The 144,179-nt window shown below is 46.8% G+C and overlaps 1 protein-coding gene across 1 annotated transcript; it reads left to right on the top strand.

Moving 5' to 3' along the window:
- The first annotated feature begins 27,756 nt into the window (after positions 1-27,756).
- On the top strand, positions 27,757-97,261 carry LOC138489220 (uncharacterized). Its single transcript, XM_069616897.1, has 3 exons — positions 27,757-28,056; positions 43,537-43,618; positions 95,074-97,261. Exons 1-3 carry the CDS (start codon positions 28,039-28,041, stop codon positions 95,889-95,891), a joined length of 918 nt encoding a protein of 305 aa, XP_069472998.1. The 5' UTR covers positions 27,757-28,038; the 3' UTR covers positions 95,892-97,261.
- The last annotated feature ends 46,918 nt before the right edge of the window (positions 97,262-144,179 follow it).

Genomic DNA, 144,179 nt, shown 5'->3' with positions numbered 1-144,179 from the left:
GCCATAACCTATATACTCTTCCATGAGTACTGGTACCCCTAGCCATAACCTATATACTCTTCTTCCAACAGTGCTGGTACCCATCGCCATAACCTATATACGCTTCTCCACCATTGCTGGGACCCCTTCCCATAACCTATATACTCATCCACCAGTGCTGGGACCCCTTCGCCATAACCTATATATGCTTCTTCCACCAGTGCTGGGACCCCTCACCATAACCTATATATTCTTCCACCAGTGCTGGGACCCCCTTGCCATAACCTGTATACTCTGCTTTCATCAGTGCTGGGACCCCTCGCCATAACCTATATACTCTTCTTTCACCAGTGCAGGGACCCCTCGCCATAACCTATATACGCTTCTTCCCCCAGTGCTGGGAACCCTCGCCATAACCTATATATGCTTCTTCCACCAGTGCAGGGACCCCTCGCCATAACCTATATACTCTTCTTCCCCCAATGCTGGGACCCCTCACCATAACCTATATACTCTTCTTCACCCCAGTGCTGGGACCCCTCGCCATAACCTATATACTCTTCTTCCCCCAGTGCTGGGACCCCTCGCCATTACCTATATACTCTTCTTCCCCCAGTGCTGGGACCCCCTCGCCATAACCTATACAATCTTCTTCCACCAGTGCTGGGACCCCTCGCCATAACCTATATACTCTTCTTCCACCAGTGCTGGGACCCTTCGCCATAACCTATATACTCTTCTTCCACCAGTGCAGGGACCCCTCGCCATAACCTATATACTCTTCTTCCACCAGTGCTGGGACCCCTCGCCATAACATATATACTCTTCCATGAGTACTGGTACCCCTAGCCATAACCTATATACTCTTCTTCCACCAGTGCTGGGACCCCCTTGCCATAACCTATATACTCTTCTTACACTAGTGCTGGGACCCCTTGACATAACCTATATACTCTTCCATGAGTACTGGTACCCTTTGCCATAACCTATATACTCTTCTTCCAACAGTGCCGTACCCCTCACCATAACCTATATACGCTTCTCCACCATTGCTGGGGCCCCTCCCCATAACCTATATACTCATCCACCAGTGCTGGGACCCCTTCGCCATAACCTATATACACTTCTTCCACCAGTGCTGGGACCCCTCACCATAACCTATATATTCTTCCACCAGTGCAGGGACCCCTCACCATAGCCTATATACTCTGCTATCCTTGCAGGGACCCCTCGTCATAACCTATATGTTATGTTACTTTGCATTTATATAGCGCCTTATGTACCATTGGTATGGTCTGAAGGCACTGGTAGGTTGAACGCCCTTGGGAACCGAAGTTCAAGTCAATGGAGAGAGTAGAGAGAGTCAAAGGTGCTTGTGAGCACCGGATATGTGTGCAGCTGGTATGGCATTTGTGTAATAGCTGCTTCATAGCGGTAGGTGTGGTGGTTGAGAGATCAGGGGTATGTGTTTGTTCTGGCAGGTTTTATCCAGACCGGTTCTGGCTGTGTTAGGCCTGAGGAGAACGCCTGGCTGGGAGGTGTGAAACCAGCAGTGATTAGTTAGAGTGATGTGGAGTATGAGGCAGATGTTGGTATGAGAACAGCTATACCGAATGGTGTCATAGTATCTCTGTGTTCTAGTTGAATGGTGATGTAAAGAGGAGAGTAAGCATGGTGATGTGATAAGATGGTTTACATGCTCTTTCAAACGTTAGATGCATTCCAAATCATTCATGTATGTCTCGCCCTTTCAAAGCGCTCTGATCCGTTCCCTGCATTCCAGTCGGCTCCCTGCATTCTGGTGTACTCTGAACCGTTCCGCGCACTCCGAACCGTTCATGTAACCGATCATTTCCGTGGATTCTAGGTTGTTTTATGCATCCGGTCCACAATTTTTCATCAGTATCTTCCACATATTTCATCCGTACCTTTCATATGTTACATCGGTACCTTCTACTTACTTCATTCATTCAATTCATATACGTCTACATTCCATTCACCCATGTCCCCATTCCATCCAAATACGTCCCCATTCCATCCACATACATCCCCAATCCATCCACATACCTCGCCTGCTCCATCCGTTCTACGCACTCATCCATTCTGCGCACTCGTCCATCCACATACATCCCCAATCCATCCACATACCTCGCCTGCTCCATCCGTTCTACGCACTCATCCATTCTGCGCACTCGTCCATCCACATACGTCACCCTGTTCCATCTACATGCATCACCCGTTCTATTCACATAGATCACTCGTTCTATCCATATACGTCGCCGTTCCATCCACATACTTCGCCCATTCCGTCCGCTTTACGCACTCAGCGACTCAACATACTCATCCATTCTTCATGCACTCGACATTTATCTGCTCTTCGCAACTCATCCGGTCTATGCAACCCATCCGGTCTACGCATTCATATGCACTGTGTATTCATGCGCCCTACGCACTTGTCTCCTCTAGTGACTCGTGCGCTCTAGGCATTCGTCCGCTCTACATACTCACCCGCTCTACACACTCACCCGCTCTTACGCAACCCTCCTCTCTTATTCGCTCTTATACACTCGTCTGCTTTATACACTCGTTCGCTCTAGCCACTAGTCTGTTCTGCGCACCCATCCGCTCTGCGCACCCATCCGCTCCACGCACTTATCCGTTCTATGCAATCGTTCTTTCCACGGGCTCATCAGTTCTACAAAGTCGTTCGCTCATACGCACTCATCCGCACCATACACTCACCTGCTCTTTACACTCATCCGCTCTTTACACTCATCCGCTCTGCACATTCGTCTGCTCCTGCGTTCTACACACTCCTCCGCACCTCTGCACTCATCCGCTCTACAGCCACGTCCGCTCTACACACTCATCCGCTCTACGCTCATTCGCTCTGCACCTTCATCTTCTCTATGCACTCCTTAGTTCTATACACTCTTCCGCACTCATCTGCTCTACACAGTCGTCCGCTCTATGCACTCATTCGCTCTACACACTCATCAGCTCAACGCATTAGTCCGCTCAGCGCGCTCATCCGTTTTAACAGTTTCATCCGTTACATTCACTTCGTTCATTCGTCATACATTATCGATTCAGGCCATGTTACTTGTCATACGCACTGGATCCGTTCCGTGCTCTCCATCTATTTCATGCACTGCTCTTGTCTCATGTACTTGAGTCTTCTATTCTGTACTTTCCATTTATGCCATGCACTAATACAGTCGGAGTCATCTGTCTGTGCATTCATCAGTCTCTTGTATTCATTTTCCATCCTCTTCTCTTAATTCATTTTGCCCGTTTTTGTTAATTTTGTCCATTGCACTCATTACATCCATTTCATTAATTTAAACTTCATTACAGTTTCCGTGCAATTAGTTCTTTTTACCCACTTCACTGCTTTGGACTACTTTACTCATTCTATTCTGTTTGTCCTTTTAGTTTACATTAGTGGTAATTAGTTGTCGATTTCTCACATGGATCTTGATGTTGTAATGTTATTTGTCATATTGTTATTCAGGATCTAGTAGTTTGTTGGATTGGTGTCATTGAGCTGCCGTTATTCTGTTTGGGGTAGTTTGCATACGGGTTGGTTTTAGGGGAAGAGCCAAGTTTTCAGTAGTTTGCGGAAGGACATTAGATCTTCACCTATATACTCTTCTTCCCCCAGGGCTGGGACCCCTCGCCATAACCTATATACTCTTCTTCCCCCAGGGCTGGGACCCCTCGCCATAACCTATATACTCTTCTTCCCCCAGTGCTGGGACCCCTCGCCATAACCTATATACTCTTCTTCCCCCAGTGCTGGGACCCCTCGCCATAACCTATGTGCTCTTCTTCCCCCAGTGCTCGGACCGCTCGCCATAACCTATATACGCTTCTTCAGCCAGTGCTGGGACCCCTCCCCATAACCTATATACTCTTCTTCCACCAGTGCAGGGACCCCTCGCCATAACCTATATACTCTTCCACTAGTGCTGGGACCCCTCACCATAACATATATACTCTGCTTCCACCAGTGCAGGGACCCCACGCCATAACCTATATACGCTTCTTTAACCAGTGCTGGGACTCCTCACCATAACCTATATACTCTGCTTCCACCAGTGCAGGGACCCCACGCCATAACCTATATACGTTTCTTTAACCAGTGCAGGGACCCCTCACCATAACCTATATACTCTTCCACCAGTGCTGGGACCCCTCACCATAACCTATATATGCTTCTTCAACCAGTGCTGGGACCCATCGCCATAACCTATATACTCTTCTTCCACCAGTGCACGGACCCCTCGCCATAACCTATATACTCTGCTTCCACCAGTGCAGGGACCCCTCGCCATAACCTATATACGCTTCTTTAACCAGTGCAGGGACCCCTCACCATAACTTATATACGCTTCTTTAACCAGTGCTGGGACCCCTCGCCATAAGTATATACTCTTCCACTAGTGCTGGGACCCCTCGCCATAACCTATATACGCTTCTTCCAACAGTGCTGGTACCCCTTGCCGTAACCTATATACGCTTCTTCCACCAGTGCTGGGACCCCTCGCCATAACCTATATACTCTTCTTCCCCCAGTGCTGGGACCCCTCGCCATAACCTATATACTCCTCTTCCCCCAGTGCTGGTACCCCTCGCCATTACCTATATACGCTTTTTCCCCCAGTGCTAGGACCCCTCGCCATAACCTATATATGCTTCTTCCACCAGTGCAGGGACCCCTCGCCATAGCCTATATACTCTGCTATCCGTGCTGGGACCCCTCGCCATAACCTATATACGCTTCTTCCAACAGTGCTGGTACCCCTCGCCGTAACCTATATACGCTTCTTCCACCAGTGCTGGGACCCCTCGCCATAACCTATATACTCTTCTTCCCCCAGGGCTGGGACCCCTCGCCGTAGCCTATATACTCTGCTATCCATGCTGGGACCCCTCACCATAACCTATATGCTCTTCCACTAGTGCTGGGACCCCTTGCCATAACCTATATACTCTTCCATGAGTACTGGTACCCCTCGCCATAACCTATATACTCTTCTTCCAACAGTGCTGGTTCCCCTTCTCCATAACCTATATACGCTTCTTCCACCAGTGCTGGGACCCCTCGCCATAACCTATATACTCTTCTTCCACCAGTGCTGGGACCCCCTCGCCATAACCTATATACTCTTCTTCCACCAGTGCAGGGACCCCTCACCATAGCCTATATACTCTGCTATCCTTGCAGGGACCCCTCGTCATAACCTATATGTTATGTTACTTTGCATTTATATAGCGCCTTATGTACCATTGGTATGGTCTGAAGGCACTGGTAGGTTAAACGCCCTTGGGAACCGAAGTTCAAGTCAATGGAGAGAGTAGAGAGAGTCAAAGGTGCTTGTGAGCACCGGATATGTGTGCAGCTGGTATGGCATTTGTGTAATAGCTGCTTCATAGCGGTAGGTGTGGTGGTTGAGAGATCAGGGGTATGTGTTTGTTCTGGCAGGTTTTATCCAGACCGGTTCTGGCTGCGTTAGGCCTGAGGAGAACGCCTGGCTCGGAGGTGTGAAACCAGAGTGATGTGGAGTATGAGGCAGATGTTGGTATGAGAACAGCTATACCGAATGGTGTCATAGTATCTCTGTGTTCTAGTTGAATGGTGATGTAAAGAGGAGAGTAAGCATGGTGATGTGATAAGATGGTTTACATGCTCTTTCAAACGTTAGATGCATTCCAAATCATTCATGTATGTCTCGCCCTTTCAAAGCGCTCTGATCCGTTCCCTGCATTCCAGTCGGCTCCCTGCATTCTGGTGTACTCTGAACCGTTCCGCGCACTCCGAACCGTTCATGTAACCGATCATTTCCGTGGATTCTAGGTTGTTTTATGCATCCGGTCCACAATTTTTCATCAGTACCTTCCACATATTTCATCCGTACCTTTCATACGTTACATCGGTACCTTCTACTTACTTCATCCATTCAATTCATATACGTCTACATTCCATTCACCCATGTCCCCATTCCATCCACATACGTCCCCATTCCATCCACATACATCCCCAATCCATCCACATACCTCGCCTGCTCCATCCGTTCTACGCGCTCATCCATTCTGCGCACTCGTCCATCCACATACGTCACCCTGTTCCATCTACATGCATCACCCGTTCTATTCACATAGATCACTCGTTCTATCCATATACGTCGCCCGTTCCATCCACATACTTCGCCCATTCTGTCCGCTTTACGCACTCAGCGGCTCAACGTACTCATCCATTCTTCATGCACTCGACATTTATCTGCTCTACGCAACTCATCCGGTCTATGCAACCCATCCGGTCTACGCATTCATATGCACTGTGTATTCATGCGCCCTACGCACTTGTCTCCCCTAGTGACTCGTGCGCTCTAGGCATTCGTCCGCTCTACATACTCACCCGCTCTACACACTCACCCGCTCTTACGCAACCCTCCTCTCTTATTCGCTCTTATACACTCGTCTGCTTTATACACTCGTTCGCTCTAGCCACTAGTCTGTTCTGCGCACCCATCCGCTCTGCGCACCCATCCGCTCCACGCACTTATCCGTTCTATGCAATCGTTCTTTCCACGGGCTCATCAGTTCTACAAAGTCGTTCGCTCATACGCACACATCCACACCATACACTCACCTGCTCTTTACACTCATCCGCTCTTTACACTCATCCGCTCTGCACATTCGTCTGCTCCTGCGTTCTACACATTCCTCCGCACCTCTGCACTCATCCGCTCTACAGCCACGTCTGCTCTACACACTCATCCGCTCTACGCTCATTCGCTCTGCACCTTCATCTTCTCTATGCACTCCTTAGTTCTATACACTCTTCCGCACTCATCTGCTCTACACAGTCGTCCGCTCTATGCACTCATTCGCTCTACAAACTCATCAGCTCAACGCATTGGTCCGCTCAGCGCGCTCATCCGTTTTAACGGTTTCATCCGTTCCATTCACTTCGTTCATTCGTCATACATTATCGATTCAGGCCATGTTACCTGTCATACGCACTGGATCCATTCCGTGCTCCCCATCTATTTCATGCACTGCTCTTGTCTCATGTACTTGAGTCTTCTATTCTGTACTTTCCATTTATGCCATGCACTAATACAGTCGGAGTCATCTGTCTGTGCATTCATCAGTCTCTTGTATTCATTTTCCATCCTCTTCTCTTAATTCATTTTGCCCATTTTTGTTAATTTTGTCCATTGCACTCATTACATCCATTTCATTAATTTAAACTTCATTACAGTTTCCATGCAATTAGTTCTTTTTACCCACTTCACTGCTTTGGACTACTTTACTCATTCTATTCTGTTTGTCCTTTTAGTTTACATTAGTAGTAATTAGTTGTCGATTTCTCACATGGATCTTGATGTTGTAATGTTATTTGTCATATTGTTATTCAGGATCTAGTAGTTTGTTGGATTGGTGTCATTGAGCTGCCGTTATTCTGTTTGGGGTAGTTTGCGTACGGGTTGGTTTTAGGGGAAGAGCCAAGTTTTCAGTAGTTTGCGGAAGGATATTAGATCTTCACCTATATACTCTTCTTCCCCCAGGGCTGGGACCCCTCGCCATAACCTATATACTCTTCTTCCCCCAGGGCTGGGACCCCTCGCCATAACCTATATACTCTTCTTCCCCCAGGGCTGGGACCCCTCGCCATAACCTATATACTCTTCTTCCCCCAGTGCTGGGACCCCTCGCCATAACCTATGTGCTCTTCTTCCCCCAGTGCTCGGACCGCTCGCCATAACCTATATACGCTTCTTCAGCCAGTGCTGGGACCCCTACCCATAACCTATATACTCTTCTTCCACCAGTGCAGGGACCCCTCGCCATAACCTATATACTCTTCCACTAGTGCTGGGACCCCTCACCATAACCTATATACTCTGCTTCCACCAGTGCAGGGACCCCACGCCATAAACTATATACGCTTCTTTAACCAGTGCAGGGACCCCTCACCATAACCTATATACTCTTCCACCAGTGCTGGAACCCCTCACCATAACCTATATATGCTTCTTCAACCAGTGCTGGGACCCCTCGCCATAACCTATACACTCTGCTTCCAGCACCTCCCCATAACCTATATACTCTTCTTCCACCAGTGCACGGACCCCTCGCCATAACCTATATACTCTGCTTCCACCAGTGCAGGGACCCCTCGCCATAAACTATATACGCTTCTTCCAACAGTGCTGGTATCCCTCGCCGTAACCTATATACGCTTCTTCCACCAGTGCTGGGACCCCTCGCCATAACCTATATACTCTTCTTCCCCAGTGCTGGGACCCCTCGCCATAACCTTTATACTCCTCTTCCCCCAGTGCTGGTACCCCTCGCCATTACCTATATACGCTTCTTCCCCCAGTGCTGGGACCCCTCGCCATAACCTATATACTCTGCTTCCACCAGTGCAGGGACCCCTCGCCATAACCTATATACGCTTCTTCCAACAGTGCTGGTACCCCTCGCCATAACCTATATACGCTTCTTCCAACAGTGCTGGTACCCCTCGCCGTAACATATATACGCTTCTTCCACCAGTGCTGGGACCCCTCGCCATAACCTATATACTCTTCTTCCCCCAGGGCTGGGACCCCTCGCCATAACCTATATACTCTGCTTTCATCAGTGCTGGGACCCTCTCCATAAACTATATACTCTTCTTCCACCAGTGCAGGAACCCCTCGCCATAGCCTATATACTCTGCTATCCTTGCAGGGACCCCTCGCCATAACCTATATACTCTTCTTCCCCAGTGCTGGGACCCCTCCCCATAACCTATATACTCTTCCATGAGTACTGGGACCCCTCGCCATAACCTATATACTCTTCTTCCTCCAGCAGGGCAGGGACCCCTCGCCATAGCCTATATACTCTGCTATTCTTGCAGGGACCCCTCGCCATAACCTATATACTCTTCCACGAGTACTGGTACCCCTCGCCATAACCTATATACACTTCTTCTGACAGTGCTGGTTCTCCTTCGCCATAACCTATATACGCTTCTCCACCAGTGCTGGGACCCCTCGCCATAACCTATATACTCTTCTTCCCCCAGTGCTGGGACCCCTCGCCATAACCTATATACTCTTCTTCCCCCAGTGCTCGGACCGCTCGCCATTACCTATATACGCTTCTTCAACCAGTGCTGGGATCCCTCGCCATAACCTATATACTCTTCCACCAGTGCTGGGACCCCTTCCCATAATCTATATACGCTTCTTCCACCAGTGCTGGGACCCCTCGCCATAACCTATATACTCTTCTTCCCCCAGGGCTGGGACCCCTCGCCATAACCTATATACTCTGCTTTCATCAGTGCTGGGACCCTCTCCATAAACTATATACTCTTCTTCCACCAGTGCAGGAACCCCTCGCCATAGCCTATATACTCTGCTATCCTTGCAGGGACCCCTCGCCATAACCTATATACTCTTCTTCCCCAGTGCTGGGACCCCTCCCCATAACCTATATACTCTTCCATGAGTACTGGGACCCCTCGCCATAACCTATATACTCTTCTTCCTCCAGCAGGGCAGGGACCCCTCGCCATAGCCTATATACTCTGCTATTCTTGCAGGGACCCCTCGCCATAACCTATATACTCTTCCACGAGTACTGGTACCCCTCGCCATAACCTATATACACTTCTTCTGACAGTGCTGGTTCCCCTTCGCCATAACCTATATACGCTTCTCCACCAGTGCTGGGACCCCTCGCCATAACCTATATACTCTTCTTCCCCCAGTGCTGGGACCCCTCGCCATAACCTATATACTCTTCTTCCCCCAGTGCTCGGACCGCTCGCCATTACCTATATACGCTTCTTCAACCAGTGCTGGGATCCCTCGCCATAACCTATATACTCTTCCACCAGTGCTGGGACCCCTTCCCATAATCTATATACGCTCCTTCCAACAGTGCTGGTACCCCTCGCCATAACCTATATACACTTCTTCTGACAGTGCTGGTTCCCCTTCGCCATAACCTATATACGCTTCTCCACCAGTGCTGGGACCCCTCGCCATAACCTATATACTCTTCTTCCCCCAGTGCTGGGACCCCTCGCCATAACCTATATACTCTTCTTCCCCCAGTGCTCGGACCGCTCGCCATTACCTATATACGCTTCTTCAACCAGTGCTGGGATCCCTCGCCATAACCTATATACTCTTCCACCAGTGCTGGGACCCCTTCCCATAATCTATATACGCTCCTTCCAACAGTGCTGGTACCCCTCGCCATAACCTATACACACTTCTTCCCCCAGTGCTGGGACCCCTTGCCATAACCTATATACGCTTCTTCCACCAGTGCTGGGACCCGTCGCCATAACCTATATACGCTTCTTCCACCAGTGCTGGGACCCGTCGCCATAACCTATATACGCTTCTTCCAACAGTGCTGGTTCCCCTTCGCCATAACCTATATACGCTTCTTCCACCAGTGCTGGGACCCCTCGCCATAACCTATATACGCTTCTTCCAACAGTGCTGGTTCCCCTTCGCCATAACCTATATACGATTCTTCCACCGGTGCTGGGACCTTTCGCCATAACCTATATACTCTTCTTCCACCAGTACTGGTACCCCTCGCCATAACCTATATACGCTTCTTCCAACAGTGCTGTTTCCCCTTCACCATAACCTATATACGCTTCTTCCACCAGTGCTGTGACCCCTCGCCATAACCTATATTCTCTTCTTCCCCCAGTGCTGGGACCCCTCGCCATAACCTATATACTCTTCTTCCCCCAGTGCTCGGACCGCTCGCCATAACCTATATACGCTTCTTCAACCAGTGCTGGTATCCCTCGCCATAACCTATATACTTATCCACCAGGCTGGGACCCCTCCCCATAACCTATATAGGCGCCTTCCAACAGTGCTGGTACCCCTCGCCATAACCTATATACGCTTCTTCCCCCAGTGCTGGGACCCCTCCCCATAACCTATATACTCTTCTTCACCCAGTGCTGGGACCCCCTGACATAACCTATATACTCTTCCACCAGTGCTGGGACCCCTCGCCATAACCTTTATACTCTTCCACCAGTGCTGGGACCCCTCGCCATAACCTATATACTCTTCCACCAGTGCTGGGACCCCTCCCCATAACCTATATACTCATCCACCAGTGCTGGGGCCCCTTCGCCATAACCTATATACGCTTCTTCCACCAGTGCTGAGACTCCTCGCCATAACCTATATACTCCTTCACTCCAGTGATGGGACCCCTCGCCATACCCTATATACTCTTCCACTAGTGCTGGGAGCCCTCACCATAACCTATATACGCTTCTTCCACCAGTGCAGGGACCCCTAGCCAAAACCTATATACCCTTCCACCAGTGCTGGGAGCCCTCGTTATAACCTATATATGCTTCTTCCACCAGTGCAGGGACCCCTCGTCATAACCTATATACTCTTCTTCACCCCAGTGCTGGGACCCCTCGCCATAACCTATATACTCTTCCACCAGTGCTGGGACCCCTCGCCATAACCTATATACTCTTCCACCAGTGCTGGGGCACCTCCCCATAGCCTATATACTCGTCCACCAGTGCTGGGGCACCTCCCCATAACCTATATACTCTTCCACCAGTGCTGGTATCCCTCGCCGTAACCTATATACTCTTCTTCACCCCAGTGCTGGGAGCCCTCACCATAACCTATATACGCTTCTTCCACCAGTGCAGGGACCCCTCGCCATAACCTATATACTCTTCCACCAGTGCTGGTATCCCTCGCCGTAACCTATATACGCTTCTTCCACCAGTGCAGGGACCCCTCGCCATAACCTATATACTCTTCTTCACCCCAGTGCTGGGACCCCTCGCCATAACCTATATACTCTTCCACCAGTGCTGGGAGCCCTCGCCATAAGCTATATATGCTTCTTCCACCAGTGCAGGGACGCATCGCGATAACCTATATACCCTTCCACCAGTGCTGGGAGCCCTCGCCATAACCTATATATGCTTCTTCCACCAGTGCAGGGACCCCTCGCCATAACCTATATACTCTTCTTCACCCCAGTGCTGGGACCCCTCGCCATAACCTATATACTCTTCTCCCAAGAAGGATGGCTTGGTTCCTTGTGATGCGATCTAACATTAATACTCATGCTACCTCTGCCTGCCTGCTTGGAAAGGGATCAAGCAGGGTTCTTTCCTCAATAAAGGTCTATCATTCTTGGGTTACTAGTGGCTCAGTTAATTGGACCACCATTGGCAATGGAGAATTGAGCTGAAGTTGGCAGTCGATGCAATCGAATGACCTATTTTCAGTGCTGATACCACTACACTGTCAAGTGATGGGAGTGGCCTAGTCAGGGTGCGACATCAGGGGCAATAGCCACCCTTATTGACCCGGGCCCAACCTGCCATTCGGGTTGCAGCGCAGCTGTTTAGAACTGTTTTTCAAAGCTGATAGGCAGCATATTGGCTTGTTCAGTACACAAAATAATTGCTAATGTTTACTTTATGTATGATAAACTGTCAAAACATGACTGCAAGCATGTGAGGTTATCAAATGCTAAATCTGAGGTTTTTTTTTAATTAGAATCACACTCATTTACAATTCTTCGCTGGTTCTTTGAGCTTTGTCAGCACCACCTAGGTAGGATTTTGGAGTGTTGGAACTACAACTCCCAGTAGGCCATCTGTCAATCATAGTTGAGACTTACAGATAACGTCTGGATTTCAGGGCAGGAGCCGGCTAAGATGGTGCAGGAAGTCACCATGGAATAGCGGATTTCATGTACAGACGTTCTGGTAGATTAACTCTGGCCTTGAAGTAGGGGTGCCCTGTAGAAGACGGTGGTGGAAGGCCTACTACCTAACTCAACAACACACTGTTAAGTCCCAGAACACCAAGCGCCAAACTTTGGGTGGGTGATACATATCATTAGTATGTCATGGTAGAAAGGCACCAAGTAAGGATTCCAGAACAATAAGGAATAACTGGAGCCAGAAAGTCATTCCAGAGGGGCATGGAATAATAGGAAAATAATTCCATGGAGCAGCCAAGACAGAAGAATGCAGACGCAGTTGAAGAGCAATGAATCAAAGATAGGCTTGGACTTGTATGGAGTTTGAACATCACACTCCCAAAGTGGGAGCCAGTAGAAACGAGGGCTAGTAATAGCCATGCGCACATGATTACTCCTGTACGAACTGAGCATGAGCACATGAGCAAAGGAGTAGCGTCTCTGTGTCTGCACATTTTCACTTTTCCATTACCAGCCATCTCTACTCCTTGTTCATTGGGCCTGTGTTGCGGTCGGTACAAAGAGTCTGACTACAGATAAGTTATAAACTTCATTTGGGCCCGTGCGTACGCATAATGGCGGCCGTCATCACCATCTTCGCTGATCTTCCCAACTTCTCCCACTCCCAACGTTCCATCGCCTGTGTTCCCTGGCGCTAAGCATGGTCGCGTGCCTTTTGCCATTGAACTATACATCATGAAATATCTCCCTTTCGACAACACAACATTGAATTATTTAACCTTGAAATCAGTGACAAGTACCAAACAGTATTAATCCGCAACGTGCATGAGGCAAATGCCACAGTATGCTCGGCTCCCAACAGCATTTGCCCCAGCACAGCACCCAATCCACACATTTTTCCATCTACAGTCAAGACACATGGGCCTCATTACACGGACGGCGGTAACAAAGGCGCTATTAGCGCCATGGTTGCCGCCGGTATTTTACCGAGTCCACCTTGGTGAATGGGGGAATTACCGCCCCATTCCAAGGTTGGCAGGGCGGTAATTCCCCATTCACCAAGGCCCTTCCCCATTCCCATTTGAGCCCCCATAGGGCTCAATGGGAATGGGGAAGGAGCAAATAACGGTACCGCTATTAGCGGTACCGTTATTTGCCCTGAAGTCCCTCAGCGGGTCCCTTCCTTAACGTGTGGTCTGGCCACACGTTAAGGAGGGGACCCGCTGAGGGACCTCGTAGTATGGCGCTAAGGGATTACCGGCACCGGTGCCCTAACCGGTGTGGTAATCCCTTAGCACCATCCGTGTAATGAGGCCCATGGTGTGCTTTCTCAAAACGCCTTCAATAATGGGGCTTGCACAATGCAGTCTTTAATTCTTTGAAACCTTTTCTCTCTCACCTTATTCTATTAATACTTTACTCCCTTGCATAGCAACTCTCTTAAAGGCTCTACCATTGTGCCATAACCAGGTACAAAACAAGCATAATACTCGCCTAACCCCCATACATGTTAGTAACTCCTCTTTGTCTTGTGGCGTCAGCGCTTGCCTAGCGGCCGTGACGCACCCGTGCATTGATTTTACCCCTTCAGCTGATAATCATGACCAAGATATTCTACCGACGCTTCTAAAAACAAACACTTTCCCATTTGTAACGCCATCCCCCTTTCCTCCAACCTCGTTAAGACTTCACTTAAAATGCTGTTATGTTCTTCTTGACTTCTTCACTACATCCAAATACTAGTAAATCTTCTTCAAAAGCTACCACCCCATCAAGCCCTTGAACATTTCATACATCAGTTGCTGAAACACTGATGAACCGGATGCCATTCCGAATTGCATCCACCTGAATTCAAATGACCTCCAAGTGTTACAAAAGCTGTCAGCGGTCTAGAGTCAGGGTGTACTACTTTCTGGTGGTATGCTGTTCTCAAATCAAGAGTTGAAAAATACTTTGCATTCACCACTACCTTAGTTAACAAAACTTCCAGCTTTGGCAAAGGGTGACAGTCAGCCCAGAGTGCTACATTCAGCCCTTTTAAGTCCACACATGTCTCCACTTTTCTTCATTCCCACCAATATTGGTGATAAGCACATTGACAACTCAATTGGTTCACGCATATCCTTCATCATATGGTCCAAATGAGCAGCTAGTTCTTTCTGCATGCTAAAAAGCAATGCACAAACGCCTTGCTTCGTTGACACTGCACCTTGCTTTAATATATTGCGATGCACAAAACCGCGTAGACTTCTGAGCTTATCTTCAAAAACAGGTGTATAAACTAGTCAGAGATCCTCTCCAAGTCGCACTCCTTTGTCACTGATAATACTTGTTCTGCACTGCATAGGCCCAAGACTATCTTCAGCCAGGCTTGTGTTTCCCACCCCAGCACATTTATCCCCTTGCTGGCAAGGTACATTTTATCTTCTGCATATTGTCCTTTGAATTCCAATTCTCTGTGAAAATATCCCTTCAATGATATCCTTTCACCTTAATATTGTTCAATAATGCTCACATAAGAATTTTGTGGCAAAAACAACTTTAAAAATCTTTATACTTACTGTGGCAGCAAAGTCTACACTTGTGCCAAAGATTTTGACACCACACCATGGTAATCTTTTTTTCCTTTTTCGACCATCAGCACTATGTTCTCTGTGCGCCAGTTGTCTTCCATTTCTTCCGCCGCAAAATTCACTCTGCTTCCCCTGGCCAGGAGTTATGTCTTTGCAAATTGGCCTATTCGTTTACATATGCTACATTCCTTGCCCAGTGCTGGCCACATGCTACGGGATGCTATATATCTAATATATGTTCTGGTGTCATGCAAGACACCCCTTTCTCCTCTTCTCTCGCCAATTCCTTCTCTGTTCACTAGCATTTGTGCAGCTTTCTCCTTTACATATGCACATGACGGAGATTCGCCACTTTGTCCAGAACGTATTACCGCGCTTGCAGACACTTCTATACTTTATCGCCATATATATTGCCTGGTCCAATGTCAAATCCCTAAAGCTCAACAGTGTCTCTCCTGTATTCTTTTGCTGTTGCATTGCTCAGCAATTTGATCTGCAATATGCTGGGCTACCAGCTGACCCAATTCACTGTCTACAGCCAAAATTCGCAAAGCGGTTACATATTCATATAGTTGTTTCATCCCTACCTTGTTGACAAATACAAACATTGCCGCCTTTGAAGTATAACATTTGTTTGAGCAGCTTAGTGTCTTTGTAACCTCATGACGACCTCCTCATACTCATTTGTGTCACCATCATCCACCTCCAACCAAAGCAAGTGATGAAAAACTGTTTGGCCTTCCAAGCTCAGTGTATTTAACATTAAAGTAGTTTTACTGGGGGGGGCATGGCTTGGCAGCCATTGAATAGGCTGCTCTTCCTGAGAGCTCCTGCTGATCCGAGGACGATCCTGGCACTCACGGACAATGAAATGCCTCAAACTACACAATACACTGACCCGCGGCTGTCGGAAGGTGTGGGGCACACAGAGCCTGCCATCTGCAGCAGATTGACGGAGCTGGGCAGAAGTTGTTGAGATTAGTTTGGTGGACTCAGCCCGCGGGCTGGCTGGCAAGATGGCGGACGTTGCCACTGAACAAAGGGCAATGTTGAGATGCGACATGGGACTCTGCTCGTACTGAAACGAGAACTGCGGTCGCTCTGGAAGAGAGCGCAATGCATCTGTGCGGTGGGTCCCTCAGTAACTGAACGTTCCACATGAGGCACGCATGAGGGTGCTACATTGAGGCACTGTGTGCTATTGTAACGAATACTCTGAGAGACAGGCGTGTGGAGGGGATACATTGTGACACCATATGAACGGAGCACGGGGGGCTCTCTACACTGTTAAACGGACCTCCTGGTGCCTGCCGCCTGAAGGATTAAAACGTGAATTGCAGCAACATGCCCTTCCAGACACCGGATGGGGACACGAATGCAGCGGGGACCCAAAGCGGTGTACACCCCGGAGTCACACAGACTGAGGAGAGGGCGGACCCGTGGAGTCTGCGGTGGCAGAGCGCAGATAGCCCTCCACGCATTCCAGCAAGTTCACTTTTTAAGTAATATTTATTTTTTGCATTAGTAGCATGCAATATCCTTTTTTCCAAACATTAATTCACAAACTGATAGTTTTTTTGCCTCTCAACACATGTTTCCCCACGTCTTATGCTCTTGGTTCATCAGGAGAGATGCTAAATAAAGAAAGAATATGAAAGAAAGTAAGAAAAGAATGAATGAGTTATGTTTGAAATTATTTTAATAATTAAGTAGTGGTGGTGTGTTGGGTGAGCAACTCTGATTACATTAGCCTATTAGTTGTACTCACCTAAGTTCCTTATTGAGTAAACATATCTCGGATTAATATTTCCTCTTTCGTTTTGTCTCTCTCATTTCTATGAGTTCTTTTATTAGTAAATTTCTGTAAACAATGAGAGAGGGTAACATCAGTTTAACCTGACTCTTTGTATCATTTTTCAAACTTCATTCAAATGCCCTCTTTGGAGCAGTCACATTTATTGTAAAGGTAGAGCTACTGTGAAGCTCTCCCCCAAAATTCCAGAATACTAAAGTTTAAAATGCTGTTCACACCCAAAGTTATCTGAAAGAAATTAGATTAAATTGAATTACCTTTTATTTTTACTTGGAACAAATGCCTTTCCGCCATAGTCCGCGCTACCTTTCTGTGCTATTTTCTATCCTTTATAAAGGCCGCAATCGCGTAACTTATGATGTCACCGCGTCACGTTACGCGATGACGTCACACGTCACGCCTTTGCGTTTGGCAGCCATTTTGATTCTCTATTTCTGCCATGAAACCATAGTGATTCCTTTTTATAACGTTTGCCTAATGTACCCTTCCTATGGATCCTTTCAGACGGGTCTATTATTGTCAGATCAAAGTAAAAAACAAAGGAAAGCCAAGAAGGAAAAGGATCAATAGAGCAAATTTGAGAAGAGACTTATTTCAAATTATAGCCATAAGGTAAAAGACATGTTTTAGGAAAAAATAAAAAATAAGCAATTTTACTGCAATTCAACACATATTTTCATAAAACATGATAAAAAGAAAATATATCAAGACATAATAGAGCTTGAAACTTTTTGGATACAATTTGGACAGCCTTGCATTCTATTTTCATAGTTCAGCTTTCTATAGCCAATAGGCCATCTCATGTTCCGAATTCAGGCCAGAGTCACACGTGTCCAGAATACAAATCCATTTGGCTTCTCTTTTTCTTAGCTGGAGCTCTCTATTTCCACCTCTTTCCATTGTGTCAACTCTTTCAATGCCTAAAAATGTAATTTCTTTTATTTCAGATATTTCATGATCTTGATTATAGTGCACTGCCATAGGGTATCTTATATCATTATTCTTAATGGCTCTTAGATGTTCTTGAAGTCTGATTTTCAATGTTCTGATAGTGCTTCCCACATATCTTTTTTTGCAAATGCATGTAATCGCATAAATCACATATTTTGTGTTACAATTAATGTATTGTTTTATCTTTTGATATCTTCCATTTGGTAGTCTTATTTCTTTAGTTCCATTCTCCATTTGATTACAAATTGCACAATTCCCACAGCTGTAGGTTCCTGTCGGTGCCGGCACTTTAAGAAATTGACTGAGAATCTCAGTTTTTTCTTCTTTGAGATGACTTGGGCTGATTTTTTGCTTTAATGTTGGAGCTCTTCGATAGATAATCTTTGGTTTGGCTTCTATATTGTGTTTAATAGTATCGTCGCTTTGTAGGCTATTCCAATGTTTTTTCAGAAGCTTCTTTAGAATGTATGCCTCACTATTGTAAGTGGTAATAAAGTCTACCTTTGATTCTTTGTTTTTCAATTTTGGTTTATCTTTCAGCAATTCAGTTCTTGGTATTTTTTCAGCTCGTTTTATAGCTCTTTCAACTTCTTCAGTTTTGTAGCCTCTTGTTATAAACTTTTCTTTGAGAGATAAGACATGTTCTTCATATTTTTCTTTAGAGCTGCAATTTCGTTGTATTCTTAGAATTTCACCATAGGGTATGTTTTTAATTATATGGTTCACATGGTTACTTTCTGCATGTAACACTTTGTTTACCGCTGTCGGTTTTATATACAGGTCAGTCAGGATTTTGTCTCCATCTGTATAAATTTGTAAATCCAAAAATTCTATGCTCTCTGAGCTTATTTTTTCTGTGAATTTGATGTTATAATCATTTGTGTTCAGATGTCCAATGTATTCATGTAGTTTCCTTTCATCACCATTCCATATCATTAATACATCGTCAATGTAACGTTCCCAGTAGACGATGTATCTGTCTGTAAATGCTAGATGTTCCCATGCGTGATTAATCTCAAAATGTCCCATGAAAAGGTTAGCGTATGAGGGTGCAAACATTGCCCCCATCGCCGTACCCTGTTCCTGTCTGTAAATTGTTTGATTGAACATGAAAATATTATTAGTTAAAGAAAAATGCAGCATTTCTAGAATCATTTTGTTTTGTTCCAAAAATGAAACTGATCTTGATTTCAAGAAAAATTCAGTTGTTTCTAAACCTTTGAGATGTTCAATACTTGTGTAGAGGGACACCACATCTAATGTCACGAAAAGAAAACTTTTTTCCCAGGGTATCTCTTCCATCTGCTGTATTACATGTTTGCTGTCTCCCAAATACGATGCTAAGTTGATTGTTAATGGCTGTAAATGAAGATCGATATATTGTGAGGCTCTCTCTGTTAGTGAGCCTATGCCATTTATTATGGGTCTGCATACTGGAAATTGATCAAATGTCTTATGAATTTTCGGTAAGAAATATATTATGGGCATTATTGGGTGGGTGTTGTCTAGATAGTTATATTCATCTTATGAAAGTAAGCCCATTTCTTCCCAGTTTTTAATCATCAGATGCCATTGGGTTTGAAGTTCTTTAACTGGATTTTTTCGGAGTATGGAGTAGCAATTCCTGTCACTGAAATGTCTGTTTCCTTCAATTATATAATCTTTTCTTTGCATGAGCACAATATTTCCTCCTTTATCGGCCGTTTTGGTAACCCATTGTTTGTTTTTGGCAAGGGTGTCAATAGCTTTTGATTCTTTAATTGATAGATTATGTTTAAACTTCGTAGGTTTATTTTTTAGATAATTTTGTCTCAGGTCTTCACTGACCATTTTTTGAAAAACATCTATCACATTGTTTTCTGTCATTTTAGGAATACATTTTGATTTCAACTTCAAATTAGATTCTTCTGTTTGAAAAGGATTAATATTTTGTTCTTCGAGAAACATTTCTGTAGTATAATTTTCCTCAGTAAGGTTCATGATGTTCAATGTTCCTTCTACAATATCAACCGTAAGTGAAGAAATGTCTTGTTCTGCCTTTTTTTCATTTTTGTTCATTACTTCAGCAAAGTATTTTTTCAGTTTCAATTTTCTGCAAAATTTGAACAGATCCACTTGTGTATGAAAGTAGTCCGCTTTGTTTGATGGGCTGTAATTTAGTCCTTTATTTAACACTATGTTAGTTGTTTTGTCCACTTCTTGTCCAGTTAAATTCATTACTAAATTCACTTGGTCCTTTTGTCTTGTGATCTGGTTAGCATTCCTTTTTGTCCACCTTCTTTGTTTTTTCGTTCCTCCTCTTTTTCCTCTCTTGTTTTTGGTAAATTGGTTGATATATTTTCGCTTGTCCCTGATCTCATGCCTCTTATATTCATTATCCCTCGTTGAAAATTTGTTTTTGTAATGGACCTGTGTCTGCGAAATTCCTCTAAAAAATTGAATTCTTGTGTTTTGTTTGATGTACTTGGTACTTCTTCTGTTTCTCTTTCCATTTCACTGTTCGTTTCTGTATCTGTAGATTGAGTAGTTGTTGATTGTGTATTGGTATTTTTACTAGTTTTTGAATATACTTTTGAGAATGCTGTTGTTTTCCCTTTTATATCATATACGTGTAGACTCTTCCAATCTTATAATCAATTTTATCCCTTAAGAATGCTTTTTGTTTTTTGGATTTCAGTTCTTCTGTAAATTTATTCAGATAATCATTCAGTATCTGATAATTTTTTAATGTTATTTCAGGAAGATTTAATTTTTCAATTGTTTCTTTTAAAACTTTTATTTCTTCTAATGCTTTCTCATGTGCTACTGCAGAATGATTTATAATTCTGATCATCATATCTTTTGAAGTTTTTGTAAGTAGTGTCTCCCAATCCTGCAAATCTTCTATATCTTCATCCTCAAAGGATGGAAAAATACATATCCTTAACCCTCGTGGGATTCTTCCCATGTCCATGTACATTCTTAGAGTTTTCATCTCCCACCACTTAGCTAATTCTGACGGATTTATTATTTTGCCTGAAGCGCATTCCACATAAGTGTTTTCCAAAAAGAAAATTTTAATAAATATTGCAGCAGCCGCAATACTCACTTAAGGGTGCAGCATCCAGGCAAACAACAGTTTATTATTTGCACTTAGAAATCGCCTAAAGAGGAAGTAAAAGCCGAAAAGCACTACAAAAAGTTAAACAAAGCCCTCCACGCATTGGATGCTTTACGGCCCCGGTGGGGTTCCGGATAACACAACAAACCCGGAAAATAGAGGGGTTGGGGGGCCATGAGAGCTGTCCAGGTGAGACAAGAGACTGCCACCAAAGGCATAACCTGGGTGCCACCACAGGTGTGTGAGCTTGCGCTAAGGAAGGAACCCTAGCCCACAGCCACGGCAGGGGTACGGGTAGGAACACAGAGGTCTCCTGCTGTGAAAGTTGCAGAGCTGCATGAGGCAGTGGGGGTCCCAGTCATTTGAAGGCGCAGCCTGGAGATGGCACCTGTGAGCATGGCACAAACAACACCACATGGCGAACTGCCCCGCTGAGCCACAACGCAGTTTAGGGGCGCGACAACCAGAGCACCGCGCATGGACAGCGAGCGTGGCATGAACGTTACCACATGACAGGTGACATTGCGGAGCCATAACAGTGGAGTGGCGGCACGCCCAGAGCATCAAGTATGGACACGCACCTGGGAGAGTTGACATTGATATCCAGTGGGCAACACTAATAACCCCACGGGCGACAAAGCAAAGTGCACAAGAGGCTCATGCACCATCAGCCGGCGTGGAGACTTTTTGCCCTGGAGCGTCGCAACCAGGGGACTATAGGTGACCGTGCTGCAGGGCATCGCAGAGACAAAATCCTAGGGAGACCACTGGGACGGTGATAAGGATGGCAGCCAAGGGGACCAAGATTAAAGGGAAGCAACCTACGTTTGACATCTTCGACCAAACCACCGCATTCGCCAGATGCCACTGCACCGGCAAAAGGTTATACACAGGGATTGTCTGCCCCACAGCGAGATGATCACCAAATACTAGAAGCTATATCGGAGCTGAAGGCCTCATGGAGTAACAAACTGGATGCGGCCCAAGCGGAATTGAATACCGCCCTGGAACTTAAAATAGACACGGTCAGTGTGGATGTGAACCTCCTAAAACAGGATGTGAGGACACTGGCAGAACGCACAGGAGGTTTGGAAAGCAAAGTGAAGACCAACGCAGATGTCGGTGCGACTAACACCAAGGAGATACACATACTACAGCAGCAGGTGCGCGACCTGGAGAGCCACGCGGAAGAAGCAGAAGGTAGAGCGAGACGCAGCAACATACGGATGGTTGAATTACCAGAAGGGGAGGAAGGCACGGACCCGACAAACTATGTGGAGAACATGCTTTTGCAGGAAATAGGGGCGAGAGTGCTCACTCAAGGCTTCATGGTTGAAAGGGTGCACAGGGCCCAGCTCCGACGGCCCCGACCAGGAGCCCCGCCACGCGCCATTATAGCTAAAATCCTGAACTATAAAGACAGGGAAAAGATCCTGGAGTACTTTCATAAAGGAGGAACTATAAGCAGGGCGTTGGTAACGGTAACGGCATACCCAGACTACACCATGCTGGTACAAAGACAACGACTCCACTACGTGGCTGTCAAGAAATGGCTGAGAGGGTCTGGATTCAAATACATGCTGTTATACCCGGCAAAATTGAAAATCATGCACAGGAACAAAACTTTTTGTTATACACCCGAAGAGGCTACGAACTGGCTCGACACACAAGGTTGTCCAGAGGATGCGAATAGCCAGGACCAGAATGAACAAAATAAGTTGCATCACTGGTAGACTTGTCAGATGTACAGTAAGAGGCGCCAATACGAACTGGCTTAGAAGACAGCCCTTGCACTCAACAGAGACGAGGATGTTGGCAATGTATTTTGAAAGGTGCGTAATAAATCAGCATTGATGCAGGAGGGCAGGATCAGGGCACCTTACCCCTAGAAGTTAGTGTAGTCGGCATACCGATAGTAAGGTGTGTCCCTCCGCTGTGATCCAAGTACCGGCTTAGGCCGAGAAAGGACTAGGTGCGGGTCGGCCTGAGATCCAGGGATGGAGCTGGGCAATTGTTGGGGATGGCTGTGACGGGGGGTGGGTGGGGAGTTGGGGGGTTTGCAGTGATGTTAAGGGGGGTGGGCGAGCTTATACCAATATCCTATTGTGGGAGGTGAAGGAAGAGAAGGGCGAGACAGGATACGGATAGGATGGGAGACCTCAAGATAATCACATGGAATGTCAGGGGGCTCAATAGCTATTTAAAAAGGAATAAGGTTATGCTGTACTTGAAGAGACAGAAGGTCGACATTGCCTTACTGCAGGAGACTCACTTGACTAAAGAGAAACAGGAACTGGCGGTGAGGAAATGGAAAGGAACCACAGTGGGGTCAACGGATGTTGTGTTATCCGGAACCCCACCGGGGCCGTAAAGCATCCAATGCGTGGAGGGCTTTGTTTAACTTTTTGTAGTGCTTTTCGGCTTTTACTTCCTCTTTAGGCGATTTCTAAGTGCAAATAATAAACTGTTGTTTGCCTGGATGCTGCACCCTTAAGTGAGTATTGCGGCTGCTGCAATATTTATTAAAATTTTCTTTTTGGAAAACACTTATGTGGAATGCGCTTCAGGCAAAATAATAAATCTGTCAGAATTAGCTAAGTGGTGGGAGATGAAAACTCTAAGAATGTACATGGACATATTCAGCATACGATTGAGGGGTTATTACGTGGGTGGCACCGCATGTCCCCTTCAAATTGATACAGTCTACCATAGAGCCTGACGGGAGGACGGTCTTGATTAAAGGGTTAGTGCAAAACCGGGAACTGATCATTGTCAACACATACACCCCCCAACCAAGATGCCACGGGTTACTTTAGGAACCTATACAACAAAATTGGTCCATACTTGGGGGGAAGCAGTCATATGGGGTGGCTACTTTAACTGCACACTAGACCCCAAGGTAGATAGATCAGATGTGAAGATTGATAAACCCACCCCGGCTGCTAGGGCCTTACTGACCCTACTGGAAGACTTCAATCTAATGTATGTGTGGAGGATGCATCATCTGCGGGACAGGCAGTACTCACACTATTCTGCCCCTCATAACTTTATACACGATATTGGACTATATATTTGTTACGCCAGAATTGATGGGGGAACTGGGGGGGGTTGGAATAAAAAGCAAGAGTCCTCTCGGACCACACGCCTCTAACTGTCATATGGCAGCACATGCCACCTAGGGCACGGATCCCCACATGGAAACTCAGGGCTGAGGCCCTGAAAGATGCCATATTCCGAGAGGATATGCGGAAGGAAATAGTGGAATATTTTGATCACAACACAGGTAGCGTAGTCTCAGCTGGCACAGTATGGGAGGCATTCAAGGTGGTGATGAGGGGGGCGGCGATATCTAGCTCCAAAGGCCTGCAAGAGAAAATAGTGCGGAAACTGCAGGAAACGGAGTCCAAGATAGAGGGGGTGATGCGTAAGGGTGAGGAGGCTGAGAGGGTGGGACAGTGGCAACAGGAGTGTGGGGAACATTGGGAGAGACTATGTAATCTGAGCTATAAAAAATACGTAGAGAGACAGCATGCAGGAGGAGACAAACAGGGCAGGCTTCTAGCTAGGCTCTATAAAAAAGAGGCACCCAGACAAACAATCAGGGCAATACGGGGAATGGATGGACAAATGCTTGATACCCAAGAAGAGGTCAATAGGGGCTTTCTAGAGTTCTACCGGCATCTGTATGAAGACGCAGGGCAGGAGGAGGGAGAGGAAGCAGCTGAAACGTTGGAGGACATCGGCCTTCCCAAGCTGCGGACTGCCGAGAGGGAGGCCCTGGAGGTTCCGATCACAGAGGAGGAACTAGAGGCGGTGATCAAGTTACTACCTACTAGTAAGGCGCCTGGGGCGGATGGACTCCCGAATGAGTTCTACAAAACGTACAGGATGGAAATAATCCCCCCTCTGTTGGCAATGCACCATTGGCCCAGGTTAGGAGCGGTGGTCTCAGATCAATGGCAGCTTGGGAGGGGGACTAGACAGGGATGCCCGTGTCCCCGATGCTGTTTATTTTGGCTCTGGAACCCCCGGTGATATATTTGAGACAGCAATATGGGGAGGTGGGGATCAGCACAAGGGGAGGGCAAACCCTGATATCGATGTATGCTGATGATGTGTTGCTATATCTAAGATATCCAGAGGAGAACTTACAATACATATTGGAGTTGCTGGTGAGATACGCGGCCCTGTCAGGCATAACGGTGAACCCTGGAAAGTCGTGTCTATTCCCACTCGGCAGATAAAGAGGGATACTGCAAGAGAAGCTGTCGGTGCTGCTGATACAATGGGTGACCGGAACCTTCAGATACCTGGGGATTGATATATATCATACAACTGAAACCGAATATAAGCATAACACAGAGAAGGCACTGGCAAACAGAGAATAGTATGACGTTCTGGGCCAAGCTCCCCCTGGCCCTGATGGGGAGAGTGGCGCTGCTGAAAATGGTAGTGTTGCCTAGGCTGCTGCACTTTTTCGGTAACATACCATACATGATACCAAAGGCGCTTCTTTGTTAAGCTCGAGAGCTTGTGCAGAGGGTTTGTATGGCACAATACTAGGAACCGAATAGCCTTGTGGAAGCTTCGGAACGAATATGACCGCGGGGGTATTAAATTGCCCAACTTCGAGATTTATTATTTGGCCAGTCAGTTACATTATGTGGTGAAATGGCTATCAGAAGACTCCACATCAGAGTCCAGACTACTAAGAGCTGAGTGTGGCCCGTTCTTCTTGAAAGAATGGATATGGGTGCCGAAGCCACAGCAGGTCAGGAAGGTGCAATTGTTAGACCTGGGATGAGAGATCTGGCTTAGGGCATGTCGGATCATGGGGAACCCGACCCCATGTTCCCCACAAATGCCGTAGGTGGCGTTCAAAGGGGTTGGTGTGCCGCTGAGACTGATACTCCGTAAGCAGTGGGAGCCGTTCGGTATAGCCACGCTGGGGGATATCTGGCAAGAAGGTAGGGCAGTGGAGTTTGACTCACTAATGTCCGATACAGGTTTACATCAGGGACAATATATCGCCTACACTAGGCTGGTGCGAAAGGTAAAGGATACATGGTCAGAAATAGTGTTAGAGGAGCCGCCCAATGTGGTTATAGAAACATTCTATGATGTGTCGGTGGGTGGTCATGAAGTTTCCCGGATCTACGAACTGATGATGTCAAGGGTGGGGAAGGAGGTGCTCCAGCTACGCAGAGACTGGGAAGAGGAAGCCGGCGTCACCATGAATGACGGGTTATGGGCAAGGGTCCAGAGATATCACAAGAAGGTATCTAGAATGTGCGGCTGCAGCAAATCCAGTTATATATCACACATAGGGCGTACCTGACCCCCCTGAGGATTGCTAAGTTCAAGAATTCCGGGATACAAATTTGCCCCAAGTGCGGGGAGGAGGAAGTTCTGGCCGTGCCCTGAAATAAGAAAGTTTTGGGAGGAGGTGGCCCCCTCCTATCTGAGAAGGGGATTAAACTAAATGTGGAATCTGTGTGGGCATGCTTGGTGGGGGGGGATTTTCTAGACCTCGTAAGCTGGTGCATGTTAGCAAACTAAAGGACCTGGCCTACACACTGGCCAAGTGCAGAATCGCCATGGGCTGGAAAGCAACCAGTAGACCGAGAGCGGGCGTATGGTGGCGCGACCTTCAGAAATGGGTAGACGCTGAAACAGTGGTATGGAGTGAGGCGGCCAATAGGGGGCGGAGGGAAGAAGAAGCAGAGACACTCAGGGCCTGGAGGTATTTAACTGCTACATTGCTGGTTTCCACCTCAACTGCCCTTGACGAAGAAGATTCTATGGAGGGAGAAGGGAAGGAGACGCCCCTAGAGGCGACGTCCACAGTAGGAGATGGAGAGTAAGCTCAGGGGGGAGGAGGAGCGGGCAACAGTGGTTAAACATGAAGCTATATGCGTACAGATTGGAACTCACTGTTCAGTTGATTTTGGTTGTTGTGTTTGTTTCTAAAATCATTTTTTTAAAGTAGTTTTACTGGAGTGTAGCCGGTTTCTAAAAACAGTGGCAGTGGTTGGACTTGCTCATAGCTGGCCATTGTGACACAAATTCACCATTAAGTTTGTAGTTAATCCCTTTTTATGGTCTAACGGCACCCTTGTGTGCCCAATTTATGTAACACACTCAGTTCAGTCCTTCTCTCTTTACCTTTTATTTTTCCTCTGAGTATTAATCCCAGCATGCACCTCCCGCTCCGGTTTACTTTCGTGTTCACGGTAGACCACGATCCTCTCGGCCCTCTGCAGGCCTAGTTCAGCTTTCTCCTGCCAGCACACAAAGTCCGACCGCCTTCTCGCCACACAGGCCCTCACACGATCCTTGTCGCCACAGGGTAGCGGTTAAAAGTGCCTGACAATAGGTAACATATACACTTCTCTATTTGGACACGTGCGTATGCATACTGGCGTCACCGCCGTTTCCCCTCCAGCTTCCCAACTGTGTCACGTGAACGTCTCCATGGTTATGAGGGGGCGGGTTGTGGGCTAAAGGGGACGTGACGTTGAGAGAAACGGGATATGTCGGGTGGCGGGCTTGGGCAGTTGAAGTTGGGAATTAAATAAACTAGGCCACGACAAACTGCTATCCCCCTGTGTTCCATGGCGCGCGGGAGGGTTAATGACTGCCTGGATGCCCATGCCGCCATTTAACTATGTGGGCGTGTGTACCCCCTGCTGTCTCCACTGTGCGCCATGTAATCCGCTCCGTAGCTACTGTCCAACAAATATGTTTGTGCACGCCGAGTTGTGTGTGCATGGATAGGAGTGGACCTTATGTGTGACTGGGAGGGAGTCCTGAATGAAAAAGCATGTCTGAGATGGAGAACAGATCTCTGAGCGCCAGGCATGCATGCAGGAGAGCAGGTGAGTGTGGCCGTGTACGCGGACGTACATTCGGAGCCTTCTGGGCTGCCTTGGCCAAGTCACATTTGCGATGGAGTGGGCATATACAGATAGTGACAGACACCCACAAAGCCAGACTGAGACTCGCAGTCTCCGGGTTATAACGCAGGAGGTATGGGCTGGTCCTTTACAACACTGATGAAAGGCAGGCAGTTTGATCGGGTTGATTTTCCGGCTGTTCCAGGGGCTTTGGCATAGCTCTCAACTCACCCGCTTTTGGCGGGTGTCGCCCGCCTTGAAAGCAGATGAATCACCCGCCAAGTCCTTCATACGGCCATTCACTTCTATGGGCCTCTCACCCGCCAAAAAGAAAATCGGGTGTTTTCACCCGCCTTGCTGACAAAAAAGGTTGAGAGCTATGGCTTTGGGGCAAATGGCGCTAGGGCCTCCCCTCTTTCTCTCATCTGCGTTTGGATTATGCCCACCCTAGCCCATGCGTCCATAACCGCTGGTTGGTGGTATAGACCACCAACGCTTACTGTCTAAATTCTGGATCTTATGCTAGGGTGGGTTCCGTAAACGCAGGCTCACTGTCTCCCCCAGGGACTTCCTAAATATGCCTACTCTAGCTCTGCTTAGTGTTCTCTGGGGAGTTGGGAACACCCAATCTGTTGGTTCTGCCTAAGACCGGTCACGTGCACTCCCACTTTGCCTTTTGACTCTACCTCTTCCTTCTCTCCGATGTTTCACTCGACCTTCCTTCACCCTTTCATGTTAACCCTTTGTTTTCAGCTCCCACTCTACTACTATCCGTCAGCCTACCACACTACCACTTATTCTCCCACTACTTCTCCTTTCACTACTTTCCTCATCTTACTGCTCTTCCCACTGTTTCTAAAACTTCCACTACTACTAACACTTCTTCTACTACAACTCCTCCTCTCACTACTACTCCCCTCCTTCCACTAATAATATGCTGCTCCCACTACTACTACCCTACTGCCACTCCACTATACAAACAGCCTCCTTTCATCCAGTAACATTCACTTCACATCCACTCCTTATACTAACTTTTATCCACCTGCCGCACAAACTCGCACACTCACTCTGCAGTACCCTTGCACTCTACACCAATGTCTCACATTTCTTCACAGCGCCTCCACGTGGTATCTTGATCCACTCCACTGCTGACCTCACCTTTATAACCCATACTTCTTCTTCTTCTTAATTATCGGAAGTGTGGGCGGACCCACGCAGGCGCTTCCCCATCCTATAGGATGATGTGCACCGTACCCACTAATTATTATTTGGCTCCATTTAAGCTCACAACTCCTCCCACCTCCCTGTCTGCCTCACAAAATCCAACATCACACTATTCCTCCTCCTGCCTCTCTCCCCATCACCTCCCAGTATAATCCTCTCACTCAGCTCAGCCACACCCAACGCAGTCAACCAAACACTCATCAATTCTCTCTCTGTAACATGTCTTTCACACCTAATCAAAAAATGTCCCACCGTTTCAGGCACCCCACACACCGCACAGTCCCTTGATTCACGCTTCCCTATTCGAAATAGACAGTCATTCAGCCCCACATGACCTATCCTCAACCGATTCAGCATCACCTCCTCCATTCTGAACTCCCTGCATCCACCTTCACCGACACTTTCCCACGAACACCGAACATCCACCTGCCCTTCACCCCATTCACCCACCTCTCCTGCCACTCATCCAGGACCCGTCTCATCATCACAGCCTTCACCTCATCCACACTCAAAGGCAACCTCACATCAATCGCTTTCCTCCTCATACCCTCACCCGCCGCCAGATCCACCAACTCATTTCCCAAAATGCCACTGTGACTGGGAACCCACGCCAAATCCATACCCCCGCGCACACACCAATCAATCTTCATCCTAATGTCCAAAATCACATCCTTCCTATCACCATCCCCTGCCACAATCGCCTGTAACCCACTCAATGAATCTGAGAACACCACCACTTTCTCATACCCCAACTCATACACCCTGTCAATCACCAATGCAATCGCCACCAACTCAGCGGTACAAATAGACACATCATTCGTCCTATTTTATACTCCCCAATGCTTTCTAGATAATACGCCATTCCCACTCTCCCAGACATAGGATCCTTTGAACCATCCGTAAACACCTTGTATCCTTCCTTTCCTGCCACATACTCCTGACCCAAAGCTTTGATCTCACCCCGCATACCTCTCTTCTTCGATACCACATTCGCCAACTCCTTTGGAGATCTCATCATCCACCTCGGCCTTCTCTCCAAATCCGTATCTGTCACAATCATCAAGTCACCCACACCCCACTGCACTCCCTTCTCCCACATGTGAAACCCAAAAGTGCCCCCCTTCCTCCTCCACCGATCCCTGTAATAGTCAAACCTCCAATTATACTTCAAACATTCACGCACTGGATGAGCCACACTCTTCGCACTACACTTCACCCACCATCTCGTATTTAACGCATCCCTCCTCAACCCCAATGGCATCTCTCCCACAAGCACCTGAACCGCATTCACTGGGGAGGACCTCATCACACCCGAACACACTCTCAATGCCCTCGCCTGTACTCTATCTAACCGCAACTTCTGACTCGACGTATAACCCCCTGACACCCAAAATCCATCACACTCAAAATCAACCCCTTATACAACATTCGTAAACACTTCTGTTGCGCACCCCATTCTTTCCCAGTCACCGCCCTCAACAAATTCAGCCTGCGTTTACACTTATCCATCACACCATCCACTTGCATATTCCAATTCAACTTTCTATCCAGAATCACCCCCAAGTACCGAAACTCTTCCACCCTCTTCACCATCACACCTTTCAAAACCAAATTCAACTCCTGCTGCACTCTTTTCCTTGAGAACACCATACTCACACTCTTATCCACAGACACCGAGAAACCCCATTTCCCACACCACTCCTCCATGCGTACAATCGCAGCTTGCAACCGTCTCTGTACCAACAACAAACACCGCCCTCCTACCCAGACCACACCATCATCCGCGAAGAAATCCACCTGACACCCAATTCCCGCCAAAGCTCGAATCAACCCATCCACCATCGCATTAAACAGCATCGCACTAATCACACTCCCCTGCGGTGTCCCATTCTCCATCTTCCAAACTTCAGACAGCACCCCCCTCACTCTCACCTGAAATGTCCTATCTGCCACGAATGCCTTGATCCACCGAAACATTCTTCCCTTCACACCCATCTCCAACAGTCTCACTAACAACCCTCCCTTCCACACCATATCATACGCCTTCTCCAAATCCAAAAAGAACGCTCCCACCAACTCTCCATCACATAATGCCTCCTCCACCCCAGTCACTAATCTCACTAATGGATCAGCCACCGACCGATTCCTCCTGAACCCACTCTGAAAGTCACTCAAACATCCATTCGACTCCAAATAAAACCCCAATCGCTCAACCACCATCCGTTCCATAACCTTACACAACACAACAGTCAACGCAATCGGTCTATATGACTTACACTCTGTAGGAACCTTGCCACCCTTCAAAATCGCCACTACAATCGCTCTTTTCCACATTTTCGGCAAAACTCCATTCTTCCAGATCTCATTGAACAACGCTAATACCTCCAACTTACATTCCTCAGGCAACTTCTCCAAAAATACATACATAATTCGATCCACCCCAGGGCTAGACCACTTCCCCTTCCGAATCCCTCCATTCAACTCTACCATCGAAAATGAAACCTCATATTGCTCCTCCCAAGGCCCAACATTCGCCACCACCTCTCGCGTTTCCTCCTCTACCACACCCATTCGTATCCTCACCTCTTCTGGGAAGTTCCTTGAACTGTGAACCCCCGCAAAATATTCCCCCAATAAATTCGCCTTATCCCCATCCTCACTAATCACCTCTTCTCCTTTCAACAACACAGACATACCACCCTGCGACCTCATTAATCCGGACATCCGCTTGAACTGTTTCCAAACCTCACTCACACCAGAATCACTCCCCAGGGACCCCAATAGCCCCTCCAATATCCTCTCTTTCTTTCCCTAATCACCCTCTGCACCACCGCCTTAGCCTTCTTATATGCCACCAAATCCACCAACATTCCCGTTCTCACCGCTCTTGCTCTAGCCTTCTTTCGTGCCGCCACTGCTCTTGAACATTCCACCGACCACCAAGGAACCTCGATCTTCCCACCCTTCCCCTTCTCAACCTCCGGAATTGCTGCCACAGACGTTGCTTTCATTCCCTGCACCAGATGCTCATTCCATTCATCCAACCCCCCCTCTCTTCCCCTTGGAACAATCAAATCCCGACACTCCTTTGTACACCTCCCAATCAGCCTTCCTAAAATTCAACCGACTCCCAGTCATACGTGACCTGATCCCTACCTCACCCCTCACAGTTACCAAAATAGCAGAATGATCACTCCCCATGTCTCCATCCTCACGCACCTTCCAATCACATTCACCTGCAATTGCAGCAGTCACCCAGGTCAAATCCAAGCACGACAGCTTCCCAGTCCTCACATCCAACCTCGTACCCGTCCCATCATTCAGCAATACCAGACTCAATTCATCCGCCATGTCTTCCAACAATTCTCCATTCATATCTGTCCTATCACTACCCCACAACGTGTTGGCACTGTTAAAATCGCCACACAAAACACACGGTCCCACATGTCCTCTTATCACTCCAGTCAACACACCCACTTCCACCACCTCACACGGATTATAATAATTCAGCACCAATACTTCCGATCCTCCTACCCGAATCCCTGCCCCAATCGCCTCTACTGCTCCATCCACCACAATCTCCCTTGCAATCAACCCCTTTCGAACTGCTAAAGCCACACCCCCCCCTCTCCCCTCCAACCTATCCTTACGAAACAACTCAAAACCTGGTATCACAAATCTCAAATCACCCCTCAACCACGTCTCCTGAATACAAACCACGTCAACATTCAACTCCTCACACAACACGGCTTTCAACTCCTGTCCATTCCTCAACAAACTCCTCGCATTCCACTGCAAAATCCTCATGCCGGCACCCCACTCAGCTTCCGCACTTTAGCAACCTTCTTAAACACATCTTCTTCTGATACATCTACAACATTCAAAAACCTCCTCCCAGCTTCCACTACTCCTTTCGTAAGATCTGATGAACTGATAGACGTATTCCCCTGAACCAGATCCAGCACATTCACTATAAAACACAAAAACTCAGTTTTCGGAACAACCACCATTTCTACACCTTTCACTTCACCCAGCACTTTCTTTCTTCCCACAACCTCATCCACCACCAACTTTTTCTCACTCACCTCACTCACTACCCGTACTGGTTTCACCTTTGCAACAGCCTGCGCATAAGACAGACCTTCCGCCGCCCTCACCTGTACCACTTCTCTCGCCACCCTGTAACTCTCACATCCCCTAAACGCGGAAGAATGCTCCCCCCCACAATTCACACATTTCTCCGGAGTCCCCACCTTACATTCCTTTATATCATGCTCTCCACCACACCTCCCACAATGTCTCTCATTCCTGCATGCTCTCGCCACATGTCCAAATCGTTGACATTTATAACACCTTAATGGCATTGCCACATATGCTTTCACACAATACCTCTGATAAGCCATCTCCACCACCTCCGGACACTCCGTTCTCTCAAATCTCACTGCCACAGTTGTAGACACCACATCCCCATGTGCATCCCTCCTCCCCAACCTCCACGCCTCCACCACCCCCACTCCCGCTAGTTGCTCCTCCACCTCAGACATACTCATAACCACTGGCACTCCATACAGCACCCCCTTACAAAACACTCCACTTTGATCAAACACTCTTACCGCATGCCTACCCAGACAATGCGTCTCCAGAATCTTTGCTTTGCTATCAGCATCCGACCCCTCCACCAACAACCGACCCCCAGCCACCACTTGTACCCGGGAAACATCTCCCACTGCTGCCTTCAACCATCTAGCAATCTCCGTCGGATTCACCCCCAGAAATGTCTTGTCACGATTTTCAGGTTTCAACACTACCTTCCACACACTATCAGACTGCATCTTCTCTTCAGACATACTGCTCACTGAGGCTTCCAGCCCCTCCAAAACACATTTTTCTGGAGCCCCCGACCCTGAGATGTCCCGGACCAGCCCCCCTTCATCATCCCTCTGAGGGGATCTGCTGCGATGCCGTCCCTCATTTCCCTCCTTACCCCCCTCCACAGGTGTAAATTTCACAGAAGATGCCTTCCCCCTCTTTGCCTCCTCCTCCTCCACCCCCCCTTTCTTTCCAACCTTCCCTTACCCATTCTTACCGCCTCCTCTGAGCACTCTCACTCCTTGCATCCGACTCCAGAGACCGCTCCTCCTCCTCGAACCCAGCACCCTCCACCCAGTCACTGCTCCGCCCTGCCTGGGTCCGCCTTCTCTGAGAGTCTCCTCTCCCCTGCAACAGAGCCACCGTCTCTAGTTCCTGTTAGAGGAACGGGCCTCTGCTAGCGTCCCTCCACAGTGTCTAGTTCCCATTCGAGGAGTGTCTAGCTCGGCTCCCTCTCTCGTCTCAACCTAGCCCCACGCCGCGCTCCAATCTAACCCATACTTCCTGTTTCCTGTCCCCTACTTAAGTTTCCCGCCCTCGGCCCTGATTGGTCAGCTTGCCCTAGCCAACCCTGATCTTATGTACCAGGGAAAGTCTTTACAAGAGAGCTTATCCCCGCCCTGAAGGTGGTACATTCAAAAAAGACATCACGTTATGGCCCTTGAACCTTCCTCTGATAAGATTTTACGGTTTTCACCTACTACTGTAGTTAATTGGAATAGGATAGAGAAGGTCTTGTTAGTGACACCCCAATGTTTGGATGTTTGCAATTTTACTCCAAAAACTGGGAGGTCAGTTGAGATTGTGGAGCGCTATCGCGCGGTGGCCTTTAAGCCTTCTTCTGATATGCTTTTATTACGCTCACCTACTATTGGTGCCAACTAGGATATGATAGCGGGGGCCTCCTTAGTGACATCCCAATGCCTGGCTGTCTGTAACGCTGTCCCCTTGTCAGTAGTAAATCCTTCATCTGAAGTGATCTTGGATCTGGGCACCATGTGGATGTCCAAGTGTCACCTTGTGTTAGCTTGACTCCCAACAAAATGCCTAAATGTGTACTGCTAAACACTTGTTCTTTGATCAAACGTGCAACAGAGGTTGCTGACTTTATTGTGAATAAGCACATTGATGTATGCGCTGTGACAGAAACCTAGCTGAAACCTAGCTGCATGAGGCAGCCGGCCCAGCGCTTGCTATTCCATCTGGCTATAAGATCTTCAGAGCTGCTAGGTTATCAGGTCGGGGTGGTGGAGCGGTCCTTATATATGAGGCCTCCTTGCTGTTACATGAAGTCAAGGTGGTAGCTGACCATAATACTACTGTTATTTTAATTCTTTTATATCAACCCCCTCTACAATGCAAGATTTCTGTTCTCAAGTATGTGATTTGTTGGTGCCCTCTCAAGATTTCAACCAAAACTGTTATTTTGGGGGATCTTAACCTTGCTCTTTCTGCCCTTTCCCATGGCCTGACCATCCATTGATATATTTTAAGATTGCTCACGCTTCACAGTGTAGGAAGTTTAAGTGTGAAAGTATTCGTATTACTTCCAGAAATGTCAGTGGTCTCTCTGCAGAATTATTAGCACCCCATTTGGAAACTACTCTGAATAGGTTGGATACTTCTGATACTTCTGAGGCTGATCAGAAGATGGTGCTTGATGCAATGAATATAGAGGCTCTGGTAAAACCACGCTCTGTTATGAACAAGAATGTTAAAGTTTGGTTTTCACCTGAGATTCAGGAATTAAAAATAGCTACGGGGAATTCTTTTGTGTTGTTGACTAAAACCAGCTCACTGCAAAATTGGAACAAATATGACCTTCCAGTCAAGCTTGAAGATCCTTGTCCAGTTACCTCATCTGTTACTAAAGACAATTGGTGGTGTACTTCAGATCAGGGTGCTATGGTGGACAAGATTAGGAAAATTCAGGACACTATTGGGAGCAAACCTATAGTGTGTGAGGGGTCACAACCAAATATTGGTTCCCAAGCTCTGAAAGCATGGCTATTTGTTTGAGTTTGGCGTGGTAACAGAATCGGTGGTACTAGCCGCTATGCTACAGCTTAAGCCCACTTATTGTAAGGGAGATGGCTTTCCCGCTACAACTTATTCCTTTGGTTGTGAACTTCATTAATACCCCCTTTAGGGAAGGCTTTGTTCCCCATGTATCAAGCAGGTATGGATATCACCCGTACTTAAAAAACCAACACTTGATCCAAACAGCCCTTTGAATTATAGGCCTATCACTAATACTCAGTTTTTGTTGAAAATCTTGGATAGGGTGGCCTATATTCAAATATGGGACTTTCTGTCTGGAACAAGATCTTGGGCAGATGACCGTCTGGTTTTCGCAGTGCTCATAGGCAGTGCTTCAAATCGGCTTTGCTGGATTTGAAGGCGAATATGCTTCAGGTTTTTGAGAATGGTGGCACCACACTTCTTATGCTGCTTCATTTGACAGCAGCGTTTGACTTCGTTGATCACTCACTGCTGATATCTAGTTTGTTAATTTCTGCCTGTTTTTCGCCTGCGGCGGCTAGCTAGTTCGGGTCATTCCTATCAGACCGATCGGCGAGGGTGTTCTCTGGGGAGTTCATGGCTGAGGTTTTTCTGGTGACTTGTTGGGTCCCTCAGGGATCCTGCTTGTTGCCCACATTGTTTAATATCTTCACCCTGCCACTTTTTGATCTGCTGGAAGCTAATGAGGTACTTTATACAAATTATGCAGATGATAGTCAGAGTCTTATACCTTTGACTGGTGACTATATCGGAGACACTGAAGTCATTAATTCGGTTTTCTCACTTATCCAGAATTGGATGTCTGAAAGTGGTTTAGCCCTCAAAAACATTAAAACCGAGCTGATGATTACAGGTACGGGAGCTCAACTTCAAAAGCTTGACTCAGAGGGTTGTGAATTTAAACTGGCTTGTTGAACCATTGCTACACTCCCTACTGTTAAAACACTGGGTATAATCTTGGATCAGGAGCTTAACATGAGGGTGCATGTGAGTAGTCTTGTCTCAACGTCCTCATATTATCTTAAACTATTAGTGCAGTTGAGACTCTTTTTTGAACCATGATCATCGGGCCACAATTGCAAAGGCTATAGTAGAAGCCAATCTATATTGTTCAAGTATCTTGAATGGCAATGGTAAAGGGGAAATTACCTGACTGCAGACAGTGCAGAATAATGTGGTGCGGCAGTTGAGGGCCTTCACCGGAGCAATCACATTTCTGAGACCAGGAAAGCCTTGCATTGGCTTCCAGTCCCCTCTAGAATCACCTTTCGACTACTTTCCATAACACACAGGTGTTTATATGGTACAAGTCCAACGTATCTGTCTGACAGACATTGTTGGCAACCCGCTGTGAGGGCACTTCAATCTAACAACTTTTCGCTTCTGTCTGTGCCCAAAGTCAGACTGACTATGGTGTCTCGGAGGTCTTTTGAGAGCATGTTGTTCTTTGGATTGCTTTAAGCATGGTTTGAAAACTGCTTTGTTCTGTTGACGCTTTCCCTGGCTGTTCGGTGTTTCAGCTATATTACTGTATATGTTCGGTCTTTTTGTTTAAGCTCTCATATGTCTGCGGGCCCATCTTAGCGCTATATAAATACAAAAATTAAATAAGGGCTATGCCCCACCCATTTTCTCCACACCGAGCCACCACAGGTCAAACATGTTGGGTATGCCAGTTCAGGGTCCCAGTCTGTGTCAGGGTTTCCATGGCAGTAATTCAACCCAGCAAGTATAGTTTCTAGATGGGGTCTGGCCCCTCTTACATAACCATGGTCGTCTAAGATTGAACGCACGTTTCTGGTGGAGCATCCATCTGAGTACTGAAGCGATCCGCTAATTGGCGCATGCTTGAATAAGTCCTCTGGCATCGCCTGCTCTTTCCCAGGCTTACCCCACTACGGGACACTGGATTCATAGTGTCCTTGAAGGTTGTTTCTGCTCTTGTCTCTGTGGCTCTGTTGCGGACATGCAGCTCTGATTGGGGTTTGGCGCTCTACTGCTCATCTGATTCATAGGCTTAATATGTACAGCTAACATATAAACTGGTACCAGGGGAACAGGGACCTGTTGGCTTCCTTCTCAGAGTCAGCACTGGCTCTGGGCTGCTTTGTGGTGAAACGCGTCCCTTCCCCTCTCGACAAGGCCAGAGGACTGGCCGTGTCACAAGATACTGAAGTTTATTTTATTTATTTATTGGACATTTGTATGGCGCCTATACACCAGACCGTATTTTCAGGCGCCTAAACGACAATTGCATACAATTATAACACAAGACATTTTCTATAACAGTAGTGTTTTATCACATAGTGTACCTGGCAAGGATTGGAGACCATTCCATCAAAAACATATGTTTAATATATGTAACCTTTTGGTCACAGACCAAAGACCATTTACATTACATATTGGGGCCAGCCACAGCCTATTTGTAATGTGTTGTGCAATTTTGTTCCCCCTAGAGGCTGTGGACTGAGTCAGTGGCAGAGCCATGTTTTGATCCGGGGGGGGGGGAGCGAACTGCCGCTCAGGGGGAGGCTCGCACTGCACCAGTCGGGTCAGAGAGGGGTCAGGCCGGGGGTCCCTACCATTTCCTTAATTGTGTGGGTAGAACTAGGAACTGTTGACACTTAATATTCAAGGAAAAACTGGCACAGTTTTTATCCGATATATATTTAATTTATAAAACCTTACACTTCTCCAAGTCACATCTATTATCAGTTACACACCACACATTTAATATGAAGGGAACGTCCAATTAAAATTTAATTTCAATTTGACAATGAAATCTAGAGATCTGAATCGGATCGATCCATCAGCAAGGCAAAAAAGAACAATTCAATAAACATTCGCAAGCAATATATCATATTGTGCTGGTGATAACCAGACCAAACAATACAAAACCACAGACTACAATGGACAATGTTTTAATAATGTTCCTAGATTCTCTGACACAGGGTTGTCTGCCTAGCACAAACAAGCCATCATTTGTCCAGACATTTGAGTTTAAAATAAAATACCCTGATAATATAAATACCAATATAATGCCAGATTGGGAGTGGGACCAAAGATAACCTTTAGTCCCAGCAATGGAAATTTGGATCCTCTTTCAATGTAATTGTCATTATTCCCTGAGTGCATCAGGGCAATATCTTTTTGCAAACATTTCTTAGTGCCAAAAAGCCAACATGTGCCCAGGTGTATGAGCTGAAAATAAATATCCCCGCTATCAATGCTTGTTGCATAACAATGGCTCAATAAATACACACAAACATATACAAGTAATGAGGATAAAACTGTTCTTTCAAATGCAAGTTGAGATTGTGTCCCATGCAGTGGTAGACTAATGTGCTTGCAGATGTTTTGCTGTGACAGATTAGGACATAGAAGCCCTCTGCTGAGTCTGCTCTACCACAGCAATGAACCTATGGACCATCTGTGCTACAAAGCCTTTCTGCTGGGTTTCATTGCAGCAAATGTCTGAATTACTTTATCACTATCAAAGTCCACAGAGTCAGCCAGGTCTCTTTCAATACTTAGGAAGGCTGCATTTGAAACTCTAGGAAGAGGGAGGGAGCCCTGTTTGTATTGGCATGGATGCCAATAGTTTTCAGTAGAGACATTGGTGCGTCTAGAACAGGTGAATTATAGTTCTTGAGACTAGGATATACGTGTGATGGTAATTTAATTGGCATACAGATTCCACAGTCTTTAGAGTGCCAGTGGTGCCATTCACATGTAGAAAGCCAACACGTGTTTCGACCAACAGGTCTTTATCAAGGCGGATTGGGTATTGTAGATGGATAGTCCTTGGTTAAGGAGGCTGATTAGCAACTGTGTGGCCACGGAGGCCTCTGGAAGCAAGATGAGCTGTCATGAAAGATCACTGTAACTGGTGCTCATAAGCATCTGGCATCTGTGCATCTCTTCCTATACCTCACCACACGGGACCTTGGGAGCAGCGTTGCGCCGGAACTCTGGACTTGGCAGCAGGAGGCACTATAGAACTCGGAATAAGATCAGCGCAGGATCTGGTTTTTCTCAACTTTACCTTCTAAATTTGAAAGTCTCTCTTCACCCATTATTGGCCGTAAGTAAATTGTGATCAACTTTAGCCTGCTAAAGCTTTGTTCTGCAGCGGTACTACTTGCAGGCAAAGTGAGAAATAGTCTGTACAAATTAGGAAGTTTTGGGTAAACAGCCTGCATATCATTGGCCATCAAGAAAGGCAGCACATCATTTATTATTAACTGCTTGTTGTCAGAGAACATTTCCCCATACAGTGCACAAAAGTAGAATGCTCTTCCACAGCGTCGGGCACAGAGACATCACCTGCATAAAATGTAGCCAACTCTCTCAACACGTCAGACTTATCTGAGCTAGTGAAATGTTTAGGATCCACTGCTGAGAATGAATGCTCATTATTTCTAAAATCTTGAAACCTCATGGTCATTTGAGCAACAAATCTATTCACTCTCTAAAGGAATATAATCAGCTCCTTCATCATGAAAGCTTTTCTTAGCTCTGTTCCTTTTTTCTTGAAAGTGTGTTGAGGTCACACACTCTTCAGCCATGTTTCTAGTATGTGTTTCAAACCGATCAAATATATCATCTGACCAAAGCTTCTCTAGTTCCTTACAGCATGTCACAACCATGCGTTCTGCAGTCACCAAGTACTTTGCAGATATGTTCACAGTGTATGCACAGTTTGCATCACTTTGTGTCAAAAATATATTACGAATTTAAACTCTAAAGTTTCAATTGTGTTCCAGAGCCCCTGTGCATCCCAAAGTGCTTTTCCATTTGCATTTGAAATGCATCCAGCGGATATTCGGCTTATTAGGTTTTGTTTCACAGAATCTACTGAACTAGCCCATCTAGTGTCAGTTAGCTTTTCTAATGTCAGGGCTGTTTCCTGTAGGTCATGCGCCTTTTGCTCTTCCTGCAGAAATTTCATGTGAGGTAGACTGCTTGTAAGGGAATCTTCTGTCTTTCTGTCTCACCAGTGTGAGAAGTATCCAGGGTAACAACCTGTCCCAATTCTTGCCTCACGGGTCCTCTGTTTTGCGTAGCATCTGTTTAATCGTTTGATTACACCTCTCCACAAGGCCATCGGTCTGAGGGTGATAGACAGCGGTTTTCAAATGTTTCATTTGTAGTATCTGACAAACCTGTTCCATAACAGTTGACATAAAATTGGAACCCCGGTCCGTAATAATCTCTTTCGGAATTCCCACTCGGCTGATAAAAGGTATTAATGCATCACATATAGCTTGGGCACTAGTAAATCTAAGAGGAAATGCTTCTGGGTATCTCGTGGCGTAGTCGACAATCACCAATATATATTTATGCCCTCGGGATGAGGGTTCCAAGGGTCCCACAATATCTAATCCGATTAAACAGTTCCAATACTACTGGCATTGGTTGTAGAGGAGCCTTCTTTATATTCGCTTTATTTTTCTTCTGCAATCTGGGCACGCTTGACAGAAACGAGCTACTTGAGCATATATACCTGGCCAATAAAACCTGGCCAAAATTTTCTGTCTAGTCTTCTTAGTCCCCAAATGTCCTTCAGCAATCTGCAGGTGGGCCACTTCCAGGACCGTTTGATAGAATTTCTTGGGGACTAACAACTGTTTTACCGTAGCTCCTGTGGCATCCTTGCTGACTCGATAATATAGCCCTTTTTCTTGAGTAAAGTAGGGACCTTTTCCGGTTGCACCAGTTTGAACAGCTGCCCTAGCATTTCCTAGCAAGGGGTCTACTTCCTGTGCCATTCTGAAACTATCGCCCCCTTCATCAATTTTTCAGTCCACTGCTACGGGACAAACATTTTTCTCTGCCCAGACTTTCTTTACCTTTCTTAACGTACGTTAGCTACAGGAATTTCTTCATGATGAAAAAGGGCATCTCGTAGCCAATTTTCCTCTATTTTCTTTATGATCCGGGAAAAGTTAGGGACATCGGAACTAATTAGTAAAAGCTCTGGCAATACTGGCATAACGGCAGCTCTTACCTCCATCTGTTCCCCAGCCACCCTTAAATTAATCTCTTTGGTGGGGTAAGGCTTAACATCCCCATGGACACATCGAATAGGAACTAGGTTATTTGAATCCCCTGTATTCCCCACGAGTTTTGTACTTACTACTGTCTGCAGACTGCCAGTATCGACCATGGCTCTTGTGGGTTTCCCATCGACTTCCGCCTCACATACATATGAATAAGATGATTTTGGAACGGTTGCTGATTCTTGATACTCTTCTTCCTTAGGCGCCTCCATATTTCCTACATCCATAGGCTCTGCTTTAACTCTTTTGAGACACATTCGTGCCAAGTGACCCCATTCACCACAGTCAAAACATTGTATTCCTTTCGGTCCTACAGAAGAGGTTCTAATTCCTGCAGGACTCTCGCTCGTTGGTCGTGCTTTAGATGGTTCCCACTCCGTATTGCGGAGCATCGAGTTGGGCCATCTTGTAGTACTGGTTCGTCTGAGAGAAGGATTATTCCAGCTTGTAGTTGGTTTGGTATTTGCCACATACGACATGGTCCTGTCCAGCCTTTTGATAAGCTGAAGCGATGTTAACCGCTTCAGACTGGGTCGGTGATGTTGGCAGACCCAACATTGCATTGGCAAGGAGAAGGCTTCAACAAATTGTTTCCTAACAATTTTTTCTGACATCTCATGAGCTGTGCTGGTACTGGTCTGTAGCCATTTATCTCATAGTTCTTTGACCCGATAGAATAATTGTCGGGGAGTTTCTTCTGCTTGCAATTTGATTCCTCGAAACTTGATTCTGTAGGCCTCTTCATCGTGTCCCAAATGCTCCAGGACCACTCGTTTCATATCCATATACGGTGTTTCGCCAGTCGGATTTGCGGCCTGGGAGGCGCTCTGCATCTCCCCAGTCATGAGGGGTGCTATGTAATGACACCAGCTTTCGTTTGGCCATTGAGCATTCCTTGCTACTCTTTCAAAGTTCACAAAGAAGTGAGCTGGGTCCTCTCCCACAGAGTATTTTTGTAGCACTGATGCTGGGACTTGAGAGTGTCTATGGATGGTGGTTGCCTCTAATAACTGTGCTTGTTGTAATTGTATAGCCTGCTGAAAAACTTGCCTATCTGCTTGGGCTTGTTGGTTCTGTATTTGTAATGCTTGCTGAAGCAGTTTTTGCCCGTCACTTAATGTTTTAATGGGTTCCTCCATGGTGTTCGACTAAATCCCACTTCTGACACCAAAATTGGGAAGTTTTGATCTCTGTAGTATCTTAAATAAATACTCTGAGACTGAAAGTAGGTTTTTTAACTGTTTCAGAAACAACTTTTATTAACATTAACTTTCTTTTCTTTTAGGTAAAAGGATACATCTTGGTTCTTGCAGACTGTTCTTTACTTGAGGAATGTTTTCATTCAACTATTAACAAAATCTCTCCAGGTAAGTCTCTCTGCCAATTGGTTTCATCTTCTCTTTAACCCATATGGTTTATATATCGATCATTTATGTTATACAATTCAGTTCAAGTCTTAAAAACTGTTCTTTAGCTTTTCTCTATTAACCTCTTTTTTGGGAACTAGCATAAGCTTACAGTCTTTGCTTCCTTTTTGCTCCTTTAATACGTTTTCTATCTTGTCTTTCTCTCTGGTATGTTTATGGTCACTCGCGACCTTTCTCTCACTTGCTGCCACCTTCACTTTCTGTCTTTGTTATGGTCTGTTTTACTTCCAATATCCTCTATAGTAACTCCCTTCTTTCTGCTTCAGTTATTCTCCAGCTTTCTTTAGTCTTCTATCTTCCTTCTTAATTAACACCTTCTCACCTCACTCAGTCTCTCTATAATTTCCTCATGTAATTTTCTTTCTGTTCTTATCGTAATTCTTTGTTTCACACTTCTCTTTCTTCAGTCTATGATCCTTCTTTCACCTCGCTCTCATTTCTCTCTCTCACTTTCACATACCTTCTTCTGCTTCAGCATCGTGGTTTACCTCCTTGTCGGTCTGCCGTAAACAGATGGGTCGCTATTTACCTAATCAGCTGTTCTCTCATGTACAGCGTCTCTTCTCCTCACCCTCTCAGCGACGCAATGCACTACCGTTGACCGGCTCAGGCTCCGCCCCTCTTATTCGAGCTTCACTCCCGATGTGATCGTCCATACACACCACTTCTTCTGTCACCTTCATGTGAAGCAAAACGCTGTTCGGGCGTTTATAAAGTGATCAAAATGGTGTTCTCTCACTCAGGGCTCACTTTATACACGGCAGCGACGCGTCTTCTCAATACATTCACCTCTTCGCGTTCAGTTCGTCAGAAATGAATACTTCGGTTTTCGAGTTTTATACTTCAATCCAAACAGCGATTTCAGCAACCAGTCGCCGTAATAACAGGGTATTAGCGCAACGGGATATACTTTAAGTAAACCATATATTCTTCTTCCTTTCAGCTGCTCAATAAGCCCACTTGTAACTGTCAGACTTCAAATCCTCTGGTCCCGTTTCCTGGCAACACAGTACAGAACAAAAACAATCAATACCTTGTCCATTATTCTCTCCTCTTTGACAGCAGTATTAACCCTTCATATGGACTTTATGCCTGGTATTGTCAGAGCCTGTCCCAGCTGGCACCTTTATTTGTGATATGCTATCTCATTTTTATCACACTCAAGTGCACCCAAAAATAACTTTCCTTTTAAACATGATAGTGTGGCATCAATCAGCACAAGGTTTAAATTGTGCGCACAACAGTGAACATATATAGCTCTGGGTGAGATGTGCTTGAAGTCCAGCAATACATCCAGACATAGTGCTTGCATCATCATACCCCTGCCGACGGATTAAGGAAATATAAGTTCCAGGGACTCTAAAGTCGATACCAATAGTTTCTAAAAGTCTGCCGATCCTGCTCCAGGAAGTTCAGCAAATATTACAAAATGTTCATCTGCATGACCAGATGATATCACATAACTAAGAGATAAAGAAAATTGATCAACTCTGCTGATATCTATTGTAGAGTCAACAATGACACAATAGAATTTGGCCATTTTAACTTCTTCACGGATAACGCGCATTGTCTCTAATGCACAAATGAATCATTCTGAATGTCATGGCTCAAATATGTTTCATTCAGCTTAGCACGAGCAATAAGCTGTGCTAAAACATTGTCATACTTGGACATCATCTTCAGTAACTCCAAAAGATTTCCTTCATTGGACATACTTCCCAATCCTGCATGTCTCCTGAATCCACAGGGAGGCGCCTCCCTTGCTTGGCGAGATACAATGTAGCATCAAGCAGTTGTTTTTCTCTATCTGTTCCCTTTGAACTTTTATTAGCTCAGAAACGATAGTTCTATCTCGGCTAATTCTAAATTTGGCTATTTGTAGCTGTTTTTTTTTCCAACTTCGCGGTGTGTGAGAGGCAGATGTACACGCCATCTCTAGTTCCCGCCCCCTCACCTCCGTCACACTGAAAGAACAGCAAGAGAGCACTGTCTGTGACAACAGGTATCGTCCCAATACCGCATTGAAGATAAGAGAGATGTTATGCACACAGACAACGATATTGAATGTACCCTCAAACTGACCTGGTGGAAGAATGTCTGCATACACCATTGGACATAGAAGAGCTATAAGTGAAATCAGACCAGAGTAAAGTGATGTCTTAAAGAGAAGACATGAGGATGCACTGAGACGACATGCAAATACTTAAAGAATGAAGATGGAACTGAAGTAATAAAGTAAACATTTAGGCAAATATGAAGAAATCATGTGCAGTAAGAGGATAAGTGAGAAGAGAATCAGTAAATGTATATACGCAGAAACACAATGCAGATAAGACATATAGAACCTTGCTCCGGTAGAAAATATAGCGAGCGAAGCGGCCATGATGAAAAGATGGATGTTGACTCTATATAAATAATAAGCAAGAAACCTTTGAAGAGAGAGACCATGTCTGCAGAGCTGTCAGGTGCTGGAAAACAGCTTTATGCGAAGAACAAAGAATATTTGTTTGGCTTGTTTTGGATGCCCCATCAAGAGGCGACTGCAGGGCGAATGGGGATTGAAAGAGGATAAGCTACATACGCGCAACATATTTCGCTTAGATTAAGTAAAGGAGAAAACATTTGCAAATGCTAAGTATTGAACAATCAAAGATGCAGAAAGCATAGGCAAGACGGTGCAATCTATCGCTTCCTATCACATCAACCATAGTCTCCAGAGGGGCCGATAATTTCATAATAGTGGGTGAAGATACAAGAGATTGTACCAAGCAAAGAATTTCAGCACTAATATCAGACACCATGTCTAAATACATCCGCTCATGGGCATCCTTTCGAGATAATGTGCGGGATAGAGAGCATAGACTTCATAGAGTAAATTTACTGAAAAATCTGTCCTTGGAATAGGTTCAAATTGAGGGATAGGATGGGATGTCGAAGACCCGACAATCAAAGAATGCATACACTAGGATGATGGGAACACATGGGATGCACACTCATTTATGAAAAGAGTTAGATGGCTCAAATCCTCTTTTTCCCCTTTTTCTCCTTTTCTTTTGGGAGTGTGAGAATGTATTGTGGTTATACAAAAACAATGGAAATTCGATTGTGAATCCTTACTTGCAACTTCTTGTTTACTGTGCACTTACAGTATTGTAAGAACCTCACGAAAAAAAGTAAAAAATAAGTGTCCCACTGGTTTAAAAAAATATAATGGTATGAGGTTATGCCAAGATTTGATTACTTTTGGTAGTTATCATTATATTTTATTGGATTTGAAGTATAGGACTCAAATGAATTGCGGCAACATTGTGTTGTTGTGAAATCACAATGACCAAAATAAATTTTGTTTAAAAAAGTGCCCCAAAGTCGCGGCGACTTTGTTCCTTTTGTGACAGATTAGTTGTGTAGTAGCCAATATGTTTTGTTTGTTTTGTTGGTAAAATCTGTGTAAATTGTGCATTAATAAAAATATTTGTAACACTTGTGCAGTATTCACTGTTGGCATTGTGACTGTTCACCTACTGGGTGAGGACTTTTGCATGAGGAACACACCACAGTGATCACCAGTAAGGCAGGATGCTACGTCACAGCACTCACATATGCAAAAGGGCTGGCCTTTGCTAGCAGGTTGTCAACCCACAGCTCACCTTTCCTGGGGGCATGAAGGAACTTTCATCTGCCTCTGAAGGGCAGATCAGTGAACTCCCTAATGAAGCGGAAGCAGAAACAATTGAAGCTTTTAAGTAGTGCTGAGCAGCGAAGATAGCTGGATGCAGCTTACATGTGGTTATGTTTCTGGTCTCTTGGATCTCGTCCAAGGGTCTCCAAGTTCAGTCATCTAGAGCCCCCAATGACGGCAGGTTTTTAGAATATCATCATCGTAGATTATTTTGAGCAATAGGCTATGACGAGTCACTAGATGTTGTCACTTCTCCTTAGGAGGGAGACCTTTTCCATGAGGCTAGGGAGGTGCAGCCACTACCCAATATGCCCCATAGGGGTGGTTTAATACGGGAGGAGCTCATGAGGAGGAACTCCCCTCCTGGGGACAAGGACGTCCATCTGGGGTATGGACCGGTAAACACCACTGCACCAACACATACCCTAGCTCCTGTTTCATCTGCTAACCCTTGTTAAACAGTAGACCCATGTACTATTGTAATACAGAAGACATTAGTGTGGTCACAAGTACCACAACAAAGAAGAACATGAGAACCATGAATATCACTAATCATAGAAGTACTGGTATGAGGTGGCCCCAAGGAGGCATGAGGATTGAGACCAAGAGAGAAAAAAAGACTTACACAAATGGACAATGGACTAAGTAATGTGTCAAGCCCAGCTGGGATAGGCTGCGAGTGTGGAGCTTGTCTGACCCAGGAGTTTCAAGCTCGTTTGGCAGACCCGAGGAAATAGAGCATGGAGGATGCTGGCAGTTGGAAACATGAGTTTCCGGGCAGGACCACTGGAGCGGGCCTGTGCAACCCACCAGCGGGAACGTGCGCGGAGGAAAGCTGTTGGTGGAATCACCATGTGACAGAAGAAGGCAACCTGTAGAGCCCGCAGATGCAAGCTGAAGGACCACTGTCCCTGGAAGCCCCGGCGACAAACCTACACCCAAATCAAAGTAATGGGTGGCAGGGGAGAGCCGGAGGGGATGCAGTGGCATAAATAAAGCAGGCTAATGCCAACTCCCCTAAGCCCCTTGGTAACCACAGTGCCCAGGGGACCATGAAAGGCCCAACGTGTAGCACAGCTCCTCTTCCTGGTCCCAGCGGCCATACCAATGAGTCCACTGACCACCAAGGAAGGGTCGAGGACCCCTACCATCAGGAATCGGAGGAGTTTCTTTCTCATCCCAGTGGGCGTACCAATAAGCCCACTAACCACCAGAGAAGGGTCAAGAACCCCAACAATAAAGAACTGAGTCAAGAAGAAAACATTCCTCAATTCAGTGGGGAGGCGAAGCCCGTGGAATGCAATAGAAGATTCTGGGACCCCGACGAAGGAAGTGTTAAAAGGATCTGCAACTCAGACCAAGAGAATACCAATAAGAAAGAGTGGACGTTTGCTTACACTTTGAAGGAGGAGCACATTTTATTGAATGACTGTGTAACATACCAGGGGAACCAGACAACATCAGAGGAAGAGAGCTATTCCACCTGGCCCCATGAAAGGACAAGGAAGTCCATACCCAATCAAGGAGAAGGAAGTCATTCTCCTTGATTAGGATCTATTTACTTTGTGTGAACTTTTTTGGAATAAGATATCGATGTCAGGGGAAGGGAGTCATTCCCCCTTGGCTAGAGAACTTTTTGGACAGTGGTCAATAAGAACTCTCAGCATTCACCAGGAGAGGGGAGTCATTCCCCTGATGGGAGAGCATTTGTGTTATTAGATCTCCTTAGTTGTAGAGCGTAAGGGCTATAATTAGGTTTGGATACCGGATGGTGACTATTTGTTTGACGGACATTCTGGCAGCTCTTTTAGTTTCGGTTGAGGCAGGGAAACCAGATACGTTTTTTTCTTTAACATCTCAATAGATATTTGTGAAAAATGTCAATCCCGTGTCAGCCTCTCTCTCCTCCACCCTTACAAGGCCTATAAAACCAAAAGCATACATATTTTTCATACATTATAAACTCATGTTTAAAAAATATTACAAAAAATGCTAGTATTTCATAAAACACAAATATAGTATTGCTAAAACAACTGAACTCTAACCTAGGGTTCATATTGGCACCAGAGGGTACCATGCTGTTCACGTCATTCTGAAGATCTAAAATCAAAGTAATAAACCTAACAGAGTTCACTTTGCTCCAATTTGTAATTTGATGGTAGGGAGCCGTTACATTTTGACATATACATAGGCAGCTCCCAGCCACTAAATGTTCGTCATTCGTAAGGCGGAGTGCAAAGGTGCAAGGCAAAACGCAGTGTAAGCAGTGCTCACAATTTTAAATAAACGCTGCCCGGCATGTGGCCATGTCAGGCAGCGTTTATTTGTATTTTTAAATGCTGCCTGTCATGCAAGCATGGCAGACAGCATTTACAATGATCCCTATCAGGGCCGCCTATTTTATGCGGGTGCATGAAGCTGGCTGACCCCGTGGGGATCTCTAGCATTTGCGCCTGCATGAAAATCCATACCGGCGCAAATGGTGGACCATTTGTATGGTGGAGAGGAAGGGAGGCGGTGTCATACAAATGCTTGAAAATTAGCCGTGATGTTAATGGAAAGGAGTAAAAGCCTTACGCAAGATTTTTGCTCCTTTCATTAACGTTACGGCTCTCATGAACATGAGCCCTCATATAACTAAAATCATGGAAACCAAGAGTCATGATAAATGTCCATCGTGAAGCTGAAACCATAAGCTTAGCCCATTCTACCCATGTTTTCAGAATACCCAAGGATGACTGTAAATAACTCCCTTTTAGGGTCCAGTAGTCAAACGTACAGTGTATGGATATCCTAAAGCACACACAGGATTTAGTTCTTTGGGCCTAGACATCAAGACCCACTTTGGCATCTCCATGAAGCAGGCAGGCCAGCAGCTTTCTATATGCATATGAAAGAGGGTATTTGCAGCTGGCCCTGCTACCCTACTGCCTGCAACTCCAGCAATGTTCATGAGATCATATCAGCGGCAAGATATTTATGGTCCACAAGGACATTCACAGTCCTGCTGTTACCAATAAGTCTTGTTGAAGTGCCCTACACTACATCAAGGAAAACATGAAATTGTGAGTATTCCTTCACTGTTCATGACCATCAGAAGGACAGAGAAAAGACGGAGAAACCAGTAAGACAGGGGTTTGTAATGAATCTAGTAAGTTCATTCCTGAAAATCCAGTATGAATGTCACATGGCCTGGAGAAGGCAGATGCTTCATGATCCCGACCCTGAAGGTGTTATTTCCTGGGAGATCACGTGAGAGGGGACTCATGCCAGGGAAAACTGGTAAAACCCTTAAACCTAGATTCCCCCAATCTCCCTAAAATTATGATGGCTTACTGTAAAACAGAACACATTGTTAATACCCCAAAGGACTTCAAGGTCCAAAATGCCCTTGGTACTCGGACGAGGAAGATAAGCTCAGAGGTAGTAAATATTCAAAGTGCAACTAATCTGAATGAGCGGGCTAGTTGCTAGAAAGGTAAACACCTGAGTGGGGTATTTAAATGGAGAAAATAAATGCAGCTCAGAGAAGAAGATGGTAATGGCGTGGCTGTAGCAGACCAGTGTGCAGAGGTTGCCTTGCGTCTTGAAGCAATCCCAGCTGATGCGAACCGGGAGGCCGGAGGACCGTGCAGAGTGTTAGCAGTGGAAAGCAGCATCAGAAAAGGAAGCCGATTAACAGGGAGACGTGAGCGCATTCAGGTGGGCGTTATTTTGAAGTGTGCTGCGAATCAGGGAAACGCCTGAGCTTCAAAAGCAGAAGGAGTGGTCCACTGGAGAAAAGCGGATGCTGCAAGGAGTGCGGGCAGACCACGAGAGGTCTGCCGTCTATGGTAATTAAGCAGAGGACACACTGAGTCTATCCAATGAGATGGCCTAAACATGTAGGTAACCCCGGGGCACTCTAAAAAAACAATGTAGCTGTAAAAGACAATTTTGAATATCGAACCAAGAAAGTGACATTACAGCGATCCTGGCATAATTATTTTTATATGGGATACAAACTAGAGGAAATTTATAAACCACATTGCCAAAGCAGTATATGAGAAATCTGGGTGTAATACCTCTTTTGTAGAATACAAATTGAGGGACAGCTGCAACTCGCATTACCCACAGCCAAGAGGCTGTACAGAAGCAGCATATGAGAAACGAGGGTTTTAGTCCTCTTTGGTGGGATATCAAAGGAGGAAAGATTGTAACCCAAATTGTCAAGAGACTATGAAGAAAGCAACCATTGTTCAACTCTCCTCACACGTGATTTTGGGGTGGGAAGTCTGAGGAACAAACATTGCCACTGTGAACAATTGTAGAAGTAGCCATTTTATCCTGGCAGGCGAGTAAACCAGGAAAGGGATTTATAGTGGTTAGTCCTGGCAAGTGGACCAGGAAAGAAGATAACGTGAAACATTGTTTTGGTGGCTAAAAGGTTTTGCAGAAAGAAAGTGCTGTCTCTATAATAATTTCTTTACAAACTGCTGCTTTACAAGAAGACTTCCTTTGCTATCCTGACATAAGTATTCAGTTGGAAGATACTTGTGATATGCCCTGAAGAGAATATTTTTCTTGAGATAAAAAGGGAGGTTGGTGAGAAAGACATTGGTCTGGAGGAAAAGGATATTGTGGAAGATATGAAATACTTTAAAGTGGAAGAAGGGCGTAATGAAAAAACTGTTGCCTGGAAACCGGGAAGAATAACAAGTACTTTGTTTTTGGAATCAAGTGTTCATGAAAGACATTTTTCATTACCCAAGGCAAAGTCCCATTGGGAGACAAGGAACCTTTGTGTTGGGTTAAACAGAACTGGTCTGTCAGTGTTCCTGCATTGAGCCAGGGAAGGGAACACAACTCTGGTCAACAGGAATACTGTTTGGAACTGAAATGTTTGATCTTTTGCACTGGGGTGTTGAGTTGAAGATTGCCAATTACTCCTTGTTTTATTTTGTTGTTTGTATTAGTGTGAGGGTCAGAGAGGTTTGGACAATAGGTCACCCTTCTTTAGTTTGTTTACCAGCTAGTGACATTCTCATCATGATAGGGAATGATAGAAGTTTATCTCACCCTTTGGTGTTTATTAAAATGGAAAATTCTGAGAAAACTATACTTTCGTGTCTGCCTCACATTTCTGACTCCTCACAGGGTCCTGATGGAAATGCCCTGCTGGTGAAAGTGCAGAAGTTGTGGAGAGTCCAAGAAGACAAGCCTGTTGGCAGATGTCGGACACACAATGAGCAGCAGCGAGGACGAGAAGCAGTCCGTTCAGACCGCAGGTGAAGGCACACCCCTGACAGGGGTCAAGAACGAGAAGGGGGTGTGGTACACTAGACGATGTGGCCATATGGAGTTGCTATTACATTTAATGACAGGGAGGGATGCACAAGAAACCAAACTGGGAAAAGGATACAAAGCAGCAAGAGGTACTAAAGGTTTGTGGATACCCGTTGGTGTGAAAACACAGAAGTGAGCAGAAGGCCATCAAATGGAGAGAACACGTCAGAGGAAAACAGTGCAGACCCACTGAGAAAGTAAATGAAAGAAGAAAAGCTGAATGCTGGAACCTGAGGTGTGGGTTCATAGAGCCCATTGAAAATGTGATCAAAGGAGAAACTACTAATGCTGGAACATGGTGGGAGAGTTCATAGAGCCCATTGAGAAAGTGATCAAAAGGAGAAACACTCCATGCTGGAACTCGGATGGAAAGATTACGGAGCCCATCGAAATGCTGGAGTCATTCATAAAGTCCATGGAGAAAAAGATTGAAATGAGAAACACTGCATGATGAAACGTGAGGGGAAGCTTCATACAGCCGGTTGAGAAATCTACTGAAAAGAGAAACAAGACATGATGGGGAATGAGGGCAAGGTTCACAGAATGCATTGAAAAAGAGATAGAAAGAAGAAACGCAGTATGCTGGAGAAAGAGGGGAAGGTTCATAGAGCCCTTTGAAAGAAAAAAAATGATCGAACGAAGAAACATTGCGTGTTGGAACTCGAATGGAAGATTTATAGAGCCCATTGAGGAAATTATCGAAAGGGCAGTGCACTGCATGCTGGACACTGAGCAGGAGGTTCATAGAGAGCCCATGTAGAAAGAAAGTGATCGGAAGAAGAAACCCTGTATTTTAAAACTTTAGGAGTAATTTCCCAGATCCATTCAAGAAAGTAACTAGAAAGAATAATGGTGTGGGTTGTAACTTGTGGAACAACACTCCTAAAACCAAGGTTATGGAAGGAAAAAATATATACTGGTATTTAGAGGTAAATTTCATAGCTCTGGTCAGTATTGAGGTTGAAAGAAGGGACGCTGCATGTTAGAACTTTAACTCAATGTAGTCCAGTCTAGCCACATAATAAGACCTATCATTTTTGCTTTACCCTTGATGCACAGTAAAACTTACTATGTATTAAGTACTGTGCATCAAAGCAAACATGATCAGTATCAGAATTCTTCTTCAAAAAAAGACATTTTTTATCCAGTATCAAAAAATATATCGTATCAGGTAAAAGTTACTTGTACAAATGGCATTGACAACCCCACACTCATACAGGGGAGCCAATGTATTGGCTATGAGCAGGTCATTTGACTGTAGACAAGGACAAATTACATCAGACTCCTACAGGCATGGATTAGGAAAATAATACTCTCAGGGATTATGCACTCTTCTCTGAACATGTGTGTGCAGTCTTCTCAGAATATGTATGTCCAGTTTTCTCTCAACATGTGTACGTAACTTTCAATCTATATATTGGGACGAATACTTGGGTCTTGTCAATGCTTCAGATGGGGAGCCCCTTTCCATGAGGCCAGGGAGGTGAGGTCGCTACTCGAGAGTTCCCTGGAGTGGTGCTCAGAGGATCTCATGGGGAGGAGTCTGTGATGAATCCTGCATAATTCTCACAGAACCCCTAGCTAAAGTCTCCTCCCAGGTGGTCAGGGAAGGCAGCCGCTACCTGATCCTAACCGTGGAAGTGGTATTAGCCGGGAGGATCACCTAGGAAGAGAAGGGCCCCAAGGGAACAGGAGGGATCCGCTGGGAGGGACGCAGTATTAATCGTCTTCAGGAGAAGAACTTTTGATGTTGCCAGAATTTTTAATGGTTTGCTGCCAAAGTAAGATCTCTCTTCGCAAAACCATCCACATTGTCAGTAATAAAAATCATGATGACCAATCTGAGAATTCCAGCTCTAACTCCTTAGGGTTGGATACTTATCATTCTCCCTTAGGTTTGGGTTATGAAGACAAGAATAACATTTTACCTCCTTTAAAAACCTCCCCTAATGATGTACTCAGTAAACAGAGTAAATTACATAAAGTAGAAACTCAGTCTTTTAATGGAAAAACAAACCAGAACATTGGGGTCTTCAAGTCCCACAATGACGAAAGTACTGGAACGAAGAAGAGGGATTCAAAGTTCCAAAACTGCAAAGCGCAGTATAGTGGTTCTAATGACCCAAACCTGAGTGGGACCTTTGAACATATAAGACCCCCTCAGGTGCAGGCCATTAGAACAAGAAGGCTGATAGGCAGAAGAAGTTGCAGGCTGCTGCTGCTGCAGGAGTGGAAAACTGAAGCCACCAGAGCTGCTGGTGTATCTGAAGCAGGTGCCAGTTATAAGAGAGTCTTCATGTTTGCCGATTGAATGTGCAAAGGTAGGGCAGCAGGGAAGCGCTGTTTCGGTAGGCTTGCGTCTTATTCCGTTGGCCAGCGAGCACCGGAACACTAGGAACGCTGAGAGCTTCTTTCCCAATCAGCGTGAGCCACAGGAAAATGACCTAAGCCAACAGTTAAACAGAAAGCAGCAGAAGAAGCAGAGTTGGATGCAGCAGCGGATCGAGCAGACGCGTATAAGGAATCAGGTGAGTTTACCATTGCTAGGTAATCCCAGAATCCTCCGTAGTCAACCGATTGCTAATTTTCCTTATTTTGAATACCAAACTAATAAAAGAGAATTATATTTGAGTTATAAGAACGTTGACAAAGGTTAAGAAAGGAAATGTTGCAATTACTATTATCCAAGCCAAGAATATTGTCAAAGCAGAGAAAGGGCAATATTAAACCAAAGCAGAAACACATATTGCCAAAGTCAAGAGAAGGCGATAATGAAACAAGTGGACCATAATCACTAATGCCAAAGCCAAGAGAAGGAAATAGTGAAGTCAGCTAATTGTAAACATTATTGCCAGAGTAAACAAGAGGCAATAATTGAGGAAGACATCAACAAACATTTCCTAAGCACAGGAGGGGCCAGTGTAATACAGACACATTGGGCCTCATTACACGGTATGCAGTAAGGGTTTACCGGTACGAGATACCTTTCTCCCTTACCAGCCGTTAAGGAACGGGCCCGCAAAGGGACCTTGGTGCTAATTACGGTACCACAATTTGCGGTACCGTAATTACCTCCTTCCCCATTCCCATTGAGCCCTATGGGGGCACAAATGGGAATGGGGAAGTGCCTTGGTGAATGGGGAATTACCAGCCCGCTCACCTTGGAGTAGGCTGGTAATTCCGCCATCCACCAAGGCGGACACGGTAAAATACCGGCGGCAACCATGGCGCTAACAGCGCCATGGTTACCGCATACCGTGTAATGAGGCCCATTGTCAGCAATTGTGTAATGTAAAAGGGGGAAAACAAGTGGCAGGAGAGAAGCCCTTCTGGTAGTAGTTATCAAGGAGGCGAGGAGAATAACCTGCATGGCCTGTGGCCAATACAACAGTGGAACAAACAGCACCAATGTGTCTCGTGTTGTTTTAGAAGAAGTTGTGAATTTTGATGTTGTTGAAAGTCAAAGACTTTTAAAAAGGTTTGAAGTAAACCTCAAAACAGAGTACTTGCAGTAGTGTTAGGAGCTGCTTTTGTCCTGGCAGGTGAGTATACCAAGATAGAGACCTTTAAGTAATAGTCCTGACAGGTTAGTGGACCAGGAAGAAATCATTGAAGTACTGCATTGCGGGTCAAAGTTGAGAGTGGCAAGACCACTAAAGTGTGCAATGAATTGTAATGGAATCATCCTGACAAAAACATTGTTGTTGATACAGAAGAATTGTGAAAGTATCTTTCTCTTAAGAGGAAGAAATCTTGTTGAACTTTCAATTGTGGTGGAATAATCCAGACAAAACCTTGTTGTTGATAAAGAAGAACTGTAGAAGTGTTTTATTTATTTCTTAAGAAGTCATGTTGAACTTTTGTCTATCCTTGAGATAAAGACTGATCGCCTATTTGAACTGTTGGTTAAAGTCCAAGTGAAAGACCTTTGGAGCAAGATGCACTTTATGATCAAAACTTAGCTACAAAAAGGAACTTTCTTATTTGAATTTTTTATTAAAATCCCTGCTTTTAATCTGGGGAAGGGGAGCCAGCCCAGGTTACAAGAATACACAGTTTCAGGTTAAGTTGAATATAATTGTTATTTCTGTTATATTTGAATTGCCTTTGATTACCTTTTATAAGTTTGCTCTATGTAAAAGGGTGAGGTACAGATTCCTTTTGTTAGAATGTTTTCCTTTAGTTATTTCAATAGGTAGGGAAATCTTTGTTAGGTTAGGGATAGTGAGGCGTTTATCAAACCCTTATGAGTTAATAAATTGGCTTCTTGTGAAAAAAAAAACCTTTAACAAGCTGTCCGCCTCACATTTCTGACCCCTCACAGGTACCATTGAGAGCAGTGGTGAACATGGGAGAACGCGGTATCTCCTTAACCCACCCACCTTTCCTCAGGGGCCCTTCAATTCCCCAATATCTTAAGTCCCCATGTGCTTTGGCAAGACATCTCATATAGAAACCACTGGGACTAGGATGAGGCAACGATCAATGAGGATGGCCAACCTGAAAGCAGGCATACGCTCTAGACTTTGGAGTAACCTGATTAGCCAGCTGTCATTTAAAGACAGCAATGGGAACAGAACAATGGCATATTAGTTCAGTGCTCTGTGTGGACCGAGCATTTCGCAAGGGCCATGCAGACACTCAGCAGGGAGAAGCAGACGATGCGCAGGAGGAGGGCAGACCCTCAGGGTACCGATGAAGCAGGAAGCAGACAGTGGGAGAGGAAACTTACCTGCTGGTTAGCAGGGCTGCTGCGCTGGCATCCAAGCAACGGGAGACTACAAGGAGAGTACGCAATGGACAGCAGAAGGTCCTGCTGAACCCAAAGAGACGCCACAACTCTTGGGAGACTCGCAAACAACCGAAGAGACCAGGCCAACGCCCTAGGTACAAGTGTGGCTATTCTAAAGGCTGGGGAGACCCAGGAAGTACATGGGGGCACAAAGTGGAGTGAAGGAAAACCAAGTACCGGGGCTGAGAGTCCCAGTAGAGGGGGTCTGGAGCACAACACACTTTTCAGAAATAAAGGCCACTCACAGACCTTGGCAGAAAAGTAAACCAAGACTGCGGAGTGAGGGAAGAGTGAAGCAGGATGCTAATTTGAAGAGAAGAAACCAGTGAAAGGGGTCAGGGATCCAGATGAGAAAGAGATAACCCAATTCGGAAGAGGGGGAGTTACGAGTATTGAAGAAACAAAAGACATTCGCAGACATTCTGGCAGGAGAGTAAACCAGGGATGTGGGATAGAGAGAGACTAGAGAACCAGAGTGTTGTGAGTAAATACGTGAAGGGGATCTGAGACTCTGGCTGTGGGAGGGTTTTCCAAACTATGTTCAAGAGGAATACGAACTTTGTAGGTGTTGCGAACACCCAGTGAACACCCAGAGACCTTAGCAGGAGAGTAAACCAAGGACGTGGGTGAAAGTGAATGAAGAAAGAAAAAACTGAAAAGTGAAGAACCTGGCGTACCTACTTGGCAAGAGAGTGGGCCAAGAAGAGGGGTATTGTAAATTGGGTCTGGGACCCACAACAAGTGAGAATATTAATTGCAGCACAGCATGGGAGGAGGAGACAGGCTATTTTACCTTGTCACAGCCCCGGGAAACAGGTCTGCTCACGAAGAATACACCTTATTGAATACAAGAAATGCTTTTGGAGAACGGGAATCAACCCCCAAGCCTTCTGGAACATATGCACAGCTTGGGGGAGAAAAACAATCTCTTTCTTTGTCACAGCCTTGGGAGGCAGGTCTGTGCAAATAGAACAAACTTGGAAAAACTGAAAAGACCTTGGGAAGAGGGAACCAAACCTCAAACCTTATGCGTTAGGAACGCTTGCTTGTTTCCCTACACCAGGATTTAACATGTAAAGAAACTTAATTTGTGTAACACTTAAAAGGCTCTGGGAGACAGAGAGTCAACGCCAGCCTTATGGAACTTATATTTGCTCTTCTACACCCTTTCGGAACTTTCAGTTTGGAACTATAATATCGGGCTGCAGGTCAGCAGTGAAAAGACATTTCCATTTTCACCTTTTTCCTAAGTTAAGTTTGTGAGGGATAGGATAGCTTTTGGATACAGGATTAGGACTGTTAAGTTGAACATCCTGACACTCACATTATCATTAGTTAGTTTTGTGAAGGTAGGGAAACCCCAAATAGAGATAGGGCTAGGTAGGACTTTCTCCAGCCCTTCTTATTTTGTCTTGAATAAAACTTTGTATTAATCAATATGCACCTGTGTATCCGTCTCTTACTCCTACCACCTTAATATGTGTGCAACTTTCACTTTATATATGTTTTTTTATTAGTTATTTGGTTACAATTATTCAATTTCCTTTTTCATGAGATAAAAATAGTTAATAACTCCCACCTACGTTCCAGTTAAACGCACAACACAAATGCTAAAAAGGCCTAATTTATTCATACTGTTACCACATAAAATTCATATTCCTATCTGAAATATACATCACAATCGTAAAAAACATTTCTTGGTGGAATATAAGTTGTCCCTGAGTGGTTTATTAAAAGAAAAGTCATTATCATAAATAAATCCTCCATCCTAGACGGTTAATAAAGTGCAGAAGATTTAAGCAGAAGTATTCGCTCTCCCTCTACCTGGATTCAGCCGAATCACAATTTAAGTCGAGCAGCCGAAAGCAGTCGACCACTGATATAAGATTAAAGGTTGATTGCCCCTCCAAGCACCTCGTCCAAAAATAGTCCCCACTGGTACAGCTCCCAGTATAAATAAATGAGTGAAATATTTCTGACGCTGTTGCAACAGTGAGGGGCATTCAACCAGGATGTGTCTCGTAGTTTCTTCCATATTCGGTACCTTACAAAATCTGCATTCCCTCTCTATCAAATCTATCTGCCTATATCTCCAAGGAATTTTGTTTGTATGAATGAGGTTCCAACGTAACCTCAGGAACTCATTTCTGGCTGATCTACTAGAGTATCCCAATAGGAAAGGTGCTAAAACTCCCAGTTTCTTATGTCCCATTAGTAAATGGGCGAGATCTGGATAGTGGTGTACCTTTTCGATTGTGGTAATCCAATCCCCAATTTTAAGGCGTTTTATGGTTTCTTGAGGTCTCATTTGTAGTTCCTCATGATCCGACCTTATATCTGCCAGAATATCGTCACATTCTTTTCCAAACCGAAAGGGACAACTGAAAGTAGCTCCTTTTGTGGTATTATTCATAGCCACTAATATATCCCCAAAGAGTGAATCGTCCTTCACAATTAGAATTTTACAAAACAAATTTAGGAAACTCCATATTCCCCTGGATCTAAGCGATTGAATCCCAAGTTCATATCTAATGATTGTCTCTGGGATTGAGGTGGGAGCATTCCATATTTCCCCCATATTAAAGCTTCCAATCCAGGAAGCATACCAATGGTTGAAAAATCATGTATTTCAATTCCATAAAGATATTTAGGGATAATCTTCCCTTGATAAAATGTCAAGGATGGGAGTATAGAAAATGTCCCATATTTCCCATCTACCTTTTTTAGTTGATTAATCAAACCAGTTGTTCTCTGAACAAGGTGGGCCTTCATTTCAACGTTGATATTTTTTACAACAATATGGGAGTCAACCTTTTCCAGTACTATATTTCCCAAACGCCGGGCCAAAGGGATACCAACTCTTTTCCTTTTAAATGTAATAACCTTTGACTTGGCGGGATTGACAACTAGACTGTTATTCCTACAATATAACTCAAGGCATCAATGCGTTTTTGTAGGTCCAGAGGGGTATGGTTGAATAATAAAAAGTTGTCCATGTATGATGTCCAGAATAGACATTGATGGTTTGACTTAAAGACGCAAAAGCACATTTTTCTAGTGCCTCCACTACATCTGAGGTGTACAAATTGAATAAACAGGAGAGCTAAGATGCATCCTTGTCTCACTCCAGAAAAGGTCGGAATGGCGCGCGACATGTCTCCATTCATATTAAATCTCTCCCTTATGTTAAAATTTTCATGAAGGGCAATCGCCAGTTTTAAAAGCCCACCAAGAATATTCCAGCTAGCAAGCTTTTCCCAAAGTCTAGTTCGATTCACCATATCGAAAGCTGCAGTTAAATCAATGCTTGCGGCATACATGGCGCTGCTATTGCCTAACAGGGCTGAGTTCTGAACGTATTTCAACAAAAGTCCATTCAGGTTTATATTTTAGTTTTTACGAAGGCCCGTCTGCCATTTTCAGATGCGGCCTGCCTGAGATGACCATCCCTCTAGATGTTAGGTTGCAAGTGCCTTGCGGTCTGCATCCAAAATGGAGATCGGCCTATAGTTAAGGGGATCATTCCGATCACCTTTCTTCAAGATTGGAATCACAAAGGCGGTTTGCCAACTAACAGGAAAAGATTGTGCATTAATCAATTGTCGAAAATATATAGTCAGAATGGTAGCCCATGTTGCAGGGTCATCTTTGAATAGAATATTAGCCAACCTGTTTGGCCCAGGAGCCCTCGATTTACTAATGGCTCTGATAATATCGTAAAACCTCTTCAAATGTAATTGGGAATGTCCAACCGTTGCCCAAACTATCTTCCCTTAAATGATGTAGATCTCCACATATTGGAACCAGACCAAACTTTGCTCTGTAAAAAGTAACCCGCTGCTCTTCCCCAATTGGATTCTGTTGTAGTTTCACTTGGTTTCTCCCCATGTTATTTATGAGCCGCCTAAAAGAAGTAGTGTCTGTTTTCCATAAGGAGTACATCATTAGCTCTGTATCATTTTGTAGTAGCTGCAGTTTGTGCGATCTAGTCCAATTACAGTAAATTTGCTTGACCTGCTGGATCTCTTTCGCCTGAGTTAGGAGATCATCATAGTATTTACTTTAATGACCTTTATGTTTGTTCTCATCACCCTTTATCTCTCCTTAAACTTGGGGTCAAATTGGTGACAATGTTTAGCTGGCCCTAGTGTGAATTTCACTTCAGCCTTCCATAATAAACTGGCCAAGAATGAGTCAAAATAGTTAAAGTTAAAGTAATCCATTTCCCAATCCATGGAAGTGGCTGTCATTAACCCGGCAACCCTCTTATTTACAACAGACACTTTGTGTTGGTTCTATATCACCCTATTAGCCATGTGATTAACCATAATTGGAGGTAGTGGATCTTGTGTCCTCCTATTTAGTAGGAATTCAAATTCTGCTGCAATCATACAGTGGTCACTCCATTCGCACGGGTATATTTTAAAATTAGAAAACCTTTCGAAAAAAAAGGGAGTCATCCACAAATGGGTAATCCAAAATTGATCTCCTGTTCCCCCTTTCCCATGTGGTTTGGCTCGGTAAATCTCCCGTTACACAGCCCTTTAACCAATGTAAACCCAAGGCTTCAAGACTCTCCAGCCATCTTTTACAATGTTTCATTTTTGTTAAAGAAGGGGTTTGCCCAGCCAAAACACAGCTGATAATGAGTTCAAATCACCACCCAATTCTATTGATCCATCAGTCCAGTTGGCAATAAGGTCAGTCAATTCATTAAGAAAGGGCTCCAGCTTACACGCTATACTATGCCAATATATGTTCAGCAGTAGGAACCTCCGCTTAATATTGTTGGTAGTGGAGGTTAATTGAATAGCTATCATGATTTTGGACCCCCGGAATTGTTGTTCAACCTCGAGACCCATGCCGTCTTTATCAATATGGCCAGGCCCCCTGAGGGTCGTCCCTTGGCCCCCTTTTCTGCAGCCATGAAAGTTGCCATGTAGCCGCCCACATCCGGGGCCTCCATTAACTAGCATTTTTGTCTCATAACAGGGTATTGCTGTAGGAATACCCCAAGCTTTGAGTTAGTAAAAGATGCACATGTCCACAACTGTTCCAGGATAGAATTGTCAAGTTCCTTGTGTTTTTATGGGTACCTTGGTTGTGGATGGTCATTCCTCACCCACCAGCCCACGCCCACTCCGTCTCCTCATTATTGCAGCATGAGCCTGGCCCTCCTTGTTCATGCGCGGGGTGAAATCTTTAAGTACGTCTCCATTCCCTTTATGTTTCAATTAGCGTGACTGGAAATCCCATAAGACGCAATGAAGGCAATTAATTCAAGATAAGCACCACCACAATGTCAGACAAGATAGTGACAACCACTGCATCTGTTCCATCACACATAGTGAATTCAATTCTTTCTATATCTTTCATGCTGATAGCCCTTAACCATGGGATCTCAAACAGTAGCCGTAAAACTCCACACCTATTCAACACTGCATTTCTTGATACGTACGAAACACCATTCCATTTTAAGTTTCTTACCCCCCTCATAGTTAGAAAAAGAGAGAATAGTTGTTCTATTATTTACTTCTTGCCACTTCTACGGGTTGGGTGGCTCATGAACGGGTCTCCCATCTCACCTATTCTCTTCACGCCCCTTGGCACCCGTCCCCACACCCAGTGACAGCATCTCCATTCTGTTCCGATCACTCTCCCATACTGGGATCAAGTGGCTAGGCCGAGATCGGTCTGAATGGTAAGAGGATTCCTTCCGGGCTCCTTCCTTAGGAGAGTAATGCCTCATTTTACCTCTCCCCACCCCATGAACTTCCTCGGTGGGAATTCGTTTTTTCAGCAACACCCCACCCTGTTCAGATCTACCCAACCCCCTGTGGATCCATATAATAACCCCTCAGAGGTTATCTACCTCACTGAAAGGGGTGAAGGTTAGAGCCAAGTCGCATTGTATTTTTTGCTGAACACAAAACGCAGTTAGTACCGCTGCATCCTTAGAAGTGACCTCTTGTTCAGTCACCACAGTCACCTTCTGGATGCAGGGCTTCTGCAAAACTGCTACAGCCTGTTTACGAGGAGGGAGGGAAATATGTCTTCCCCCCACACTTTGCAGGATTTGTTCAGTACATGTAGGAAGGGTAAGAGATGTAAAGAAAGACTTAGTGGTTACATTAGTTATTTTAGGCAATTTTTCATTCTTAGTTTTTCTTAACTGTTTGCCTTTCTGTTTCTCCTTACGTTTGGTGGGTGGTGGGGGCACCTAGGAGCCAGTCCTCACCTCTTCTGGCAGGGCTCAACTAAAATAACATTAGAAAGTAAAAACAACTCTGTGACTTTTGCACCAATTAATTTTCTTGGCTTGAGTGTATTTTATTGTTTACACAGCCCTGTATAACAACTGTTTCGGCTCAGCAGAGCCTTTCTAAAATCTGGGCTATTAGAACAGACTACTCATTTTAATCAGTACCAAAGAGTTCGAAAAATCCAAAAGATCCCCCTTTACATAGTATATCCACATGTGCCAATTGGTCAAATAGTTATGCAGGTTATTAATTAATCAGCACAGATTTACACATTAAATGTCGACAGAGAATAAGGGTGGGTAATGGGGAGGATTGTTGGGGTTGTGAAACAAATCAATTTTGCAATTCAAATGTACATTACAAGTTGAAACAGGAAGGTGGGTAAACAAGGAATAAAATCATCTACAAAAATGATAATATAAAATAAAAACAATAAATAAATAAATGGACATACATTGGAGAAAGAGAAAATAATTGTGACATCATTAGCATTGTTTGCCAAATATTGATTCAATAGGATTAATATATTATCAATTCACCGGAGGGTAACTTACCCAAAATTACAAAATGGTTTCACTCAATGTGTTGTATTTTATAGAAAATGTATTTAGCGCAAAAGTCACAGAGTTGTTTTTACTTTCTAATGCAATTTCCAACGGGAGAGGCTTTATACCGTTAAACTCTGTAGAATTGCGACATTACAAGAAAACAATGCCTTGAGACTTCCAGATTTGAGAGTTGTGTGCAATACAGGGAAAATAGGAGTCGCCCACTAGACCGGTTGTACACATTCAAAGCCATTTTAGAGTACTCAACTAAAATAACGTCAGCAGTATTGGACTTCAAAATAGCATTTAGGTTCATCAACTCTTTAGGGACAATCTCCGCATCTATCACCTTGCTGCTACTAAGCTGTTATCTAGTTTCCACATTCCCGTCACCCATTATTTTTACTTTTCCACATATTCAGTCCAATAAGTGCGAATGGGATTGGGATACACAATCTGAGTTCTCGTATAACGAGAGAAGGGCACTTAACACCTGATTTAATTCAAGCAGAATGGGATCCGATGTTACAGTTACTGAATTATCCAATTTCTCAATCGTATATGCCACTCTACGATGTTGTGCAGGGGCGGAAACGTAAGAGGTGATAGATGACTCTGAATCTGAGTCCGGCAGTTCTGAAAATATGTGGGGCATATTCAAATAAAAGTCCTCATCTTCTTCGTTTTCTTACCACACCTCGGTTGTCACTGGTTGCACCACAACCACCTCCTCCATGGCTGTAATTGTTTTTTGACAAGGTTCACAGCACTGGGGTCGGCCGTTGCTGGTGCCCCTGGCGGGACCGCTGGCACAATAGGCATCCTTGTCTGAATCTCTGCGACCAGTGTATGCAGTGCCGAGAGGATGTCCACAGAGAGGTCTCAAGGGGGTACCTAAGGTGGGGGTGGCAGCTTAGGTGCAAGCGGAATGGGCCGCTGGGGCACCGGCTGTGAGCCCAGACCCTCGTCTTGCTGCTCTTCCTCGATGGTGTCCTTGCTCTCGTCACCTTCGCCGTCGCCTTCGTTGTGCGCTCATCGTAGGGCCTGCTCCCTACATTTCCCTCCTCCTGGATGGTGTGCAGACCGGTGTGCTCCTTCTCAGAGGAGATATCTGTACCCTGGAGGGCCACCGCACCACCCCCCCTTCTTTGCTTCCAGCGGTGAAAGTCTCGGGGAGATGACGGGCATCTTCTTCTCCGGGGTCTTCACAATGGGCCGGACTGCAACCTCCCTCCTGGGAGGAAGGGACACCTTGGTCTGAGGGGCGGCACCCTCCGGGGCCGGCTCGGCGGCCTTTACCAGGGACACAGCTACCCCCTCAATGGAAGGCTGGGCCTTTGCCGGGTGCACCTGGGCCCTCACGGTCAGGGACAGAGCCTTGTCCTGTTTGGCCTTCTCCTTAGGGGGAGGGTCCGAGGCCCCGCTCCACTGTGGACTTCTCCAGTAGGACGGACTTGGGACTCTCATTGAGTTTGCCCGGATGATCTGACTTCCTCTTGGCCGAAGATCCTTAACTGATGACGTAGGCTGGAGATGTCGAACGCACCCTGGCCGCCGAGAAGCCAATCACAATGGCGCTCCCGGTGGCAGTGGACTTGCGGTACTTAGCCTTCTGCAGGAGCCCCGCGGGAGGGGCGCCCTCAAAGGTCTTAGAAGCCCGCTCAGCCTTCTTGTAATTGGGAGAGGCATGCTGCTGGGACCAACCCAGAGCAGGGGCCTTGTCCTGTAGCCCCTCGTTCAGCCACCTGTGCCGATCCTTCATCGTGCAAGGGGCTATCTCCTGGCAAAACGCACAATCCTCCTCCTTGTGCACCAGGTACAGGCAGTAAAGGCACTCAGAATGCTTGTCGTCTGAAAAGACATTCCGCAAGCCGCAGCTGGAGCAAATCCTGAACAGGGGAGTTGAATCCTTTTCCTCCAACATGGTCCACGCGGCATAGGCCTGAGAATCTTCTGGAAGCCTCCACGAAGAAACTCGATGAAATCCACCCTTGAGGGGCGCTGAAGAATCTGAAAACGGGTCCCCGTTAATCGGAAGGTTCATCAATGGATCACAAGGCCCAATTGACCGAAAAATAGAGTAAACTCTTTCAAAAAACGTAGTAAAAGCTCAAGAGCTAAACACGAGGACTCCTAACACTTGAACGTGCGGTAAAAATCTGAAGATGGATGGCAGAGGAGGGGCTTAGGTAGAGGGCAGTCATTGGCTGAGGGCAGTATGGCCCAGAGCTCAGTGATTGGTTGTTAGGAGAAAGAGAGTTCAGAAATGAAACTGAAACTGATTTTTTCTTTACCGAGGATTCCCAGCCTGACGAAAGGGAATATTCATGAGCATGTGAATCCATGCCAGACCCCATGCTGGAGAAAGACAGATACAACTCCTGAAGTGGATGGTTGCTGGGCAGTGTGGACATTCATTTGATTTGTTTTTTGTAGGGTGGTGAAATACAATGCAATTGATTTCATAGCACCTTTCTGCCCCAGCACCTCTGTCCGCTCCAGCACTCAATTCTTTAATTTCAACCCCATGAATGGCCAATGTAATTGAATTTCACGGTCAAAAAGAGCGCGAGGAGGGGCGACCAATGAAGGTAATTGTATGGCAAGAGTCATTGCCAATGAAATGTATGGTTCTGGGGCCGATGATAAAGGAACTTCCATGGTAAAGTCCCTTGCAAATGACAAGGCACCCAAATCTGTTTCAGTTGGGGTGGGGGAGGAGGAGGCCCTTTGGCACCACTCCTCAAGTCATATTTCGAATTAACCATCGGGTCTCCCATGTTAATCATGAAAAGAATAACGAAGTAACAGTACTCACCGATAACGCCTGCTTAGAGATGCGCCGATATGGAACTGAATTCCAGTGACGGCGACAACTGCTCGCTGCAGAACTGCACAACTGCACTGTAGACTTAGCCCACAACTTTGCGTTCGCTTCGAGCTGTCTGGGCTTTTAAACACAAGTCAGTGGGATATAGCAGAGCGCAGATCCAGCCGAGCACAAGAGCTACCAGGCTAAATTAACCAAAAGTGGAGAAGCACTCCGTTCGTGACACCATCAGCAGTGAGATACAAGCCTTTCCACTGCTCAATGCAGTGCACAACTGCACTATAGACTTAGCCCACGACTTTCACTGCATATGTGTATAATTTTCAATCTATTCCTACTCATTTGCCTTCTGATCTATACGTTTTGAGTTGGAGATGGTTCCCCAGTAACCATGTCAAAACACCCTTGCACTTTCACATTACACATAGGTCGACCTGTGCTTTGCAAGAGAGGGAATATCAGGGGTTCGCGCAATTTTCTGTGAATAGGAGGAATTCTCTGTGTTTATTCATGTTTACCCAAACATATAATTTATGAATAGAACTCACACTGGCCACAGATTTGCATGATATCACATTAGGCACTAGTATGTCACGAAGATACTATGGCCGCATAATGCTATGTCGGCATGAGCCAAGGGCTCTATTTAATGGTGCTTGATTTTACAAAAACACTTCTGCATTTAAGTTGCACCAAAACGCTGTCAGTTTTAAATTGTGCCTCATAATACAAAAATCCATGGATTTTAAGAAAATGAAATCTCACTTTGTACTCAATGTAAATGAGAGACACGGAACACCATCATTTCACACTGCACCTGTTTCTTTGTCCAATTGGCATTCCACAACAAGGCAGTGTTCCTACATCACTCACACAAGCCTGGATCACGCCACTCCTGAAAGAAAGTAATCTTGACCCTTATATTCCCAACTTGCAATTTCAAACATTTCTGGAATGCAACAGCATCCTCAAACCCCACAGCAGTCCAGTTTCAGAGCCAAGAATGGCACAGAAACCGCCATGCTGGATCTCAAAGCTAACCTGCCCAGTATCATCCATCTAGGTCATCCTGCTCTTCTCATGCTCTTGGATCTCTCAGCGGCATTCAACCTGGTCGATCACACCTTACTTGTGACTAGGCTACAGAATCACACGCACTGCACCCATTCTGCTAGCCAATGGGTCTCCTCCTTTCTTGGGCCTAGGTCTGCCAGAGTGGCTGTTGATGGCATCTGTTTCACACCCTCAGCAATCACCTGCGGGGTTCCACAGGGGTCATGTATCTCCCCTTCTCCGTTGAACGTCTATATCATGCCTCTGCTTGCCCTCCTGGACGACCTGGGTGTCCGGTATAGTAACTACACAGATGACACCTAGGTCGTCATGGAACTGTCAGGGATTTATTCCCAGGAGGCCCTTGCGATTAACTCAATCTACAACCCCATCCAGATCTGGATGACGACAAACTCACTTGCCCTCAACACATGCAAAACAGAGCCCCTGATCATGGCCTCCTCCCAGCGACTCCAAAAACTGCACACCGATTACAAATACTTTACCATTGCGGGCAGTAGAATCTGTGTCCCCAGCAGCGTAAAGACCCTTGAGGTTACTCTTGACCTCAAGCTCTCCATGAAACCCCATGTGGCCCATGTCAGTGCTTCCTGTGGGTACAACACCAAACCTCTCAACTATATTCGCCCCTATATCTCCTTCAGCAACCTCTTCCTTCTAGCCACCGCCCTTGTGAATTCTCGCTTAGACTATTGCAATAGTTTATTACTGAGCACATCACAGGCTAATTTCAAAGCACAGCAGAATGTCCAAAATGGAGCTGCTAGGGCCATTCATGGTCTGTCTTGGAGAGATCATGTTTCTGAGGCAAGGAGGGGGCTTCACTGACTCCCCGTTCTTCATCGTGTGACACACACATTTCTTACCTTGACCAGAACCATGAAGCACCCCAATACCTCATTGACCGACTCAGTCTCCTGCCCCAGTCGTGCCCTTCATTCTCAAGATGAGGCACAACTGGTGCAGCCCAAATTCAAGCTGATTAAATTCAGTGGAACTACCTTTGACGTTGACGCTCCTGCCGCCTGGTATAAGCTTCCATCTGCCCTAAAGTCAACACCCTTTACCAAGCACTTAAAAAAATGTATCAAGACGTATCTGTTCAATCTTGAACCAGGTTAAGCTTTCCTGCCCTCCTGGCTTGATTCCCCCACAACCCTTTTGCTGCTGTGTTGTCTGTCTTCTCTTTGTTCTTTGTGTGCCTTGAGGCCCAGGGCGAGTGGCACTCTACAAAAAAATAAATAAATAAATAAACTTGCTTCTGAGCAGCCTATTTTCTGCATTTACCATGAACAGTATAAAGGCACAAATTGAAGCCACATCAGGGTTTCTACGTACATTTTAAATGTGGCTTCTCATTTTGGGGACACAACTTACACCCTCAATCTGGAGCTGCTGCCTCTACAAGGTCCGTTTCAGCATGCTGTCTGGAACCCAGTTTCCAATATGGAGTGATCACCTCTCAAGGGCTCCTTTTGCCAGCCTACCTAATAATCAGTCATCCAAATGGTTTCAGTTCTGCTCCCTGTGGTAAGAGGAAGGCCGTGGACAACTGCACATGATTCAACTCTCAGTGTTATTAAAGAAAAGAAACTCGCCTAGCCCTATTGCTACTGTGGAGATTCGCTATTCTAGGAAAATTATAAAAAAGCGCTCATCAAGATGTTATAGCAAACTCAAAGGGGTCCTCATTCCAAGCCAATCCTTTATTTCTAACCGATCCTACCACTAACAAAGAAACACAAAATTAGGCCACTAATTCTCCCTTGCTTGACTTCTGCTGGCTGGTGCATGACACCCTCCCAACAATGTCTCTGGAAATAGTCTTCTTGACTTCTTAGTAAACCACAAACCTTCTCAATTCCAGTACAATTGGCACACGCCTTGCCCCTCCACCAAGTTTTAGTTCTGATTTTTATACACAGTTCCAGCAAACAACACATTTCTTGAATTTGTAGAGCTTGGAGTTAATCTACTGCTGTCTCTCGCTCACCGGTCCACGGCGGCTCAGATTTGTGCCACCAATAGGACCTTCGCATCTTCTTGAGGTTTCGAAATACTGTAGGTTTCCACTCTTAGAGTGGCTGGGATTTTTAGCCCGAACTGGGCTCTGGATTTCCTAGCTAGATTTTCCCCACTCTTTGCCCTTCTCAGGTATTTCTCTTAATATGTCTTTTCCCTGAACCCTTTGTGAGTTATGCCTTTCAAGTTTGCTCCCCTTAAGTGTAGTGGCTTTCAACTTCGTACCGCATACCTCTTCTTCGTGGTGGCCTTCTTTGGGGGAGGCGGTTACTCTTTCGACAGTGGAACCGGGCGCCTCGCACCATCGGTTTCCTGTTGCTTCTTTTGACGGCCATGGTTTCAGCCCATAGGTCTTCCTTCTCGTTCGTGGTTCAGCCTCACTCCTCTTGGGAACTTCGAGCCAGGGGCTTCCAGTGCTCCTGAGCCCTGCATCATTCTGCAGGTCCTGCACCCACCATGTATGCGTTGTGGTTCGGCCTCCAGGGTGCATCAGCTCTGTGCCGCAGCAGCGGCTTCATCTGGCGCAGTGACTCACTGGTTCCTCAGCACCCAGCGGTCAAGGCTTTCTGCATCGGCTCCTGTACTGCAGGCAAGGATCTTGTCCCTTATATATGTCTCCCTACAACATGAGAGATAATTCCATTGGTCGTGGGATTCCGCCCTCGGGGAGTGGTCAGCAGCCAAACCAAGCATATTAAAATGTCCCTTTTCTTTCACATTGTTATCAGTCCTCATATATGCGATAACCCTGTGGGACATTAGTGGCAAAGGAGATGTTACAGATTAGTTCACTGGGGAGTTCTTGACCCCTAAGGGGTCAGCCCAATGAGATCCCGCTTGCCTAATCCATTAGGCAAGGTTTTGCATAGTGGGCTCACCTCCCAAGTCTCAAGTGGAATTCTTCACATCCCAAAGCCAGCTATTTCGAGTTGTATCCTGAAAACCTCTTCAATATTCATCTCTGAATCTTAATTGTAATCCCTCAATTCAGTGTGGGGGCTATTTTATTATTGTCAGCTCCTCCACACATTTTGTGACATGAAAGGAGGGGCTCTTCCTTCTGAGTCCCTGCAAAGGTGGGAGCGAATTTTACTCCCCAAGTTATGGAGAGGCATTTTGTTTAATTACAACAACATTTGATGAAATACAAATCTATTAAATCAACACCACAGGCAGAAGAATTAGAAATGGGGAATGCCACTGTGTGTTAAGTATTTACAGAGATAATAATGTTTTTCTTCATTTTTTTCCATTGCACCCCAGAAAAATATCAGGTTGGGTGAAATAGTTTTTTCTTAAATCGCCAATTTGCAATTAGTCTCATGTTTCGAAAAGCTTCCCTTGTGAAGTTATAATTTTTTTTATCATAACATTTTGGGGTATAATGCACACAGATAACTTTCCTATTCAGTTTATAAGTGAAGAAATGCTGACTTTGGTCAACAGAGAGCACTGTTGCTACATCCCATATACATTCTCCTTTCTATTTTGAACACATGTCAAGGTCAATTTCTTTGGCCTGTTCACAGAGATCAGATAAGCGGTTGCATGACTTCACCTAAATGGATTTTATGAGGGGCATATACTTGATGGCTGTGACAGTCATCTTTGAAGTTATACATTTGCCAGCCATGTGGCAATGGTTCAGTGACCTAACTGGTAGGAACCCAACAAATCAGGACCTTACTAGGGCCTCATGTTTTGCTATGTGACTTGGGCTGTAGGAATGCTGGGTCAGCTTGAACTATATGTAGCATGGAGTAGAGAAATGAACACAGAGCCTTCCATTTTACAAGAGTGTGCACCAATTTAATATGTTTCACATGTCTCATTTCGAGTTTAATAATATACAAAGTTATTCAAAGTGAAGTGAAAAAAAAAGTACATTTTCTGCCAACAATATTAAAACTATGGTACTGTGGGGAAATTCTGGAATTGTTCATTTAGGTTCCAAAACTTTGAATATATGTTCTTGAGGCCTGCTAAATTAATTTGTATGTGGCAAACACTCTTTTTGCATGTGGCACGCTTCCACTTCCATGTGCATTTTTCACATGTCTTTAACTAATGATCAGCCAAATAGTTGAAGAAGTACTTGATTCACATGTGTGTCTTTAAAGTATGAAATCAGGTCAATTTGACTGTCATGTAGAAGGTTCCCATTTAAATCAGCACAGTTCTCGGCATGTCCTTAGCATTGACAAGCTAGTCTCTAGAATTACTTTTCAAGGCCTAAAAAATGGTTGCCGTTTATCTCTCGGGGGCACATGCAGTTATTTGCAACTCCCATTTTACCGGAATACCCCAGACATGCCACGTTTCCCATCCAAGTAGCATGGTGTTTTGGTTGTGACTGCTTTGTAGGTTCATATGCATAATTCCCACTGATAGATTTGTCTCCTTTGAAAAATATTGTTTTAACTTCAGGAGCACAATAACTGTACCCCTACATGTGAAATATGGCACCACCAATCAAGTACTTGGATGTCTATTGTCACATGGCTGAGGGAAACACACACCTATTACCCCAGAATAAAGTTAAATCGTTTTATTAAGCCAAAATAAAACATAAGACTATCGCTTGGAAATTGTTAAATGATAACTGTAACATAAAGATTCTTGGGGAAACACAGTACTGTAAGTAGGATTACATATGAAGTAAAGAAAATAAAGAAATATAGAAAGTTCCCGACAGGACATCTCCCATTTAAGGATTTCTAAAGCTCAGTTCTTATCTTTTCTTCTGGGGACCATAGGGCTTCTCCACCTCTTTAGTGTTTAGAGCTTCCTCCCTTTGCCAAGTGTCCCATTCTCTCTGTTACTTACTTCCCTCTTCTGTGGCCAACTGACTCACCACTTCTGTTATACAACCCTTCTCCTGGGGATCAAAGGCCTTCTTTCTTTCTCACTCTCTGTCTCTTCACTGTAGCACTTCCCTCTTCTGGTGTTACTGAGTTTTCCTCCACCTCACTAGAGCATATCATTCCTTTGGGGTGCAAGGGGTTCTCCTCTTCTGTTACACTTCCCTCTTATGGTTCCCTGTTTAACAAATGGGGATTTGCGGGCAGAATGGCGCACAAATCCTGTTTTTTTCGGCGCAAATTATCCATGAATTACCCCCAAAGTCTGCCCTACTTCTTTTACATAAAGTGTGAAAAGGAATAAATGTATTCAAAGGAATGTCAGTGTTCAGATATAAAGAATGCACGTGGCTGAGTCAGCTCTCCTCCCCACGTTGGACAGCACAGAGTAAGGCGGTCCCTGTAGACAAGATGACACACTCTGGCTCAGGCTCGTAACACAAAGGCAGTTCAAAACCTGGATCAAGGCCCACCTGGCCTTCCATGTTAAAGTCTTACCAATTTCCCAAAACACAGTTCACCAAAGAGTTCATGTTGGTCGCCCTATGTCGGGCTCATACCTCGTAAAGCAAAAGTTCACGTTCGTCCCGCTCTGTCGGGCTCAGACCTTTCACAACAAAAGTTCACAACCCTTGCAGGGGTTCCGTTCCCTAAGCTTAACTCTTATCCTTTAGGGGTTCCCTTTGTGAGAATCCAGAAGATTTCTCACCCACTAGTCCCCGGGGATATGTCATCCAGGTGGCCAGGACGCAGCCATCGCTTTTGGATCCAATTCCTGGGGGTGGACCAGTGCTGGAGTATCACCTGGGTGAGGGGTCTTCGGGGAGTGGGACACCGAATGGCGAGGCGCAGTATCCCCTTCCCTGTAACACTTTTACCCCATCCTACCAGGTAGGATATGTAGGAACTCTACCCCCCCTTTTCCTACACGAACACATTCACACAGACAGCGCACTCTGGGAGAAATCAGGCTAACACCCGAGCCGCATACCAGACGAGTCCCAATACAATGGACAGGCAAGGTCAGGCTATCAGAATTGTCCCTGGACCTAATATGATAACAACCTCGTCTGTTTCCTCCACCGTCCCATTACTGTTTTTTTCCTCAGCACCCCCCACCCCCAGCACTATCTGAAATGTCGTCAGGCCTAGTATGATAGTCGCTTGTTTTGTTCCTCCCCTCCCTTTCTGCCCCCTCTCCCTCCCCTTTTGTTTTCTCCGGCTCTACCAGAAATGTCGTCAGGCCTAGTACGGTAGTCGCCTGTCTGTTTCTATTTCCTTCCCACTCTCCCCCTCCCTTCCTTATCTATGTCATAGCTCTTGCACTATCTGAAATGTCGTCAGGCCGAGTACGATAGTTATTTCACATCCTTACTATTCATGGCCTGTAAGAAAGTCATTGTATTTTCCCTTGTTCCCTCCCTTGCCTTGAAGCGCTTTGAAACACATTGTGTATAGGCGCTATATAAATAAACTATCATATCATATATCAATTACTGACCGACACTCACACCTGACTTCCATTAAGCTTCCCCACACAGATAAAAGGCGGAGCATGAAAGCACACTCTGAGTGAGGCAAAGGACACGAGGAAACAGCAGCTGAATGAGGGACGAAAGAAGGCGAACTACAAGGGGTTTGCAAGGAGGGATATTCCCTTGACCTTTATCGAAAGAAAACATTATGATCAAGAGACCCCGAGATTGGACAGCTTAAGGCCCGGAGACAAGTCTGAAGAATCCTGCATTGTGTGTCTGAGGTACCAGCGCTTCTCCTACATGACTAATCGAGTCAGGGAAAAGTAGCAGCTGCTATGGTACCGTCCTTGGCTCCAAGAACAAAGTAGCGGCCGAGAAATCAACACAACCTGTGGGTTGGGGAGACAGATACAAGACCGATTTGTGTTGAAGCCAAGGGTGCAAGCGGCAACATTGTATACTGAGCACTGGAACGAACATTGCTAAAACGCATGTGATGAAAGACACAAGTAAAGTTGAATTGCTGATGAATGTTTGAACTTTGAAAGGATACAATATCGTTGACAGAGTGGTCTGGCACCGTGTGCGTGCTCAATTGAAGGTCTCTGTACGGTATCCAGCCGAGAGGTGGCGGAAGTGAAAGTAATGAATTATAAAGAGAAAGATTATGAATCGAAGTGGCCCTGTGGTGGGTCAAGCAAAATCCTGTGCTCAATCGAAAGTCTTCCATTTTTGATATAGAATAGGAAAGATTAGAAAATAAGATAAAATGGTCCGTGCCCGATCAATTAAGAAAATTGTGTTAAAGTGGATCTGAGTCCAGCACAGGGGGACATGGGGTGAACAGTAAATCACCCGAGAAATTGTGCATGTTAAATGCTGAGAAGAAAAGAACTGGTGTTTGTTTGTCGCATAAAGCCCTCTGAAATAAGAGAATATGAATGGCAAACAGACTTGGGCGAAGAAGGCCCTGATGCTGAGGTTTTGAACTGCATCCTTGTGCCAGAGAAGCCAGACTGTGTGCTAAGCTTGAGTGTGCCGCCTTGTCCTGAAAATATGGGGAGGAGGAGCCAACTGCTCAATTATCCTGACATATAATTTCTTGAACACTTTTCTTTTGCATAACATTGTTTCCCACTCTATTTGTATTTAGAAGTAAGGATTTGCAATATGTTTATTCGTATAGGCCCTTTTATTTTGTCAAGACTCTACTAGGAATGCATTATTATTGTTTGATGGTCGTAGCCTGCTCCCATCTTCAGATTTAGGATTAGATAGGTGTTTTACCAACCCATTTGAAAGTTCAATAAACACCCTTGACTGTGATAACTTGTGTCAGTCTTACTGTTTGATACCATGCCTTCCTTAGACCTTCCCCTAACTTATAACACTTCCAGTCTCCCTCAGTAGGGCTCGGAAAGACATTCAAAATGTGCGTGTTTTTTTTCGACAGACCTCCGCAAGGCCACTTGACTTTTCAGCTTTCACTCTCAATCCTATGTTATTTGCCCCGGTGCTTCCTGGTCTGGGTAGTTCACTGTATTATGCACCAAAGTTCAACGTTCAGCTTTTTACTTTCCCCTTCTCTCAGGGTTCATTTTCAATCGCCTCGCTTTTACAGGTCATTCACTTTATCGCTAGAAACTTTTCAGATTTTACAGAGACTTTCGAGTGGGATACTTCCTTTTGCCAGACCACTCTGTTACTCAGTATCACTGACTTTACAGATATCGTTACTTCCAAGTTCATTTGCAGGTCTGTCTTTGCTACTGATCCACACACGTGCAGCCTTCAACAGTGCAATATAATGTTGCCACTTCAATCTTTCTTTAGCACACACCGGTCTCTCATGACGCTTGCCAACTCACCGGCTGTGTGCGTTTCTTTCTTATCTTTCCAAGTCAAGGTTAGTACCACAGGCTTGTCCTCGCCTCCCCAACTCTGCCGTGCACCCGGGAGGGTCGCAGGCACAATGCAGACTTCTTGTTGGGGATTTAACCTTCTCCAGGTATCTTTCGTGGCCTTTTGAAGGCAACAACCTCCAGCAGAGAACCCCTGGGGTTCTCCACGCGTGGCTCTCGTCCCTCGGTCTGTTGTTCTGCTCCAGTAGGTTTGCCTTTGCCCCAGAGGTTCTGCTCTTACTCGTGTTCCACCTTGCTTAGAGTGTGTCTCTATGTTACGCCTTTTATCCGTTTGAAGAGAGCAAATTGGTATCAGATGTATGCATTTAGAGTCAAAGTGCCTGACTTTGCAGAGCCAATTAAAGGGACATGTCCAATGTGATAAGTAAGAGTTTGCATTGTTACTCTCAATCTCCCTCTTCCTCGGCTCAGTGGTTGTGTAGAAAGGGGGGGCGTTGGGATATCAGAGAATTCTAGAAAATGGGGCAATGCCGCTTCTCACCCTAGGCTGCCTCACTGCTACTCCCCAAAGACCCCTCACCCAGGTGATCCTCCCGCACTGGCCCGCCCCCAGGGTCTGGATCCAGAGACGATGGCAGTGCCCTGGCCACCTGAGAGAGAGATCCCCGGGGACTAGCAGGTGAGACACCCTTTGGTTTCTCACAGCTGGTCCTGTAAGTCCAACTCTCTGGTGGCCGGGGGGCTGGATGCGAAGTTGGCCCTGTGACTTTGTCACACTATCCAAATTAATAATAATAAATGTCTCCCTACAAAGCTTTTATTAATCTTCAATCATTCTTCTAAAACATGTATTGAACATTGTATCCTGAAGATTATTGTTACCCGCATTACAAGCTCGGGAGCATTACTCTCATAACACCATCAATTTCATTTATCATACCATAACCTGAAGGGTCCGCATGATTCAGAGTAATGTGGACCCTTCCGTTAGTGCCTATGTTGGAGTCCCAGTGGACTCCAATGGAAAATGCACATTACCACATGCGTTATTGTCGAATGTGGTATCACTTTTAAGTAGAGGACATTTCCACCACACAAAATGTTGCATTTTGGGGGAATTTGTGAAACTCTGAACTTGGCGAATTAGTAAAACTTCCTGTATTCCAAAATACTGGATGATTGACCACTACGCCAAAAGCCTTAAATTTGAAAATGAACCCATGTTCTTTCCAGCTAATGTTAAGCGACTATAAAGCAACACTCTGAATGAAGAAGGTTTATAAACAGAACAATGAAAACAAATATGTGGGATATGGTGCCTACATGTCATCAGAAGAAGAGACATACTTTATCGAATGGCCATCCAGACATGTTGAATGAGCGATGAGATGGATACATCGTGAATAAGCAAAATGCACAAGAATGAACGGATTCACAAAGATTTGCACTGGAGCAAATGAGAAGATACCAGTTGGCACTCCCTTGTGCACACCTCAAGAAGCCCTCTGACGGTTCTTCCTCTCCTGCAAACTATTGCCTGATCTCCATCACTCCTTTCCTGGACAACCTCTTGGAAAAGATGGCCATCTACCAGCTTAATCTTCGCACTGAATCCGTTGGTTGTCTCCATGACCACCAGTCTGGCTTCAGAGCAGCCAGAAGCATGGAAACCACTCTTCTGAACATCCGTGAAGACCTGAAATCCAACCTTGACTCTAACCTTCCTTCTGTCCCCATTCTCCTCGATCTTTCTTCTGCTTTTAATACGGTCAGCAATGCCATCCTGCTCAATCGCCTCCGTGATAACCTGGGTATCACTGATCAGGCACTGGCCTGGCTGACCTCTTTCTTCACTGATCGCCCCTCCCAGGTCCAGCTGGGGTCCTTCCTCTCTTCCATCTCTATCCATGCTTGCAATAGGGGGTGGGCGTTGCAAGCGGTCATGTTTCAGCCTTAACTGGCTTTTTTGGGTTTGCCGAGAGGTGAAGAGGCAAGGCCATCCTCTGTCCGTACCCTTATTGTCCTCCTGGTGGTGATGGGAAGGTAAGGGGCTACACTCCTCTCCTCTCTCTACCCCTCAGGCCGAGCCTATCCCCACACTGCCACCTACATTTTTGGCCATCCGACCTATGAAGCGTGTGTCATTTGAGGCTTTTGCCGCCACTTTCTTTCCCCCTCCTGCACCTCTGGCTAACTCACATCCTGACGCTGCCCTTTCCAACCTCAACTCATCTATCTATGCCTCTGTTGATGTACTTTCCTCTGTACTTTCCTCTGTCATGAGGAGCAGCTTGAAGTCCAAAGCCAAGTGCAACTCTTGGTACGACTCAGACCTAGTCACCCATAAACACAACTGTAGGGTGGCTGAGAGGAAATGGCTGGCCTCTTGTATATCCTCTGACAAACTGGCTTTCGGCCGGCTCCAAAGGCAATACTGACTCTCTGTCCACACTAGGAAGAGAGCTCACATCCAAGCCCACGTCTCTGCTGCATCTAATAACTCAGCCAAACACTTTAAAATCTGCAAGGAGCTGGCCAATCCTGCTGCATTCTCTACCTCTCCTGTCCCCTCCCAGGCCCTCTGCACTGCCATAGCCTCACATTTTTTTTATTTGTATTTTTTTTAAAGTTTATTTTATTGTATAAAACAATTTGTAAAAAAGAAGACGAAGTGCAGAAATAAGTCATCAAGAAGAAGAAGCTGAAGAGAAAGAAGAGGTAAATGCCAAAAGTGACTAAGAAAAAATGGGAAAAGAGGAAGCAGCAGAAGCGGAAAAAGAAGAAGTGAAGGGCGAGAACGGGGAAAGACCAGGAGAAGTTCTAAATGTCCATCACCGACTGAAGAGACGCGCAGATTTCGGGTAGCTGGAAATGTTCATACTTATTCTCGTGAGTTCTCTGTGAGTTCTCTGAGACCTGCCTGGTTTGAAGCATCCCGTTTTGTTCTTTATCCATTTCCTTTTTGATGATTTTGATGATTTTCAGCATGGGTTTTGCCGATGGATCTATTACTTTTCTGAATAACATCAAGGTATTTTGTTCTACCAGGGCTTTCATTGAATTTAAACCTAATTCTCTCCTTATGGCCACCATTGGAGTGGATTTTGGCAGATTTAAGGCTTCTCGCCAAAAGCAGATTTCGAGTTTTAACCATAAGTTTGACGGCAATGCCGGCATTGCATCAACGCCATAAATCACTGTCGGGACGACTTTGGCCTTGTAAAAATTCACAATAGGGAGAGCTGAAAAACGGCCGAACCTTCGGTTGATTATTTTCGACTGGCTGATCAGAGATTTAAGTTTTCCATACAGATGTTCCTGCATCGGGAATTCAACCCTACTGTTATTTAATATTATTCCTAGATATTTAAAGTTTGTTATGTTCTCCAATTGTATTCCATCGACAAACAGCTTGATGTTATTTTTGACGTTTCCTCCTCTTTCAAATGACATTACTTTAGTTTTTGATTTATTTAGTTCTAGTTTGTTCTTTTCCAGGTAGGCAAGTAGATTGTTCAGCTGCCTCTGCAAGCCCACTTGTGTCTGATCTATTAAAATAATATCATCTGGTATTTTCTCGTTTCGTAAAGACGGAGGAAAAGAGCTGATCGAGGTCTGGGTGTCCATGAAATCCGATGTGTATAAAATGTAAATCGCGGGCGCTAAGGGGCAACCCTGTTTAACCCCTCGGACGGTGGGGATTTCTCTTGAAAGGTCTCCCGCTCTATTGAGTGTCACTCTTATTTAAGTTTTGCAGTACAATGCTGTTATTGGCCCCATAATTGCTTTTGGGCAATTTCGATTTTCCAGCTTTTCCCACACGAGTTCCCTGTCTACACGGTCAAAGGCTTGCACCAAATCAATGAATATTAAGTGCAGCCGTGGTTTCCCTTCTTTTACTTTGGCTTTTAGTGCACTCAATAACAAAATGTTGACCGTTGTGCCCAGACCTCTAACAAAGCCTGTTTGTATTGGGTCAACATTTTCTGTTTGGTTTATCCAGCCTTGCAGATTTTCCAAGGCTATCGAGCTGAAGATTTTTCCTATCGTATCCAACAATGTGATGGGTCGGTACTGGCGTGGATCCGCTTTGTCTCCAGTTTAGAAAATTGGCACTATGTGCCTTTCTTCATGGCGTTGGAATGTCTTTGGCCTTGACTGCTTCCTCAAAGATTGTACTAATCAGAGGAGCCCAAGATTCCGGATGCCTCTTCAATTCGAGGTTCGTGATTCCATCTGTGCCGGCGGCCCGTGAGTTTTTCAGTTTTCGGATTTTTGTTTCAATTTCCTCTATGGCACATGAAATCATCAATTTTTCTTCTTTTTTGGCATTGACTTTAGCAGTGGCGATGTCGGATTTATACAGTTCCTTGAAGCGTGCTGCCCACCTTTCTTCTCCCACACCATTTTGCTGCAACCCACTGGATTTACTCTACAGATGCTTGTATCATTAACCGAAAATGTCTGGATATTTCCCGCTCAGCGCACGGAGCATCTCGTCTGTGTCATTTTGATATAACGTGTGCCTGTAATTTCATACCCATGCTCGGTACAGTTGCTCTTCCTGCTTCAGCGTCTCAAGGATCGTAGGGTCACGTCTCTTTTTAGCTTGCCTCTTAAGCTTTCTCAATATTAGTCTTTTTGCCACTAGAGGTGCATTGTACACATGGAGTTTCGGTTTTTGAAATTCCTTTCCTTTTTTCTTGTTTAGTTTGTAAACTTCTAGCAGGGGCTGATAATACAGCTCTGACAATTGAAGGTTTGCACCCCTTTCCAGTTGACTCTGGTAAGTTTCTGTTAATTCTTGAATAGCTTTTTCATTTAGGCACAGTCGTGTGTTCCCGTTGTGTACCTCCAAGTTGGAAGTCATTCTTTCTTGAGGTTTAATGATTGATTTCCTCGTCGTTAGCAGCAAATTGCGATCGCTATGTTGCGTTTTTATGACTTCAAACTTGTCAATGAGTAGCAGCAGTTCTCTTGAAACTAATGTGTGGTCGATCATCATCCCTCGACCATTACGTTCCCAAGACGGGACTATGAGGCCCTGTTGAGGTCTTCTACTATGGAGGTTGTGAAGATCATACGCCTCCATTAGACGTGTCTATTTCTCTGCTCTTTTGTATGAGGGTAGGATTATAAGCCTTGCTTTCATCTGCTGCTCATGATCTTCACATTTCATCCCCAAAACCCAGGACATCCTGTCCACCCTCTCGTCCTCTCCTCCTCCCTCTCCTCTCCTCTACCTCTGGCCTCCCTGCATCCACCTCTCCTCCTCGCTTCTCTGTCTTTCCTCTGTTCACCCCAGACAACATTTCTAGACAAGTCCGATCTATGAAAGTCTCGTCAAAACAGGTTCATCCAAAACCATCATGGACCATTTTGACACCCTCGCTCCAGCCTAGGCCGACTTTTGCAATCGCTCTTTTGCCACTGGAACCTTCCCTTCCCCCCGAAGCACTCTCTTGTGCACCCTCTTCTTAAGAAACCCTCAGCCAGGCCTGCCAGAGAAGGTTGAAGGGCCAAGCATGGAGTTATTCTTGGAACAATGGCTCGTGGACATGTTTGAACCTAAGTCGTTCTCAAAATTATTTTCGATAGAACGTACCCACCGAATGCCAACCGGAACACCAGTACCAGGGGCACCACCACGTACTGTGATTGCAAAGCTATTGAACTATAGAGACTGCAACGCGCTGCTTCAAATGGCACGCGCCAAAGGCACGCTGACCTACAATGGATCGAGAATCGCTTTCTTCCCTGACTATACGAGCGAAGTGCAAAAGCCAGGCAATCCTTCGACCAGCTCAAAAGACAGCTACCGACGATAAATGTAAAGTACAGCCTATTATTCCCAGCACAGCTTAAAATATACCATACATGTACAACAATCCATTTTACAAACCCCAAAGATGCTTGGAAATGGGCAGAACAACACATAGAAGGAGACTGGAGCTCAGCATGTAGTAACAGGAGCAGAAATAGGGAGCCTCGACTCCAGCCAGAAAGGAGACCGCCGGCCCCGCGACCACCAGAGCATGAACCAATACTGCAAGAAGGGGAGAACCAGTAACCGGACAAAGAGGAATCATCGCGACACATTACACCGCAACTAAGGTGCAAGGGACACCAGTGATTAAATAAACCCATAATGTTACTCTGGGCTTCACACGGATAGACGCACAAGGGCGGCCAACACGGACTGTAACGCTAGCCGTGAGTAAGACCGGCGGCCGAGGAAGGTACCGCCCCCCCGGGGAGTTTGTTGTTTAATTGGTGGTGTTTGGTCTTGACAGAACGCATGACAACCAGAGGCCCAGACCGCCCAGACCCCCCAATAGGATTTGGGGAATAAGCTAAGTTTCTGTTCCCAAATTTGTTGAAGCCTCAAGTTGAAGCTGATGCTCTAGTTCCGAGTGTCAACAATGTTCGGGCGACAGGTACTTAGTATTGGGGTGGAGTATAGAGAGGGGGAGGGGAAAGTTTACGTTGTTTTTGTGTTGAAGCACAGTTATTACGTATTGCAAGGCTAAAATGTCATATCAAGGAATATACGCTCTCTCATGTAACCTTCTACCAGCAACACATCCCCATTGTAACCGACTCCTGTAGAATACTCTTCTATCACACCTCCACAGAGTCTGCGAATCCGACACTATGCACTATGAATGGCACCTACACCAACTCCCTCATCGACTCCTGAGCGCCCTGGGACCCTCAAACTGATCACATGGAACGTCAACGGGCTAGGCTCTGGCATCAAGCAACGTCTTGTCACACAGTTCTTGAATAGGCACTCCCCTGACATTGCCCTGATAACCGAGACACACCTAGCTGGAACCAACTGCACCATCTTCCCCAGGACCAACTACCGATCTGCATTACATGCAGGGTATACAGTGGGCTCCAGAGGGACTCTCATCCTTATGCACAAACGTGTTGCATTCGTGCCATTGACAATAGAACAGGATCCCAGGGGGCACTATGTAGTGGTCCTTGGAACACTATGGGGAGAAACACTAGCTATTGCAGCGACATATTCTCCGCCGGGACTGGGGGAGGAATTGCTAGACAACCTGGTTATCCTCATGGCAAAGCACCAACCCGATATGTGGATTTTGGGAGGTGATTTTAATGATGTCATGTGTAACACTATGGATTGCACTCATATTAAGGACCGCAACCCGAACACCCCCAGTAAACTAGCAAGATTTGCGTCGGCCCTGGGCCTCCGAGATGTGTGGAGGCACCTCCACCCTGAAGCTGAGGGGTACTCGTTCCTCTCAGGTGCACATGGCTCCTGGTCCAGACTGGACTATCTCTTCCTCCCGAACACCAACATACACAGGGTGACGACTGCGGACCTACTCCCCCGAGGCATCTCAGACCACTCACCCTTGATGATGGCTTTGAGCGTGCGGGGCATAACTACCCCCAAGTCATTGAGATTGAATATTTATTATCTGGGCTTCCCTGATTTTACTGATCGCCTCACTGACGCGAACAATGAATATTTTGAAATTAACACCACCACGGTCGATAGTCCAGTTACGATATGGGAGGCCTACAAAACGGTGCTCATGGGGGAGATAATCTCCTGGACGGCGAATAATAAGAGGGAACAGCTTCGGAAGTTACTGGACGCAGAAGTAGAAATGGGCAACTGCGAGGCTAAGTACATTCTCGACCCAAGCCCTGGAACCCTCAGATCCCTTACGATGGCTAGAGAGCGGCTCCGGAACATTGAACTAGACAACGCCAAACATGCCAACCGAGAATCCAAAGCAAGGGTTTATGAACATGGGGACAAAGCCAGGAAAATGCTGGCTTAGCTTAAAAAGAGAGATGAGGGCCAAAGTCATGTTAGGGAGATCATAAACCCACAGGATGTGAAATGTCACTCAGATCGTGATATATCAAAGGCTTTCGCTGAATTTTATGCCACTCTGTACTCCGCCCCAATATCCCCACTGGACCCCTCTCTCTTAGATGACATCCCATTGCCACGCCTACCGGAACAGCAAAAAAACAAAATTAGATTCCGCTCTTACTGAAGCAGAGAAAACTAGGCTATCGCTCAACTACAACCTGGGAAAACGCCGGGCCCCAACGGTTTTCCGGTTGAAACCTGGAAGAAGCTGGGTGGGGAGAAACTGGCACCACACATCCACAGAATGTTCCTCGAGGCCCGGGACAGGGGAACCCTCCAGCCGGACTTGTCTAAGGCCACGATTGTTGTTATTCCCAAACCAGGTAAACTACCTGAACAATGTGCCTCCTACAGGCCTATTTCGTTAATTAACAGTGAAACTAAGGTCCTCGCCAAAATCCTAGCTAACTAGCTGCAAGCGGACATTACCTCCTTGGTCCACCCGGACCAATGTAGTTTCATGCCACACAAATCAACACTTATGAACATACCATGCCTCCACCTACTATTGGAAAGGGCCCCCATCATAGACACGCCGCTTGCACTGTTGGCTATCATTTTCGAAAAGGCGTTCGACTCGGTTCGATAGGATAGCCTCTGGGTTGGGTACAACTGCTCTACACAAAACCACAGGCAGAGGTGTGAATGAACGGGTGGGCCTCGGAGCCCTTCCCCCTCGGCAAGGGTACATGGCAAGGGTGTCCCCTGTCGCCCCTCCTCTTTGCTCTCGCGATAGAGAGGCTCGCTTTGTGGCTCCATCAGAGCAAGGCTTGGACGGGATTTAGATGGCCGGAGGGACATGAGGATAGGGCGTCCTTGTACGCCGATTATCTTTTGGTGTACCTGGGTGATCCGATACACTCCTGCCCCATAGTGACGCAGATACTTGTCCGCTTCGGTGAATTCAGTGGGCTTAGAATTAATTGGAGCAAATCCATCCTGTTTCCGGTGAAGAGCGGCACACAGGCTATCCCGCAAGAGTGCCCATATAAAGTGGAGCAAGACGGCTTTCGATATCTGGGGATCTGGGGATCTAACACACTACACGACCCACAATCTCCAACCAATCATGGAACGTTTCACAGACGATGTCCGTCACTGGAGACTTCTTCCACTGACCCTCATGGGTAGAGCTGCCCTATTCAAAATGATGACTCTACCCAGATTCCTATATGTATTACAGAACGCCCCACTCGAAATTCGGGATCCCGAGTTCGACCGGATTGACGGTCTCCTCAGAGAACTCATATGGGGAGGGTGGACAGCAAGGCATTGCACTAGCCACTCTTCAAAGATCGATCTGGGAGGGAGGTATTGGCGTACTTTGCTTTCGGGCCTACTACTGGGCATCTCAACTGGCAGAGGTTAATGAACTGTTACATGGGGACCGGGAACTACCACATATAAGGCCCGAAATTGCTGCTACGCATGATATAGACCCACTACATCTACTCTACCAGCCCCCCCATAGACTCCCACCCAAACAATTGCTGCACACGTTACCACAGTTTGGAGGTGTGCACACGCTTTTGTGGGATGGACAGATAAGATTACCACTGCCCAACCCCTGTGGCACAATAGTAACCTGGTGGAAATACAGAAACTTAGACCATGGGCTAAATGAGAAGAGGCGGGAATCACAAGGATCGGGGATGTCCTGATAGATGGGAAGATTGACTCTTTTGAGGCCCTGCGACTGAAATACCAGCCACAGTAACAGAACAATATCATTACATCCAACTGACACACGCCTTGAGAACATACATCCAGGTAGACTCTACCATACCTGAATACACGTCCATAGAACGCAACATATTCCCAGCATATATCCCTACTAAGTGCACCTCCATATTATACAACACCATGTCTTCTTTTGCCACTCCGGAACTATTTCATCTTAAATCCAAATGGGAAACGGATGTGGGTACTATAGACCCAGAGGACTGGATCCAGATCCTAATGCACCCCAGAGAGATTGCTATCTGCTCCAGACTTCGTCTGGTACAGTTAAAAATCCTGCACCGAATATACTACCCCAGAACTGCGATGTACAACTGGAAGCGAGCCCCAAACCCGAACTGCCTCCGTTGTGGTAATGAGGCTGGAACATTCATACACATCCTTTGGGAGTGTCCTCGAATCCAGATCTTTTGGGGCAAATGCTACAACGAATCATCCAGGGTACTGGGTCGTAGGATACTACTAGATCCGAAAGTGTTGTTACTGGGTAAGCCCGATGAGACCATAACTAATAAATGGGAAGGATTGCTTCTATCCACGGCGGCAGGGCTGATGAAGCAGAATATTGCACAAAAATGGGGCGCCCCAGAGTCTCCGACAATGGATCAATGGGCGGATGACATGGACATGTGTGTAGTGGTGGAGCGCAGAGTATACAAGGCAAGAGGATGCCCCACTAAAGCCTCTAAAATATGGGGAAATGGGAAGAATGGGAGTCTCAGTAACTCCGATACAAAAGGTGCACAACTGGACAATATATAGATGTGTTTGCATGTGGGAACCAATTGACTCTATTCAAACTCATTTTAGTGATCCATTCCTTGTAAGCGTATGTTTTGATTTGTATTGATTGATTGTGGTTGTTGTTAAAACAATAAAATATATTATAAAAAAAGAAACCCTCAGCCGTCCCCTCCGGTCCTGGGCAAACTCTTGGAAAAGCTGCCCATCTCCCAGCTTCATCTCCACACCGAATCTGTTGGTTGTCTCCATGACCATCAGTCTGGCTTCAGAGCAGCCACAAACACAGAAACTGCTCTCCTGAACATCTGTGAAGACCCGCTCCCTAACCTCGATGCCAATCCCCCCTCTGTCCTCATCTTACTCAATCTCTCCTTTGCTTTCGACACATTCAACCATGCCATCCTGCTCAACCGGCTCCATGATAACCTGGGTATCACTGACCACGCCCTGGCCTGGTTGACCTCTTTCCTCTCTGACCGACCCTCCCAGGTCCAACTTGGGTCCTTCCTCTCCTCTATCTCACTCTCTACCTGTGGTGTTCCCTAGGGGTCTAATCTTTCTCCATGGCTGTTCAACCATTACCCGGCACCTCTCGCCCACTGCATTCCTGCTCTCTGCTCTAACTTTCAGTGCTATGCAAATGACACTTAGCTCGCTTTCAGGCTACCCTCAGCCACCTCCTCTCTCATCCCGGAGTTTCTGTCTGCAATCCAGAATTGGCGTGCCGCTAATGATCTCTGCCTTAATGCCAGTAAAACGGAGATCCTCCTCGTCGGCCCAACTGCAACTTCCTTTCCTGTCACTCTCTGGCCGCCCACTCTGGGCCTTCTTTCTGCTCCCACCTGTGAGGCTAAGAACCTCAGGGTCATCTTCGACTCCACACTCTCCTTCTCTCCTCAATTCTCTGACTCTCTAAGAAGTCATAATACCAGCTGCACCACCTCAGAGGTATTCTTCCTTTCCTCACCTTACCCCCTCACCGTCTCCAGAGCTCTGGTTCTCTCTAGGCTGGACTACTGCAACATTCTCTTTCTAAATCTTCCTGCCTCTACTCTCTGTCCACTACAACGTATCCAGAACAGGACTCAAGACTTTCTTGGCCTCAAGCCAAGGGATCGTATCTCTACAGCACTGACATTTCTTCACTGGCTCTCAGTGGCGGCAAGGATCAAGTTCAAGACCCTCTGCATCGTCCACAAGGCTTTCTGGGGCTTGGGACTGCACTACCTCCAATGCTCTCTTCCTAAACATCTCCCTTCCTGAGCTCTCTGCTCACCCTCTCCAACTCTCTGAGGGGCAGTTGCATTTTCCAAGCAGAGAGTTGGGGCAGATCTCTTTCGTCGGCTGGGGCCTCCTTCTAGAACAGCCTTCCTGCCTCTCTCAAACTCGGGAAGCAACTTAAGACCTTCCTCTTTGCTTCTGCTTTCTCTCTTCCTCTTCCATGCTGATGACCCTTCTGGTCCACCCACTGGTCACCCTCTGAACTTGGGCCCAAATATCCACATGTCCAGTTGCACCTCGCACTGCCTCTTGGCTCCCCCAGCACTTGTGGTCTGGATCTGTAACCCTACAGCCTCCCCCCTCTCTGCGTTTAAGAGCCACCCGTTGGCTGCACTTTTTGTTGCCTGCACTGAGCCACCGGCTGGCTGCACTTTTGATTACCTGCACTTCTCTACCCCCACCCTCAGGAAACCTTTCTCCAATCCTCTTCCCTGCACGTGAGCGATCTGCTGAATGACACAACACCTAGTAAGTTCGTTTGTTTTGTCCGCCCTCTGTCTTCCCTCCCTTGTCTTGCCGCACCTAGAAACACTTGTCTACAGGCAAGTTATAAATGCCATATCATACCATATCATCTCTGATGTGAAGCTGCTACCGCATACCCGATTCTCACATCCCAAAACTGGTGTATTCAGCATCTTTGAGATGCATGCATTCAAATGTAATTCTGAAAGATTTGCCTAAGGGCATCTCCTCGTTTACTCGAGTGCAAACATTTGGGTTCCTGGTCCAAAGTCTCTAGAGTGACTGAACACTGGTTAGAATATGCCAATAAAATGTCCTGACTTGTAAAAAGCGAATTCTGAGATAAAAACATAAAAAACTTAAATGATGGTAGGCATATTGGGTCTACGTATTTGAATACAATTATTGTATCGAGTTTTAACTATTAAAAGATTTGTTGGTGTCATTTTGAACGATTATTGGGTTCTGAGCCCATCGACATTGATTACAATAAACAAGGATCCAGCGCCACCAAGTGGAATTTTAAAACATGAAAATAAAATTGCATTGACACTTTGATCTGTATAACATTAGAATGGGCCTCTTCATTTACCAGAAGGGGGGTTTCAAACCCTCCAGTCTTGAAGGCGAGGTGTATGACATTAGCGAGCAATAGAGGTTGCTGCGAAATGCTTATTTTAACAGTAAGATTCCCCGCGCCTGCACGCGGTCAAAGGCAAAGGCAACTCATTGACGGAAGTAGAATGTCAGCTGCTAGCAGGAGATCGCGGAGGGGCGATCCTACGGGTGTGGCAATCTCAAAAAAGTGCCTGGCTCCTGTCCAGAGTAGTCACCACCCCAGACGGCGATGCCTCATCCAGTTGCACTATCCTTGTAGTAATTCACATGCCTTCCTAAAGAAACCACCCTTAGAGTCAATACTTTGACCGCAATTATGGATCTTCGCTTACCTACATTGTTCCAACACGCCAGAGTCTGACCATCCGGCAGTCCTCAAGAGACATCAAGTGGGGGTTCGCCGGGGGGCAACTGGTACCCCTTCCATCTTCATTGTAATTGCTGGTGCTTTCCTGGGCCAGACATCGCAGGGGAGTCCTAAGGAAAAGAAACAAAAATTGTTTCTAAAGTTGTGCTGACGTTCTGCTGCTCCTGCTCAGTGTTCCTCCTCAGCCTCTCAGGCGCCTCTAAAGGGGTGCTCTGGAACCCAGAGAGGGAGAAGGGGTGGTAAAGCTTCTTTCAACCCACATCACCTCATCAAGAAGTCGACAAAGTGGTGCAGACGGGAAGAGGGGACAGCAACAATGCGCATTCTCCTTGTCCATGTTTGGGCTGTACCTTGCATGGCCTCTTTAAAGCTCCCATTGCAAATTAGTTATTTAATGCTCAAGCACCCTGGCAACGGTACCTGTGTGTGGCCGCACTCATCTCTCTAACGGCCAGCCTGCTTCCTCAGGACATCAGGACTCAGGAGCTCCTCTTTGGTAAACAAGGCTGGGGTGGCAGGGCTAGCAGCTAATGTTTAGCTATCCTTCAACCCTACACACTATATCGGGCATATGAGGCTTTTTATAGGATACAATTACCAGACTTCTCTGCCGTGTGTGACATCATGGGGCCTGGCGCTCTCTCAGGTATGTTGGTTTGCTTTCTCGCTTCTTCCTTTCGGGCTTCACACTCGTACCAGTCTCAGCGTCTTTGCAGCTGGCCACTGTGATGGGTCAGAAGAAGGACACAGACTTATTAGACATTTCTGGATACGTGCTTACTAAAGAAAAAAAGTTTAATGCCTATCTCTCCCTACTTCTATGGGGTTTCCCTGCCTAGCTAACTAAGATGCTCGTCAGTCATCAGTGAATGTCTTTAAAGAATCTGTCCTCAGTTTCAAACCTAACTGACCCTACCACTATATTAGCAACTAAGAACAGGAGAATGACTCCCTTCTCCTGGGTTCTTGCTCCTTGTAAAGAAAGGTATTTTCAATAACTGATCTTCAATTATTTCGGCAGGAGTCTTCCGCAACCTGAGGATAAGAGTTTGCATACGTTTCACAAAGTCTAATCTATCAGCCTTAGACATTCCCATAATGGCACTGCAGCCAGAATGGGGCAGTCTGCTGATCAACCATGCAATTCTATCAGCATCACTCACTCTGTGTACCTCACATGCATACTCAAAGGTTACAAGCGAATCAATTATATCATTCTTATCTTCATACAAACTTAGAAGATCTTTTGGAAATCTAGAATTTGGAGAGAACCCAGAACCATCTCTAGATCCTCTGGAAGAACATTGTGAAGCCTGAATCTTGGCAAGCTCCAGCTGGTGATCCCTTTGTTTCTGTCTCGACTCTGTCAAATTCTAATTTGGCCACATTAAACTCAAGCTCTTTTACCTTAAGCCTGAGTTTTTCCTTTTTCAAATAAAAAAATGCCTCACCCTCTGAGGTGGTTACATACAGAACTCCAGAGGATGCACTTTCTTCCTCCCCCTCAACATTAGGCACTGCGTGGCAGCAATTCCATTACTGGCGCTGGGTACAGCCCCACAATCAGGACCATTTGTTAGGATAGGCACAACCTTATTATTTATTTATTAACTCTGATTTAGTACCAGAGACTGTCAAGCCCCTGTCAACACATAACATTTTCAAGTGATCCACTTTACTTAAAGTGGGGAACGCGATTGTTTCCATGTTATCTATTAGTAGGTGACTGTTACTAAGGCAATCCCACATTATAGGGTTCTGTTTAAGTATTATCTTGACACGCACCAGTGTTCTACACTGTGGTACCCAATACAGATCCTTTTCACAAAACACCCAGATGTTATGTGGAGAGGGTCATCCCACCGCTGTTCACCAATTTGTTAGGACTGATTTGCTATACTCTGGCCTGGTGGACAGATGAATAGAAGGCCAACCTATATTGTGGCAGGGACATTCTGGGGCACTGTAGCCAGACAGTTCAGCTAGTAGTGACAGGCGGTCTAGGCTAAGTTCTTCAGAGGTGGCGAGCTTGTAAAGGGTCCACAATGAGTTCACCCAATCGGAATGACAAATTGCACTTAAGACAGGATGTATTCAAATACAATTATTTATTGGCCAAAACACACTACACTAGCAGAATAGATACATATATACATGCACTTATTACAGGGCATAATATTCAACACAAACTACTGCAAAGGAAAGGTAAGATTATATTATGCATGCAGGGTCCACAGAGAATGATCCCTAACTTAAATTGTCCAGCCCTAAGTTGTCTTGGGCCTTTTGCCCAATAGTTATACTAAAGTTCCACAGAATCTTTGAAGCAGGAAAAAATGCAGGTAGGGTCACTGGGGTCCAGTGAAGGGTTCTATTTGCCAGAGTACAAGTTAAACTAGCTAACAGAAGTAGCTCCAACTTTCAGAAGTCTTGCGCAAACAAGCAATGGCAAAGCCAATATTGTGATAATAAAGTTCATTATAAGTCCACAGACCTATAATGGGAGTTTAGGGGTAGGTAAGAATCACTGTAACTTACCCCCATACTCTGATTCTTCCCCAGACTTGGCAGGACAAAGGAAGAGGGTCTGAGGTTGCTTTTCCTGCCAAAAGTTGCAGTCCTCGATTTGCTGGGGTTGCAGGTTCTAGCTGATCTCCGGTTGGTGTCCTTCACTGTTGCAAGGACTCTCGAATGAAGAATGCAGCAAATCTCGATGCAGGTCCCCTCTCAGGGCTGGACTCAGGACAGGTAAGCGATTTCGGATGGTTGTCCCCGCAGCACGGCGATGGAAATGTACTCAACTCCTGCGGTCGGACTTTCCCTCCTATCTCGGGTCCCCGTGATACTTAGACGCAGAGATTTCGCAGAAGTCAGTGTTGCATGGCCAGCTCAGGTTGAAAATCAGAACATTGACACCGGCAGCCCAAAATCAGATCTGGTCAGCCACAGGACGGTCCCAGGGAACTTCCGAGCAGACGTCAGGAATGGATGTTCCCTCCACTCCCAGGGTCGCAGCTCCTTCGCAGGACTGCTAAAGATCGTCAGCAAGATAGGGCTCCTCCAGGACAGCAGCAGACGTTGGTAGACAAGCCTCCTTCCGACGGGTCTCTGGTTTCTTCGCAGGTCTCACAGCTGGGTAGACGTCTTGGCTCTTTCAGGTTTCTCCAGAATCTCTGAAGAGTAGATGCAGGGGTTCCCCTTCATATCCTAAAAGCCAGGTAAGAGCAGCTGCCCTCACTAGCCAATGACAGAAGTAGCCCACACACACCCCCTTCCAGTGGTCCAATCAGGACTCAGGGCTCAAGACATATAGACACCAGACAGTCCCAGCCCACATCCTGCCAACAAACACACACAGCCCTCCAGCAGCCCGCCAAAAGCTTCTGCTTTCCCGGGCACTGGAAGTCCTTATAAGGATTTTCCTGGCCTCCCTGGCGAGTAAGAAGGCTAAAGAACAAGATGGCAAAAAGACAAGTGAAAAATCTCATGGCACAGCCATGTTTGACCAGTAGCCACAGTTAGTTGTCAAACACGGTAAACGCGGTAAGGCTAAAACGTCCCCAAAAGTGGGAAACAGTTGGCAGTGTAAGCGGCATTGTACAATGATAAAAAGTTACAAGTGATACAAAGTAACCAAAAGTGGGTGCTAATATTATTTAAAGTGTTGATGAGAGCGATGCTTAGCTGACTCAATTTGTAGCTAGTGCATCCACCAATATTTAACTCTACTTTGCAGAGATTTATAATCATCTACCTGTTCTTACTCTCCCTTTGGTCATGTGTAAGAGACTGTTTAATTGTTTCCCTTTGGAGCCGAAATAGAGACTGATTGACTAGTGACTGTTGGTTCTGTTGAGAGGGGAATGCCAAACGGAACCTGAACACTTTTCATGAATGACAGAAGCGTGAAACAAAAAAAAGGTTCAGCACTTGATGTGATGGACACTTTCATAAATATGACTGAGTGGCCCAATGTGTTCATGCCTGCAGAACAGAAACTTGATTGGGCTTCCACTGTTTTTGATCATGTCCAGAATGTATTAGAATGAAAACCAGATGTGCAAAGACTGTCAGACATTAAGAAAGCCATTAACGTGAGTGACCAAAGCAGCATTTAATCATGACCATTAGCGCAAACACTGACCCTATATCAGTGATCGAAGTGTACGAAAAGAAGTAGTGGAACTATGTTCCCTGCTCGTCTGCCACTCTCGCCGCAAACCCCATGCCTGTGCCCCCTCCCACACACAATCCAAACCCCCAAACAAACACACCTCTATTTATGGGAATGTGCAGTGCACTGAAGTGCAGGCTTCAACTTCTTCCTACACTTTTATTTAAAAACCATTTTAAAATAAAAGTATAGGAACAGTGAAACTTAAAAATAAAAATTATGGGAACACCACTCCCGACCGCTCCAGCCCACTTCGACCTCTGCCCTGTATACCACGTTATAGTGACTGTATCATGCAATGAACATTTGGAAATTGGCTGAAGTACATAAATGGGCAATACTAAATGCCATTTTACTAATGTTCCCACTTTATTAGTGGCTCTGCTTTTTCCAAAATCCCTGAGAACTAGTTACACATCCAGAATGGAAAGATGCTCCTGATAGTTACTATTGCTGATACTAACAATGTTGAAGAATATGAAGGCATATTGATTGAATGCAAAGGATTATGAGAATCAACTGTGCTTAATGAAAATGCTTATATGCACGTCTAAAAGAAGACAAAAACAAAAAAACAACACACTCTCCTGTTACGCAATAACACAGTAATAAATTGTCAGTTAACATGGTATGTAGTATGAGGAGACCCGGGTGAAGGTAGCTGAACAAAAGCAAAGAATGAAGAAATAAAATGTTAATTTCCATTGTGCTTGAAGCACAAAAGAGACTGTTGAAAGTGACAGTATTTATTTCTGATGAGCCACAGATTTACATAATTATAATCGTTATAATTGGATATTTAAGCAAGGACCTGGGTATCGAACCTGTGTTGCTCCACATCGTCTTGCTTCCAAGGCGAGCGCGTTGCTCCTGAGCTATCCTCCCGAGACCTGAGACCTGAGCCATGGACAGATCACAACCGCAGCCATAACTGGGCAATGACACAGTCATGATTTGGGAGGCGGTGCAGTGAGAGGTTTGATTGGTTGGCAAGCATTTCAGAGCCCATAGGGCAGTGTGGGTATGACGTAAAGCTCTATCTGAGCAGTTACGCCCACCAACACGCCCCGTATTATCCCATGAATGCATGTTTAGTTGCCTGAGAACCAGAATAAGAGGCAAGTGGGTGCAAGATGCATGATCAAGTCTCATTACGTGTAATGGAAAAATCAGCTAGAGGCCTGTATCGTGTGGGGAGGCACAGCGGAAAGGGCTTGAATGGTGCTGGAAAGCCATGCCCTCCCAGGTCAAAGGATGGTATGTTTGGAAAATCATTTTTAATGTAACTGACTTAAATGTATCATATTGACTTTTTTTATCTCTTTATTTACATTTTTTTAAAAAGGGAACAACAAAGGAATTAGAAAAGTTCAAAGAAGCAGCAGGATTCCAAGTAAACTTCACGAAATCGGCAGTAATGAGTGTCAACATGCAGAAGAAGCGCAGGGATTCCCTAGGGGCCAAATACCCGATCCCATGGGTAGAGCAGCACCTCACCTACCTGGGCGTCTAGGTACCAAAGAAGACGGAAAGAACCTACAAAATAAACTTCCGCCGATTATTTGCAGATCTCCGAAAGGACCTGGCCAGATGGCAAATGCAGGAAATCTCTTGGTTCAGAAGGATCACCGCCGTCAAAATGAAGTTAATCCCGAGACTACTATACCACTGCCTGGCCCTCCCAGTAACGGTCCACAAGAAAGCCATCCACAAGCTACAAACAGACCTTCTAAAATACGTCTGGGATGGGAAGAAGCCGCGGATACCAAAGCGCATCATGCTCCGAGGCACCGCATTAGGCCGCCTGGCGGTCCCAGACGTTGGCAGGTACTGCCTTGCGGCCCAGCTCTCCCATGCCTTTGCGTGGAAATTACAGGACCCCCGACCTCGTTGGCTGACACTGGAGGACTACTGGTGCCAGACGCCGATAGAAGGCCTACCCCACATCAGAAGCCCCCCCTACCGCACCAACAAGGAACCCCTAACAGCGACAAGAAACACGGTAGCAAGCTGGAGGAAGGCAGCCTGCCAATGGAACCGCGGAACCACGATAGGCCCGCTCACTCCCATCTGGGACAACCAGGACTTCTCCCCAGGCATTTCCCCGAACAGCTTCAGCAAGTGGAAAGCGGGAGGACTGGGCGTCATCGCAGACTTCTTTGAAAACGGTAGTCCGCTGAACTTCGAAGCATGTAAAACCAAATCCCAAGTCCCCGAAACGGAAAGGTTCCGATACGCGCAACTCGGGCACTGGCTGTCAAATGAAGGAGTTAAACAAAATGGAAGTAGAGAACAATCGGCCCTAGAGAAAACCCTCACTGCCACCCCCCCAAAGGCAAGGTGGCCACCCTGTACAGACTCCTGGACAGAACGGACCCAAACAAGAACGAGCCCTACATGTTAAAATGGGAAGAGGACATAGGCAGAGAGATCGACTCGGAGGAATGGAACTGTATCTGGTCCCGCGCACACAAGAGCTCAAAATGCATAACCAACAAGGAAGGAGCCTTGAAGGTGTGTTACAGATGGTACCGAACCCCAGAGATTCTTAACAAATGCAACCCCTCAATCCCGTCGCACTGCTGGAGAGGATGCCCCGACAAAGGCACGCTATATCATCTACTGTGGGCCTGCCCTAAGGCGGCCCAATTCTGGCGGAATGTCCTCGACCAAATCAAACTAATCACAGGCCTCACAATTCCCTGGGACCCTGGAGTAGTCCTGCTGGGGGCATCAGGCGAAGGCCGATTCCCACTAACCGGTCGCCTAGCGGATCTCTGTTCGCACCTCCTAACAGCAGCAAAAATATCAATCGCCAGGCTCTGGAAAGATCCCGAGGGCCCATCAATCCCAATGTGGTGGACCAAATGCTGGGAGATAGTGGCAGCAGAAAAAATCACAGCAGTGCGCTTCGACAACAGAAGTAAATTCCACCAAATCTGGGCCCTGTGCTTAGACTACACGCAGCAATTCCTGGGAGTGGGAAGACAGCCCCCAACCCTGCGCTGGATGGAGAAACTCGACTAAGGACACCCTTTGGAGGCGAGACGAAAGCACACCCACGAGACCAAGCCGGATTCCAACACCGTTAAACCTCCCACCTCCCTTGCAGCCACTCGAACTCAGACCTAGGGCTCAGCCCCTGCCCCAAGGCACTGCAGCAAAAAGAGAGTCCCGATACAGCTTACTGTGAAAACTGATGTTCCCTGTGTCTCCCTTCTCTCCCCCTCCCCACTGTCCTCATTTGGACTTCAGTTCTACTGTTTTACCAGTTGGTTGAAACGACGCTTCAATGTCACCTTAGAACCGATGGCTTCCTGGAAGCTGTATGTTTCTTCTTATTTTATGTTTCGTTAACAAAACAATAAAAAGAAGTTTTGAAAAAAAAGGGAACAAACAAATAAACAACACACAAGTAACATATGCAAATTGACTTTTCTGAATACGTTTTTTGTGTCAAACCCTGTAGAAACCCTGTGGTTTCTGTGCTTGTGGCCCACAATTTTGGGATGCAGCAGCTTTTCTGTCATCGTCTGCACCTTATGGAAATAAATCTGGTCTCTAACTTTGCTGCATATGGTTGTTTATCGGATTCTATTGTGATGGATGTGGGTTTCTGCAATTGGGAGAACAAACAAGAGGCATTGGGGTTGTTAAGTGGGAGAACTCTTTGTGATAAAGTAGGGGAAAAGTGGAGAAGAAGATAGGAAAGGACAGAAGGGGAGGTGGGAGGTGCAGAGCCTTGAGAATTGTGAGGGAGGAAAGAAAGGAGGTTTGCTTGATGGAAGGGAAGGAGGAAGGTTTAAACTCTGAAAAGGGGCAAGCCTGGAGGTAAGCCCGAGACCGAGTGCTGGGGAGGAATGTAACCGGATGCTAAGCCTGTCAAATATTTCCAAGATCTCGGACAATATCACAACGACCCTGATGGCTAGTGCATAGCGAGATGGCAACTACGAGGGGATCAACACCCTGACAAGTTCCACGAAAGACAAAGCTTTAATCGGTAAGAGCAGTGAAAGAAGTACTGGGGCATTTAAGCCCCAAGGACGCGTGACTTTTCTGGACCACCTGCTTATGGAGCCAGAGTAATGAAGAGCTAAGTACTTAAGGACTACTTCCTCTAGATCTAGAAAGATTTATTGTTCATTTGCCTTTGAGTTCACCATTAATGTATATACAGTTCTACCTAATCCCTCGGCTTATTCACATTGTATAACAAAGCCCCTGGAACTATAAAACCTACGATGAGTTCCAAGTCACCTTTGCTCTTTTGATTCCCTGTCACATTTCTCAGGAGTGAACTCGCTTGGCTGCCCTTTCACAGACACATGTAGGCTCAGCATCTGTGAAGTTGCACAGAGTATGTTTCTCGCTTCCGGTTCTCCTCTGTGGTCTAAAGTTGGTGGCTCCTTGTCTCTGCAATAACAGGATATGGTTAGTGTCTCTGCGCCTGCATCACTGATCCCCGGTTCGGTCTGGGGCATGGGCGATTGTTCGGCTTTTCTTGCTCGGCCCCTTGTATGCCATCCTCCAGCTTCACATCTGTACAGACAGCTCACCAGCTCCTGGCATTTTATTTCCTCTGCCTCCTCCTTCTGATAACTACATACTTTCAGTTTTGGTTGTTGCAATGCTGCAAGTGCAGCGACATGATGACCATGAGGTAATACATTCTTCTGCCCTTCAATGCTGTGCAGGCTTGGATGGCACTTCCCCATGTTTAGCAAGGCTATGATCAAATATAAATCACTTTAATAAAATACATAAATCAATGCTGCGCAGGCTTGGATGGCACTTCCCCATGTTTAGCAAGGTCTATGATCAAATATAAATCACTTTAATAAAATACATAAATCAATGCTGCGCAGGCTTGGATGGCACTTCCCCATGTTTAGCAAGGTCTATGATCAAATATAAATCACTTTAATAGATGGCACTTCCCCATGTTTAGCAAGGTCTATGATCAAATATAAATCACTTTAATAAAATACATAAATCAATGCTGCGCAGGCTTGGATGGCACTCCCCATGTTTAGCAAGGCTATGATCAAATATAAATCACTTTAATAAAATACATAAATCAATGCTGCGCAGGCTTGGATGGCACTTCCCCATGTTTAGCAAGGTCTATGATCAAATATAAATCACTTTAATAAAATACATAAATCAATGCTGCGCAGGCTTGGATGGCACTTCCCCATGTTTAGCAAGGTCTATGATCAAATATAAATCACTTTAATAGATGGCACTTCCCCATGTTTAGCAAGGTCTATGATCAAATATAAATCACTTTAATAAAATACATAAATCAATGCTGCGCAGGCTTGGATGGCACTCCCCATGTTTAGCAAGGCTATGATCAAATATAAATCACTTTAATAAAATACATAAATCAATGCTGTGCAGGCTTGGATGGCACTTCCCCATGTTTAGCAAGGTCTATGATCAAATATAAATCACTTTAATAGATGGCACTTCCCCATGTTTAGCAAGGTCTATGATCAAATATAAATCACTTTAATAAAATACATAAATCAATGCTGCGCAGGCTTGGATGGCACTTCCCCATGTTTAGCAAGGTCTATGATCAAATATAAATCACTTTAATAAAATACATAAATCAATGCTGTGCAGGCTTGGATGGCACTTCCCCATGTTTAGCAAGGTCTATGATCAAATATAAATCACTTTAATAGATGGCACTTCCCCATGTTTAGCAAGGTCTATGATCAAATATAAATCACTTTAATAGATGGCACTTCCCCATGTTTAGCGAGGTCTATGATCAAATACAAATCACTTTAATAAAATACATAAATCAATGCTGCGCAGGCTTGGATGGCACTTCCCCATGTTTAGCAAGGCTATGATCAAATATAAATCACTTTAATAAAATACATAAATCAATGCTGCGCAGGCTTGGATGGCACTTCCCCATGTTTAGCAAAGTCTATGATCAAATATAAATCACTTTAATAAAATACATAAATCAATGCTGTGCAGGCTTGGATGGCACTTCCCCATGTTTAGCAAGGTATATGATCAAATATAAATCACTTTAATAAAATACATAAATCAATGCTGCGCAGGCTTGGATGGCACTTCCCCATGTTTAGCAAGGTCTATGATCAAATATAAATCACTTTAATAGATGGTACTTCCCCTTGTTTAGCGAGGTCTATGATCAAATATAAATCACTTTAAAAAATACATAAATCAATGCTGCGCAGGCTTGGATGGCACTTCCGCATGTTTAGCGAGGTCTATGATCAAATATAAATCACTTTAATAGATGGCACTTCCGCATGTTTAGCGAGGTCTATGATCAAATATAAATCACTTTAATAAAATACATAAATCAATGCTGCGCAGGCTTGGATGGCACTTCCCCATGTTTAGCAAGGTCTATGATCAAATATAAATCACTTTAATAAAATACATAAATAGTGTTACAATAAAACTTTGCATGATGAATCTAATCATACTGCAGTCATCTCTCTCCCAAGATTCTGGGATACCCAAATATAAACCCAGAGGTTTTAGATACAGCTTTACAACTAAAACACTATATTTCATCAACACCACTTGTGGTCATACAGACAACACTATGAATTATTTGATTATTCAACAGCCATTAAGAATTTGGAAGACGTACATCTTATTATAAAGCGATATTTAGAATAAGTCAAAAAGGTGAAAAGATATTTGCTCAAAATAGCAATCATTTAATATCACTTCACACGTTTTGGTGCCCTGGTTGTCACGGTACACACCTCACCTTCATTGGGACCAAATATAAATGGGATTTCATTTTTCAACACATAATATGAATTCCTTAGAATGACAAAGCGCGAGTCATACTTTTAACAGGCATGTATGTGCATTATGGCCTCTTGACCTTATGCTCCACTGCACAACACTTCCACATATCAGTGAGTCCAATGATGTGAATGTCTCCTTGGTGTCTCCAAATATATATATTTTTATGGTGCCCTTGGATTTACATGAACACCGTACACAAGTAAAACAATGGCATGCAAAAATATTACAAATGTAAAAGACAAATACACCAATACATAGAAATACAATGCATAACATTTCCAAATACATACAAACATTCAATATAAAAGATCACGCCAGAGCAATGTCCACGTAAACAAGATAATCAAATCTTACTAAAAATGTCTTCTGTGCATCCAAGCATAGCCAGAATCAAGGAAATCTGTTTACATTCTAAGATCTCTTTCCAGAACTCTTCCAGACTTAAAAATCTGCTGCCCGGTAACAACGCATTAAAACATTTATATCTAATTGTACAAGTCATGGGGCAGATCGTTAGCAGATGTTTGGTGTTTCAACAGACTCTTCTCTCTGACAGAGTCTACAAATCCTTTCTAATCTGCAAATATGTAACCTGCTGCTGATGATACAGCCACTTGCACAAGTGCATTGTTCCTCAAATTCTGTAGCCTGTTGCTGTGAGTGCCCAAAAGAAAGTGAGTTTGGGTAGTGTACTTTAAATAACAAAAAACAAAATTAACATGGAAGGCTAGACACGTGTCATATTCATTCTCTCATAAAAGATGGCCTGGCTGCAGCAATGTCCTCACAAAGGATATTACACAGGGTCATTATCAGAAAACAGAGAGATTGAGATGGATAAAAGAATTGTTTTGCACCAGGTGGAAAATGTTGTTGCTTCCTTACACTGGGCCCGCTATAACGGGACTTTCATTGAGTATTTTTGTTAAGTTTTAATAATGGTTCACGCAGGGGCGTGGCTTGGAGCGCCATCGACGTGGCCGCTCCCTTGAGGCCAGCCGTTCGAAGCCCGCCGCAATCCTGATATATATGCGGTCCCACGCATTTCTGCAGGAGCCCAATTAATCCTCAGGGCGTCAGAACGCCATGGGCATCTATGGGCTGAACTAGGGAGCGTAACGCTCTCCTAGAACGAAGATATCCGCCCCGATCCACTGGGCCGACTCCAGCGCCGGAATACCCAAGATGGCGGCCGCGCCTATCCCGCAGCCCCGGAGGTGTGGCTGACGGTGCCTGAAGCCGCCCTCAACAGCGACTCGGCTCGCCGTGGCCCCCAGATCCGGTGAGGTGGTGCCGAGCAAGTGGCCCCCCGGCTCTCCCTCCCGCAACCTCCCTGAAGCAAGCAGTACACAGCAGGGCACACTGCGAGGTCCCCACATCCCACGCAGCCCGCCTAGGCCGATTCGCGGCCCTGCGGGACGCGGCGCCTCAGCACCGGATCCAGAGCGGATATCAGGTAGGGGCTGCTGGGGAATAAGGGCCAGGTTGGGGGCCTGCCTCACGTCCTTCCTGGGCTTCCCCAATGGAGCCTGCAAGGCGCACTCCGCTTCCTCATGGAGAGGCTGCCCCCCCCCCCCCGGCGGCCCCCGGAACATGCTTCAGCCTCCTCTCCTCGCTCTCTAATCCACGCTGGAGGGTGTCTCCTTAGCTGACCTGGACCCCACACGCAGGATCCCTGGGGCGCCCCGGCCCATGCCCTCACTTTGTGCCTCTTCCCTGGTCTGGGAACCGGAGGTCCCTCTTCGCTATCTCCTCCAACTGTGGGATTGAAACTGGGCTCCTGTATGCATAGCGGACCCCACGTGGCCATCGTGGGGGGCCCGCACACCTCCCTCTCTGGCTTCACTGTCTACCCAACCTGCTGTCCTGGGCCCTCAACCTCTTTTACTGCTTCTTGGGGTAGGTGGACCTACCAAGAAACGACGCCGTCCACCTGGTACCCCAGCCCAATGCTTCCACCTATAGCTCCGGGCACAGCTGAGCTGTTCCCCATGCTGGGGCGCTCTGCCTCTGCCTCCCCCACCCCCGGCTAAGGAATATCCCTAACTCCATAACACCTTCAGAGGCAGCGCACTTCAGCTACCCACTTCCTGGGGCGCACCGGCCCACTGCTTCGTTCACGCTCCTTCTCCCGGCCAGATTCCAGTGGGAGCCGGGCAATCTGTTCGCCTCCCTAGAACTGAGTACCCTACCTCCGCCCTCCACCGGACGGAGGAGACTTTTCCTTCATACAAAGCCTTCAAATTTAGCGAACTTGTTCCTCCACATTAAGCTGCCTTACATCGGCCGATCCCAGGACCAACACCCTCGGCCTTTAACCCTGCGCCTTGGTGGCTGGACGCGTGGTCAGTCTCAACTCCTCCTCCACCCCACGGTTCGCCACCATGTCCAAGCAAAAAAAACCAACTAAAAACGTGGACATTGCCACCATGCTTACTTCTCCAGACAGGGGAAAGAAACCAGAGCTTGCCAAACCCACCTTACTGACTTCCCAAGAGGGGGGTACACCCCGGACACCAGGGGCGACCTATTGGCTTTTATGGCAGACATTAAGGCCGAATTCCGGTCCTGCATGTCAGAGCTCACCACCAAACTGGAGCAAACTGACCACAGGGTGGCCGAGGTGGAGCAAAGGCTGGGTGAAGTTGAGGACCGCTCCCAAGACCAGGCAACCGCATTGGGAGACATCCAGCAGGCAGTAAGAGCTCTCCAAGACAAGTGTGAAATCCTCAAAATCAAACAAGCGGACTTGGAAAATAGAGCCCGCCGCAACAACCTTCGGATCCGGGGAGTCCCATCCTCAGTTCTCGACAAAAATCTGCCAGAATATATAGGAGACTTCTTCCAGACCCTCCTCCCGCAACTAGACAAATCCCAGCTACTGCTGGATCAGACCCACAGACTGCGCCGGGGAGTGGACTCAGACCTTCCTCCAGATGTCATCACTAGAGTCCACTACTTCTCCATGAAAGAAGCCATCTCCGCCATCAGTCGCTCTCGTGATGAGCTCTCCTTCCAAGGCCTTCCTATTCAAATATACCAGGATCTCTCCCTTCTGACTTTGGAAAGAAGAAGGGCTCTCCGACCCCTGGCCCTTTTCCTCCATGAACGAGAAATCAGGTACAGATGGCTCTTTCCCAAGGCATTGCAATTTTCATTCAATGGCTCTCTCCGGAGAATTAGCCACTTGGAAGATGCCGCTAAGATCATGCATCCAACCTCCCCCGAGGGAGCCGCCACCCCGAGCCGGAGGCATCAGGGAGCCCTAAATCAGCCCCTTACCCGCAACCCAGGCGGTCTTCATGGTCAAGGGCATCCCGAAGCAACAGGAGGAGGTAATCAGACCCTGAGCTACACTAAAAAATCTGTTACCATTCTACCTGCCCAGGCGCTCATCCCCCCCTTGGCTAATTTAAAACATCAGCTCCGGCCCTGCACAAATTTATGATCCCCACCATTGCGGCGGGCTTCGTCCACGGATTATGCCCGTTCCAAGGTTCATTCCATCTTAAAGACCTTGGAAACACATGTCATTTTTACAGTCTCAATTGGCCCTGTTGTTACCCACCCCGCCAGTTAAAAAGTTGTCCTCCGGAGTCGGCCACCAGGGGGTGGACGGATGATCGCCTATCCCGTGTGAGCTCCGTCTCCGTAGGTACGCGGGGTGACCTGAGACCCCACACCGCGACACCCCCGCGGAAACAGACCCGAGGAACATATGTCAGAACGTTCCCCCACTGAGCAGAAGAAATTCCGAACAAAATCGGGGCTGGGAAGCCCAAGAAAGTGTTGTCCGAAGTGTCGCCTCGTCGACGGCCAGAAAGTGAAAGTAAAACGGTCCGGCGCGGCCATACTGGAGAGCGGACCTGCCTGGGAGGGAACGCCCGATCTGAAAGCTGCGTGTCTGCGTGCCTCCGGCCCGCAAGCCTCAGCTTTGGAGTGCCTTCATCGGCTCACCGGCGCAGACCACCAGTGTTACCCTACGGCCCGCAGACCGTCAGTTATGCGAAGGACATTGCAGGGAGGTAAGCCACACCTCTGACTGAATGCGGCCCATGCGACCAGCTGTGACCGCGGTGCCTCGGGGCGCGGTGCCTCGGGACCAGGGCCCAGACACTCAGTGGCCCGACCCGAGCTGGCATGAACGTGCCGCGCAACGCGACTCGTGAGTATATTGCCCGTATTGGGCGCCCGCCCTGGCCACCCAATACGAGGTGGTGCACAGATACGTGCCTCGACCCTTGGAGCAGCGGCGGGGATCCTCTGCAGACCACGGCACCAGGTGCCCCGCGCTCTGCAGCCTACTCCGGGCCAACACAGTGGAGTCGGAACTTGGGGATTACCACCCCCTCTGGAAATCACATTAGAAGTGGCGGGCCACAGGAGCAACGAACATGCCTTTGAACTGATGGGGTTATGACATGTCAGCGATTTAAGTGTGTGGTCTGAGAAGAGCTTGACCTTTGATCCCCTGATACCAAGTGGTGCAATTTAGGATGACCACAACTCCCTTTTCCTTCTCTTTTACTACGGGGAGGTCCTCATGCCGCAATTTGTAGGATTGAAACTCCAGGAACGAAGCGGGCACTGGCGCCATGTTCTCATACACCAGCATCTAACGATAGCGGGCACACAACCTCCCTGCTCCCGCACATCGTCTACCACCCCCTGTGCACTGGACTAGAGGTGTTGGGACTGAGGGTAAGGCCCCCAAATCAGGGGCGTGTGCCTCCTCAAGTACCCTGTATTGTCTCGAATCTGAACCAGGTGGACACTCCGCAACCCCTCCCCCCACATAAGAGGCCCTGCAAATTGTGAACTCTATCCACTGGAGGGTCTGACCCGAGGGCCTACCTCTCCCTCATTCAATCCCACTGGGGGCAACAACGCACAGAAGCGGCGTGACCCGAGAGCGAGGCCCTTGCATCCTACCCGAGCCATACCTGACCCGAGACACCGGGGCACGGTTCCCAATTATATGCAGGCCAAGACAAAGCTTGCTACGTACGCTTACACTCCATCCAACCGCACGATCACCACCCCCACGATGGCAACCGAATCTGTCGCGCACGGAGAAATAGCGGCCACAAAAGGTGACATAGCAGCCCTCCTCATGGAGATAAAGAATATGGGAGCCAATATAGGTGGGAAGATTGACAAAATCACCCAACGCATAGATAAGATCGAAGACAGACTAGAGGGAGTGGAAAATAACCAAGCCTCCATAGATACTCTTGAAACACAACTTGAACACAGGATCACGGATCTTGAACAACGAGAGGAGGAGTATAGGCTAAAAATTGACGATTTGGAAAATCGAGAGAGACGAAACAATCTACGTTTTTTTCGGGATCCCGTAACATGAAGGGGAGACGGAAGACGGTCTAAAAAGCAACGCTTCATGATATTATCAAAATCTTGGCAGACAACGACGAGATTGATGAACCAAGAACTGAACGGATTCATAGAGCTGGTGGTCCGCCAGGGGGCCCAAGATCGGTCCTTGCCCGCTTCCACAGATACCAGGACAAGGCGAAGATTCTCGAGAAGGCGAGACATGGGGGTGTGAGCACCCTTAATGGAGCCCAGGTAACTATATATCAGGACCTATCTGCTATGACACTGGCGCTGCGAAGGATGTGTGGACCTTTAACGAAATGGCTGAAAGAGCGGGACACCCGGTATAGGTGGGGATACCCTTTCTCGCTTTCTTTTGAACACGAGGGCAGGAAAATCAGGTTACAATCAGAGAGGGAAATAAAGGCATGTATATCCGACCTGGTTGGTCCCCGTGAACGAAGGGAGGAGGGAGACGCCCCCAGGGCTGAGGGGCGAGAGTGGAAACTTCAAGGACCTAAGAGGCAAAGAGTCAAGGGGTCGAGAACATTTTGGTGATGTAACAATACCCCGGAGGGGGACAAGTGAACTAGTCCAGCAGCAGCCATCCTGACACTATGGGGGTATTCTAAGCAGAGGCTACTGTTGGTCCGATGTTGAAAGTAATGTTCAATGGCTGAATGTTGAAGCTGAAAGGGGGGGGGTTGGGGTTGGGGCTCAGACTACTGTGATGTCTATTGTGGACAAATGGACCGCGTGATGATGGTCCTTACTGGTGGTTCGTTGCTAGTTCAGTGAAGCTAACTGGACCTGCTCGGACGCCGTCATATGGTGGGGGGAGCGAGGGAGGGAGGGAGGGGGAGGAGATCACCAAGACGTCAGGGAGGGCATATTAGAAATGGAAAAGGGAAAGACCAGAATGATCCTCTTAATTGCTGCCGAGGAGAGGAAAACATCGATGATGGTTAGGGGCATGACTCACAGGGGGGGCTGCTTACTATGATGGATACTCAAATGTCACAAATAGATGGCTACCCCTGAAGTTAGCGCGCGGGACCCCTTGAGAGTGGGGACGCTTAACGTTAAGGGGCTTAACTCACCCACCAAGAGGTCATTAGTATTACGAGAATTCCGGAGAGCCAAAATGGATATCCTGTTCCCGCAGGAAACCAAGTACATGAAGGGAGAGGAGAGGCCTATCCTAGGGAACGTCTCGGTCTGGAGTTTTGGGGCTCCGGTTCATTGTGCAAAGGAGGTGTGGGAGTCCTGATAAGAAAGGGAATCGAATTTCAAGTCACAAAATCCTGGACGGATACAGAAGGGCGAGCACTGTTGGTGGTGGGAATCATTGGAAAAGTGGAGGTAACATTAGCCACGATTTATTCCCCCAACGTAGGGCATCTCAGGTTCCTCTCTAGAACCATCCCCAAAATAATGTTGGAGGCTACAGGTCATGTTGTGTTGGGTGGGGACTTTAATCTATGGGCCGACCCCGGCTTGGATCATAGAGCAGGCAATCTGGCCGTCAATAACGAAATGAGAGGGGACCATAATGACTATGTGAACATGATGCAAATATACACATTAGTTGATGCATGGAGGGAAATGCACCCTGATGCGAGAGTTTACATGTTTTATTCCCCCCCCCCGCACAACACGTTCACTCGAATAGATTATATTTACCTTTCACGGGAGCTGTACGATATCACATCACACTCTGAGATTTCCCCAGTAACATGGTCTGATCATGACATGGTCATCGTCACCATGCAGTGGGACCACTTACCGATCAAAGGTGGGAAATGGAGGTGTAATGCGACCCTGTGCAAGGATCCTGTCTTTAGAGAAGAGTTCGAGACGGAGATTAGAGAGTACTTCAAAGCTATCGACACGGGGGAGATCTCCAAACGGGGAGTGTGGGAAGCGGCAAAAGCAACCTGGAGGGGGCTCCTTATGTGGGAGGGGGCACGAAAGAAAAGGGAGAAATCCCTCATTGAAAATAGGCTACGGAGCGAAATATACCGCTTGGACAGGGAAGCCAGGGAAGGGGATACCACAGACCTTGATAAGATCCAAGAAGCTACAAATAAACGGGAGGAACTTCGCCACCTGGAACAGGGCCAGATAACACGCAAATTACATCTATTAAAACAAAAGTTCTACGAAAAGGGGATAAAGCTGATGCTTTGCTGGCTGCTAGACTTAGGACGCAACGGGCAGAACGAAGGGTAAAGGAAATAACACAGTGCACTCCTGTCCAAGGGCAAGACAAGCTATCCATCCCTGACCTGTTGGCAAACTTTTATGAATCCCTATACTCTTCTGAAACTGATTCAAACTTGCAAGAGATAAATAACTATCTTGCTGACACTGATCTCCCCAGAATAGCTGAGGAAGACTCGGCCCACCTCGAGTCCCCCATAACGGAAGAAGTAGTACATAATGCAATCAAAAAGTTGTCCTCCCGTTGGGGGTCCTTGTTAAAACAGCAAGTGCAGAACAGTACGCCTCCAAATCACCCTTATGATGGCAACTAATGGTCGTCCGGGCAACTCCCCCCCGCCCCCCGAGCAGGGAATGTCCGGGCCTCTGTCCCTGGAGCACCAGATGCTGAGATGCCTTTCATGGAACGTTAACAGGTTCAACCCCCCCACCCCCCACAAGCGCAAATCAATCCTACAGAAACTACGAGACGAGGAGGCCGGGGTGGCGTTACTCCAAGAAACTCACCTCCTCCCAGCTGACTTTGGTCGTCTTCGATCCAGCGCCTATCCACGCCAGTTTTTTGCCTCAGGTGACGCCAAGAAGGGGGGCACGGCGATCCTGTTCTGGAAGGACCTAAATCCCCAGATATTGGACTCCATAGCGTGCCCAGAGGGCCGCTTCGTGGCCGTCAAATGCCTCCTGCTGGGGGACCTCTACACCTTGGTATCAGTATATGCCCCCAACTCGAGGCAGGCAACCTTTTATGACTCTTTGGGCTTCTCCCTCTACGGGCTTTGTAGAAGGCCAAACAATAATAGGAGGAGAATTCAATGGAGTACCAGACCCCACCAGAGACAAATTCCACTCCCCACCCCTGGCGATTTCGCACAGGCCCTCAGCCTCTTGCGCCTCTTCAGAACCCTGGAGGTGGTGGACACACGTGGCGGGTGCTCCACCCCACCGAGAAAGACTACTCCTTTTTCCTCCTATGTCCATCGGACATTCTCTAGGATTGACCTCCTCCTATCCTCGCCCCAAACCCTCGCTGTCACCAATGAGGTGTCCATCGGCCCACAGATCTTATCGGACCATGCTCCGATAATAATGGAACTTCGCACCCAGAACCCCAAAGCTAACACCCCACGCAGATGGGCGCTGTATGACCCGATCCTCAATGACATGCCAACCAGGGATAAAATTGCTACCACCATCAGGAACTTCTTTGAGGAGAACCCGGTCTCAGATACCTCCCCCGCTAACAACTGGGATGCGATGAAAGCTGTGGTTAGGGGAGCCCTGATAGCCCAAGGGGTAGCATTCCACTGGGACCAGAGACGTATCCGGCAAGCCTTGGAAGAGGAACTGCTGTCAGCGGAAGAAGCCCAAAAGAAAAACCGTTTGTCCCCCAGATCTCAACGAGCCCTCCGATCAGCCAGAAAGGAACTGGAGGCCCACTACGCTGAGCATACTGCACAGCTACTGGCCAAGACCAGACAATTCTATTATGCCAAAAACAATAAGGCTAACAAGCTACTGGTAGCCAAGCTGGCCAAAACGAGACGCACCAATACCATTGCAGGGCTCCGAGACCCACAGGGGGTGATTCACTACTCTGAGTCAATGAAATGACAACTAGCTGTGGACCACCTAATCCAGGTCATGACGGCACTTCCACGTGATCAATCCAAACAAAAAGCATACCTGCGGAAGGCCGCCCTACCACACCTCCCAGATTCCACGAGAGAGCAGCTGGAGGCTCCAATAACTGACGAAGAGGTCAACGAGGCTATGAAGGCCCTCAAATCGCGGGCCGCAGCCCGGAGGGGTTCTCTTCAAGGTTCTTTAAAATATTCAAACCCCAAGTGATCCCCTACATGGTATCTCTTTTCAGCTCATTCAAGGGGTCGGGCTCTGTGACCCCCTCAATGCAAGAGTCCACGACTATTCTCCTTCCTAAGCCAGGGAAGGACCCGAGAGACCCACCCTCGTACAGACCTATCGCCTAATGAACATAGACACCAACCTATAATCTAAGATCCTGGCTAACCGGCTATCACTCATACTTCCAGACATTATCCACTCCGACAAAACGGGCCTCATCCTCCACTGATCTGCGGGAGACAATATCCGGAGAACCCTGAACTTGATAGACATTACTCACCGAAACTCCCAGGGTCTCGCCCTAATGGCCCTAGATGCAACCAATGAATGGCCCTAGATGCAACCAATGCTTTCGACAGAGTGGACTGGTCATTCATGGAATGCACCCTGGAAGCTTTTGGATTTGGCCCGACGTTCCGGTCCATGGTTCTAGCCAATTACAAGGCCCCTAAAACTATCCTGAGGATCAATGGCACACCTCTCAGCTCCGATCCCCATGTCCTGTGGGACAAGACAGGGCTGTCCGCCATCTCCCCTTCTTTTTGCCCTCACAATGGAACCCTTCGCCCAGAGGATCAGGCAGAACGAATTTATCAAGAGCCCGCAGGTGGGCCCATCTCAACATAAAATTGCCCTGTACGCATGCGATGTACTGCTGATGCTTTCAGAAGCTAGCACCTCAGCGAGGCATGCCCTGGCTGAAATAAGGAACTTTGGGGAGGTCACCGGCTTCACTGTCAACTTTGCCAAATCAGTGGCCCTGGGAGTCGGCCTCCGACCAGAGGAACGGGAGGCACTAACTAGATTGTGCCCAATTAAGTGGCGGGATCGGTCCATCCCCTATCTGGGAGTTCACATTTCAGCAAACCCGAAGGATACCTACCAGGCAAACTTCCCCAGATTGTTTCGAGAACTAGAGGGAGACATGAAGCACTGGACCACGCAAGAAATCTCATTAATGGGTCGGATCACGGCCACCAAAATGAACTTGCTTCCAAGATTTCTCTATGCCTGCTCCTCCCTCTCCATACCCATACCGACTCCGGCCCTGCAAGATTTACAGAGGAAAATGTTAAAGTTTATATGGAAAGGCAAGAAGGCTAGGATCCCCCACAAGACCCTGGTCGGTAACGCCAGGCTTGGCGGCCTGGGGGTCCCCGATATCCAGGCTTATAGAGCAGCGGCGCAGTTAGCACACATCCACGCCTGGCAGACAAGCACAGACCGCCCCAGATGGGTGGAACTAGAACAAGCTCAACTCCCGCTCCCCCTCCGGTTCCTCCCACACATCCAGCCCCCCCTTAGGGAACGCTGGAAGAACATTCTGCGGACAACGAAACACACCCTAAGCTCCTGGGACTGGGCCTTTAAACGGAAGGGAATCCCGAGAGGCCAAAGCCCTCTCTCGCCGATCTTTCATAACCCAAACTTCTCTCCGGGGGCTCATCCCCGTAACTTCCAAAACTGGATACATGAGGGGGCCTCGAAATCCTGGAACAGCTATATTTTGGGAATAAACCCGCACCTTCTAACAATGCAAAGAGGTGTTTCGACTCCAGGAGGGAGACAGATTTACGTACTGCCAGCTCTGCCATTGGTGCTCCCACCCCCAGACCCTTCAGGTGGCCACCCGCCCCCTGACGCCCCTTGAGTTAACTCTCAGAGACTTACCAGCTAGAGGCAGGACCTCAACCTTATACAGATGCTTTCTGGGGGACTTTCTGGTGACAAAACCTCAATGTATGGCCCAGTGGGAGGCGGATCTGGGTCACCCGATTGACGATCAAACATGGGTAGACATCTGGACTCGCACCCACACCTCTTCCTCCTGCGTCACCAACAAGGAATGCGCATACAAGCTCATCCTGCGATGGTACTACCCCCCACTCAGACTTCACCACATTAACAAGTGGATCCCTCCTGCTGGAGGGGCTGTGCTCAGCCTGGCTCCTTCTTTCACATGTGGTGGTCCTGCCCCAAGATTCGGCAATTTTGGACCAGGCGTCTCTCGACCATCGAACAGATTACCGGGACCGCCCTCCCACTGGACCCTGAAACCGTCCTGCTGGGGGACCCGGCCCCCGGGATCTACCCCCGCTCCAGAAATAGAGCAAAGCTACTAACACAATGCCTCCTAGCAGGCAAGATTGTGCTGGCCCGATTCTGGAAGTCCCCGGACGGTCCCTGCATGGCTCACTGGTGGGGAAAACTCTGGGACATCTTGATCGCTGAGAAGGTCACCGCGGCGAAAGCGGAGGTTCTGCACCGCTTCCAGAATATTTGGGCTCCAGTATTGGACTATTACCAGCGATTCCCTGCATTGACATTCCAACCGATCAACACCCGATGGGCTCTGAGAGATCAGGAGGACACTCACCAGGCGGGGCGATGGGCTGAAGCTGTGGCCTGGGAGAACCGGAAGAGGGGATTGGGGCTCCGGAACTGGGAAACTGAAAAGGGGAGGGCGGGAGAGTACAGACCTGCAGAAACAATCCTTGATATGCTATGTTGCCATGCAATGCTATTTGTAACCTGTCCTGCCTTGCCTTAAATAAATACGTTTTAAAAAATAATGGTTCACGCAGATGTGACATGCCAATCTAATGTTCCCACTCATACAATCGCACTCTGCAATTCCGGGCGAAGAAGGGACAGTGAGGTCTTCAAAAATCGAATTTTATTTAAAAGAATAGTTATTTTCAGACAATTGGGTCTCCAGATATAACCTGGAGTCCACTCCAAGATGGTATGTATATAAAATAGTTATTTAAAACAAAATGTTACCTGCCTATATGAATCTCACCAGGATAAGTCCACAAAGGCATCCACGTTCAATCACAACCATCTATATATTAGTATGCTATATTCAAATAAATGCTAAACATCCTGACATTCTACTGGGGTTCTCTGTGAACATCTGTTCTTTTCAATGGAACATTTCGCAGAAGAGAAGAACAAGTTACTTACCAACTGGTAACGTTCTTTCGACTGTATGTTCCTCCAACGTATTCCTCATCTTAGATGTATTCCGTCCAGCTTTGGCTGCTTCGGAATTTATTTCTCGGCAGAGGGTGCTGTGCGTCGATGTCGCTGAGGTACCTGGGGGCCTCTGACGAGGGTGACGTCATTGGGTATACAAGTAGCACGCGCGGCGCCCGTTGGCCTCAGTTCTGTTTTTCCTCCTCTTGCTTTGTTGTATGTATAGTGCAGGTAGCCCGGTGTCAGCCTTGCGAGAGTTGAAGTGGCAATAACCCGGAAAATCTACAGAGGGGTAGGATGGGAGGGCGATGAGGAATACGTTGGAGGAACATCCAGTCAAAAGAATGTTACCAGTTGATAAGTAACTTGTTCTTCGAATGGATTGTGTCCTCCAACATATTCCTTATCTTAGATAGACTCCCACAGCAGTGTACAAAACTCTCTGGAGGAGGGAGTAGATTTTTAATATTATTATTATATGGCCGAATATAGCACTGCTTTACCGAAAGCAAGCTCTTTAGACTGGGAAGCATCCAGACTATAGAATTTCGTGTGCAGCGATGACCAAGTTGCTGCATCACAAATAGATTTTATGGGAACACCTCTTTGAAGGGCTGTGGAAGAGGCTATGCCTCTGGTGGAATGGGCCCTTAAGCCTTCTGGTGGGTCTTTGCCTGCCAGTCTGTAGCATTCTGAAATGCAAAGCACAATCCAACGTGATATGGTTTGTTTTGACACCGATTGACCCAATTTCCTTCCGGTGTAGCCAATGAAAAGTTGATTATCCACTCTAAGCATGGAAAGCCTAGAAATGTAAAAGCTAAGAGCTCTTCTCTGGTCCAGCCTGTGCAATCTTTCCTCCTCCTTGCTGGGATGAGGTGGAGGGTAGAATGCGGGCAGAATAATGTTCTGATTTAAATGGAAATCAGACACAACTTTAGGCAAAAACGAAGGTTTAACCCTCAATAACACTCTGTCCCTGCGGAACACAGTATAGGGTGGCCCAGCGACAGTGCCTGCAATTCGCTCACTCTTCTTGCAGATGTTAAAGCAATCAGGAAAGTTGTTTTCAATGTTGACAACCTCAATGGACAAGAGTGCAAGGGTTCAAAAGGGGCACACATTAAAAACTTTAAAACCAGGTTAAGGTCCAAAACTGGGACTTGGAAAGGGTAAGGAGGGAACACAAAGTGAGTCCCTTAAGAATTGTGTTATCAGAGGAATTTTAAAGCAGGAACATTCTTCTGAAGAGCACTTGAAAATGGAAAGCGCTGCAAGATAACCTTTAATGGTCCCATCATTTAAAACTCTATGTGCCAAGGACAAGAGAAAGGACAAGACTTCCGGGATAGAACATAGAAAAGGATCAACATTCTTTTCTCTGCACCAGTTGCAGAACTTTTTCCAAAGGCAACGGTATAGAGATTTTGTTGCTGGCCTTCTTGCCGAAAGCAATACCTCCATGACGTCATCTGGAAGGTCCCAATCCTTGTATCTCAGCCTTTCAGATACCAAGCATGAAGGCTGAGAGTCTTGACCTCTGGATGGAGAACCTGGCCATCCATTTGTGAGAGAAGGTCCTCTCTCTGAGGAAGACGTAACGGAGGACAGATGGACATGTCTAGAAGGCCCAGGTACCACGGTCTCCTGGCCCAATCCGGGGCAATTAGGATCATGCGGTTTCCGAACCATCTCAATCTCCTGATGACCTTCGGAATGACGGGAATCGGAGGGAACGCGTATAGTAGTGGGAAGTTCCACTCCACCACGAACGCGTCCCCTAAGGCTCCTGTCGGGGGAAATTCCCTTGAGCAATACCTTTCGCACTTCTGGTTGATTCCGGTCGCAAACAGGTCTACTTGAGGGATTCCCCAAAGGGCAAAAATCTCTTGAAGGACTCATGGGACACCGTGCTCTGCCTGCTCAGACCGTCCGCCGTCATATTCTCCTCCCCGGCTAGATGAACTGTCGTTAAGGAGATTCCTTCTTGAATTACCCAATACCAGAGCCGCATTGCCTCTCTGCACAGAGGTAGTGACCCTACACCTCCTCTTTTGTTTAGATAATGCATGGCCACTATGTTGTCCGTCAATATCAGGACATTTTTTCCTCTGACAGATGGCAGAAAAGCCTTCACCGCTAGTCTGATTGCTCTCAGCTCTAAAAGGTTGATGTGTAGTTTGGACTCCGATGGAGACCAACGACTGCTGATTGTCAGATCGTTGGCATGAGCTCCCCACCGCATGAGTGAGGCGTCCGTCCCTACTGTAATCTCCAGCCATGGTTGCCAAAAATGCTCTCCTTTTAGGATGTTCTCTGTGCAAGTCCACCACAGAAGATCCTGCCGAACCTTGTTCGGAATCTGAAGAAGATCCCTCATTTGACCTGAGAACTGGGACCATTGAGTCTTTAGAGCCCATTGAAGGGATCTCATTCTCAGGCGTGCCTCTGGCACTAGGAAGATGCAGAATGCCATGAGGCCGAGCAATCTTAAGAAGTTGTAGGCCTGGAGATTTTGGGCATTTTGTAATTTGGAAACCATCTGAAGAATGTTTTGAGCTCTTGACTTGGGAGGCGAGCTCTTTCCCAAGGATGTGTCTAATAGAGCCCCTATGTACTGGAGCTGTTAGGAAGGTGTCATTTGTGACTTCTTGAAATTGAGGGAGAAGCCCAGTCTTTGGAGGAAGTGGCAGGTGACTTTCAGATGATCCAAGGCTTGTTTGGCAGAACGTGCCCTGATCAGCCAATCCTCTAGGTTGGGGTAGATGTGAATCCCCCCTCTCCTGAGGTGCGCTGCCACCACTACCATTAATTTGGTGAAGATCCTCGGGCGGAGGTCAACTCGAATGGCAGGACTTGAAACTGATAGTGTGAGTCGCCAACTACGAACCTCAGGTATTTTCTGTGCTTCAGATGGATTGGCACATGAAAATAAGTATCCTGGAGGTCCAACGACGCCAACCAATCCTGAAGTTGAAGGGCCTGAAGGATCTGAGAAAGAGTGACCATCTAGAACTTGTCCTTCCTGAGGAGCTTGTTCAAGCCTCTTAAGTCCAAGATGGGTCTCAGTCCTCCGTCTTTTTTGGGAATCAAAAAATAAGGCGAGTACCATCCCTTCTTCCTCTCCGCTACAGGTACTGGTTCTATAGCACCTTTCTCCAGCAGAGTTAAGACTTGCTGCTGTAGGAGCGGGTCTGGAAACTTCAAAGAGTGTCTCCCCGGTGGATTGCTTTGAGGTTGCGTTAGAAAAGGAAGGCAGTAACCTTGGGCTATTATTTCTAGAGCCCAAACATCTGAAGTAATGGCTCTCCATTCTTGCAGATGCTGTGACAGCCTGCCTCCCACAGGTGTCTTGTGATGCAAGTCCTCAAAGTGGTTTTGTGGTGGTTGCTGCAGCCGCTGATGGTAAAGAGGCTGCAGCTGGGGCTGGCTTGGCACGTTTTCCTCGTCCACCACGAGTGGCCTTTTTCTGGCCTCTTTGACTGGCCATTCCTCTCGCCTTTCCATATGAGGAGTAGTAACGATAGTATCATCACCTCCAAGATTGTTCTGATGCATGAAAAGGCTGATGTTGCCTAATAGCAGCTCTTAAAGACTTGGCAGCCACTTTTGAGGTCTGCAACCTCTCAAGACTCTCGTCAGCCTTGTTGCCAAAAAGGTGAGACCCGTCAAAGGGCATGTTCAGAAGACGGTTTTGCACGTCTGGTGTGAAACCCGACTTCCGTAACCACGCAAATCTGTGCATTACTGTGTTAGTGCCCATGGACCTGCTCACACTACCTGCAGTGGCCAATCCAGACTGAAGGGATTCCTGCATGGCCTCCTTTCCATCTTTAACAATGGCTAGGAATCCTTCCCTTTCATCCCCTTCTGGTATGTGCTCCGCCGCCATTGCAATGCACTCCCACAGAGTGTACAAAAATGTTTGCCAAGGCACATGTGGAGATGGCCGATTTTAACACCATACTCCCAGCTAAAAATACCTTGCATGCCCAACCATCCACACGCTTGTCGTCCCTATCTGGAGGGATAGAAGGGTACGCCACCGTACTTGAAGCTATGGCCGCCTGGATCACCAGACTCTCAGGAGTAGGGTGCTTAGACAAGTAGCCGGGGTCGCTACTGGAAGGGCGGTATTTTGAAGTGAGGGACTTATTCTCAGGAGTCTGGGATCTCCCAATGTATGGCCACACTATTTTGTAAGACTACATGGAAGGGTAAGATCGGATCTTCGGTGGGCCCATGATCCAATATATCGGTCAGATCATCCTGGATGAACTGAGTTGGTGGTCTAGCCCATCCTAAGTATTCAACCACCTTTGTCAATAGTTCTCTGTATGAGGGACCTGTTTCTGGCCTGCCAAAATCTGTTTCAGGTGAAGTATCAATTCCACTTGCATTATGCAAGGTTTCCACCAGATCCCTCATCCTGCTTTCCTCAGAAATCAGGCATTCTGGGACATTTGGGGTGCCATATTCCAGTCCAAAAGGAACATTCTCCTCATCAGACCTCTCCTGTTCTTCAAAAATTGAAGTTAAGGATTTGAAAAATTCTTTCCTTGGAAGAGGTTTAATAACCTTTTCTGGGAGAGGTGGGAGAAGTGTATCAGTGGAAACCGAAGGCATTATAGCCTTTGCAGACTTCTCTTTTGCTGTTATTTTGACAGCTTCTGGCTGAGTTGGCGCCTTTGGAATTTTTGGCTTCGGGGTCGACGTCGACAAAGGCGTCGATGGTGCTGATGAAATAGTGGTCGTCGATGGAGCTGGCTTCGAGGGCGTCGAGGCGCTCTTCGAAGACTTACCCTTCGAGGTGTGTCAGGTTCCGGACGGCGTCGGTGACCTTGATCAGTCGATTCGACTCGAGCGGTCTTTTTCGCTCTGCGTCCTGGAGGGTTCCAGATCCTTTCTCCTTCGATCACCCGAGCTCGAGGGCACACAAGTGTCGGAACAGTAACGCCCCGGCCGGCTTCCGAAGAAAGCCCGGACCGAGGCTTAACCTTTTCAAACACCTCCATCATTTTTATTCTGAATGCTTCCCATTCTTCGGAGGAAGAATGTTTTGTGGGGCATTTCATTGTTTTTGAGGATTCGTCCGAGGACGAGGTGGAAGGGGACCGGTGGCGTCTTTTCTTGGACTTTTTCGTCAAAGAGCACTGTGAACCACTTCGGGACCTAGACCGATGATTTTGCCTTTCGCGTCGAGGAGCTTTCTCCTCACGGGACATTGACTCAACGCTAGATGCTTTTTGGTCGGGATTTCAACCTATCTGCAGTTTTCCCTTCCTCTCTCACAAGGTCTTCCCCGTCATTGCCTGACACTTTGTACAGGCCTCCATGTCGTGGCCATCACCGAGGCACCACAGACCTTCTCGGTGCAAGTCCGTGATGGACATTTTCGAACGGCAGGATTTACACTTTTTGAATCCCGACCGCGGGGTCGTAGTCGGGGTCGACAACGAGGACATATTGAATATCTTCAGTAACTGCGTCACAGAACTACTCGAGGCGCGCCGAGTCTCCGAAGCAACACGTACTGCGGAAAAACGGAACTGAAGCCAACGGGCGCCATGCATGCTACTTGTATACCCGATGATGTCACCCTCAACGGAGGCCTCCGAGGGACCTCGACTCGACGACATCTGCGCACGACGCCCTCTGCTGAGAAAAAAATCCGAAGCAGCTAAAGCTGGATGGAATACATCTAAGATGAGGAATACGTTGGAGGACACAATCCATTCGAAATAGGGTTAACGCATTTGATTTCTTTGACATCAAGATAAAAATGGTACTGGAGAAATTGACAGTTGCATTGAAATATATCTACACCCTACCTCCCCTGTATATATGGAAGGTAGTAAATGTTTTAGTTGTGAAGAGACCACTTGACATTTAGGCATGGACCAGCTAACATAGGGCTATGTGTGGAAACCATTTACATGCAAAAAGGTAACTTGTTAGCATTGGCTCATGTACGTTTGCATTCGCAAATAATGTGCTCGGGAATATATATTTTCGGTTCTGAACCCACATGTTCATTATGTTTTCTGCAAGTCTAGGCACCGAGAGACAAGAGAATGCAGAGGGTTTTCACTTTGCACAGTTCTTAATTAATAGAATTAATTCTTTCAGCATGCATTTCATCATGCAAATATCTGTACTATACTATTGGTCTAGGTTGGCTGCATGATGAAAGCATGATAAAATTGCAGGTGAAAGTAAGTGTGCTGCACTATGACCTACCGTATCAAGACACCCCTCCTTCTGCTCTATCTTCTGTGTATGCTATTCCTATATGCCTTTACCGCAACCCCACTCTTAGCATAGCGGTGTGGTTTCCCAGCCATCTGACTAAAAAGGAAAGGGCACCAGCTCGTTCTAAAGAGAAGCTAATTTTATTTCTATGCTCTAACTTCATACTTTACCGTGATAAAATGCATATTTTTAGATAATACACATCACAGTGAACCTTTTCAAATTTGTGACGATTGTATTTGTTTCTAGCAAATGAATGCAATTCTTAACTTGGGGGATATATAATTCTGTTTCAAAGTTCTGATACAGCTATCTACAATATATCAAAATCTCAAATCAATCGAAGCTTTCCTGATAATGTAATTCTTAATTTAGTTTTTGCACATTGTATATGCAATATATTGTTCATGTGAATGCATTGAGTTTTCTCTGGTGTGCATTTGAAGCAGTTCTCCTCCAGAGGGCAGGAACTCCACACTGTAACTAGTCTTACTCCAAGTCACCACTATCCACAGTAAAATATATTGGCTGTGTATATCTTCAGTCACCTTCACTAATCCAAGGCACCTGACAGATGCCGTGCATATGTGATGACCTCGGCTGACCTCTTCATAGGCTAATGGACTTGGTTAATGAGTTGCTGTAAAATAAAATTGTGATATCTCTTTAAAGTAAGGCCTGGTGTCATTAGGGCATACCCAAAGGCAATTTGCAGTGTTTACATTCTCATTGGAGGGTAGTCTAAAGCCATCTGGCCTGAATATAACCTGTAATTATTTTCTATCCAGTTCGAACTGAACTCATGCACTGAACATTTCATGTCTGCCTATACATGAGATTAGAAGGGAGTAGTTTCTTACCAGTAACTACATTTCTCCAGCGTTGGTATCTTTCATGGATTCACATGCTTAGAATATTCCCTGTCGTCAGGCCGGGAACCCTCGGTCTTTTGTTAAAAGCCTTTTCCTTTGGAAAACTTCGACACTTTAGTGTCCTATTGACGTCCTTTTGGGACGCTTACGCACCACCCAATAGGACGTAGGGCATAAATAGACCCGCCCCCGTGGCTTCTCCTCAGATTTTAACCTCCAAAGTAGAGGCAACAACTAAGTTTGCATCCAGGGGAGGCTGGCGGACGCATGTCCTCTCCCATGCCGTTAATGTAGTAGCTCCCCTCACTCTTAAAAAAGAAAAGAAGAATAAACACTGCAATGCCTGGTTCACCCAGGACCTCTTTCAGATGCGAGGGAAAAAACGAGCGGCACTGACCACCTGGCGCAATAACCCAACAGAAGCCACCCACCTAGCATTCAAAACCTCCTCTAAACGCTACAAAGCTGCCATTACTGAAGCTAAGGCAACGTCATTCAATGCCAGAATCTCCTCTGCCAAATCAAGAAGCCGCGAAATCTTCTCCATATTCAGAGAACTGGAGACACCCCCTTCTCCACCCTCTCCAATAGTGAAGGATGGATCCTGGTGCAATGCGATCCAATCTGCAATGCTTAATAAACTTGAAACCCTACAAACCAAAATACTCAACCACCAAAAGGAGATATCCAAGCTAATAACCAACAGTCATTCCACTCCACCGACCAAGCCTCCTAACCCCTCCCCCCAGTTCGATATCAGAGACATAAGTGTCTCAGAGGTCATCTCTCTCCTCCAAATCATCAAACCATCCAACTGCAAGGGGGATGTATGCCCAGCGCAAGTAATTAAAGACTGTGCCCCCTCATTAGCCCCTATCATAGCCGCTTTCATCAATGCCTCCTTTCACTCTGGGGAAGTCCCACTAAATCTAAAGGAAGCCTGGGTTCGCCCGCTCCTCAAAAAACCCTCACTTGATCCAGCCATCCCAACAAACTACAGGCCAATCACCACTGTCCCCTTCCTACTGAAAATTCTGGATAAAGCAGCCTACCTGCAAATACAGAAATTTCTAGAGGACAACCATCTCCTTGGCCTTAGGCAATCAGGGTTCCGGCCACGGCATGGAACCGAAACAGCTCTCCTTGACCTGAAGAATCAAATTGATGACCTTAGAGACTCAGGAAAGCCTGCTCTCCTCTTGCTCCTCGACCTGTCGGCAGCATTTGACCTAGTCAACCACAAAACTCTCTGCCAGCATCTATCGTCAATAGCGAACTTCTCAGACAATGCCTGCAAATGGATAGAATCATTCTTGAAAGACAGATCTATGAAGGTCTTCTCAGACTCCTCTTCTGCCGACCCCAGCACCATCAAGTGTGGCGTCCCGCAAGGCTCATGCACGGCCTCCACCCTCTACAACCTCTTTACAAGGCCCCTGTTCAAAATCCTCGACTCCATGGGCATCTCGTATACTAACTATGCGGATGACACCCAGGTACTTATCCCCCTCTCAGGTGACTACACATCTGACCAAAATACATTGAACGCAATCTACTCAACAATTCAAACCTGGATGGCAGAAAACTGGCTCTGCCTTAACAGTGACAAAACTGAGCTCCTGCTGGTTGGCTCACCGTCCACCCTAAATAAACTAAACAAACAGTACTCCTCCTTCGTCATAGACAGTATCCCCATCACCGTCTCCCAGTCCATCAAAACCCTTGGAGTGTACCTTGAACCTGACATGTCCATGAATAAACAGGTCAACGCCATAACCTCCACATCCGCCTACTACTCCAAACTCATCAATGCGACCAGACCATTCCTGACCCAACAAAACTGTCTCACCATCGCTAGAGCCATCATTGGCTCGAGACTCGACTACTGTAATGCCCTATTCATTGGTACCACTGCCAAGAATATAGCCAAACTCCAAACTGTTCAGAATAACGCGCTCAGAGCTGCCACAGGCCTCTCACGCAAAGACCATATCTCTGAACTCAGAAGACAAGTCCACTGGCTTCCTGTCAAGCAAAGAATTATCTTCAAAGCCTTGGCCTTAACTCACAAATGTCTCCATGACCTTGCTCCTCCTTACCTAAGCCGCAGGATTACCAAACCCATCTCTCAAAAACCATCTAGACTACAATACTCTAACCTCCTGTCTATCCCTAGGACTCACAAAGCGCGTGCGGGCGGCTCCAGCTTCCCATCAGTTGCCCCCACCCTCTGGAATGCGCTCCCTCCGCACCTCAGAGCCATTGAATCCCACACTGCATTCCGCAAAGCCATCAAAACTAACCTCTTTGTCTGAACTCTCAAAACCTACCTGCAACGCACTGTAACCTGTAACTACCCAAATGTTTTCAAGTATTTTTTTCTAGGGCGGCTTCAATGTAACCCTCAAGTAAGCACGCTTAACCACTGTTCCAGCGCCTCGATGTCTGCGGGCTGTTTGTGCGCTTTACAAATTCAAATAAATAAATAAATGTGAATCCATGAAAGCTACCAACGCTGGAGAAATGGAGTTACAGGTAAGAAACTACTCCCTTCTCCAGCATTGGATCTTTCATGGATTCACATGCTTAGAATAGATTACATAGCAGTATTCATCATACATGGTGGCGTGTAATGCAAACCAATACATTAGGAATGCAACACATACTACCAGCAAGAAAACATTAGCCATGGTAACATTGAAACAGGTACCCCCACTGTGGGGGCTTACCTTACTGAAAGAGGCGTTGCAGGACTGCACATCCCATCTGTACATCTGCACCATGTTGCTGCTCCAGGCAATAATGCCGAGTAAATGTATGCGGCACCGACCAGGAGGCCACTTGACAGATGTCCACCAGCGGAATCCCCGACCATAATGCCGCTGATGACGCGGTGGATCTCGGTGAGTGCACCTTCGGGCACCTCTCCAAAGGCTTTCCCGCCTTAGAGTGACAGAAGGAAATGGCCGATGAGACCCAGCACGATAGGCCTTGTTTGGAGATTGCCTTTCCCTTTACTGAAGGGCCATAAGCCACAAACAGTTGTCTTGAACGCCTGAATTCCTGAGTACGACTTAGATAAAATGTCAATGCTCTTTTAACGTCCAGCGTATGCAGCGCCTTTTCTGCCGATGAGGAAGCCGAAGCGAAGAATGATGGTAGCACAATAGAAGACAGTTTTTGAAACGTAGTTGGCACCTTTGGAATAAAGTGCGGGTTAGTAGCTAACACCACCTTGTCTTTGAAAAAACGTAAGTACGGAGGATCAATCACTAGAGCTTTAAACTCCGATATTCTTCTTGCTGAAGTAATGGCCACTAAAAACGCCATTTTCCACGACCAAAAATGTCAGGGGCGTCGACGACATAGGTTCAAACAGGGCTTTCATCAGAGCCGACAGCACCAGATTGGGACTCCAGCCAGGAGGGAACTTCTTAGCCGGAGGAAAAGTCCGAAACAATCCTCTTAGAAAATGTTTAACGAGATGATCACTGAACAGCGGGGTAGCGTGCCTTTTCCAAGTGAATCTAGAAATGGCAGCCAGGTGAACCTTTATGGAGGAGAATGCCAAACCTTTCTTTGCCAAGTGTAGTAAGTAGGGCAGAATTTGCTCCGATGAAATGCTTAAAGGGTCTATCCCAGGATGATCCTTACACCACACACAAAACCTTTTCCATTTGCATGCATAGGAGACATTCGTGGACGGAGCTCTAGCCGCCTCTAAAATGCGGCGACAGTCCCTAAGAATGTTTAGTAATCCAAACTCGGAGAAGTCAGGAGCCAAGCTGTCAGGCTGAGAGAGCCTGGGTCGTGGTGCCACACTGGTTCTGCTACGGATAGATGGAGTAGGTCTGAGAACCACGGCTGCCTGGCGCATTAAGGGGCCACCAGAATCTCATGGCATGGGTATTTCTGAATCCACTGGAGGGTCTGCCGAATGAGTGGAAACGGAGGGAATGCGTACGCGAACCTGCCCGTCCACGGGAACGAGAACGCATCCCCCAGCGAATTTGGCTGAGGCCATCTGCTGGCAAACTGCTTGCACTTTTTGTTCTTTTGGGTGGCGAAGAGATCCAGTGAAGGACGCTCCCATTTCTTGAAAATGCTTGACACCTGCTGATCCTTCAGTTGCCACTCGTGGAGCTGGTTCATTTCCCTGCTGAGAGAGTCTGCCTGTACATTCAACACCCCTGGTAGATGAAACACCACAATATTGATGTCTTGTTTGAGGGCCCAATTCCATAGTTCCTGAGCCTCTCTCGAGAGCGTTCTGGAATGCATGTACCCCTGCTTCCTGATGTAGAACATCGTGGTTGTATTGTCCGTCAACACCCTCACGGCCGAGCCTCGTATGCGCGGCAAAAATGATTTTAGAGCCCAATGAACCGCTCTCAGTCCTAGCACATAGATATGAAGACTCGATTCGACTGGAGACCACTGACCTTGAACTTGGGAGGACCCCAGATGAGCTCCCCACCCTGTTTGAGAGGCATCCGTCACAATTGTAGCTTGAAATTCCGGCTCCAGTAACGGCATTCCTCGCATCAGATTGTCCAAGAGATGCCACCACCGAAGCGCTTCCTGCAAGTCGCTGTTGATCACCACTTTGTCAGACCATAATCTGCGACTTTGAGCCCACCGGACTGCCAGGAATTCCTGCACTGGTCTCATGAAGAGACGGTCCTTCACCAACGGAATACATGACGCCATGGCTCCCAGCAGCAACATGTAGTTCCTGACCGATACATTCGTTCCGACTCTCCACTCTGCTGCTTTCTGCTTGAGTTTCTGAATTCTCTCGACAGAAGGCGTCACCAGACCTGACTGAGTCTGGAATTCCACGCCCAAAAACACCAAGCTCGTGGAGGGAGACAGAAATGATTTTTCGAAGTTGACCGCGAAGCCCAACCCTTGCAACAGCTGCATGGTAACGTTGAGACTTGCCTGCGTCACCGCCGGAGACGAGCCTCGTATCAGCCAGTCGTCCAGGTAAGGATAGACGTGATGACCTTCTTGTCGGAGCCACGCCGCCAGCGGCGCTAAACATTTCGTAAACGTCCTAGGAGACGATTTTAGACCAAACGGGAGCACTCGGAATTGGTAATGATTCTGACCCACAACAAAGCGTAGGAATTTTCTGTGTCGTCGACGCATAGGTATGTGGAAATATGCGTCTTGCAAATCCAACGACGCCAGAAATTCTCCTGGCTGCACCGACCGGATGACTTCCTGAAGTGTAAGCATTTTGAACTTCAGGCGTTGCAGAGTCTTGTTCAGGGCCCGAAGGTCCAGAATGGGTCGCCACTTGCCGTTGGTTTTTTCTACCACAAAGTAATGGGAGTAAACCCCCTGACCTCTCTCGGCCACTAGAACTAATTCTATAGCCCCTTTCTGCAGCATAAGTACAACCTCCTGCTGTAAGATGTGAAGATGAGGTTGCGCAGAATACATGGAAGGAATGGGAAGTGGTGGGTCCTTGAATTCGAGAGAGTGACCCAGCCTGACCGTGTCCAATACCCAACGGTCCGATGTAATTTTCTCCCATTCGTCAACGTGTAGGGCCACTCTGCCTCCCAGGACATCTCGAAGACTGTTATTGCTGCGATTTCGTTTGCTTACTCTTGGTGGAAGAAGACTGTCCTCCTCTCCTTCTGGATGTTGGAAAATCGCGGCTTCTTCGTGTAGCCTGAACTGCTCGTCTGTATCCTTGTGAGGAGTATCCAGACCGATTATAGTTTCGGTCTCTGGATGCGGCAAATCGAGTGTTCCCCGAAGCTCCACGGAAGGAACGAAAGGGCCGAAACGCTTGCCTGCTTTGTAAAGCTCCCAATGACCTCGCCGTATCGGAGTCCTCTTTCATGCCTTTGAGGGCTTCATCTATTATTTCCCCAAAGACTTGTTCATCCTCACAGGGCATGTGCAGCACCTTGTAAGGGACCTCCGGCCTAAAGTCTGTGCACTTTAGCCAGGCCTGCCTCCTTAGAACCACACCATTATTTATCTGCTTGAACCCAGATTCTGCTAAATCTACAGCGATGTTAATGCTGTGATTTGATGCCTCCTCACCTTCACGAACCAGTAACATGGCTGCCTTTCGGTGGTCTTCGGGCAGATGTTCTAATATGGGGGCCAGTCACGCCACTTGCCCAAAGACTGGGGTTTTCCTCTTCCTTTCGACCAGCATCATCTTGGGGGGTCTACTCGCGCTTCCGCGCTTGGGGTTCCACTGTTCGGAATCAGGCTCCTCTGCGCATGCGCGGGCCACCGTGTCCACGCTTCCGCGCATGCGCTTTGATTTGGGTACTCGGAGTTACGAGAGCTTGCTTCTCAGGCCTCGTTTTGGGCTCGCCAGCGCCTGGGATCGAGGCGGCTTGCGTTCCAGGCCTCTGTGGTGCTGGCGGCACTATAAGAGGAGCGATGAGCAGAAGCTGATTGCGTCTCAACGCGGTTAGTTTCTGATCGTGTTCCCGCTCCGTATTTACTTCCTGTTTTTCTGCCCGTTGCCTTCCCTGCTCTTGGTCCTTTCTCTGGGCTCCTTGGTTCCTTGCCCCTTGGTTCCCAGCCTGGTTCCTATTCTGCTTCCGGGGTGGTCTTGAGTCCTGCCTGCCCTTGGTTCCCTTCCTCTCTGCCTTCTCTGGTTCCTCCCTGCCTTCTGTTCGTGTTCCACCTCTCCTGCCAGCCTTCTGGGTCTAGCCTCCCTCTCCTCTCCAGCCTGCTGGGTTTCCTTGTGGAACCTTCCCTTCAGCTTCCTCCTCTGCCGGATTTGCTTTCCACCGTGGACAAGACCCTTCAGCTTCCCTTCTCTGTCGGATTTGCCTTGGGACCATCTACAGCTGCTGAAGGACTGACATCTTTACGCTCCCCCTGCCAGTGCTTGCACTGTCCTGACGTCACGAAAATCAGGGGTGAGCATCAGGGGTGAGCACACCGTGACGTTGGGAGTCGGTTCACCCTCCGCCCTGTTTAATCTTGGGTTGAGGTTTGGGCTGATTTCTCACGTCACACTTACCTCGGTGAAATACAGACAGTCTGGCTTCCAATCCAAGATCTTCTGCAAGACAAACAGGTACGCAGCACTCCCGTGATATCGCTCTTAACAGATTGAGAAGCCTGTCTTCCGATTTCGAGATGGAGGACGATCTTCGTGATGAGTTGCGTGCCCTTAGAGCTGAAATGACAGTATTACATCAAGAAAATCAAACATTACGACAATTGGTAATGCAGGGGGCTGTGGGAGCCTCTTCAGCCGAAAATACTTCAGCCCATACAGCACCAATCAAGTTTGATGGAGACCTGCGGCGTGTGGCCAAATTCTGCAATCATTGTCGGATTCATTTTCTCTTCAGATCAACTCATTTCAACAACGACAAGGCCAAGATCGGGTACATCTTGGGGAACCTAGTTGGAAATGCCTTGGCTTGGGCAACTCCTTTGGTAGCCACCAACAGTCCCATACTAAATGACTTTGTGGCTGTTGAAAAGGCATTTTTGGAGGTCTGTCAAACTCCCAATTTGGCCTCAGCCGCGCAAAACCAATTGATGGACATAAAACAAGGGAACGCAGATGTTCTATCATACATAAGTCGTTTCAGACAACTTGCAACCGATTCACAATGGCCAGAAATAACCCAGAAAACATTGTTTCGCCGGGGTCTGAGGGAAGAGTACAAAGACGAACTTCTACACATTCCGGAGCCAGATACCTTCCAACATCTCATTGAGCAAGTACTTCGGATTGACCAAAGATTGGGTGAACGGAAGGCTGAGAGACGTCGGTTTGAGAGATCAAATCCCAGAACGTCTAGTGTGCCTGCTGGTACGTTTGGTTCTTCGGATCCTGGACCCGAACCTATGCAGCTGGGGGCCATAAGAGGTCATTTGTCCGAGGAAGAAAGGAAACGCAGAAGAAATCTGCGTTTATGCCTGTACTGTGGGGCTGCTGGTCATTATTTGGGTACATGCCCTCTTCGTCCTCAAAAGAAGGCAGGAAACTAGAGGACCTGTTGTTCAATGGAAGGGCAACGACAGGTCAAACTCCTCTTTCAGTCCTTACCCACTCCTGTTCGGTACTCCAGCCTATGCAACCAGCCATCTTGATGACCGTGAGGATCCACTTACAATGGCTTGACTGATCTCTGGAGGTCCATGGGTTGTTGGATTGTGGAGCCTCGGGGAACTATATCGATGAGGTGTTCGCTACCACAAATATGATACCGCTTTTGTCCAGAGGGACTGCTTTACCGGTAGAAGTCATCGACGGAACACCTTGTCCTCTGGACCCATCCGTTTACACACCATGGAACTATCTCTTCAGGTCGCTGAACACAAGGAACGTATAGCTCTGGACGTGATCAAATCTCCCACGTACAAAGTGGTCTTGGGATTGTCTTGGCTTCAACGTCATAATCCAGTGATCAATTGGGAAACCTGTACCTTGACTTTTACTTCAGTCTTCTGTCTTCAGCATTGCAATCTGCCTGTCTTGTCCAAAGACTCGAATATCACTACCTCTCTGGAACCCAATGGCAAGACGTCTGGTTTATATTCTGTGTCTCAGATTCCACAGGCATACGTTGACTTTGAACATGTATTTTCTGAGCCTGTTGACATTCCCTTGCCACCACATCAGCCTTTTGATTGTGCTATAGACCTGATTCCTGTTACCGACATTCCCCATGGTAAAGTGTACGCTTTAACTCAGACCGAAAGACAAGTTTTGCAAGATTACTTGGCTGATTGTATGAAAAAAGGATACATTGTTCCTTCCAAATCACCCGCAGGGTTTCCGTTGTTTTTTGTCAAGAAGAAGGAAGGATCACTACGTCCTTGTATTGATTATCGACAGCTGAATGACATTACGGTGAAGGATCGCTATCCATTACCTTTGATCCGTAGTATTCTGGAAACACTACATTCTGCCCGGATTTTTACCAAATTAGATCTGCGGGGAGCCTATCATCTGGTCCGGATTAAAAATGGTGATGAATGGAAGACGGCGTTCAAGACACCTTTCGGGCATTATGAGTATAGGGTTATGCCCTTTGGCCTGTGCAACGCCCCAGCCGTCTTCCAGCGTCTAATGGATAACATCTTTGGCGACCTGATAGGCATTTCTGTCTGGGTTTATCTGGATGATATATTGATCTTTTCTTGCTCGTTGGATGAACATATCAGACACGTCAGGGAGGTTCTCCATCGCTTGTCACAGAACCGGCTGTTCGCCAAGGCGGAGAAGTGTTCATTCCACCAAGACAATATGGAATTCTTGGGTTACGTGATCAGTAGCACAGGCGTTCAGATGGATTCCAGAAAGGTCCAAGCGATCCAGGAGTGGAAGCCGCCTCATGATGTCAAGTCTCTTCAGCGATTCATGGGGTTCGCTAACTTTTACCGGCGTTTAATCCCACATTTTTCCCATGTCACGGCTCCTCTTACTAGATTAACCAGCAATAAGGTACCATATTTGTGGGATTCACACGCCGCTGTAGCTTTTTCCTCGCTGAAAACTGCCTTTTGTACAGCCCCCATTCTACGACATCCTCAGGACCAGCTACCTTTTATTGTGGAGGCTGACGCTTCAGATTTTGCTGTGGGGGCCGTTCTTTTACAAAAGGATCAAGACACCGCCATTGAACATCCGGTGGCCTACTACTCCCGCAAATCGACTCCCAGTGAAAGGAATTACGCAGTAATTGAAAGGGAGTTGTTGGCCATTAAGACAGCTTTTGAGGAGTGGAGACACCATTTGCTTGGAGGTCGCTTTCCGGTAGAGGTACGAACCGACCATCGTAATCTGCAGTACTTACGTTCTTTGCAATGTCGGACACCACGTCAGGCCCGGTGGGCCTAATTCTTCTCTCCTTATGTATTCAACATAACATACATACCTTGTACTTCCAATCTGAAAGCCGATGCCTTGTCTCGCTCTTTGGAAAAGGAGGAGGGGAATCCCAATCAAGACTTACCTTTGATCTCACCTGATCATTTCTTGTTGACGCTGTCTTCCCATCTTCAGAACATTCAAAGGGAGACCGGGGCTGACCCTGAAAGAACGGCTCTTCTCAGACGAGCATTTGTCACGGAACAAGGCGGACTGCTTTTCTTTCAGAAGAGGCTTTAAATTCCCGGGGATACTCTCCGCAAGAACATACTACATGGTTTCCATGACTCGCACGTCGGTGGTCATCGTGGCGTTCGAGCCACTCAGGACCTGGTGTCCAGACAGTTTTGGTGGCCCGGCTGGGCTAGAGATGTCAAGGTTTACATGGACAGTTGTCCGGTCTGTGCTCAAGTCAAGGCTCCCAGGAGACGACCTTTGGGGCTGTTGAGACCCACTGAAATACCGCCTTATCCTTGGCACACCATAGCCACCGACTTCATAGTCGAATTACCTCCCTCTGAAGGCTATACCTGTATTATGGTGGTAGTGGATTGCTTCACCAAGTATGCCCATTTCATTCCGTTCTGCAAGATACCTACTGCCACCCAGATGGCTTTAGCCTTTCTACACGAGGTGTATCGACTGCATGGTTTACCTGAGAAGATCATTTCGGATAGAGGGACTCAGTTCCTTTCTTCTTTTTGGAGCAAGTTGTGTGATCATCTTGGCATTCGTAGAGCTTTGAGTTCTGGTTACCACCCGCAGTCCAACGGCCAAACTGAGAGAACAAACCAGATCCTGGAGGACTATCTTCGATGCTATACGAATGCCACTCAATCCGATTGGAAATCGCATCTGGACCTGGCTGAGGTCTCCTACAACAACGCCATTCATGCGTCCATTGGAGTAAGTCTGTTCTATTGTTCTGCAGGACAACATCCCAAGTTGATGCCTTTTTGTCCAGTACCGCCCAGTGCGGTTCCGTCTGCTGATCAACTGGTGGCAACCATACAGAGACAACACGAGCTGGCACGTGGAACCTTGGCTGAGTCTAAGGAACGCATGAGGAGGCAGGCGGACAGGGGTCGGACCTTGGAACCTGGCTTTCGGGTGGGAGATCGGGTCTGGTTATCCTCCAAGAACCTGCCAGTCCGTAACTTGCCTATCAAACTGGCTCCTCGTTATTTTGGTCCATTTAAGGTCATTCAGTGTCTGTCCCCTGTGGCCTTCCGCCTTCAGATACCCCCTTCTTGGCGGGTCCACCCCGTTTTTCATGTTTCCCTTTTGAAGCCCTATGTGGTTGACAATTTCGGGCGTGCCTGTCCTCGCCCGGCCTCCGTCCAGGTACAAGGGTTTCCTGAATTTGAGGTCCAGGAGATATGTGACTCGCGCATACGTCGGGGAGTGATTCACTTTTTTGGTGGATTGGAAAGGGTATCCAGCTTGCGATCGCACTTGGGAACCATTCAATAATGTGCACGCTCCCCATCTTGTTCGCGAATTCTACCGTCTGTTCCCTTGGAAGCCTGGGGCTCCGGTCTTTCTGGGAGGAGTCATAGTATAACGCCACTTGCCCGGAGACCGGGGTTTTCCTCTTCCTTTCGGCCAGCATCCTCTTGGCGGGTCTACTCGCGCTTCCGCGCTTGGGGTTCCACTGTTCGGAATCAGGCTCCTCTGCGCATGCGTGGGCGACCGTGTCCACGCTTCCGCGCATGCGCGTTGGATTGGGCACTCGGAGTTACGAGAGCTTGCTTCTCAGGCCTCATCTTGGGCTCGCCAGCGTCTGGGAAGGAGGCGGCTTGCGTTCCAGGCCTCTCTGGTGCTGGCGGCGCTATAAGAGGAGCGATGAGCAGCAGCTGATTGCGTCTCAACGCGGTTAGTTTCTGATCGTGTTCCCGCTCCGTATTTGCTTCCTGTTTTTCTGCCCGTTGCCTTCCCTGCTCTTGGTCCTTTCTCTGGGCTCCTTGGTTCCTTGCCCCTTGGTTCCCAGCCTGGTTCCTGTTCTGCTTCCGGGGTGGTCTTCAGTTCTGCCTGCCCTTGGTTCCCTTACTCTCTGCCTTCTCTGGTTCCTCCCTGCCTTCTGTTCGTGTTCCACCTCTCCTGCCAGCCTTCTGGGTCTAGCCTCCCTCTCCTCTCCAGCCTGCTGGGTTTCCTTGTGGAACCTTCCCTTCAGCTTCCTCTTCTGCCAGATTTGCTTTCCACCGTGGACAAGACCCTTCAGCTTCCCTTCTCTGTCGGATTTGCCTTGGGACTATCTACAGCTGCTGAAGGACTGACATCTTTACGCTCCCCCTGCCAGTTCTTGCACTGTCCTGACATCACGAAAATCAGGGGTGAGCACACTGTGACGTTGGGAGTCGGTTCACCCTCCGCCCTGTTTAATCTTGGGTTGAGGTTTGGGCTGATTTCTCATGTCACACTTACCTCGGTGAAATACCGACAGTCTGGCTTCCAATCCAAGATCTCTGCAAGACAAACAGGTACGCAGCACTCCCGTGATATCGCTCTTAACAGGGCCAGGCGATGCCACATTTCGCGGTCGTAGCATGCCATAACCGCTAACGAGTTAACGGCCTTGACTGTTGTCGCCCCCACTATTAAGACCTTCTTTCCGAAGGCATCTTGCCTTCTAGCTTCACTGTCAGGAGGTGTTGTGCACTTGTGCTGCGTCCTGGCTTTCCTGCTAGCCGCCGCTGACACCACTGATTCAGGAGAAGGTTGTGCAAACAAACACTTTGGCGTAGAGTCTGGGGCCTTGAATTTTTTCTCTAACCTGCCCTTAACTGCAGGCTCCGAAAATGGATGGCGCATGGTAAGTAAGCCTTCTTGCCAAACGTGGTCCAGGATCGGAACGGAGGAAACCGCTTTTCTTCTCTTTCCCATGTGGTCAAATAAGAAACACTCTTCCCGTTCTTCATCTGGGGTCAGAACAAACTCAACACAGGCTTTTGCCATCATGTCATGAAAAGCCCCAATGTCATCCGGGGGAGACGGTTGCGCCGGACTTCTAGGAGCCTCTATTTCTCCGTCAGACTCCCACGTTGGGTCTCTTGATGGTGACGATGAAATGTCCGAGATGTAGTCCCTAGGACCTTGCTCCAACTCAGAGTCCTGTAGCTCACCCTCCTCCGGGAGGGAACGAGGAGGTTCTGTGCTCATCGGCCGGGAAGCCGGCAACTCAGCCGTGGACGTTGAATGCGGAGGGGCACCTGCCGCGTCGACGATAGGTGTTACCGGAGGCGTACCCATAGGAGGCAGTCTGGCATCTAGCTGACTTAAAAGGGGCAGTGTAGATAACACCTGAAGAGACAGCACCGACTGTGGATTCAACAGAGGAGACGCAGGTGGAACATTCTGTGCCACCGCTGTCGTCGAAGGGCCCACGTACTGTAAGCCGAGATTTGTTGGATGAACCACAGGCTTTCGTTCCTCCTCCATCGACGACACCAAGAGGGCGGACTCCTGTTGCAGTAGGGTATCCGGTAGAATGGCATCATACGCCAAAGGCTGCCAAGACCCTGGTACATCGACCGTTGACGATGAAAACCTGTGGACCTCGTCGATTGCCGCCACTGGGCCCGACGACACCACTGTAGAGACCGGTGGTGCAGCCGGCAGTGAAGCTGTCGACAACGGGACTCCCGTTGACGGCACTGGCAGTTGTGGCGCAGACTTGTCAGGCGATCCCGCCTTTTTCGAGTCTCTGGACAGGTGCTTCGAAGATTCTCTGCTCGAGGAAGACCTATGACGGTCTCTTGAGGAGGGGCATCTCAAAGAGTCCCTTTTGTCCTTTTTCGAAGAAGTAGAAGATTTTTCAGGCTTTCGGGAGTGGTCAGATTGACCATGTTTTGACGATGAAGGAGCCCCTTTTGTCAGATGTTTCCCCGAAGAGGGACGACTCTTTTCTGTAGGCCGTGGATTCTTTGCCAGAGGCTCAGCTGACACCAACCGGCGAGGAACTGCGGGGGAAGGCCTCTCCGATACTAGTCTGCGCACCGATCCTACCTCAGATGGAGGGTAGGCCCCTTCGTTCAGCCACGATATCAGACGCCGATTGCGGTCCTGTCAATGTTTTCTGCAAGAAACCTTTGCAGATGTCACAGGTATCTGCGGAGTGGTGAGGGTAGAGGCAAAAGAGGCAGTCCATATGCCCGTCCCCTTCATAAACCTTTTTCATTCCGCACGTAGCACACGGGCGAAACAACGCATTCCCCGACATTGGGAAAGAAATTACTACAACCCACAAAAGTGTAGAAAGCACGAGGTGATCCAGACAATTTGGAGACGGTTGAAATCTGAGGAGAAGCCGCGGGGGCGGGTCTATTTATGCCCTACGTCCTATTGGGTGGTGCGTTAGTGTCCTATCGACGTCCTTTTGGGACGCTTAAGTGTCAAAGTTTTCCAAAGGAAAACGCTTTTAACAAAAGACCGAGGGTTCCCGGCCTGACGATGAGGAATATTCTAAGCATGTGAATCCATGAAGATCCAATGCTGGAGAAACATACAAATGCAATTTGATTCTGCTTGTTCACTCCAGCTCTTTGGGTTTCATTTGTTAATTTATAAATGCAGACCTGTCCTTCAACCCAGCAAAAGGAAGTTAATACGATTTCCTTTCCTATCCTTGAGTTCCAAACAATTTCATTTCAATAAATTGCTAACATGGCAGAAAGAAGGAACACATTATGCATCTCTATCTTTAATGTTAGAGAACAGCATCATTGAAAAATTCAAACAAACTTTTAAACCTCACTATATTTCCCAAGAACACCAAGGTGAAATGAGTAGTTTAACAACAAAACATGACAGCTTCCTCCGCTCAAAGTCCACTTGTGCATAGAACGTCCTTCAACTGGAGAGCACAACCTCTTTCTTTGATTCTCAGAGAGCAGCTTAGTACTTTATTTTATTGTGCTAATGATTAATGTTGGATGTTGCACTGATAATACTAAATAGCCGCCACAAAGTGTATTAGGTGTGCGAGTACAGAGACAAGTAAGTTACAGATTTCAATATCAGTAAAAGAGCCCATGGGTTGAAGGAATGCAACAAAGATCTGAGTGAATTGCATGTATCATTTTCCCACAAATATATGACTGAACTGTATGTTTCAGTTTCCAATGTCAATTCCCCGAAGGTCATAGGTTTCAGTCCCACTAAGATGACCTATTTGGTTAATGCAACAGCTACAAAAATGTTTAACTGATCTGTCTCATTTTGCAATTGGAGAATGACAGTGGCCCTCATTCCGAGTATGGAGGTAGTCATGGCGCTATTTGCGCCATGACTACTTCCAATACCGGGTCTGGGTCCGGTTTGGTGAGATGGGGACTTACCGGTCCAGTCTGACCTTGGCGGGACCAGTAAGTCCCCATTCACCAAACCATTCCCCATTCCCATTTGAGCCCCCATAGGGCTCAATTGGAAGGGGGACGTAGCTAATAATGGTACTGCAATTTGCGGTACCGTTATTGGCTCTGGTTTCCCTTAGCGGGTCCCGTCCTTAACGCCTGGTAAAACCTCAGTAAAACCAGGCGTTAAGGACAGGACCCGCTAAGGGAACTCGTAGTAGGGCGCAAAGGGATTACCGGCACCGATGTCCTTAACGGTGCCCGGTATCCCTTTGCACCCTACTCGGACTGAGGCTCAGTATTTGGGTTAATGCACTTAACATAGAGATCTGTGTGTAATGTGTTGATTACACAGAAGTGCCATCTAAATAGTCCAGTTGATTGAGTACCGGTTGTAGACATTTGAGTGTGACCCAAAGGTCACAGGCATAAATCACAAGGATCGACCAGGTGAACAATGTACAAATTGCAGAAAAAGGTGTAGGCTGCTTTCAAATCCAAGTAAGAAAGTTGAGTGGGCGGGTTGAAGTGACCTTTGGGTGATCGAGAACACCAAGGATATTTGAGTCTATCTTCCCTTGCTAAAATAAGCTGAAGCCACTGCAGGAATGCTTATCAGAAAAGGAAGAAAAAAGGTACAGAAGGTTAGCGTATGAGCTGGAGTCCTTACAGTGCAGCAATGAAGGAGTATGCAAGGAAGCTGGGCAGAGCCCAAGAACTCATGCCACGCAAAGGAAAGATGCAATTTTTTGACACTGAGTCCCAGTGAACAGCAGAAATGACAAGACAAGCATCACACCCAAACGCCATGAGAACAGAATGCCTCAGAGAAGCGTCAAGAGTGTGGGGCAGAAGAACACCAGACGCTGAGACCAAAAGGCACCCCAGAGGTTTTCCTGAATGGAATGTGTAGATGAGTGACCGGACCAGAACAGGAGGTGGAGAGAAAGACAAGCGAAGTCAAGACTGGAGGGTGGTACATGAGCACCAGTCATTGCGGTGTACAAGAATCAAAGGGAGGGCCACAGAGCAGAGAGGTGACAGCCAAATCAGAATCTAATATGATAAAGCAACAATAGAAGAAGAGTGCAAGGTGAAATGCTGCATGATGGAGCTTAGAGGCAAAGATCTTAGAGCCCTTTGGCAAAGTGATTGAGAGGAGAAACACTCAAGGCTGGAACTTGAGGGGGGAACGCTTGTAGAGCTATATGAGAAATAAATTGAAAAGAGACACACACATGCTGGAACTTCAAGGCATACTCTTGAGAACCATTTGAGAAAGCGAATGAAGAAAAACACCAAAGATTGGAACTTGGAGAGAGAGTTCATAGAGCTACGTGAGAAAGTAACCGAAAAGAGAAACACTGCATGCTCGAATTTGGAGGCAAAGTTCCTAAAGCCACCTGATAAAGCGAATGAAAGAGCACAATCTCGGTAATCCGTGTCATTCTGGTGAGCCCCTGCTGTGGATCACAGGTTCTCATCCAACTAAGAAAGCTCAGGGAATCATTTCATCCAACAGGGAAATTAATGAATCCATAAAGCACCAGCTGCAAGTCACAATGTAATCGCAGTAAAATGGTTGATTTGTTTAGTTGATCGTGTAAACAGAGTTCTATGCATACCTTCAGGTTATGAGATCCCTTTCAAGTATCGGAATCTGAGCGCAGAATAAAAAAACTTTATTAAATATCCTGGTCTCAACGCTCGTCTTAGTTCTCACCTCTGCTCCTTCAGTGATCATGCCTCTTGTTAACCTAGGGGGTTCTTCTTGAACACTCTCTCTTTGATTATTCCTTCCTTTTACACCTTCTCCAGCCTGTTGCATCTTCTCCAGCCTGTCTGCAGCAGTCCCATGCATCCTCTTACAACTTTGCTGTTGGCTCCATTCATTGTCTGTGAAACCTTCCTCTGGTTTGCCCACTCCGGTTCCTGATCCTCATTCTCAGGCCCTCCCCTGCCATCCTCTTGCTGCACCACATTGACTGTCCATGTTGCCACCACTGGCCTGCTCAAATGCCTCAAATCCACCCCCACTTGTCACATAGCCTTATTTGTCAACCTACTCCAGTCTCTCCCACGCCCAGCCGTTCCACCACTCCTCCATAGCTCTCCCACTCACCTCTCCTTTACCCCTCTCAAAGTTCTTGTACCCAATTCCACTGCTGTATTAGTATCCCCTGTTATCCAATTGCCTGTACCCTTCCAGCCTTTCCCTCTCCGACCCTACTATCATCACCCTATTTCTCTTCCCTCCCACACAGACCCAGAATGTTCCTCTAAAAGAACAGCCCGACGATAAAGATCAAAGTGGTAATGTATTAAAACTTTCAATTATGCCTTCTGTGCCTTTGAACGCCTTTCATCCTTTGTAACGCATTCCATGCTTTTAAGCCTTCTTACCCTTACTCTCAATTTGCAACTCCTAACCGACAACCACTGGCTATCCATACACGCACAAAGGGAGGAACACACGTTCTCGAACATTCTCAAGATACACAGTACACTACACTAACCTCATCTACCACACCACACAAGCCTACACTATGCACCTTAAACATATATCATCTCGAATAATAGACAGGGATCATACCAAAGGGCAGTGAGTGAATCCATCTGGCAACATAAGCCCGCCGCAATGCAAATAATTGGAAGCTGCTTCGCTTCCAGCAAGAACTTTCAACTAGCAAACATCAGCACACACAACTCACCTGTCCATTTTCTGCCACAAACTCCTGGGGGAGGGGTCTTCAAGGACACCAGATAGAGAGACGCAGTATCCCCTTCCCTGTATCACCTTTACCCCATCCTACCAGGTAGGATACTTAGGAACTCAACCCCCCCCCCTTCACAACACAAACACTTTCTCACAGATAGCTTGCTATGAGAGAAAACGGACTAACACCCGAGCGGTATACCTGTCATGTCCCAATACGATAGTCAGGCAGGGTCAGGCAATTACTGACCATCACACACACCTGACTTCCATTACATTTCCCCACACAGAAAAAAGGTGGAGCACGTGAGCACACTCTGAGCAAGGCACAGCACACGAGGAAGCAGCAGTTCCAAGGTGGCAGTTTGGTTGGCGTCGATAATCAAGGCGTGGAGAATCGCCTGCTGCCGTGGTATTGTCCTTGGCTCCTACAACAAAGTAGCATCAGTGAAATCAACAAAGCCGGTGAGTTGGGGAGGCTGACACCAGACCGGTCTGTGTTGAAGCCAAGGTTGCAAGCAGCAACATTGTATGTTGAATGCTGAGGCGAACAGTGTATGAAGCACATGTGATAACTAATGCGAGTAAATTGGACAACAGATGAGTGATGGAACTTTGAAACCAAAATACGATCCCTTAGACAGAGTTGTCCAGCACTGCGTGCGCGCTCATTCGAAGGTCTCTGTATGGTATCCAACTGAGAGGTGGCAAAAGCGAAAGAGTGACAAAGGACTGAGAATCGAAGTGGTCCTGCAACGGGTCAAGCAAAATCCTGTGCACAATCAAAAGTCTTCGATGTTAATAGAGTAAAGAAATTTGATGATAAAGTCGGTCCGAGCCCGAATAAGGGAGATCAGCCGAGAGCTTTTGGATAAAGCAGGTTTGTGTTGAAGAAATTAGAAAATTGGTCTGAGCACGGCGGAGGGAGGTTCAGGGTGAACCATGAATCACTGGAGAAATTGGATACATGAAAATCCTACAAGCATTGTGTTAAAGAGCATCTGAGTTCAGCTGACGGGGATCCGAGGTGAATAGTGAATCACCTGAGAAATGTATTGTTTGTTTATCGCATCAGGCCCTCTCAAAGAAGAGACTTTGAAAGGCAAAGAGACTTGGGATGGAAGGCCCTGGTGCTAATGTTTGAACTGCACCCTCGTGCTAGAGAAGCCAGAGACTCTGCTAAGCTCGAGTGCGTCACCATGTCCTGTGCTGAAAAAGTGGGGAAGGGAGGCCAACGGCCTGAATATCCTGACTTAACATTTCTTGAACACTTCTTTCTTTTACATAACATTGTTTCTCACACTATTTGTATTTAGAGGTAAGGATTGGCAATAGGTTTATCAGTATAGGCCCTTTTATTTTGACACAACACCACTAGGACTGTTTTATTATTATTTGATAGTCGTAGCTTGCTCCCATCTTTAGATTTAGGATTAGATAGGCGTTTTCCAAACCTTTCTGAGGTTCAATAAACACCCTTGAACTATGGTTACTTGTGTCTGTCTTACTGTTGATACCATGCCTTCCTTACACAGCACTTAGGACCAAAAGGCCACTCACATATTGTACAAGCTGCATTTACCCGCTAAAGATGGTCTGCGATAGTCTTGGGGAAATAAGGCATCCCTCGTACTGGTACAATGTGCAGAATATGCAATCTTGTGTTCAAGCTAGCTATTATAATGAAGGTTCCTGAGGCAGCATGGTAAATCCTTAAGTTACTTTATTGAGTTGCACGCATACAGGTTACATCAGGAACATTAGGTACAGGAGGTTGTAGGCAGTATCTTAAGTATTACAGGGAGCGCCCACTGGCTCCTACCACCCAGGCTTCATGGCTTCTCTCTCTAACTCTCTCTGGGCGGAACCAAGCTCAAGGCATAACATTCCAGGCTGCTGCATCAGCATGTGCTGTGCATTCCATGACATCACAGCCACACGGGATGAATCTACACAGATGAGCCAAGAGGTGGGGAAGCAGGTTATAACACTAGCCCTTAAGATGGTTGTCTCAACAGTGTCTGCTAAGAAATCAAGAGGAAGAAGCTAGAAAACGGAAGTGCTACATAAGAAGTGAAAAAATGTGAGGCTTTTTTTTTGTATACAAAAAAATCTTGTTTTCCTTGCAAAGCGGTGCACCGAGGAGTGTTTTATATTGTCTGGTTGTCTAGAGGTCTTGCCTTACAAATCCTGTAACTTCAATCAAAGCAAAAGCTCCTTTGTTATAAACATGCTTACTGTCACAGCCAAATCTGCCGTTTATTTATAGGAGAAGTGCTGGAAATATTTATTTTAAGGCGTGATCCGATGGATGAGGGGCATATGGGTTTATAGCTCTTCAGTGGGCATTTATAGTTTCAGCTCCCTGCTGGCTGGCGTCTTGCTATTAACCTTATCTATGTCACCATTGTAATGTATGTACTGCAGGGGTGCCTCAAACTGTTTTCAGTCCAAGCACGGGAGCCCAAACCATCATGTTGAAATGGGCCCTGTGAGGAAGGCATGGTATCACAAGTAGACACTGACACAAGAGCTGCAAGTTTCATAACCTTTACTGATGGTTTACAAGGGGTTGGAAAACTCCTATTTTGCCCTATAACTAAGATGGGAGTATTCTCGACCATCAAACAAAAAGAAAATACAGTCCTAGTCAGTCCTGAGTTAAAATAAAATGGACTTTACTAATAAACCTAATGCCTGCCCTCTGTCTAATACAATAAATGTGTAAAGGGAATGGGTAATGCAAAAAGGAAAATCATTGTTGAAAAGAAATGCCAGTATGGCTGAGTAAACTCCCTTCCCCACATTTTCTAGCACGGGGTAAGGTGGCACACTCGGACCTTGCGACACACTCTGGCTTCGGACACAAGGATGCAGTTTGTTTCGTGGACCAGGGCCCACTTGGCCTTCCACGAAAAATCACTAGTTTCTAGGCTGGACCTCTCGGCTTTCTCTCACTCCAGCCCAGGTCACTTTTTAGCTTATAATACTGATCAACAAAAGTTGGTTTCCTTCTAGTTGCCACAGTCCAGTACAGGCTTCCCTCTGCCGGGCTCATACCTTTCAATCACAATTTGTGGGGGTTCCCTTCCCCAAGCTTCAATCACACCTTCATAGGCTTCCCTCTGTCGGTCTCAAGCCCCCTTCCACTTTCCTTCCGCTCTTGAAGACTAGCGAAAATGCGAGGCGTTTGCTCTTACCTCGGCATGACCACTTCGACCTTCTTTCCTCTCCTACACCAAGGCCACTTGGTAAATGTAGTTTCGAGCAAAGTACTTATTTCAAAGTTGAAAGATCTCTCTCACATCCGGGTTTCCTTTTGCCGGGATCAAACCTAACAGTTCAAAGACTCCTCTCACATCCAGGTTTCCCTCTGCCGGAATCAAACCCAACCGTTCAAAGCTCCCAAAAGCACTTCCTCACACCCTGATTCCCCTCCTCCCTACCCTCTATCGTCACTGCACTTGCACAATCCGAATGTCACAAGGCCTAGTAGGACCACTTTTTGTTTATTCTCCAGCAAGGATGGAAAGGATGTATCACATGTTTACCCTATCCATACTGTCGCTTGATATACGTATGCCGCTATGTAAGGCCCCTTTCCTGCTCTCGTGCTTGGTCGCAGGCGCTTCACTGATAACCACCATATCACACTACTACGCTTACTCTCTCCTATACACCATCATTCAACTAGAACACAGCTATGCTATGACACATTCGGCCTAGCTGTTCTCATACTAACACGGACCCACGAACACCTCATCATCCTAATTAAAATAAAGCTAGATGATCACATTCCGGCTAGCTTAGGTGTCTCCTCAGCCCTAACGCAGCAAAAACTCAGTCTGGGTGTCCCCCCTCCAGATCGAACACATCCAACTGATTTCCTCAGCACCACACCTACTGCTAATAATCAGCTATCATGCAACAACCACACCAGCTGCACACATATCCGGTGCGCCCACGCACCATACGACATTCTCTCTCTCTATTGACTTGAACTGCGGTTCCCGAGGGCGTTCAACCTAACAGCGCTTTGAGGTAATACCAATGATACATAAGGTGCTATATAGATGCCAATTAACATAACATAACATCTCTCACATCCAGGTTTCCCTCTGCCGGGATCAAACCTAACAACAGTTCAAATCTTGCATCTCAGTTGCTTTCTCTTCCCAACGCTTCAACAGCATTAGAGATTTCACAGAGACTTTCGATTAGGCAATCTGTTACTTTGTATCTCTGATTTGCAGTTCTTTACAATGCCTTGCTTTCCCTCCGTCTTATCGACACACACGCAACCTTCATTCGTCGGATACTGTTGCCGTCAAGTTTCATTTAACACAGACGGGACATTCATTGCTTTCATCAACTCACCGGCTCTGTTAATTCATTTTCGTCTTTCGAGGCTTTGATCCTGAAGTCAAGGCTGATACCACAACTGCTGCTGCACCTCCCCAACTCTGCCGTTCATCCAGGAGGGTGGCTGCCATCCTTGAAACACAAAGAGGTTTGTCTCTTCTCTCCAGCTGGGCTTCCTTGCGCAACCTTCAAGGCCCTTCGCAGATAACAATCTCTCGCTGGGGTGTCCAAGGTTTCTCCGTACCTCGGTTCCGGTCCTCCGCCTGTCGCTCTGCTCCGCCTGGTTTGCTGTCGCCCTGGAAGAACTGCTCCTTCTCGTGCCTCGCCTTGCTCCCAGTGTGTCTCGGTGCTCCAGTTTTTAACCATGTGGGGAGAGCTAATAGGTACCAGGTGTTTGTAATTAAGATCAAGTGCCTGCCCCTGCCTGATCTTATTAGTGGGACATGTCCAATGTATTGCATGGGTGGTACTCTTTCAGCCTCAGATCTCCACTTCCTCGGCTCAGTGTTTGTGTAGAAAAGGGGGGGGGGATCTGGGAAATTGGAATATCCTATAAAATAGGATTGGACATAGGTATTTGGAAAGGGGGATACCATGTCTCACCATCTGGCCTTCCCGAGGACCCTTCACCCAGGTGATCCTCCCACACGTGTCCACCCCCAAGGTCTGGATCCAAAGGCGATGGCTGTGCCCTGGCCACGTGAGCAAGGGATCCCATGGGTCTATGCAGTGAAACACCCTCTGGTTTTTCACAGCCTCCAAACATCTTCAGCCGGGCCTGCCTGTCCTGGTTTTTTATTTTCAAAATCTGGTCACCATGACCTTAGTCCCGCTGACGGTCTGTCAGGAATCGCATCTCTGAGGCCAAAGCCTTAAACTGCACATCTGGCAAGAGGCCCTGGCTGAAGTTGAATGTTATCCTGTTTTACAGGGTGACCTGTTTGCCACCAATAAAGGTGGACTAGGAACTCTGTGAGCCATGGGGAGCCAGCCATCTACTCCAGGATGTGACCCCCGGAAGTGGTGAAAGGGGGAGGTCCCCGATCCTTTCATGGCTAAAGTTCACAAAGTGGGTGAAACCACAATATATTAGCCAGGAGGACATTGTATTCATTGGAGAGGAGATGAAGTCTAACCACTTGGGCTTAGTGTCAAGCCATTCCCAGCCACAAGAGAGAAAAAGACCTGCAAAATGCAGCCCCAGAACCCCAATTTGACAGCCCTAGAACAAGGGATTGCTTTGGCAGTGTACGTGGCAACTTGCTACGTGTTCATACATGGAGTGGGAGGCTCCATGGACTGAACAGAAGTGAATCTGCAGCACACGTTGGGTCTGCATCATGAAGTAGGACTCGGAGGCAAACTGGAAACATACGCCAGTCAGACGAAACCCAGGCAGCAAACACTGATGGGAAGCTAAAAGGTGCGGGAGACCTGAAATGATCCTCAAAAGGGAACAGGGGACCTGGACAAGGCATTTATAACTTAGGGCTGCAGGGAATAGCCGCATTCCTGTTAGTAGAGGATGCACAACACCGGCAAACAACTGGTCATATAATTGGTGAGGAAGTGGAACCACTGGGCAGGAGACAATCATGGAGTACGAAGCTTATGTGGAAACGTACCCAAAAGTCTGCACCTAGGTTGGTGGGTATTAGGACGGTGTTCTAGAGAGACAGTCATGTTCTAGCGAGTAGATGGAGCATACACCTCATCTCACATGCTTCGTCAGGTCAGGTGTCACCCGCCTCGTAATCAGTTGACTTACCTGTGAAGCCCCTTACATGCCGAAAC

The sequence above is a fragment of the Ambystoma mexicanum genome, chromosome 9 (genome assembly GCF_040938575.1).
Source record: "Ambystoma mexicanum isolate Mex_15411 chromosome 9, UKY_AmexF1_1, whole genome shotgun sequence".
In the NCBI taxonomy this organism is placed as follows: domain Eukaryota; kingdom Metazoa; phylum Chordata; class Amphibia; order Caudata; family Ambystomatidae; genus Ambystoma; species Ambystoma mexicanum.
Note: the sequence above shows the minus strand (reverse complement) of the source record. Positions and strands in the feature narration are given on the sequence as shown.

Bases quoted from the DNA above. Each gene is read 5' to 3' on its own strand.
- LOC138489220 (XM_069616897.1), top strand. The intron at 43,619-95,073 runs GTAAGTCTCTCT...TTTTTTAAAAAG, and splicing joins TATTAACAAAATCTCTCCAG to GGAACAACAAAGGAATTAGA.